At 43.4% G+C, this 141,442-nt stretch overlaps 5 protein-coding genes and 2 long non-coding RNA genes across 26 annotated transcripts; 5 read left to right on the top strand and 2 right to left on the bottom strand.

Annotated features, from left to right (window-relative positions):
• Positions 1-33,563: 33,563 nt before the first annotated feature.
• Positions 33,564-91,130, top strand: OTUD7B (OTU deubiquitinase 7B). Of its 3 annotated transcripts, none has more exons than XM_086392366.1 (12): positions 33,564-33,819; positions 65,903-66,052; positions 69,988-70,176; positions 72,204-72,297; positions 73,656-73,757; positions 76,168-76,295; positions 81,641-81,753; positions 83,598-83,725; positions 83,997-84,146; positions 84,735-84,849; positions 85,783-85,867; positions 87,053-91,130. In XM_086392366.1, exons 3-12 carry the CDS (start codon positions 70,045-70,047, stop codon positions 88,259-88,261), a joined length of 2,256 nt encoding a protein of 751 aa, XP_086248492.1. In that variant the 5' UTR covers positions 33,564-33,819; positions 65,903-66,052; positions 69,988-70,044; the 3' UTR covers positions 88,262-91,130. The 3 variants fall into 3 exon arrangements, with proteins under 3 accessions (XP_086248492.1, XP_086248490.1, XP_086248491.1); XM_086392364.1 differs by having other exon boundaries at positions 72,070-72,297; XM_086392365.1 differs by lacking the exon at positions 33,564-33,819 and adding an exon at positions 64,885-65,057 and having other exon boundaries at positions 72,070-72,297.
• Positions 91,131-92,496: 1,366 nt separating this feature from the next.
• On the bottom strand, positions 92,497-94,662 carry LOC147376388 (uncharacterized). Its single transcript, XR_015160948.1, has 2 exons — positions 94,331-94,662; positions 92,497-93,954 (listed from the first exon to the last, which is right to left on the bottom strand). It is a non-coding gene; the product is annotated as an uncharacterized LOC147376388 (long non-coding RNA).
• MTMR11 (myotubularin related protein 11) lies at positions 94,419-102,930 on the top strand. 12 transcript variants are annotated; one of them, XR_015160947.1, is made up of 17 exons: positions 94,419-94,717; positions 95,064-95,154; positions 96,112-96,233; positions 96,460-96,520; positions 96,691-96,833; positions 97,303-97,381; positions 97,508-97,643; positions 97,893-97,980; positions 98,138-98,226; positions 98,311-98,435; positions 98,883-98,949; positions 99,184-99,254; positions 99,822-99,941; positions 100,204-100,377; positions 101,097-101,273; positions 101,692-101,985; positions 102,263-102,930. XR_015160947.1 is itself a non-coding variant. In XM_086392369.1 (17 exons), exons 1-17 carry the CDS (start codon positions 94,652-94,654, stop codon positions 102,407-102,409), a joined length of 2,070 nt encoding a protein of 689 aa, XP_086248495.1. In that variant the 5' UTR covers positions 94,419-94,651; the 3' UTR covers positions 102,410-102,930. The 12 variants fall into 12 exon arrangements, 6 of the variants coding, with proteins under 6 accessions (XP_086248495.1, XP_086248494.1, XP_086248493.1 ...); XR_015160942.1 differs by having other exon boundaries at positions 99,728-99,941; XR_015160946.1 differs by having other exon boundaries at positions 97,893-97,998.
• Positions 102,931-103,790: 860 nt separating this feature from the next.
• SF3B4 (splicing factor 3b subunit 4) lies at positions 103,791-107,491 on the top strand. Its single transcript, XM_086392373.1, has 6 exons — positions 103,791-103,852; positions 104,300-104,428; positions 104,662-105,204; positions 105,518-105,724; positions 106,704-106,877; positions 107,076-107,491. The coding sequence occupies exons 1-6, from the start codon at positions 103,819-103,821 to the stop codon at positions 107,261-107,263; spliced, it is 1,275 nt and encodes a 424-aa protein (XP_086248499.1). The 5' UTR covers positions 103,791-103,818; the 3' UTR covers positions 107,264-107,491.
• Positions 107,492-118,447: 10,956 nt separating this feature from the next.
• Positions 118,448-132,664, top strand: SV2A (synaptic vesicle glycoprotein 2A). Of its 4 annotated transcripts, XM_086392360.1 has the most exons (13): positions 118,448-118,584; positions 122,296-123,261; positions 124,775-124,955; positions 125,771-125,922; positions 126,039-126,172; positions 126,740-126,829; positions 127,050-127,160; positions 127,331-127,419; positions 128,082-128,246; positions 128,461-128,594; positions 129,392-129,598; positions 130,199-130,358; positions 130,790-132,664. In XM_086392360.1, the coding sequence occupies exons 2-13, from the start codon at positions 122,640-122,642 to the stop codon at positions 130,971-130,973; spliced, it is 2,229 nt and encodes a 742-aa protein (XP_086248486.1). In that variant the 5' UTR covers positions 118,448-118,584; positions 122,296-122,639; the 3' UTR covers positions 130,974-132,664. The 4 variants fall into 4 exon arrangements, with proteins under 4 accessions (XP_086248486.1, XP_086248489.1, XP_086248487.1 ...); XM_086392361.1 differs by lacking the exons at positions 118,448-118,584; positions 126,039-126,172 and having other exon boundaries at positions 122,445-123,261; XM_086392363.1 differs by lacking the exons at positions 122,296-123,261; positions 124,775-124,955; positions 126,039-126,172 and having other exon boundaries at positions 118,503-118,584.
• A 2,867-nt stretch (positions 132,665-135,531) lies between these two features.
• BOLA1 (bolA family member 1) lies at positions 135,532-136,460 on the bottom strand. Its single transcript, XM_086392359.1, has 2 exons — positions 136,369-136,460; positions 135,532-136,021 (listed from the first exon to the last, which is right to left on the bottom strand). The coding sequence occupies exon 2, from the start codon at positions 136,016-136,018 to the stop codon at positions 135,611-135,613; it is 408 nt and encodes a 135-aa protein (XP_086248485.1). The 5' UTR covers positions 136,019-136,021; positions 136,369-136,460; the 3' UTR covers positions 135,532-135,610.
• On the top strand, positions 136,145-138,118 carry LOC147376383 (uncharacterized). 4 transcript variants are annotated; one of them, XR_015160936.1, is made up of 3 exons: positions 136,145-136,290; positions 136,380-136,497; positions 137,858-138,118. It is a non-coding gene; the product is annotated as an uncharacterized LOC147376383 (long non-coding RNA). The 4 variants fall into 4 exon arrangements; XR_015160935.1 differs by having other exon boundaries at positions 136,155-136,290; positions 137,665-138,118; XR_015160938.1 differs by having other exon boundaries at positions 136,160-136,290; positions 137,728-138,118.
• Positions 138,119-141,442: the final 3,324 nt, after the last annotated feature.

The following is a 141,442-nucleotide window of genomic DNA, read 5'->3' as shown; positions in this document are numbered from 1 at the left end:
AGTGAGCCTTGTTAGTATTTTAGATCATATTGACATTTTTTAAAGGCCCCCTAAGTCATATAAAGTAATAGAACTGTGGTATTCAAAATATGCTATTTTGGACAAGTCAAAGCCTGCATTTATGTTTATATTTTTGGCCTAATCTAATGCCATAACAACCCCAAAATTTATAGTAAAAAAACTCAGGAACTTTTATACAAGCACTGGAAAATAGATTTCCAGATTGTTCTGACAGAGCCTTATTATGCTGAACGCCAGAGGGCTGAGCTGCTTCAAATGTTTACAGAAATGATTTCTTTTTTAAAAGTAGCTCTGTCAGCTGGAGAACAGAAAAAGAACAAACTTGCTGAATGAGGATGGTTTGAAACTCCTGTCATAATTCTGTAATTGGCATTCCTGCTGCAGCTAGGAGAAGCCTAATTGTGTGTGAGATCTATAGGGCTGTCATCTACATGTAACTGAAAGTGCTGATGTGAGTCATTTTAAAGTTCCAGTGCAAGTATGAGGCTGGTTATGACCTTGTGTGTGTGCTAAGTCACTTCTGCTGCTGCTGCTGCTGCTAAGTAGCTTCAGTAGTGTCCGACTCTGTGCGACCCCACAGATGGCAGCCCACCAGGCTCCTCTGTCCATGGGATTCTTCAGGCAAGAATACTGGAGTAGGTTGCCATGCCCTCCTCCAGGGGATCTTCTGACCCAGGGATTTAACCCGTGTCTCTTATGTCTCCGGCATTGGCAGGCTGATTCTTTACCACTAGCGCCACCTGGGAAGCCCTGATTATGACCTTATTGGAGAGCAACGCCCATGTAAGAAGTTGTGTTTCTTGTTTCCTGCAACAGACAGCCTCAGTTGCCTAATCTGTGAACTGATCACAAGGCCTCTTCATTATGTTCCACAAACTTATTATCATCAGCACCAGACTATATGTATGAAATTCTTTTGAGAAATTAAAAGTATTTAATTAGATTTATTTTTGATAACAATATTCTTAGAGACATTTTAGTATAGTGGTTTTGGAGTTAGACTAGTCCAGGCTTCGATTCTGGCTTTGCTGCTGATGTTCATGTAACTTGAAATGTGTTTCTTTAACCTGCGTGACCCTCAGTTTTATGTGTGTTAATACTTAAAATAATGCTTATCTCTTGGGCTACCATGAGGATTACTGAAAGTAAAGAGCTTATTACAGCACTTAACATAATAAAGTATTCAGTAGATGATAGCTGCTTTTATTAACAATTACATATATAATATACAAATATAATAATAATTACACTGATGGTAATTTCATACCTTAATGATAGAAGTTAGAGAGACTGAAGATATCCTATATCAGTCCCATTTACTAGCAAGTTCTTTGAGGCATAGAGACAGTTGGGTAATGTTGGTATCATTTAAGGACATAGATAAGATTCTTGTCTTCTCTTGACCATTTCAGTTAGTTGTCTGAATATCAAGGAAAAGAATGAGATTGGACAGCTGGAGAGAAAAATACTGTGTCCTCAAAAGGCCATAGTTAAAAGACGCTTATTTTTGTTTAGTAGACCTTTTCTGGGCAGTGTCAACAGCTGTTCAAGGAAATGAGCCAGTGGAAATGTAAACTGGTACAATTTTTTTGTCAGGCAATTCAGCAATATATATTAAAGATCTTGAAAATATTCAATCTTTAACCCCGCATTTCTATTTTTTAGGAAATTTTTCTAAGGAAAAGATATAGGGATATATAAAAAGATTTGTGTTTATGGATGTTTGTCACAGCATTATTTTTTAATACAATAGTGAGTTAGAAACAAATTAAAAGCTTAACAATAGAAACTGCTTAAGTACAGTATGGCCTAGTTATAGAATGCAAGAATATTCAACTACTAAAAATCATGTTGGGTACAAAAAGCTTAACCAGTAAACTAAATGTGTGAAGCTTCTGAGTAGAATACTAGCAAGTGGTGAGGACTGTGATAAACTGGAGATTTTGTATACTATGCTATGGCATTAAAATTCAAATAATAAAACAACACTATTTGGTAAAAAAAAAAAAAAATGAAGTCTGAATTCTGCCCATACATTTACCAGCTTGAGACACCTATAATTGAAGAATATTAAAATGTGGGAAAATATTCATGATATAGTTTAAAAAACCTTTTGTTATATTCAAGTATCATTGATTTACAATGCTGTGTTAACATCTGCTATACAGCAGAGTGATTCAGTTATACATGTGTGTATATGTGTGTGTGTATATATATATATATATATACTTTTTCATATTCTTTACCATTACAGTTTATCACAGGATATTGAATATAGCTCCCTGTGTTGTACAGTAGGGCCTTGTTAATCCCATCTTGATGTAATAGTTTGCATCTGCTAGTCTCAAACTCTCAATCCCATCTACACCCTGCCTCCCCTTTGGCAACCACAAGTCTCTTTATGTCTGTGAGTGTGTTTCTGTTTCCTAGATAAGTTCATTTGTGTCACATTTTCGGTTCCACGTAGAGTGGTATCATACGGTATTTGTCTTTTTCTGACTTACTTCATTTAGTATGATCATCTCTAGGTCCATCCATGTTGCTGCATTATTTCAATGCATGGTATAATTTCAGGTGTCAAAAGCAAATAAGAAAAGTAGTGTAGATACGGATGATTCCAATTTCTTTTAAAAGCATGTGTTTTTATAGACATATCGCTTTCCTGTCTGGTGGTTGGGCTCATCTATCTGGAAGAATATTTGCCAGAAAAACAATAGCCAACAGTTACACAGAACTTAACAATGTGCCAGTGATTGTTTTGAGTACCTTGTGCGTGTTTAACTCATTTAATCTTCAGAGCAAAAATAGGTCCTATCACTACTCCTGTTTTACAGATGATAACGCTGAGGCACAGAGAGATTAAGCTCAAGATCACACAGTTAGAAAGTAGTAGAGGTGGGATTCAAGCTGAAGCAATAGAATTTGGGCTCTTAACTGCTATGCTGTATTAACACAAAAAAAGTTATCACTTCTCTGAGATTTTTTGTGTGGTTTTTATTTTTTGGTAGTTAAAATTTCTTTCATAATAAATATGTATTTTATAATCAGGAAAAGCACAATATTTTATTGAAAGTATACCTTTACTGCCTATGCGTGTGCTCCTTCTGGCTTCTCCAATTACTGTTCTCTATTAATGAAAATTAGTCTGTTTGATTTGCTGGCTGAAACCTTAGGCCCTGAGGAAATAAAAAATAGGACAGGTAAATTTTATGGAGGTGAAAGGAAAAGCATGTCAATAACAGGTTCTATGGGACAACAGAAGAGCATTGAGCAAGAAAGAGTAAGATTAGGTTAATAAGGAGTGCAATGCGGGTGGCTATTGCTGGAGAAAAATTTTGTTTGGGCCTGCCCCTGTTGCCTCATTTAAAGCATGATGTTACATGGGGAATTCCCTGATGGTCCAGTGGTTGAGACTCGGAGCTCCACTGCCGGGGGAATGGGTTTGATCCTGGGACAGGGAACTGAGATCCCCACACTCCCTGCCACAGGGCGAAAGGATAAATAAGAGATGTTACAGTGCTCTTCCATATCACTTGAAATTTTCGTTGATGTTGAAATTTTCAATAACAGGAAATCATTAGATCCTTTCTTGAAAGGCACAAAAAGCATACAAAGAGGACTTCCCTGGTGGCACAGTGGATAAGAATCTGCCTGCCAATTCAGGGGACACCGGTTCTGTCTGTGGTCCAGGAAGATTCCACATGCTTCAGCGCATCTAAGCCGGCTCACCCCAACTACTGTGCCTGTGCTCTAGGACCCAAGAGTCCCAACTACTGAGCCTACATGCTGCACTACTGAACCCCTGGCACCTAGAGCCTGTGCTCCTAACAAGAGAAGCCACTGCAATAAGAAGCCCGAGTACCACAAGGAAGAATAGCCCCCACTCACCACAACTAGAGAAAGCCCCCACATAGCAACAAAAACCCAGTGCAATCAAAAATAATATAAAAATAATCAATAAATAAGCAAAAGGAATATATAAAGAATCTATAACTTGGTAAGGGACATTAAGGCATACAGTACTTGAAAATGGTCATTATAGTTAAGACACTCTGAGAAGGCAATGGCACCCCACTTTTGCCTGGAAAATCCCATGGACGGAGGAGCCTGGTAGGCTCCAGTCCATGGGGTTGCTAGAGTCGGACACGACTGAGCAACTTCACTTTCACTTTTCACTTTCATACATTGGAGAAGGAAATGGCAACCCACTCCAGTGTTCTTGCCTGGAGAATCCCAGGGACGAGGAAGCCTGGTGGGCTGCCGTCTATGGGGTCGCACAGAGTCGGACACGACTGAAGCAACCTAGCAGCAGCAGCAGCAGCAGCAGTTAAGACACTATGTACCTTGAGAGGTCAAAGTGGGGAGAGCTTTTTCATATTTTTCTAGCTGTATTGAAATATAATTGATGTAAATATAATTCATGTAAATTGAAGGAGCACAAGGTGATGACTTATATGTTGCAAAATATTTACCACAATGAAGCTAGTTAACACCTCCATCACCTCACTTAATTACCTTTTGTGTGGTGAGAACACTTAAGATGTACTCTTAGCAACTTTTAAGCATACAATACAGTATTGTTAACCATAGTCGCCATGCTATACATTAGATCTGCAGGGAGACCTTCATTTTTCAAAATCTTTTTGAGCCTCTGTGAGCTGTTAAGCGCGGTTCTTGGTACTGGGAAGATTGTAAATGATGAGAAAAAGACAGTTCCTGCTCTCGCTGAGCTTACATTTCCATGTTGAAGACAGAAAAATAATTGTAACAGTCTAATATAAAGGCACAGAAAAATGAAAGAAAATGCTCTAGCTCACATTATAACCTGGCAAAGTCAGGATATCAAAAACATATAAATTACCACCAGAAAAGAATAGTATAGATCATTTTTACTTATTAACACAGTACAAAATCTTAAATATTAGCAAATAAAGCCAATAGTGTATTAAAAGAATAATCCATCATGACCAAGTAGGATTTATTCCAAGTATATAGAATAATTCAATATTAGGACATCTATAAATATAATTCACTAAATTAACATGATAAATATGGATATCTATCTATTCAATAGATGGATAAAAAAGATTTGATAAAATTTAACAGCCATTCCTGAAAAAATAATGGGGATGCAGGTTTGGTCCCTGGGTCGGGAAGATCCCCTGGAGAAGGAAGTGACTACCCACTCCACTATTCTTGCCTGGAGAAGCCCATGGACAGAGAAGCCTGGTGATTTATAGTCCATGGAGTTGCAAACAGTCAGACTTGACTGAGTGACTAACACTATAACATTTAGTGGTACATAGGTCTTTTTACGGAGAAGGCAATGGCACCCCACTCCAGTACTCTCGGCTGGAAAATCCCATGCATGGACGAGCCTGGTGGGCTGCAGTCCATTGGGTCGCTAAGAGTCGGACACGACTGAGCGACTTCACTTTCACTTTTCCCTTTCCTGCATTGGAGAAGGAAATGGCAACCCACTCCAGTGTTCTTGCCTGGAGAATCCCAGTGACGGGGGAGCCTGGTGGGCTGCCATCTATGGGATTATTCAGTTCAGTTCAGTTCAGTCGCTGGAGTGGGTTGCCATTTCCTTCTCCAGTGCATGAAAGTGAAAAGTGAAAGTGAAGTCGCTCAGTCGTGTCCGACTCTTAGCGACCCCATGGACTGCATCCCACCAGGCTCCTCTGTCCATGGGATTCTCCAGGCAAGAGTACTGGAGGGGGTTGCCATTGCCTTATCTATGATTACTCCATTATAATTTCAATTTATTAGTTTGCATCTGTTAATTCCAAATTCCCAGTTTATCTCTCCTACCTCTTCCTCCCCCTTGGCAGCTGCAAGTCTGTTTTCTTTGTGAGTCTATTTCATAGACAAGTTTTTGTGTCATATTTTAGATTCCACGTGTAAGTGATATCATGTGATATTTGTCTTTCTCTTTCTGACTTCCTTCACTTACTATGATAATCTCTAGGTCTATCCATTTTGCTGCAAATGGCATTATTTCATTCCTTTTTATGGCTGAGTGAGTGAGTGAAGTCGCTCAGTCGTGTCTGACTCTTTGTGACCCCATGGACTATAGCTTACCAGGCTCCTCTGTCGATGGGATTTTCCAGGCAATAGTCCTGCAGTGGATTGCCATGTCCTTTTCCAGGGGATCTTCCCAACCCAGGGATCGAATCCAGGTCTCCCGCATTGTAGACAGACACTGTACCGTCTGAACCACTAGGGAAGTCTTGCTGCTGCTGCTAAGTCGCTTCAGTAGTGTCCCACTCTGTGCGACCCCAGAGATGGCAGCCCACCAGGCTCCCCCATCCCTGCGATTCTCCAGGCAAGAACGATGGAGTGGGTTGCCATTTCCTTCTCCAGTGCATGAAAGTGAAAAGTGAAAGTGAAGTCGCTCAGTCGTGTCCCACCCTGAGCGACCCCATGGACTGCAGCCTACCAGGCTCCTCCATCCATTGGATTTTCCAGGCAAGAGTACTGGAATGGGTTGCCATTGCCTTCTCCGAGGGAAGTCTTGAAAGTGAAAGTGAAAGTGAAGTCGCTCAGTCATGTCTGACTCTTTGCCACCCCATGGACTGTAGCTTACCAGGCTCCTTCGTCTGTGGGATTCTCCAGGCAAGAATACTGGAGTGGGTTGCCATTTCCTTCTCCAGGAGATCTTCCCAACCCAGGGATGGAACCTGGGTTTCCTGCATTGCAGGCAGATGCTTTACCATCTGATCCACCAGGGAAGACCTTGAGGGAAGTCTTGAGTAGTACCTAAATAGGCAAATTACTGAAACCAATCAGAGCTGGCTAACAAGATCAAACATGCAAAAATAATAAATGTTTCTCTAAACAAGTAGCAACCACTTCAAAAATTAAATAGGGAATAAAATTCCTTTCACACCAGAAATAAAGGTATTTAATATAAAAATCTAATCAAATAAACTAAATCTATATAACATGATAATTTTAAATGTGCAGTAAACACTATATTCAATGGCTCTTTCTCCTAATGTGGCTTCACCCAGGTCCTCCTGGGAATCACAAAACTTTACACTAGGCCAAATGATCTTGTTAGGATTTACTCTGGTGGTTACTATAGTGCAAGCTGGGCTCTTTAGAACTTGCTACCGCCTGCTTGGTTCCTTGTGCTTAGTTTCACAGTGTCTGTTGAATCAGGGACACAGTTGACAACTGAATCCTAGAGTCTTGCCAAACCTGTTTGATTTAAACAAATAACTCTTTGAGCAGAATAGTTATGTACAGTCATCTAATGAAAACATGAGTGTCATTGAATATTACCTATTATCTAAAAACTTAATTTTTTTATCTAAAGGAATTCAAGTTAAATTTATGATTTAATTATGTGGATATTTACAGATTATTTTGGCTGCTTCAGAAAGCTTTATTTTCCCCTGTATTAAAAATGTCTGAGAGATTCTCCTCATCTTGGCTAATCATCTTAATAATTTGAATTCACTAAATTAGTTGAAGAAGTTTCTTTGCTACTGAAATCTCTCATGATAGAATAGAATTTATATATTTCATAGTGAAAGTAAAAGTCAGTCATGTCTGACTCTTTGTGACCCCATGGATTATATAGTCCTTGGAATTCTCCAGGCCAGAATACTGGGATGGGGAGCCTTTCCCTCCTTCAGGGGATCTTGCCAACCCAGGGATTGAACTCAGGTCTCCCACATTGCAGATGGGTTCTTCATCAGCTGAGCCACAAGGGAAACCCATTGGGAAGAGATAAGGAAAATAAATACTTATAATCTGAAATTTTAAGAAAATCTACTTTTTCTTAGCACTTATTCTTTCAGCACTGGAGGATACTAGTACAGTAGCCAATTACAAAGAATCTTGTTTGATGAAGTTGGAAATGGCCAGCTGATCACTCCTTCCTTTGTACCATTGCCTACCTTTTACATATCTCTATACTATCACAGGACTGGAAAAGGTCAGTTTTCACTCCAATCCCAAAGAAAGGCAATGCCAAAGAATGCTCAAACTACCGCACAATTGCACTCATCTCACACGCTAGTAAAGTAATGCTCAAAATTCTCCAAGCCAGGCTTCAGTAATATGTGAACCGTGAACTTCCTGACATTCAAGCTGGTTTTAGAAAAGGAAGAGGAACCAGAGATCAAATTGCTAACATCCGCTGGATCATGGAAAAATCAAGAGAGTTCCAGAAAAACATCTATTTCTGCTTTATTGACTATGCCAAAGCCTTTGACTGTGTGGAACACAATAAACTGTGGAAAATTCTTCACGAGATGGGAATACCAGACCACCTGACCTGCCTCTTGAGAAATCTGTATGCAAGTCAGGAAGCAACAGTTAGAACTGGACATGGAACAACAGACTGGTTCCAAATAGGAAAAGGAGTACGTCAAGGCTGTATATTGTCACCCTGTTTATTTAACTTCTATGCAGAGTACATGATGAGAAATGCTGGACTGGAAGAAACACAAGCTGGAATCAAGATTTCCAGGAGAAATATCAATAACCTCAGATATGCAGATGACACCACCCTTATGGCAGAAAGTGAAGAGGAACTAAAGAGCCTCTTGATGAAAGTGAAAGTGGAGAGTGAAAAAGTTGGCTTAAAGCTCAACATTCAGAAAACGAAGATCATGGCATCTGGTCCCACCACTTCATGGGAAATAGATGGGGAAACAGTGGAAACAGTGTCAGACTTTATTTTTCTGGGCTCCAAAATCACTGCAGATGGTGACTTCAGCCATGAAATTAAAAGATGCTTACTCTTGGAAGGAAAGTTATGACCAACCTAGATAGCATATTCAAAAGCAGAGACATTACTTTGCCAACAAAGGTTTGTCTAGTCAAGGCTATGGTTTTTCCTGTGGTCATGTATGGATGTGAGAGTTGGACTGTGAAGAAGGCTGAGCGCCGAAGAATTGATGCTTTTGAACTGTGGTGTTGGAGAAGACTCTTGAGAGTCCCTTGGACTGCAAGGAGATCCCACCAGTCCATTCTGAAGGAGATCAGCCCTGGGATTTCTTTGGAGGGAATGATGCTAAAGCTGAAACTCCAGTACTTTGGCCACCTCATTCGAAGAGTTGACTCATTGGAAAAGACTCTGATGCTGGGAGGGATTGGGGGCAAGAGGAGAAGGGGACGCCAGAGGATGAGATGGCTGGATGGCATCACTGACTCAATGGATGTGAGCCTGAGGGAACTCCGGGAGCTGGTGATGGACAGGGAGGCCTGGTGTGCTGCGATTCATGGGGTCGAAAAGAGTCGGACACGACTGATCGACTGATCTGATCTGATCTGATACTATCACATGCTATCACAACTATTTATTTCCTCTTCCTCCCCTACAGAGCATAAGTATAATGACATACTATTATATTCCCAGAACCAACCTAACAGAGCGCCTATCACATATAGAAGGCACTCAGTACAGTACAGTACATTTGACTTATGGTACAACACAATATATTTGATTTACATTATCTGAAGCCTGAAAGTTAAAAGATCATTTTAGCAGGAGCACATCACATCATCCAGAATCTCCTTGTTTCTTTCTCTTCAGTTTTTTACCTCTGCTTCTTTCTCTGGGTTGGCTTTAATCTTTTAAGTTGCTGTCACCATATTTCAAACATTGCCTTAAGTAGCCCTGGGCCGTATCTTTATGACCTCATAACCTATGAAAAATCCAACTAAAAAATTCTAGGGAGGGAATATGGGTTGTGTCAACTTTGTGTTAATCATTGAGGTCAAGGGGTATGTGATGTTATGTTTGAAACAACTTGGATCAGGAGCTCGTTTCTGTGGCCAGCGAAGTGGAATACTATTATTGGCAAGTCCTTCCAATATCACTTGGTTGCAGTTGGAAAGAAAAGGTTTCTCAAAGAAGATAAGTACTGCTATATTCAGACAAAATAGTAAATATTCATTGCATGGTCTATGACATACTTTGCTAGTTTTCTTCTACTATTCCTTCTGATCTTCCTTAGTAAAAGCTTCTCAGTTTAAGTTGGCAAATGGTTATCTAGAATAAATAATACATTTACATTTATGAACTTTCTTTGCAGCTGGGTGCCATCATGTGACCAAGGTCTGGCCAATAATGTAAGCAGAAATACCGTGCATGCATGCCTCCTAAGTCACTTCAGTCCTGTCCGACTCTTTGTGACCCCATGGACTGTAGCTCCTCTGTCCATGGGATTCTCCAGGCAAGAATATTGGAGTGGGTTGCCTTGTCCTCCTCCAGGCGACCTTCCCAGCTCAGGGGTCAAATCCGAGTCTCTTGCGTCTCCTGAATCAGCTGACGGGTTCTTCATCACTAGCAGCACCTGGGAAGCCCCTAGCTGTGTGCAGTGCCTAAGAAATGTTCTAAATATAGGGAATATATGCTTCTTCATTCTTTTCCTCCTCCCTTTGGAGAAGTAAATGGCAACCCACTCCAGTATTCTTTTCTGGAGAATCCCAGGGACGGAGAAGCCTGCCAGGCTACAGTTCATGGGATTGAAAGAGTCGGACACAACTTAGCGCGATCTTTCTTTCTTTCTTTGAGGAACACAGGAAAGCTTTCACTCAAGGTCACATTGCTCCAGAACTCTCTAGATCCCCTCACAGCCATATAGAACTCTCCCCAGTCTGCTTCCCCTATATTGTTTGGTTCCAAATATGAACACAAACCCTGACCACATCTCCTTTTCCAATCACATAATGTTTTTTGACCAAATAAGAAGTTATTTTAATCATAACAAATAGCACCTAGAAAATTAAAATGATCTTTGGAACTATAAAAATACTACAATATAGTAAAAATAAGACTTAAAATTAGTAATTTAGCTGGCATCACATTTGTCAGTACTTCTATTTTGACTGCATTGAATATTACAAATTTAATGAAGAGTGTGGTACTATACTAATTCCCTTTGATAGAGAATTAATTTTTTGGTAATTTTTATTGGAGTTTAGTTGGTTTACAATATTGTGTTAGTTTCTGCTGTACAGTAAAGTGAATCAGTTATAAATATATGTATATATCCACTCTTTTTTAGATTTCCCATTTAGGTCACCACAGATCATCAAGTAGACTTTCCTGTGCTAAACAGTAGGTTCTCATTAGTTACCTATTTTATACATAGTGGTGTATATATGTCAATTCTAATCTCCCAGTTCATCCCACTCCTTATTGCCTTGATAACCATAAGTTTGTTCTCTGTATCTGTGACTCTATTTCTGCTTTGCCAGTAAGTTCATCTGTTTCATTTTTCTAGATTCCACATATCAGCAACATTATATGATGTTTGTTTTTCTCTTTCTGACTTACTTCACTCCATATGATAGTCTCTAGGTCCAGCCACGTCTCTGCAAATAGCACTATGTCATTTCTTTTAATGGCTGAGTAATATACCATTGAGAAGCTTCCCTTGTAGCTCAGTTGGTAAAGAATCTGCCTGTAATGCAGGAGACCTGGGTTCAATTGCTGGGTTGGGAAGATCCCATGGAGAAGGAAATGGCAACCCACTCCAGTATTCTTGCCTGGAGGATCCCATGGACAGAGGAGCCTGGTGGGCTACAGTGCATGGGGTTGCAAGAGTCGGACATGACTTAGAGACTAAACCACCACCAATATACCATTGAATATATGTACCACTTCTTTATCCATTCCTCTGTCAATAGATATTTAGGTTGCTTCCATGTCCTGCCTATTGTAAACAGTGCTGTAATGAACATCATACTGTTCATGGGGTTCTCAAGGCAAGAATACTGAAGTGGTTTGCCATTTTCTTCTCCAGTGGACCACGTTTTGTCAGAACTCTCTACCATAACCTGTCCATCTTGGGCGGCCCTACATGGCATGGCTTATAGTTTTTTCATTGAGATAGACAAGGCTATGGTCCAAGTGATCAGTTTGACTAGTTTTCTGTGATTGTGGTTTTCATTCTGTCTGCCCTCTGATGGGTAAGTATAAGAGGCCTATGGAAGCTTCCTGATGGGAGAGACTGAGGGGGAAACTGGGTCTTGTTCTGATGGGCAGGGCCATGCTCCGTCAATCTTTAATCCAATTTTCTGTTGATTGGTGGGACTGTGTTCCCTTTCTGTTGTTTGACCTGAGGCCAAACTATGGTGGGGGTAATGAAGATAATGGAGACCTCCTTCAAAAGGTCCCATGCGCGCACTGCCACACTCAGTGCCCCCGGCCCTGCAGCATTCCTGGACACTCACAGGCAAGTCTGGATCAGTCTCTTGTGGGTCAATGCTCCTTTCTCCTGGGTCCTGGTGCACACAAGACCTTCTAGAACTAACAGCCAAAAAAGATGTCCTTTTCACTACATGGGACTGGAATGCAAAAGTAGGAAGTCAGGAGATACCTTGAGTAATAGGCAAATTTGGCCTTGGAGTACAAAATGAAGCAGGGAAAAGGTTAACAGCATTTTGCCAAGAGAACGCACTGGTCATAGCAAACACCCTCTTCCAACAACACAAGAGAAGATTCTATACATGGACATCAATGTATGGTCAATAGATGGTCAATACCGAAATCAGATTGATTATATTATTTGCAGCCAAAGATGGAGAAGCTCTATACAGTCAGCAAAAACAAGACTGAGAGCTGACTGTGGCTCAGATCATGAACTCCTTATTGCCAAATTCAGACTTAAATTGAAGTCTGGAAAACCACTGGACCATTCAGATATGAACTAAATCAAATCCCTTACGATTATACAGTGGAAGTGAGAAATAGATTCAAGGGATTAGATCTGATAGACAGAGTGCCTGAAGAACTATGGACGGAGGTTCATGACATCATACAGGAGGCAGTGATCAAGACCATCCCCAAGAAAAAGAAATGCAAAAAAGCAAAATGGTTGTCTGAAGAGGCCTTACAAATAGCTGTGAAAAGAAGAGAAGCTAAAGGCAAAGGAGAAAAGGAAAGATATATCCATTTGAATGCAGAGTTCCAAAGAATAGCAAGGAGAGATAAGAAAGCCTTCCTCCGTGATCAGTGCAAAGAAATAGAGGAAAATAACAGAATGGGAAAGAATAGAGATCTCTTCAAAAAAAATTAGAGATACCAAGGTAACGTTTCATGCAAAGATGGGCACAATAAAGGACAGAAATGGTATGGACCTAACAGAAGCAGAAGATATTAAGAAGAGGCGGCAAGAATACACAGAACTATACACAAAAGATCTTCATGACCCAGATAATCACAATGGTGTGATGACTCACCTAGAGCCAGACATCCTAGAAAGTGAAGTCAAGTGGGCCTTCGGAAGCATCACTATGAACAAAGCTAGTGGAAGTAATGGAATTCCAGTTGAGCTATTTCAAATCCTAAAAGATGATGCTGTGAAAGTGCTGCACTCAATATGCCAACAAATTTGGAAAACTCAGCAGTGACCACAGGACTGGAAAAGGTCAGTTTTCATTCCAATCCCCAAAAAAGGCAATGCCAAAGACTGTTCAAACTACCACACAATTGCACTCATCTCACATGGTAGTAAAGTAATGCTTAAAATTCTCCAAGTCAGGTTTCAACAGTACATGAACCATGACCTACCAGATGTTCAAGCTGGTTTTAGAAAAGGCAGAAGAACCAGAGATCAAATTTCCAACATCTGCTGGATCATCGAAAAAGCAAGAGTTCCAGAAAAACATCTACTTCTGCTTTATTGACTATGCCAAAGCATTTGACTCAGTGGATCACAACAAACCGTGGAAAATTCTGAAAGAGATGTGAATACCAGACCACCTTACCTGCCTCTTGAGAAATCTGTATGCAGGTCAGAAAGCAATAGTTAGAATCGGACATGGAACAACAGATTGGATCCAAATAGGAAAAGGAGTACATCAAGGCTGTATATTGTCACCCTGCTTATTTAACTTGCGTGCAGAGTACATCATGAGAAACGCTGGGCTGGATGAAGCACAAGCTGGAATCAAGATTGCAGGGAGAAATATTAATAACCTCAGATATGCAGATGACACCACCCTTATGGCAGAAAGTGAAGAAGAACTAAAGAGCCTCTTGATGAAAGTGAAAAAGGAGAGTGAAAAACTTGGCTTAAACCTCACCATTCAGAAAACTAAGATCATGGGATCTGGTCCCATCACTTCATGGCAAATAGATGGGGAAACAGTGGAAACAGTATCAGACTTTATGTTTCTGGGCTCCAAAATCACTGCAGATGGTGACTTCAGCCATGAAATTAAAAGATGCTTACTCCTTGGAAGGAAAGTTATGACCAACCTAGACAGCACATTAAAAAGCAGAGACATTACTTTTCCAACAAATGTCCTTCTAGTCAAAGCTATGGTTTTCCCAGTAGTCATGTATAGATGTGAGAGTTGGACTATAAAGAAAGCTGAGCGCCAAAGAATTGATGCTTTTGAACTGTGAACTCTTGAGGGTCCCTTGGACTGCAAGGAGATCCAACCAGTCTATCCTAAAGGAGATCAGTCCTGAGTGTTCATTGGAAGGACTGATGTTGAAGCTTAAACTCCAATACTTTGGCTACCTGATGCGGAGAGCTGACTTATTTGAAAAGACCCTGATTCTGGGAAAGATTGAAGGCAGGAGGAGAAGGGGATGATAGAGGATGAGATGGTTGGATGGCATCACCAACTCAATGGACATGAGTTTGGGTAAACTCTGGGAGTTGGTGATGAACAGGGAGGCCTGGCGTGCTGCAGTCCCTGGGGTTGCAAAGAGTCAGACACAACTGAGCGACTGAACTGACCTGACCTGAAAGTTCTTTCTACATTTGAACTTTATTCTATCCCAGCACAGACTGACTTCTTTCACCCAAGAGGGAATAACAACTCCAAAGCCTCGAGTCTCACAGTGCTCACCACCAGCAAGGGTGGAGACCAGCTTTCTCTGTCCAAGTTAAAAAAATCTGGACTAATAGTTCTTATTGAAGCATGCAGTGAGTCTGGTGCCCATCATCAGATCAATGAATTATGTCTATTGTTGGGGATGGTGAAATATGTTTGGGTCACATGTCCGGCCTAGACCAGAGTGTGGCCAGTGATATGGAGTCATAAGAATATGGAAGGGGACTTCCCTGGTGGTCCGTGGTTAGGACTCTGAGCTTCCACTGCAGGGGATGAGAGCTCCATCTCTGATCAGAAACAGGGATCCTGTAGCACACCACACAGCCCAGCCCAAAAAACAAGAAAGAAAGAACATGGAAGCCTCCTTAAGAATTATTTGACTAGTAGAGGAAAACAGACAGAGCAGTGTTTGACATTAATCAGGTAAGATCTTTTTTGGTTCCACCTCCTAAAGTAATGAAAAATTAAAAAGAAACTGGATCTAATTAAACTTAAAAGCTTTTGCATAGCAAAGTAAACCAGAAACAAAACAAAATGACAACCCTCAGAATGGGAGAAGATATTTGCAAACAAAGCAACTGACAAGGGATTAATTTCCAAAATATACAAACAGCTCACGCAACTAAATATCAGAAAACAAATAACTCAGTCAAAAAATGTGGGAAATGTAAATAGACATTTCTCCAAAGAAGTCATACAGAAATGACCAAAAAACACATGAAAAGATGCTCAACATCACTAATTATTCAGAGAAGGCAATGGCACCCCACTCCAGTACTCTTGCCTGGAAAGTCCCATGGATGGAGGAGCCTGGCAGTCCATGGGGTCATGAAGAGTCGGACACGACTAAGCGACTTCACTTTCACTTTTCACTTTCAAGTATTGGAGAAGGAAATGGCAACCCACTCCAGTGTTCTTGCCTGGAGAATTCCAGGGATGGGGGAGCCTGGTGGGCTGCCATCTATGGGATTATTCAGTTCAGTTCAGTTCAGTCACTCAGTCGTGTCTGACTCTTTGAGACCCCATGAATCGCAGCACACCAGGCCTCCCTGTCCATCACCAACTCCCAGAGTTCACCCAGACTCATGTCCATCGAGTCAGTGATACCATCCAGCCATCTCATCCTCTGTCGTCCCCTTTTCCTCCTGCCTCCAATACCTCGCAGCATCAGAGTCTTTTCCAATGAGTCAACTCTTCGCATGAGGTGGCCAAAGTACTGGAGTTTCAGCTTTAGCATCATTCCCTCCAAAGAAATCCCAGGGCTGATCTCCTTCAGAATGGACTGGTGGGATCTCCTTGCAGTCCAAGGGACTCTCAAGAGTCTTCTCCAACACCACAGTTCAAAAGCATCAATTCTTCGGTGCTCAGCCTTCTTCACAGTCCAACTCTCACATCCATACATGACCACAGGAAAAACCATAGCCTTGACTAGACGAATCTTTGTTGGCAAAGTAATGTCTCTGCTTTTGAATATGCTATCTAGGTTGGTCATAACTTTCCTTCCAAAGAGTAAGCGTCTTTTAATTTCATGCAAATCAAAACTACAGCGAAGTATCACCTCAAACCAGTCAGTATGGCCTTCACCAAAAAATCTACAACAATAAATCCTGGAGAGGGTGTGGAGAAAAGGTAACCCTCCTACATTATTGGTGGGAAGTTTTCTGCCAGTGTAGAAAACAGTATGGAGGTTCCTTTAAAAAACTAAACATAGAACTACTATATGGCCCAGCAATACCACTCCTAGGCATATATCCAGAGAAAACCATAATTTGAAAAGGTGTATTCACCCTGATGTTCATTCAGTTCACTCACTTCAGTCACTCAGTCATGTCCAACTCTTTGCGACCCCATGGACTGCAGCATGCCAGGCTTCCCTGTCCATCTCCAACTCTGGGAGCTTACTCAAACTCATGTCCATTGAGTTGGTGATGCCGTCCAACCATCTCAATCTCTGTTGTTCCCTTCTCCTCCCACCCTCGATCTCTCCCAGCATTAGGGTCTTTTCCAATGAGTCAGTTCTTCACATCAGGTGGCCAAATATTGGAGTTTTAGCTTCAGCATCAGTTCTTTCAATGAATATTCAGGGCTGATTTCCTTTAGGATTGACTGGTTGGCTCTCCTTGCAGTCCAAGGGGCTCTCAAGAATCTTCTCCAACACCACAGTTCAAAAACATCAATTCTCTGGCACTCAGCTTTCTTTATAGTCCAACTCTCACATCCACACATGACTACCAGAAAAATCACAGCATTGACTAGATGGACATTTGTTGGCAAAGTAATGTCTCTGCTTTTTAATATGCTGTCTAGGTTGGTCACAGCTTTTCTTCCAAGGAGCAAGCATCTTTTAATTTCATGGCTATAGTCACCATCTGCAGTGATTTTGGAGACCAAAAAAATAAAGTCTGACACTGTTTCCACTGTTTCCCCATCTATTTCCCATGAAGTGATGGGACCAGATGCCATGATCTTAGTTTTCTGAATGTTGAGTTTTAAGCCAAGTTTTTCACTCTCCTTTTTCACTTTCATCAAGAGGCTCTTTAATTCTTCTTCACTTTCTGCCATAAGGGTGGTGTCATCTGCATATCTGAGGTTATTAATATTTCTCCCTGCAATCTTGATTCCAGCTTGTGCTTCATCCAGCCCAGCGTTTCTCATGATGTACTCTGCATGCAAGTTAAATAAGCAGGGTGACAATATAGAGCTTTGATGTACTCCTTTCCCATTTTGGAACCAGTCTATTGTTCCATGTCCAGTTCTAACTGTTTCTTCTTGACCTGCATACAGATTTCTCAGGAGGCAGGTCAGATGGTCTGGTATTCCCATCTCTTTCAGAATTTTCCACAGTTTGTTGTAATCTGCACAGTCAAAGATTTTGGCATAGTCAATAAGGCAGAAGTAGATGTTTTTCTGGAACTCTTGCTTTTTCGATGATCCAGCAGATGTTGGCAATTCGATCTCTGGTTCCTCTGCCTTTTCTAAAACCAGCTTGAACATCTGGAAGTTCATGGTTCACATACTGTTGAAACCTGGCTTGGAGAATTTTAAGCATTACTTTACTACCATGTGAGATGAGTGCAATTGTGTGGTAGTTTGAACTTTTTTTGGGATTGGAATGAAAACTGACCTTTTCCAGTGCTGTGGTCACTGCTGAGTTTTCCAAATTTGCTGGCATATTGAGTGCAGCACTTTCACAGCATCATCTTTTAGGTTTTGAAATAGCTCAACTGGAATTCCATTACCTCCACTAGCTTTGTTCATAGTGATGCTTCCGAAGGCCCACTTGACTTCACTTTCTAGGATGTCTGGCTCTAGGTGAGTCATCACACCATTGTGATTATCTGGGTCATGAAGATCTTTTGTGTATAGTTCTTCTGTGTATTCTTGCCGCCTCTTCTTAATATCTTCTGCTTCTGTTAGGTCCATACCATTTCTGTCCTTTATTGTGCCCATCTTTGCATGAAACGTTACCTTGGTATCTCTAATTTTTTTTGAAGAGATCTCTATTCTTTCCCATTCTGTTATTTTCCTCTATTTCTTTGCACTGATCACGGAGGAAGGCTTTCTTATCTCTCCTTGCTATTCTTTGGAACTCTACATTCAAATGGGTATATCTTTCCTTTTTTCCTTTGCTTTTCACTTCTTTTCTTTTCACAGCTATTTGTAAGGCCTCTTCAGACAACCATTTTGCTTTTTTGCATTTCTTTTTCTTGGGGATGGTCTTGATTCCTGTCTCCTGTACGATGTCACGAACCTGTGTCCATAGTTCATCAGGCACTCTGTCTATCAGATCTAGTCCCTTAAATCTATTTCTCACTTCCACTGTATAATCATAAGGGATTTGATTTAGGTCACACCAGAATGGTCTAGTGGTTTTCCTTACTTTCTTCATTTGTAACAAAGGCTGTAGACCGTCCTGAAGACATTTGATTCCAGTCGGTTCTTCTTGAGGTCACTCATATAGTGTACCGTCCACACCTCAGCTCAGATCAGGTTGTGGTGTCTTGTAAAACTTCACTGAAGACTTAGAATTAAAAGAAGAATTGCTGAGAGGATTAAGTAAGAAAAGCATCATCAATCCTTTAGCTTTCTATGCCTGGCATGTAATACACTCTAAAATGATAGCTGCAATTATTGCTATTTATTGAGATATTTGTTCTCAATAGCTATATTTATGTCATTACAATTCTTGTCATATAATGTATCTCAGGCTAAGCTCCTAAAAGATCAAAAATAATTTTTCTAGTTTTTGTGAAGAACATGGAAAGCAGCATAGGAATCAATATCTTTAGTCTTCTTTAGTGTTCTTCATCAAGCCATCTGTTCCTAGGCTTTATCACCTTGTACTCAAATCCCTTATCCTCTTTATTCTTCCCCTCCTATTTAAGCTAATGTTCCCTCGTAAGCCTGTGAGATCCTTTATTCCCCAGTGTGTAGAGGCAATAATCAGGGACAAGCTCCTGGCAGAAAAACTGTTACCTCAGACATTATTGTTTGCTACGGTCTCATCCTTGACAACAAAAATGAAAATGGCTCTGTTTGAAGGGACATATAATTTGTGATCTAAAATAGATCATAGGGGCTTAGAAAAACTAAGCAGGGACTAGATTTGACTTGTGGAAAGGAATACTTATTCCATTGCCTTATGCAAACAAATGCTTAGAAAGTATTTTATTGTGTGTTAATTTTATGCTAAGTGTGGCGCTCCATTGAGAAATTATTACCTTTCATGTCCCTAGAACTGATGTAACTGATGTGTTCCAACTAGGAAGGAGGTAGCTCTCGGCTAAAAGTTAAATCCTATCATCAGTCACTGACATCCGTAAGAATACGCAGGAAGTATGGCTGTTAGTAGATTAGCTTACTGCATCTTTCTGTATTTCTGTCAATAGTCCCTCCTGATTCGGCTTTTAGACTATACACCAGGTAAGAGGCATCTCTTTGTCTTTTCTAGTGTCTAATTTCCCACTGCCAGCTATCATTTAGTTGTGATAAGCCTCTTGCCACAAAAATGGCAAACAATAAAATCTTATTGGAGTCTAATATTCCTTAGCTGAAGGAAAAGACCCTGATGCTGGGAAAGACACTGAAGGCAGGAGAAGGGGAAGGCAGAGGATGAGATGATTGAATGGCATCACCAACTTAATGGACATGAATCTGAGCAAACTCCAATAGACAGTGAAGGACAGGGAAGCCTGGCGTGCTGCAATCCATGGGGTCACAAAGAGTTGGACACGACTTAGCAACTGAACAACAATGAAAATTCCTTAGCTGAGGCTGCTGATCCTGAGGATAATGTTCTGGCCTTTTAGGAAAGAGACTCTTCAAAGTTTATAGTAACTGGGTGCTTTGAGATTTTTTTTTCCTCTTAGGTCTTAAAAACATAGCTACTATTGAACCTAAGATGAATCCAGTGAGATAATAGAGGGCTTAATAAAACTGAAGGTAAACTCTTCACTGACCTGCCCAGGGGATAGACTCCCATGTATTGTTTGTGATTTACAGAGCCTGTTTTAGAGACATGGTGATAAGATGTCATTATATGGCCTGTGAAATCTCTCTATGCCCACAGGTCTATTTCCAGTGAATTTCCAGGTCAGACCAGAGTCTGAGAACCACATGAAGTACATGCTCTAGTCACATGAGCACGTGTGGACAGGGACCAAGGGCTGGAGTTGCTCCCTCAGCCAGATCAGCTGCTTTGGAATTAGGCAGGAGATTTTATGGTATTTGTTACAGATGAAGACTGTGGAACTAACCCTGATTCATCACTACTTCCATTTCAAGTTCCAGACGCTTGGGTAGCGAAGCAGGAAGAATAATTTTTTTAAAAAAGAGACAGATATGCTAGATTGTTCTTCATTTTGGAATAAGAAGCTGTTGTTTTTTTTTTTAACAGTTGAAACTGTTGAAATGCCTGGGTTAGATGCTGCATTTGGTGGCAAGAGATAGTCGAGAGCAGCCACTGGGTCTGCAATGTTAGTGAACTTTAAATGTCCACGTTCATACCTTTTCTTCCCTCCCGCCTCTCTTCAGGAAAGCTACTGACTTATGTAAGAATATTCTCATACATCTTATATATTCTTCATACATATTGTTGACTAATTAATAAGTAATTTCATCATCTGAAAAGTATTCATTGAGTACTAGAGCCTGGATTCCTTTGGGCTGCTGCTCTCATGTCTTTTTCACTAAACCTGACCTGGGCTTAGCCCTTGTTTGCTCATTCCACAACAGGGAGCTCTGGGGCTCAGTCTATTTCATTCTATACTGGACTCTTTCACCTCATACCTGCCTTAATCATGGAACTTAAGTTTACTGAGTTCTTGGTCTCTGACTTCATCTTCTATTTTTGGCTCTCAATTTGCCCCTTGGACTTGATGACAAGGTTTGGCTTCTCCAGATTAATAATTAACCCCTGCCAGACCTCCCTAGTATAGTTTTACACTCACCCTCTGGCTTCATTCCCTCCCAGCTGCTGTGAGTAAATACCTTACTCAAGTCCTCCAAGCCTCTGGGACCTTGCCCAAGGCTGCCTGCCGTCCTCCTTAACCCCACTGGAAAAAAATCAGACATCAAAAGACTTACAGTACATTATTCGATACAGCAAAATAGAGTGCTTCCTACTAAAAGTGTATGACCCAAAGGGGGAAAAATCTGACTCACTTAAAAAAATTGTTAATTATTTTTCTTTTGAGAGAAAGGAATATAAAAGTCTATTCATTTACTATTGACAAAAAGTCTTTTAATCTCGGTACTTTAAAAATATGTGACTTTCGTTTCATTAGGAGGCTGATGGAAGTGGAAGGAGGGGGACTAAGCCCAAGCCGATGAGAAGAAGTGGGAGGGGCTTCCCCAGGAAAACCCCAGCAGGGCCAGAGGAGGCAGACTAGAGGCCAGGATCCAAGCCCTTGTTTGGAAACTAAGAAATCAGCAAGTGCCCATAATTATTTTGTTACCTCAAACATGTTTAGGGAAAGGGTAATATTTGATACAGACAATTATTTGATAGGGGTCTACTTCACTTTAGAGGAAAATTTCCAGATAAACCAGTCAGTAGCTGTAAATAAAAATCTAGGTTTGTAGCTAAGCTTTTAATCAATAGCAGGGAAGCATATTTTCTCTTAAATACACAGTTCTTCAGTCCCAAGCACTTTATTAAAATTTTTTTTTCTTAATTTTTAATCTTCACTGCCCTGGGTCTTCCCTGCCGCACTTGGGCTTTCTCCAGTTGCAGCAAGCAGGGGCTACTCTCTAGTTTCGGTACACAAGCTTCTCATTGCAGTGGCTTCTCTTGTTGCAGAAAATGGTTTCAGTAGTCACAGCTTGCGGGCTCCAGAACGCAGGCTCAGTAGTTGCGGCACCCAGGCTTAGATTCCCTGCAGCATGTGGAATCTTTCAGACCAGGGATCAAACCCATGTCCCCTGCATTAGCAGGCAGATTCTTTACCACTGGACCACCAAGGAAGTCCTAGCTCTGTATTTTAAATAGGGTCACCCTTAACATTTGTAGGCATGGGGCAAGAGTACCAATAGAGGCACATATACAAACAAGTTTTTAGATAAAATATGTTTTATGTTCCTAACTCCACAAATATATTTTCATTATAACTTGGAAGGCCAGGTTCCAATCTGGACAGAGGAGCCTGGTGGGCTACAGTCCATAGGGTCACAAAGAGTTGGACACAACTGAAATGACTTAGTACACATGCAGGAATTCTAAAAGATGGTTCCCAGGTGACAAATCATACCAACCATCAGGCCCATGCAAGGGGTCCAATAATTTTAAATTGGAACCTGGCCTTCCAAGATATAATGAAAATATATTTGTGGAGTTAGGAGCATAAAACATATTTTCTCTAAAAACTTGTCAGTTCTATGCTTTAAATATTTAGACATATAGTACATGGACTATATTTCACTATAGTGAAATGACTTAGTACACACACAGGAATTCTAAAGGATGGTTTCCAGGTGACAAATCACACCAACCATCAGGCCTCTGTCCAAGGGATTCTCCAGGCAAGAATGACCGTGGAGTAGCCATGCCCTCCTCCAGGGGATCTTCCCCACCTAGGTATCAAACCCAGGTCTCCAGCATTGCAAGTGGATTCTTTACCATCTGAGCCACCAGGGAAACCCCTTTATAATTCCTACTCTACTACAAAGCCCCTGTCTTTTGCTTCTTCTCTTGTCTACCGTCTTCCCTCCAAACACACAGAAGCTACCGATCGTTCTGCTCAGATCCTTGTTTTACTAAATAGGACACAAGGATGGTATCTTCCATTATTTTTCTCTTTGATTCCAATTCCCTTTACTAATTATCTGGGACCTTTCTTATTAGCAAAATTTACCTGGAGGCCTCTCCAGGAAGAGTGTGGGTGGCAGTAAGTCTGGGGAAGAGGCATGGAGTTTTCTTTTCACTGAGAAGGCCTTAAGAATACCACCGTTTTCAGGATCCGTGGCAGATTTCACCTCTGGGTAGAGGGTCAGTGGCCACAGCAGCACTCACATGGGAGGGAGGGAACCCTTCTTGTGACCACAGATGGAGGAGCAGAAAATGCATGATGGACCAGACCTCTGAGCAAACCATTTTACATGGAAGGACAATGAAACAGAAATGTCAACACTATTATCAGATAGGTATCTCTTCAGTACTCATGTGGGCTTCCCTGATGGTTCAGCAGGTAAAGAATCCCCCTGCAATGCAGGAGACACAGAAGACTGGGGTTCAATCTTTGGGTCGGGAAGATTCCCTGGATGTGTCAACCCACTCCAGTATTCTTGACTGGGAAATCCTACGGACAGAGGAGGCTGGTGGGCTACAGTCCATGGGGTTACAAAGAGTTGGACACGACTGAGGGACTAAGCACACACGCATGGTGGGCGCTGAGCACCACTGAGCCCCACAGAGAACAGGAGTAAAGCGTAGCACACACTTCTCATTAAATCATAACCCACATTTCTGTGAAGGATCCAGTGCTTTTGTACAGGTACCAGGGAGATTCAGATGAAACTGCCTTAAGCTCATTCTCCTGCACGGTTAGAGCCCTCAGTCTCCCCTGGAATTAAGACCAGGTTATGGGGGGGTGTCTTATGGCTTTCCTGGGTACTGATTGGTTCAATGGATGGATCGGTTCACCATCTCTAGTTGCTGTTGCTGTTTTGTACCCCATTGCCCCAAGATGCACAATGCCCACTTTCATTTTCCAGAAAATATTCCTCACACAGGGTATTTGTGTATGTGTTAAGCTTTGCTGGAGGCAATAAAGAAGTTTTATATTGCTCAGTCCTTTCTCTTCCTTTAAAGACTCCTTATTTTCTTGACCCCCTACCATGGGGCTCCCTTCAGATAATTTTATTTTCTTTGATGAGTTATAGCGAAGGACTCAGTGGGCTTCCCAGGTGGCACTAGTGGTAAAGAATCTGTCTGCCAATGCAGGAGACATAAGAGACTCAGATTTGATCCCTGGGTCAGGAAGATCCCCAACAGAGAGCCTGGTGGCCTACAGTCCACAGTATCACAAAGAGTCAGGCACAACGGAAGCAACTTAGCATGCATACACACAAGGACTCAGTAACGTGTTGTGTTAATTTGTGAATCACCTATTCCAGTTCCCATCCTGAGAATCAGAAGGACTAACTGAGGCTGGCAAAAGCCACCACTCCCTTCTTATAATTCTGTGAGGGAAACAGGCAGTGTGAATAAGTTTTTCTTTGCTATATGAATTACATCACTGCCTTTAAAAGGCAGCAGTTGTAGTCAATTTTGGTTTTAAGTAACATTACATATTTTCTTTCTCAGTTTACACATCCCAAAGCAGTCTACAAGCTCTTGGAATTCTTTTAGCCCTTAAGGGATGTATAGTGCCAACCACATTGACCAAAAAAACTTACTCTAAGATAATAATATAATATATGCAATATAGTTATAATATTTAATTTTATATTATAATATACCTATAATCATTATTATTATCATTATTATTATTATTTTCTTTGAGGACAATTGAAGGCTTTTGAACAGGGGAATGATGTGACTAGACCTTAGGTTTAGACAGAGCGTGAAGGATAATAGGAGAAGAGAGATAAAAGACAAGAGACTAGTTGTGGGGTTTTATACAGTAGTTTAGGTCAGAGGTAAGGAGCTAGGATTATGGCAGTGGGAACTGGGAGAAAGGAATAGATTTAATGATTTGATGTAGAGATATTGACAATAGATTCAGACATAAAAGAAAACTCACCTGGGTTTCAGCAGGGACACTAGTGACATAGTCTGTGTATTTCTACAGTAAATCTACAGTAAAAATCACTGTAGATTTTTGTATGTCCATTGCTAGGGCTATCCCACAGAATAGGCAGAATGACACCAACTCACTGGGCTGTGCCTCAGTGTTAAGAAGTAACCACTATGGGACTTCCCCGGTGGTCCAGTGGCTAAAACTCCCCGCTCCCAATGCAGGGGGCCCGGGTTCAACATCTGGTCAGGGAAGTAGATCCCACGTGCTGCAATGAAGATGGAAACTCCCAGATTCCAAGTACTGCACTAAGACCTGGGGCAGCCAAATAAATAAATAGATAAATGTTAAAAAAAAAAAAAAAAGAAGAAGTAACTACCATGCTCTGGATATTAGAAGGGGTTTGCTACAAAAGGGCCATATAAATACTATTCTCTAGAGAAGGAGGGGAAGAGGAAGCTAAAGATCAAAAGGAAAGTCTTATAGGAAGCAGGTAATAAATGACAGAATGTACTGTATGGGCAGTGAGAATTGGCCCTTTCAGCTTCTTTTAGGAATGGATATCTGTAATCAAAGGCAATATTGTCCTTCTACAGTCTACATCACCTTCCTTTTTTTCTTTTCTTTTCTTTTTTCTGGATTAGGTGAAGGATATGATTAAACAGAAAAGGATTTGGACTTCCAATGCCTGGTCTTGCTCATGAAATCTCCTTAAGGGCTATGATTGTGTCTTTGCATTCCTTACACACAGTGGATGCCTAAAAATATCAACAGAATTCATGGAGTGGTATTAATTCCCATTTTGCTGCTCCTGTAGGGGATCTAAATAAGGAGGCAAGCATTCTCGTGCTATATTCAGTACCATTTATTGGCCCGTAAGAGCAGAGAGGCCACTTGTGTGTGATCTCCCGCCGGGGGCGGGAGGAGCCCAAGGTCACTGCTTAGGGGAAACTGGCCCATTTAAACATGGTTGCAGGGGCAGCGCCTCTGTTTAGCATTTGTAACCTTCTTTGTTGTTCAGTCGCTGAGTGTCCAACTCTTGTGACCATATGGACTGTAACTCACCAGGCTCCTCTGTCCATGGGATTTCCCAGGCAAAAATACTAGATTGAGTTGTCATTTCCTTCTCACCGGGATCTTCCTGACCCAGGAATCAAACCCACATCTCCTTCATTGGCAGGTGGATTCTTTACCACTGAGCCACCAGGGAAGCCTACCTCCTTCAAGCAGGCCTCAATTATCAGCCCCTCAGTTTTCTTTCCTTTCTTTTCCCATAGTCAATGCTTTCTCATAGTCAAGGTCCCTCTGGTCTTACACTTTTCTCTTGGGTGTTCCTAGAGTAATTTACTCATCCATGGATCTCCCTAGTTCTTGGTCTTGTTCTAATTTCTTCTCACCTCAGGGTTTGATCTCTTCTAAAACTAGGAAGTTTACCTGACATGCTAGGGGAAGTGTAACCTAAGGCAATCTTGTGATATTTTTTCGGACCCAGATTTTGTTTTTTCCAGCTGGAAGAACTATCATCTGTTTACTTCTCCATGAGGAGTTGCTATGATTGGTAGGCTTGTCTACAGACCACAAGCAACATGGGAACAGACCTAATGCTGATTAGCTCAGTAACCTGGAAAGCGACAGTCAGAGGGCACATCACAAGAGAGATTCTAGTGGATGCCAATTATATATATATAGCTGGATGGTAGCTCTCCAAGGCAGGATAGAAGCACATATTTCTAATTTAGAAAACATTCCTAGTGTGCAGTACCCATAGAGCTCAATGTGGGCCATTTGTCACATTAAAAAAGAGTTTGGTGCGGTCTTGCATCTCCTGTCCCCTGAATGCTCTATCAGTTTCCAGTAGCCTGAATTTGGCCTGCCTCCCAGTGCTGACCTAGTCAGGGGACAGAGTGACTTAGTCATTCCATTCCCTGACCTCTCCTCATTGTGTTGGCCAATGTGTTAGCAGTTGAAATATTTGCTTTTCCTCCAAATATGAGGGTGTGTCACCTGTGAAGTGGAGATGAAGCTGACCGACATGAATGGCATTCCAATCAGGTAAGGCAGCACTTGCTATCTTCAAAGCCTCAGGAACTGGCTTCTCTTTCTTTATCTACCTGTTGCTAGGTCCCTGATGGCCTTAAATGCCCATTCTTTCCTCCTCAGGGGATTTGTCAAGAGCAGAATAGGAACAAGCCCAAATCTTGCCAACAGCCCTGTAGCTAATGTCCTAACATAGCTCTCCTGGGGACCAGCACTTGAAATAATGGAGAACTGATAAGTCCTATTTACAACATTCCTTCCAGTGATCTTTAGCACTCCTAGGGCCTGGAGGCAGGATTTTCTGTTTAGTAGGTCCCTTAATGGGTTTCCCTGGTGGCTCAGACTATAAAAAAAAATCTGCCTGCACTGCTGGAGACATGAGTTCTATCCCTGGGTCAGGAAGATCCCCCAGAGGAGGGCATGACAACCACTCCAGTATTCTTGCCTGGAGAATACCCATGGACAGAGGAGGCTGGCAGGCTACAGTCCATATAGTCACAAAGAGTCAGACATGACTGAGTGACTTAGCACAGCACAGTTCCCTTAATGCCTAACCTTAGGAACCCTTTAGAAGACATGGGAAAGTGAATTGTATCACTGAACTCTTCTCTCTTGCTGTTTTTTTCCTCCTAGGTTCTTTCTCATTTTTATTTTTAAGATTTATTCATTTAATTTTTTGGCTGTGGTGCGTCTTCGCTGCTGCACTTAGGCTTTCTCTAGTTGCGGTGAGCAGGGGCTATTCTTTGTTGTGGTGCACAGGCTTCTCATTGCTGTGACCTCTCTTGTGGAGCACAGGCTCTAGATATGTGGGTTTCAGTAGTTGTGGCACATAGGCTCAGTAGTTTCGGCTCATGGGGCTCTAGAGAGCTGACTCAATAGTTGTGATGCACGGGCTTAGTTGCTCTGCAGCATATGGGGTCCTCCTGGACTAGGGATCAAACTGGTGTCCCTTGTATTGCAAATTCTTAACCACTGAACCACCAGGGAAGCCCACTCCTAGGGTCTTAAATTAATTGACTAAATAGTTGACAGATGAGCAAATGCTTATGAAGACTAACAGTTCAAGGCAATTATTGGATTCCAATTGACCGGTGTTGACTGGTGAAGACATTTATAGTTTAAGATTTTATAGAATGTCTTTAAAAGGGCATGATACAGGTTAAGCCTTGAACTCCAGTGAGAAAACTTATAGACAGAGGAGAGGAAGGTGGGTAGTAGCGCCGTAGAGCGCTCTTACTGGCTTGCTAGTTGGCTAGTTGGTTGCATGTCTCTCCCCAGGTCTGTGTTCAGTGACATCACATTAGCAGCATGAAATTAATCAGCAGGAATATTTATACCATGGAAATTCGTAAATGCTATAAATCAGGGCCTTTTCCATCTGGATAGCTGGTTGTTAATATTTACCACTGGTGGTAAAGAAAGCAGAACACAAATGGAGAGATGGAAGTTAACAAGCCACATTCTGGAGTTAGTACTAGACTGGGATCAGGTTATATAGGATCTTACAGAGCAGACTGAGGAACTCTGGCTTCATTTTATAGATACCGAGGAGTTGCTGGTGGCTGTATTAGCTGAGATGCTTTTCATTGCAAGCAATAGAAAAACTAAGTTCAATGTGGCTTAAACAATAAGGAGGATGTATTCTTACATAATAAGAATTTCAAGGAGGATGGCTGAGGGTTGGCTAATTCAGCAGTTCATCCAAGACCCAGATTCTTTGCATTTTTTTGCTCTGCCATCCTTAGTATGTCACCTTGTCCTCCAAACAGAACAGCAGTTCCAAATCCAGCCACACTCAGCAGCAGAAGAGAATCATTTCTTATTCCTCTTTGTCTCTTTGTAAGAGCAAGGAAGTCTAGTCGACTTCCTCAGATCTCACATTGGAGAGAATTTTATCATATTCCTAAGCCAGGCACTGGCAAGGGCAATGGAACCCGTGATTGGTTTAGATCCATCAGTGTTTCACCCATCTCCCTCCCACTCAGTCCCCACCCTCCACTGGAGCCAATCTCCCTAAAGCCCATGGCCACACTGAGAAGGATGGCTGCTTAAACGTGATCAGGATTCTATAAGCAAAGAGAGAGAAGGGGATGGACACTGGTTAAGTGGCCAACATGTTGCTACAGCTTTTGAAAAGAAAGGAAAATAGCAATGAAATATTTTAGGAAGCATAATCTAGCAAAGGTATGCTAGCAGATAGAAGGCCTGGAAATAGACCCAGTTATATATATGTATGTATGTATATATATATAGAAGTTATTCTAAGTCTAGATGTGACCCTAGTATAAATAGAGTCTGATATTTGCTACCAAAGCAATGGGTCTCAGCTATCAGTTTCTTCATTCATTCATTCACTCACTAGATATCTAATGAATGACTGCCATGGGTAAAGCAGTATGCCAGGTACTATAATTAAAAAACGGTGAACATTTGCAATCTAATGAATGGAAAAAATGTAAATTTATAATTTAATTAAGTGTTATGAAGAAACCCAAGATTTTTTTCTATTTTTTTAAATTGAGGTAAGGTTCACACTATGAAATGTGCAGATCTTCAGTACACAATTTGACATACATGTGTAACAGCTATCACTGTCAAGATACAGAACATGTCTATCACCTCAAAAATTTCCCTTGTGCCCCCTTTCTATTCAATCCCTACCTCCACCAATGTGCAACTACAGCTCTGAATTTCATATAAATGGCTTCTTTTTCCTCAACAAATGATTTTGAGATTTATCCATTTGGTTGTGTTTAAATGGGGTTCATTTTTAAAGACTGTATTCCATTTTTTGACTAGTGTATTTGTCATTTTTCCATTGGTAGACATCTGAAATGTTTCCAGTTTGGACCTGTTACGAATAATGCTATTGTGAATATTTACATAAAAGCTTTTTGTGAACATGTTTTCATTTCTATTGGGTAAATATCTAGGAGTGGAATTGCTTGGTCATTTGTTTCCCTGGTGGCTCAGTGGTAAAGAATCTGCCTGTAATGCAGGTACACATGGGTTTGACACCTAGTTTGGGAAGACCCCCTGGAGAAGGAAAGGGCAACCTACTCCAGTATTCTTGCCTGGGAAATCCCATGGACAGAGGAGCATGGTGGGCTATACTCCATGGGGTCACAAGAGTTGGACACGATTTAGTGACTAAACCAACAGTCACTGCAGGGTAGGAAAACATTTCACTTCATAAGAACCGTGGATATTTTTTAAAAATATAGATTCATGGTCCTCAGTCCCAAGAATTCTGAGTTAGTCCTCTGAGGTTCCCAGGCACAAACAATATATAGTTTTTAAAACTCCACATAACCACTGGCTAAATTATAGTGATAGTAGTGAAAAGGAAGTTATTTTGGTTTGGTTTTCTTTTCTACCACAAAACCATATAAATGCAAACAATTGCTGTTTTTTTTTTTCCTGGTTAGCTGCAAAATAGCTTTCTCTGAACATTTCCCTCTAGTCTATCCATTAGCCCCAGTGTTGAAATAATCTCTCCTTTTAGTTCCTCTGCAGAAAAGGCAATGCTCTTTTTTTCTGTTCCTGCATAAAGTGAAGTGAAAGCTCTGGGAACTCCTTGGAGCAGCCCTTAGAATCACTAAAATGAGTAAACAGAAACAAGCCTTTAGGGAGGAAAAGAACTTTGTACTGAATGGCAGATAAGGGTGTGTGGCCCTGGGTACACAGGTAGGGCCTTCTCTGCTTTTTTTTTTACTTTCTTTCCTTACTATTCTGTCAGAAAAAATAACCACCTGTGTTCTGGCTGCTGACAATGACACGGGACAGCTGCTTCGGAGAGTTTAGCATAGTGACAGCCTGAGTGACCACGAATCACTACAAAAGAGGTCCCCTGATCCTAGGCAGAGAAACTGACACGTAGGAATAGGGAGTCACTTAATGGATCAGGGGCTGGCTGAGCTGGGACCAGAACCCAGGTGGCCTGGCTCCCAGCCCAGCTGACCACACTGCTACCCACACAGCCTGGGCTAACCCAAAACAAGCAGTCCATTGAGCAACTGCACAAACAACAGTGAGTGATGGATGGTCAGAGCAAGAAACAGGCACAAAGCAACTGCAACTCCATCACTTCCTGGCCCCTAAATTTCCAGACAAGCCTGTAAAGTATGGTCACTTAAATGAGTTTGACCAGCAACTTGGCCCAGCTTTCAAGTTTGGAAACTTTTCATAGTCACTGCCAAAAGTAAAATTCGGCCTTGTACTGAGGGTGGAGCGTGCCTTTGAACCTCATACTTGGTCCTAATAAGTCTGTAGTACTGGAGTCAAGACTAGAAAGACGTAGTTAACAGATGGGCATAACCTGGTCCTGGGAGGGCCTTAGTGAAACAAGACAGCTTTAGATTTTTGAGACTCCTCATCTGTGGATCTTTCCTCCTACTTCAGATCTAGCTGGCAAAGGGAGTGGCTGTGACCTTAGTTTGGTCCCAGGCTCAAAATCTTCAACTCTAAACCCAGGGTATTACCAGGAGATATAGCTGTCTAGGAAGCTTCCTGTTTCAAGTGTCAATTTTCTGGTCTTGAGTTGGATAATTCTCAAGTGTCTATGCTCCTCTCCTTCCCTTTAGAATCTGAGGACCTCAGAAAGTAGTCAGGGGATAGAAAAGTCGACTGTTTGTTTTTAAATAGGCCTAAAGTCTATTCTAAAGGAGATCAGTCCTGTTCTTTGGAAGGAATGATGCTAAAGCTGAAACTCCAGTACTTTGGCCACCTCATGCGAAGAGTTGACTCATTGGAAAAGACTCTGATACTGGGAGGGATTGGGGGCAGGAGGAAAAGGGGGCAACAGAGGATGAGATGGCTGGATGGCATCATTGACTTGATGGACGTGAGTGTGAGAGAACTCCGGGAGATGGTGATGGACAGGGAGGCCTGGTGTGCTGCGATTCATGGGGTCGCAAAGAGTCTGACACGACTGAGCGACTGAACTGAACTGAACTGAAATGGGCACAGCATTTTGAAAATGCAAACCAGTTGCCACAATGTTAGGAATCTGAATTAAAATTCAGCATTTCTTTGGTCAGATTATAGCAGGGGGTGGCCCTATTTTGTGTTTGTCATAAAGAGGTTGTTATTAAATGGCTCTTCTTAAAACAGTCAACGTTTATCTAATATTTTATTCAATTAACAAATATGAAAAGTCTGCTCTGTGCCAGGCAAGGCTTATGGTTCTCATAGCCACAGGTCCTCCTACCTCACACAGCACTTAACCTGAGTTCTGCTTTATATAATATGGGCTTCTCTGGTGACTCAGATGGTAAAGAATCTGCCTGCAACGCGGTTCGATCCCTGGGTGGAGAAGATTCCCCTGGAGGAGGGAATGGCTACTCACTTGCCTGGAGCATTCCATGGACAGAGGGACCTGGTGAGCTAGTCCATGGCATTGCAAAGAGCTGAACATCACTGAGCAACTAACACTTTCACTTCATGTGTTGTACTAAAGTGTAAGGCCTTTGATGCCTGGAATTATGTCTTGTACATTTTTGTGATCCCAATATCAATGAGCACAATGCGTTGTACACAGTGAAGTGAAGTGAAGTGAAGTCGCTCAGTTGTGTCCGACTCTGCGGCTCCACCAGGCTTCTCAGTCCATGGGATTTTCCAGGCAAGAGTAGTGAGTTGCCATTTCCTGCTCCAGGGGATCTTCCCGACCCAGGGATCGAACCTGGGCCTCCCGCATTGGAGGCGGACGCTTTACCCACTGAGCCCCCAGGGAAGCCCATACAGTACACAGTAGGGACTCAATATTTGTGAATGAACTATGCGATAGCATAGTTGTTGTTAAAAGGCGTTACCAAAAAAGCACAACATAACTTGTTTTGATTGCGCTATCTAAAGTAGATATGTCAAGAGGGTATAATTGTTATGCAAGTAAACAAATATTGAGTGTTTATAGAGAAAAGCATGTTCACTACAGGAGTGAAGGAGAGAGAGTGCATAACTGGGTGGAGACTGATCTGGAAGAAGCGTTGTTAATTTTCCTCCGGTCAGTCCAGAATGATCGTGTAGGGTAACTAGAATTTCAGTCTTCTGGTTCTCTGAAAATTTTCATCTCTCTCACCTTTCTAGAACTACCCCGCCTCTTTCTGCTTCTTCCCAAAGGGCTGTGTCCAACTCACTACACCTTAAAGTCTCAAGAGTCCACCCAGTACCCATCTAACTCCGGCTCAAGAACTCTCCAGACCAGGGACTTTAGGAACACCCGCCAGGAAAACACGGGTTCAGGAGCGGGGCAAGCGCCAAACTGGTCGTAGCCTGGGGAGCGGCGCTCAGGGCGGGGCTGTTACGGGGCGGGGCCGGGCCGGGCCGGGCCGGGCGGGGCGGGGCGGGAGGAGGCTCGGGGGCCGCTTGAGTGTCACCACCAACCAGCTCCGGCCGGAAACTGGCGCTTGTTTCCGGCCGGACGGCCGAAAACCACCGATCCTGAACCAGCAGCCCGGAGTCCGAGTGGCGACCGAGTGTGGAGCAGGCAAAAAGCCACTGGGGAAGCCAGTCCAGATCAGTCCTGTCTGGCTCCAGCTCCTGATCCTGTGCGGAGCAGCAGCCGCGGTCTCAGTCTCAGCCAACGCCTCCGCCTCCATCGTCGACGGGGGAGGGGCCGGCCGGACCCCTGGGTCACAGCCGAGGAATGAGGAGAGGCAGCCGGGCCCCGCGCTCCGCCCCGGCCTAGGGCCTTGCCCCAGGAGCCGCGAGGGTAACGGAGCCCCCGCATTGTCACCCTCCCCCGTCTGTTCCCGCCCCTCCCGCCTCTTCAGACTCCCAAACTCTGACCCTCTGATCGCCACTGTCCCTCTTCTCCTTTCTGATTGTATTTCACCCGGAGCCGTGTCCTCTCGGCACCCGCTCCTCTCCCTGACTGTTCCTTGTTTGGTCCCAACCTTTCTCCCGTTACTCCTCCCTTTCACCTGAGTCCCACCTTCCCAGTCCCCCTTCCCCGTTCGTGGCCTCCCTTAGCTGTGCTGGGCAGTTTGGACGGTTCTCCTTGTCAGCTAGACTTTCGGGGAGGGATGGTGGAATTTTAAGGTGGCTAGGAGTGCCGGCTACTACTCTCATAGTACGATAAAGTTCATTTTAAAGTCTCAAAATGAGCAGAAACCAAACTGTTCTGCCATATCGATAGTTAAACTGAGGTGCGTCCAGTAATGGAGGAAGGGAGCGAATAAGAAGTGTGTATATGAGAAAGAGAGTGATAGAAAGATAGATTGATTCTATGGCAGGCTTATGAACTTTGGGGAAAAAAAAAGTTGCCATGAGCCGATGGAAACTTTAGAAGCTGATGATGAGTAAGCCGGGGGCTGCGTGATCTCACTCCTCTTCTCATAATTACTAGGTTAACGGTGTGGCTCCGGTCGGGATGGAATGGGATTTGTTTACTGGGCCGGCGTATTTTTAGCTTGTCAGCTCACAAGGACCAGCGCTCTGAGTCTCTCTCTCCCCCTCTCTGTCTCTCTTCCTCTCTCTTTTTCTCACCCTTCTCTACCTCTGTGTTTAGTCTCTGGAACCTAGGTGGCTTCTCTGGGCACAATAAATATAAAAATTAAACTAAAATAGGTTTTATATAAGAGATTCTCCCCAACTCTTTAGGGAGTTTTCGTGAATGCAAAGGCAAAAATTAGTTGACTTGTAATTCATATATGTATAAAATACTTTCTATAAAATCAGAAACAGGTAATTGTTTAGTCTTTGACTTATCGTACTGTATATTTAGATGTTAGAGGACGCTGGAACCCTTTGTCTTTCAACCTATTTCTCAAGTGAAAAAGGACAGAGGGAAGAAGTAGTAGGAAGGTGGGTCCATAAGGGTAGCTAGTCTTAAATCTTTTAAAAACATTTTCTATACTACTTAACTTTAAAAGAGAGAAAATTTCCTTCCTAATAAATGAGGTTGCATTCTTGATGGAGAAGACAGTAGGGACTTATGCTGGGTGGCTAGGGAGAATCAGACTTGTAATTAAACATTTGCTGTGCATAATTTACAAATGAATACATTATGGGCAAACAATTATACTCTTTGTCCTCATTGTTTTTCCCAGCCTTTCTTTTAAAGGTTAATAACCAACCTGCTGTGCTAGTCTATTGATATTTTGAAGGCTGGACAGGACTGTAAAATAAATTGATGTTGTTCACGGGGAAGCCGAATACCAGTCTGTTCTAATTTCCACTAGCTACTCGGCATGCCTCGGAGCACCTCCCTAAGTTGGTGGCCAGTTACTTTGTACTTAGAGATTACAAATGAATACACATATTAGGTCATGCCAGGAGTAATTGAGAAGTTAAACGCACTGAAAAGATTTTCCAAAACTGAAATAGATTATTTTTCGATTTTTTCTGTTTTGGATTATCAGTACCTTTCTACCGATAATCATCCATTAACATGAATGAATAATTTAGAATTGAACAGATACCCACTTTGGACAGTATGCTTTGAAGCAGAAAGGAAAGAAGGAAAATAGTTTTCAAACTACTGTCATTTTTGTTGTTGTTTTTGCCTACTTTGACTTATCCCTTTCATTTAATGCCAAAGACTTCCTTGTGAAAAAAAAGTAAACCTTTGCCAAAGAAAGGTCTGTATACTGACTTGTATAAGGCAGGCTGACCAGTAATGGATGTTAATTATTGGTTGGACTTTGATGTAGTTATGTTGCCAGTAACTTGGAAATTTTCCTGATGCTTTTTTCCCTTAATCTCTTTCTTTGGGGCTCCTATTGAAAATGATTTAATTTGGAGGGTACTATCTAATTTTTCAAAATTACACACACTGTTCCAGAGTCTGTTGACTACCAATAATTGTTTTAATTTGTGAGTTAGTTGGTGCCATTATTAGTGATGATATCTGGCAAATTCAGCTTATATCTGTATTTAGCAACTTGCCCTAGTTGAACTACCTGTATTATTCCCAGGGTTGGGGTTAGGGGTGGAGATTGAAGGGGTGAATAAAATCCTGTAAGTGTAGGGCAACCCAATAGCCCATCACTGTTTTTAGTTGTCAGAGGCTTTGTTTGGAATTTTGAGTTTCAATATACGTTACTAAGTGAATTATGATGGAATAACTCAGTATTAAAAATAAGTTTTCAGATTGTTATGGGGCCATTTGTTAAAGTTTTAGAGCTCCTGAATGTCTCAAGCATGCTAAGTATGCTGGAAGAGGACATTGTAAGGGAGCACTTTTTCTCCTTACCCCAGACACCCATCCCATCAGGGAAAAAATCCTGAAACAATGCTTTGAAGTGTGACTTCAGCAGTATCTTTCCTATGCAAGCTTAGGAGCTGTGGAATGGCAGCCTGGAATCCACTCAGCAGCCCCTGATAAGTGAGATAATTAAAATCTGTGTAACTAGAATATAGATGGTGTAACTAGAATATAGGTGCAGAACAGTTTTTTCATGAATGCCTGAAATTAGTTGATTTTTCAGTATGATACAAGAAGGAAGTTGATTTTTTTTAAAGTAATAAATCCTTACTGAATAATGATTGAACACTCCTGTGGATAAGACAGTCTCCAAGCTCCAGTGACAGGCTTTGGGGAGATACGAAAGATGTAAAAAACAGATGTTCTTGCCCTTGGGAGCAGGGTGATGTTGGGGAAGGCAGTACATAAATGAGAAAGCAGACTGTTATTATAAGATTTAACATTTAGGAAAAAGCATGTAAACAAAACCACGTTTAATGTGCTACAAATGGGATACGTGAAGACGAATGAGGTAAATTAGAGAAGATTTGAATCAGGAAAATTTGAAATGGACTTGGGAGGTTATGGATTAGAGTCATAATGATGCGTGGTGTATGGAGTTAGGTGGATCTTGGTTCAAATCGTGGCTCTACTGTGACCTTGGACAGTTTACTTCTCCATCTTTATTTATATAATATATGTGAGTAAGTAAGTGAAATAGTTATTTTGTGTTGGGAGTAAAAGGAAATAGATCTTCTGGGCAGAAAGTATAGAATGTACAGTGTGCAGTTATGGTATGAATGACTAAGTTGTGTTTGTGGGGAGAATAAATAAGAATGACTAGAGAAAATGTGGGTTGCTCAAGTCATGGGTAGAGCAGGCAAGAGGGTGGAGGGGACTCAGAGGCCAGACTCTGTTGGGTGTTGATGAAAGGGTCAATAGAGTCATTGTAGGTCCTTGAACAAAGGATGGATTTAGTGAGAAGTAGTGAGCCCTCTGGTCCAGGAACTCAGGGACAAGGAGGCAAGCGCCAATACACTGTGACTCCTTCTTTTCTGGAATATCCAGGCCTAAAGAGATCAGCCAGGAGATGTAAGATTCCTTGTAGAAGTCTTTGTATTCACACACCTTACTCACTCTATTGAACTCTGCTTGTTACTGTCTCACATTGTACCAGCCTGTGAGGCAGTCGTGCGTCTATGGTTGGATTCTCTTCAAGCTTATGGTAAGGACAGTGTTGTGTTTCAAGTGCATTTGACTTTCAGTTATCTCTGCTATTGTAGGGAGCACTAGTTTAGGTAATTCAGAGCTTAAGAAATTTCTTGTTTTAAAAATCATACTTATTTTAGTGTTTGGGGATCATACTGATGGAATGAATTTGCATTTCTATTTCTAAACCTGAATTACCTGATAGGAAAATATACTGATAGTCAAGAACCATCAATCTTGAATTAAAAATTTTGCCTCAGAAATCCATAAAATGAACAGTCCATATGAGGATAATTAAGACTGGGCTACACTGAGTCTGTTAATGAAGACCGATTTCTTTTCAAATATCTGTGTGGGTCCAATGTGGCCTCTCAGCTGTCTGCTTTATTCCTAAGAGCGATTGGTAGAAGATGCCTATGTTGCATTCTGAATAAGTCTTTACTCACAATATCTGGAGAAGTCCTGTTGTATCAGACTGCATTGTTGAAGATTAAGCTGGCCTTTTCAAAGGATTTGAGCTTTGTATAGGCTCTGCCGGTATTAGCTCCTTTGAAAATCTATTAGATTTTTTCCTCCTGAAGTAAACTTGTTGAAAATATGGCCAATTTAAGAAAAAAAGAGAAAAAGGAAGGCGACATGTCCATGCTTAAGAAGTAAACCAAAAAAAAAAAAAAAAATCACACAGCTGTTCTTCCATCTTTGTTCTTTCATTTGACTTGTTTTCCTTCATCCTTGCCTACCCCAGCCTTCTCATAATCATTACCGAACTATGTGCTTGTGATGTCATGGGCGGAGGATTATTATTTACCACTGAAGTCAGGAGATTGTATTTCTAAGCTAAAATTCAGAGGTGGAAAAATCAGGCATTTTCATTTATGCAGTTTAGTTCAGGATTATTTGTAACTGTGTTTTTTAGAATTATGTCTTATACCTTAGACTATAAGAAATAGTTTTGCTTAGGAGAGACCACTAAACTATTATTTTTTGTGACTTGCTGTGAATTTGGTTCTATTAGGTGGTATGAAGGATCAGAAAAAATGACAGTTTTGTGCCCTTGAGGAATTTACAGTCCAGTTGGGAGTAAGGGGAATAGGAAGAGGTGAATACCTACTGAGCCTCTTTATGCCAGAGAAAATTTTAAAATATGAAAGTATATTACCAATTGGATAATACAGATCTCAAACCATAAGTATTTGGGGAGAAGAATACTCAGGTAATTATGAGTGATTTCACAGAGGAATTGTAGTTTACTCCAGATCTTTAGAAAATTGTATTAGGTGCAGGAAATGAAGATGAAGCAAATAACAAAAAAATTATTTCATTTTGGAGCTTGGAGAGATCAAGCAAAAACTTGGAAACAGGAATGTACTTGGGGTGTTCTTGGGGTGGTAATGAGACTGACCTGAGTTGCAGTGAATAGTCATAAAACAAAGATGGTTAGGTTGATTTGGAGCTGTGTTTATAGAGGGTCTTAAAAGTCAGGCTTATGAGTTTAGATTTTAAATAATGGAAAACAGCTAACCACTGAGAATTTTTTATAGGATCATAATATGATGATAACAGAAAATTTGGCTTGGAGGGAAGGGAGGTGAGCACCTGGGGTGTATGAGGTGATGAGATCTGAACTAGGGTTGTGGAGGGGAAAGAGTGAAAAAAAGATTGTGAAGGGAAAATTGAAATCAGTGAGGACTGGATGTGGAAGATGAAGGAGAGTGATCCGTCAAACGTGACTATGGCGTTTTAAGCCTGGGTTTCTGAGACATTGACTGGAGTAAAGAAGTTGGGGAGGTTTCCTCATTTCTTAGGGAAATATGATGAGCTCAATTGGAAACGTTTTGAACTTAAAAAGTGGCAATGAAATGTCCAAATGAAAGCTGTTCCAGTTGTTAGAGATGAGCCTTAGCTTGTGGAGAGGTGGGGGTAAATAATGCTTGAAAGTGTGGTTTTGGAGTTCATTAACATTGCTGTGATAGCTGTAGCCAAGCAAATGAATAAGCTCTCTGAAGACTAGAGTTTAGGGAAAGAGCAGAAGGCCACAGATTGTGGTACCGATAAGCACTACTGTTCTCTATTCTTCAGGCCATCTTAATCGAGTTTTTCCTTCTCCTTTCATCTTTTCCATTCCTGTCTTCCCTACTCCATCAGTCCTTTGAATGTGTCTTACCTTGTGAGCACTGTCTTAGGCACTGAGGAAACAGATAAGTCAGACAAGTTCTCTGCCTACAGGGAGTTCGTGGGTCTAGTGGAAGACAGATGTGTCAACATATAGATGAAGTGAAGTGTGATTGATGTTGTGATAAAGGTATGTAGGGGGCAGTTCTGCCTTGGACGTTCAGAGGGTTAGAAAGTGCCTCCCAGAGGAGATGATATTTGAGCTGAGTCTTGAAAGATGAGTTAAGGATGTACCCTACAGATTAGAGAGAGAAGTACACTCAAGGCTGAGAAAACAGCATGAATAAATGCTTAAAGGAACGAAACAGCCAGACTTCTTCAGGTAACTTTTAAGTAGTTATTAATATTATAGTTGGAGGACAGGGTTGGAGGTCAGGGATGAGGCTGGAGAATTAGGTAAGGCTGATCATGGACAGTTTTATCTTGCGCTGCATGAAATGATAAGCCATTTCAGGGTTTTTAAACATTAAGTGATAAAGTTTCATGTTCTAGAAAGATTATTTTGTCAGTGGTATAGAGAGAGTAGATTGGAGAGGAACAGAGCAAAAGACTTTTGAAATAACTTACTAATACATTTTTTGTTGAGTGATCATGTTTGTAGAAATAGAATCAGAGAACAAGAGGGACTATTCCCCTTTCTTAGTCTCCCTCATTGATTTTCAGATGGAATACCTGAGATTTACTCCGGATCACAGAAGTAGTGAAGTGATGGCTTAGTCTGAAATTCAGTATTCATGGCTGTAATGTAGTGGGTGACTAATAAATATTAGCTCACCTCTCTAATTCCCTCACAAGTCCTGTTGCAGTGTTTGTTCCATTCTGCCACGCTGCATTGTGCTTGAAGACAGAAGGACTTCTGTCATTTCATTCCATCGTCCTTTATTCTAGTCGAGAGTGAGCAGTGGTATCTTCCCGGGTCTGACTGAGGAATATCTGCCCTAAGAGTGCCATGGGGATTTGGGGCTTTGGCCTGGGGCAGTTGGACGCCCTGGAGCGGAGTGACTAGGATGTTAGAATTCTTCAGTGATTCAAGTGATTCAGATGTGGAGGGATGTCAAGGTATTTGTTTTATTGTGTGTGCAGATGTATTCATCTCTCCTACTAAGTTCCCTTCTAGTTTTCTTTTAAACTTAGTTTTAAGCTGTATCAGTGGAACTTTGGTAAAAGAAATAAGTTATGATAAATTGGGTACCAGCAAAAAGTATATCTAAAAAAAAAAGATTTGTCATTATTCTTGGATTCTACCTCTTTCTTCCCCATGTTTTTAAAGTCATTGGGTTTTTGTGAAGGTAAATTGTTTGGGTTTAAAGTGCAATGTAAGAATTTGGATTTTGTGTTTTAAGTCTTTTTTTTGCTGGAGAAGAACAGAATAGGATAGAGGACATCTTAGCGGTCCTTAGGTTCCCCTGGGGAAAGCTGGAACATGAGGGGGATGTGGAAGGATGGATATCTTCCATTGACAAGCCTTCATCAAAACTGATTTATGAGTTCCTTACTCCTTCCTCTGGGCTCTGTCAACATCTTCTCTAGAGAAAGGCCTTGGATTGGAGACTGTCCACTTCAGCAGAGCTGCCAATTCTTAATTCTTTCTCAAGTGGGCAAGGGTACATTTTGTTTTTGTTTGTGAGTGTTTGGGGGAGGGGTGGAGAGAGAGGAGGCACAGAATAGCCACTCATAGTGAGTCTTTATCTGAATTCCTATGTAACTGGAAGTTTCCTTGGCTTTGTTTTAGGGGAGATGACTTGGTTACGCAGGCATTTAAGTTACGTGGGAAGGTGGTTCTCATTCCCTTCAGTTATCTGATCTAGGATGGCAATAAATACTTCTTTCTTGTCCATATTTGTCAGCCTCCGCCCACTGCCCCCCCCACCCCCCACTATGCTCTCAGTGCTTTTTGTGCACACTGGGTGAGGGATATGAAGGATCCTCTTCAGTCTAAAACGGAGCTTGTCAAGTGTTCTCTGGAAGTTTAGGGGAACCTAAACCAGCTCCTGATTACTCTTGTGTTAATGACTCCCCTATTCTTCCAGTCTCCGGGCCCTTTCTTAATTTAAACACTTTGAATAATAAGATATTTTAAATATTTTGGAAAGTTCAGGGGGAAAAACCCTGACATAATTTTGAGCCCACAACCCAGATTTAGTGGATATTAACATTTTGTCAGGTTTATTTTAGATTTCTTGCTGTTTTTAAGATATAAACTGTTAAGTATTAGATATAGCCAAAGTCCTACTCTGCATCCTTATCCCCTTCCTCTTTCCTGGGAAATGAATACTGGCCTAAATTGGTATGTATCATTGCATTTTATGTTTTATACTTTAAAAAAAATGTGTAATGTAGGCACAAGCAACATATAGTTTTATTTTGAAATCATAAATAAAAATCAGAATCATACTGCAGGTATTTTTTGCAACCCTGTCTCTCAGTGCTGTTTTTCAGAACTATTTACATGTAGATCTAGTTCATTTAATCACCTGATCTTTAAGCCTGTTTCCTCCACTGCCCTCCCCACTTGTCTTGTGAAATAGTCTTACCATCAAAGTCCCAGTTTAAACCCTATCTTCCATGAAAACTTTCCTGATTTTTCTCCTCCTGCAAGCTGTAATCTTTCCTATTTCTAAAGCTGCCTATCATTTTATTGATGCTGATCTGGTCGTAGTTGTGTATTTTTGTATTTTAGTTTATTTATGCCCTTGGCTTGCCTCTTTTATACTGTGAGCTCCTTGAAAGGAGATAAGTAGTTTCTTTTATCTTTATATCCCTCATATTTACTTGCCACAGTAACATAAACATATTAGGCATTTAGTCACTTAGTGACTAAATGGTTAATTAATGAATAAAACAATAAAAACAGTCCTCTGAGTTGGTGAGCTGTGTAATTATGAGCAATATAATGTGGCCTTTATGAAAAATAAAGCTTATAAAGAAACATCCAGCACTGTAAATTATATAAAAATGTACATAAATGTTGAGTGCATTTAAGACTGACTTCCTATAGAAGATGAGAGCAAACATTCCTGAGAAATGAAATGAAAATTGATTGGTGATATCATCCCAATGAGGAAACTCCTGGGAATTGATCCTGATGGCATTTGAGGCAGTATACTTCTGTGGCCAGACTCATTTCACTAGCTATCAAATTCTGCTATTGTCATCAAGGCCTTGACACCTTCCCTGGAGATTTACATTGGTGGTGAGAAAAAGCAGCCTATCTGTTCACTTAATAAATACTGCTGAGAAACAGGAATTCTTTGGTCTCTGAAAAAGAAGGCCTAATAAATGTACACATTTGTGTGTATATGTACATATACTTTTAACAGCACCATTTTTATCGATGAGAATAGATTGTATCTCGGCAAAATATTCTTAAGCTTTTAATTCTGGAATGTGTAGTACCAACATAACATTGTTTAGGCCTCACCAAAGCCCTTCCCTCCCCTGCCAGGAAGAAATTAAATGTTAAGTTGAACTATAATGAAATTGCAATTTTATAGATAAAATAAGTCATACATCACCAATGGTTATTCTTTAAACTTATGTTTAGGTTGTTATGTTTAATGGTTATTGTGTTAAATGGTTATTGCTTAATCTTGTATTTAATGGTCATTGCTTAAACTGTGGTTAAACTTAATAGGTCAGGTCTTGATTTCCTGTTGGGGTTCTGAAGAACATTATCACAGACCTTTTTGAAGTGAATAATTCCAACTCTATTTATAATTCTAAAATGCACTTTTGAACTTTACAACAGATTTTCTTTTTGTAGTTATCTTTAGCTCCGATTTTGGATAAAATGTTCTTATTTCTCAGCAGACATTTAGTATATTGAGGAAGGTTGTGGGCGAGTGTGTGAATGTTTTAGGGCATACAACCTCACCTCAGGAAAATGAGCCTGAGATGAAAACTCTTGCCGTCAGTAGCTGTACATGTAATTGATTGAATTGATTTTAATGAGCTTACAATCTTTGAGTAAGTGATTCCCCCACTATCATTTCCTGCCACCCTCTCATGTCTCTTCTCTAGTCTTGATAAGGGAGATCTGGGGTGGTGGGGAAAACCATGGAAGACAAAACTTCTTGTCACCATTGACTTTATCTGGAGACTTAAAAGGGAAGAGTGTAAGAGCCCTAACTCCTAGCACCAGATTCCTACCTGTGGTTCCCCCAACAGTTCTTAGGTTAAAAGGGAAGAGGAATGCGGATGTCAGGGGAAAGAGCAAAGAAACAGTGTAGATAGCGGGAGTTAACAGATATCATAGAATAGGACTGAGGAACAGAAATGGGGGGAAAGGGATATGCATACAGATTTAACAGGTTCTGTTTCCTCCTGTCATCCCAAACCTGGCTTAGAATTCTTTATAAACCTTGTACCTTAACTATACCAAAGGTATATTGAGGAGGCCACATCAGCTTTGAAAGTATCATCTTTGTGTTCTAAAATCATTCTTTGAAAAGTCAGGTCATTTTAAATGAGGTGGTCTACTAGTGCCTTTTGAATCATTAATAACTGACTTCAAAGGAAAAGAATTCATCTGAGGCTTTAGAACTTTGTCTTGATATTTACATGAAGATAGTCCCATGTGAGGAACTGAGGCAAGATAATGGGAACATATAATAATGCTAACAAAAATATTTTAGGTAGTATGCTCTCATTTCTTTTAAAAACTTTCCTGCTCTTTTGAGTTCCTTTGTGAGTATTTGGTTTCATCATTGAACTGGGAGCTCACCTGGCTGAGTGTGTAGACTCTTCATTTTCTGAAAATTTCCCTTAGTACTACGGGCAAGATTATCTAATATGAGGAATACTTGGTCCCTGTTTACTGACCGGGGATAAAGACTTCCCAGACTCCTCAGAATTCTGAAAATAGAATTTGAGAGTTAGACTTAAGATTTGCTGCACCCTAACTTCTTTGGCTGCCTGAAGTAAATTCTAGCTATTTGACACGAGGTAACCTCTCATTTTAACATTAGGGTCCTTCTGTCACACTTGTAATTTTTTGTAGTATTCTAGTTCATTATGGAAATTAAGATTGAAAAAAGTCATCTGTGCAGACTTTCCTTGATGTTTGCTTCCTGGCTGAGATGATAAATTCCTTTTTACTGAACACGTGTTGTGTACTGGAATTTGGACAAGATGCTCTAAGGAGATGCCAAGGTTTTGTTACCTACTAAATAAACTAAACAAGTATTAGGAGAATTGGCTCCTTGGGAATTTATATTCTGGGTTAAAATAGGATGCAAACACAGAGACACATTTTTAGAAAAAAGAAAAACAGACTGTGTAGTATTATGTTTAATTTCACATAGTATTTTAGAATGGAAAAGGAATTTACATATTGTCATCATTTTCTGGGTGAGGAAAATGAGGCCCAGAATATTTAAATGACTTGTTCAAGGCAGTTACCCTCACCAACAAACATTTTATTGGCTATCTGCCCTCTGAAATGGAGAAGGCAATGGCACCCCACTCCAGTACTCTTGCCTGGAAAATCCCACGGACAGAGGAGGCTGGTAGGCTGCAGTCCATGGGGTTGCTGGGAGTCGGACACGAGTGAGCGACTTCACTTTCACTTTTCACTTTCATGCATTGGAGAAGGAAATGGCAACCCACTCCAGTGTTCTTGCCTGGAGAATCCCGGGATGGGGGAGCCTGGTGGGCTGCAGTCTATGGGGTCACACAGAGTTGGACACGACTGAAGCGACTTAGCAGCAGCAACAGCCCTTTGAAAAGTTAGGCCTCAGGTATAGAAAAATTAAAGTCATCAAGAACTTAATAATTAGTTATGAAGACTGAATGTTTGCATAAAAAGAAAACTAGTAATACAAAGTCATGGGTATTAAGTCTCAATACCCATGACGTTACATATGTTCTCCAACCCATGGTTTTGAAGATAAAATAGTCCTTCCCCCTGCTTGTAGGTAGGTTGCTTTGGTTACAAACTGTAGGTGAAGTAGGCTCAAAGGCTGCATTAGTCTTTCTGGGGTAAAGGGATAGAGATACATAGTTATACAGAAGTTTAGAGAGAGTGGATAAGGGAACATTTGTACCCTTAGTATAATCTAGGCCTTGGAGAAGAGAGAAGACTGGGTAAGTGGAGAGGGGAACATTCAAGGAATGAGAACAGGGAGCTGAGCCTGTCTTGTTTGAGGGGCAGAACAAGTAGACTCAGTGTTTCATCTAGGAGAGCAATGAGATTAATAAAGTTGGAGAGTTAGATGAATTGGAGAGGACCTTAAATCCCATGTAGAGGATTTCAGTTTATCTTTACAATGAAAAATCCTTGAGCAGGGAATTATATATGTAAATTAGTATTTTTGGAAAATTGTTTCAGCCATGTGGTGTGAAATGGAAGGAGAGAGAGCAGTTAGAAGACTGTTCAATTCTGGGAAAGGAGTCTTTACAGGGATGATGGGAATGGAGAAAAAGGAGAGATTGAAGTGATTTGAAGAAAACTAAACACCATTTGGTAACTGCTTTTATAGGAAAGAGGTAGATAAGAACAATGCACATGTTTTTAATCTGGGTTATAGCAGTAGGGGAGCTGGGTTTGTGTGGTTTCTAATACATTTATTCTCCAAAGGAATGCCTTGGTGGAAAAAAGCACTGAGTCTAGCCCAACATTCAGATCGTACTGAGTACAGAGTTTAAGTAACTGGTTTGCATGCCTTGTAAGTAGTGGAACTTGGTGTAGAGCCCATGCTTTTGACTGTTGTCCAGTGCTATTTCTATTATATACAGCTTACGAGGAGGTGGGTCAAGTGGTTAAATCACAGAGCCTGGAAGTGAAATGGGAAGTTGAAGACCACATTATGATGAGGTTTAACCACAAGCTGTTTCAGTTCCACATACGTTTTCCTTGTATTTAGGCTCTAAGTGTGTATAGTTCTCTCAGGCTCACAGTGTTACAATGACCTGGGTTTCTTAGAACTATCTTCTGAGTTTCACTTCCTCACAGTCAAGGAAATAAATTTCCTTTAGATTTTGGACTTAATTGCATATACTCTCTGACCCCCAATGTTTGAAGATAAAATAGTCCTTTCCCGTGCTTATAGGTAGGTTGCTTTGCTTACAAACTATAGATGAAATAACCTCAAAGGCCACCTTAGTCTTTTTGGAGTAATGGGAGGAGGAGAGTTTTGGACCTGAATCTTTCAAGCTTATTTACTCTGTCAGCAGTTACGAACAGTTTCCTTACACAGATCTTATTACTTAAAAAGGGCTGTAAATTGTATGGATCAATATGGTATTTTTGCTAATGGTATGTGTTTAGAGAATCAAATGGCCTTGTGAAAAATCATTTATATTTTGTTTTTAAATATGTAGTCAGGTATATTTAAGGTGTGACTCTTTCTTATACTTTTTTTCCTTTCCTTTGCTTTCCCCCTTCTACCAGGCTTTTACCCAATGTGGTAACAGATACCTGCAGACTCAAAATAGCATTTTCTGAATCAGCTAACACATACTATATATCTATTGTAACGGTCTGGCACTGTTAGATAATTTCATTAGCCAAGATTGAATATTTCTAGATTTTATGCTAAGTCCCTGCTAGCCACTGTATTCCAATGTTTGGCTTCTACAATTCTTATCCTATCTTAATCTTTGCCATGACTCTTCTTTTATAACTTTTTTTCTTATGTCATTTTATTTATTTATTATTTAGGCTGTGCTGGGTCTTCGTTGCTGCTTTCCTCCAGTTGCAGAGAGCAGGGTCTACTCTTTAGCTGCAGTGCGCAGGCTTCTCAGTGCGGTAGCTTCTCAATGCGGTGGCTTCTCTTGTTGCAGAGCATGGGCTCTAGGGCATGCAGGCTTCAGTAGTTGTGGCACGTGGCCTCAGTACTTGTGGCTCCCAGGCTCTAGAGCACAGGCTCAGTAGTTGTGGTGCATGGGCTTGGTTGCTCCACAGTACGTGGGATTTTCCCGGATCGGGATCTGTCTTGTATTCTACATTGGCAGGCAGATTACTGACCCCTTCTTTTTTTTTTAAAAAAAAAAAAAAGGAAGCCCTCCTTTTATAACTTTTGCCCTGGCTAGGGAATAAAGGGGAGAAAACTTTCCTGTTTAATAGTGAAGACCCTAGGCTGAGTTATACTAAGGGCTTTGTATAATCACCTCATTTATTACTAATAACAACTCCATAGGTTAGATATTCTTATACCTGCTTGCAGATAATTCATCCAGAGTATTTATTACTATGTTAATATTAATTCACCAGGATATTTTGGCACAGTTTAAGGTGCTGAGGGATATCACAGTGAATATCAGGTAAGGTTCCTGCTAAGACATAGAGAAGTTAAATAGCTTGTGCAAGGTGCCATAGCAAGAAAGTGGCAGAGCTAGGATTTAAATATAGATCTAATGGATTCCTAAGGGAATGTCGGCAACAGTTTTTATAATGTGCTTCCATTTACATATACTACATGTTGTCTGTAATTGCACATATCAAGTTGTAAAAATAGGTAAGTTCCCCCAGTATTTCTTTTTTAAAGGGTTCTTGATGAGTCCAAGAGAGAAATCTGCGTGGGGCTGGCAGGCACAGCTGCACAATTATTTTCCTGTCTTCTCCCCTCTTCTCCCCAGTCTGTCTGAACCCACTCATACCTGGGTGTAAACTGGACAGCTTGACCTGCTTTGGCATTTGGATGTGTTTGTGCTTTGAGGACTGGGAGAGTTGTTTCTTTGACTTCCTTGCCCACTTGCAAGTTCTTTCTTGTAGCACAATGATGAGTAATATGTTGTTAACATTGTAATGTGGTCATGCCAGTTGGAATTTTTTTTTTCTTTTTCCCTTGGTTCTTTCTGATGAGTGTGTGACTCTTGGGTCAAACTTGCTTTCCACAGCTCATTCAAACAGAGAAGACTTTCTATATTCAAAGGACTAGAAAATAGTCTCGAGGTTGGAAAGACTATTAAAATTCAATGTCTTCTGCCTAGCTGAAATTCAATTTTGTTGGCATTTTGGGTTTATTCTTTAGCAAGTGTGATCCAAGAGAGTACTTGTTAGATTAAGGCCATTATTACTATGTGCCATATTTGGAATGAGCAGTGTTCTGGAGTTAGCAGCTTAAAAATAGGCACAGGGTTTTTTTCCATGGGCATTACATAGTAGAAAGCATTAAAAGATGCTTAAATCTGTGAGAGTGATGTGCTGAATTCCAGTAGGAACTGAATTCTAAGAACTAATCAGGTGGGATCAAGGTTGTAAGTGTTAAAACTAGTATTGGGGATCCAGTCAGTTTAGCATTTTGATTCCAGAATTTCTGGGCATGGCTCATGAGGTTAATGAGGTGATTTATATGGGTGTGTCTAGCCTAGTGCTTGGTACTTGATTGGTGCACAATAAATGTTAGTTAAATCTTTAAAAAGATACTTGAATAGAGAGTGTTGTCAGTTTGTCTTTCTAGAGCAGCAGCTTCATCATTAAGTATTCCTTCTTTTGAAGAATATTTGTTGAGTCTTTAACTGTGGGTAAAACATTTGGGACAGATTTATAATAGCAGATTCTTAGTGAGACTGTGATCTTAACATTTATAAATTGAATCAGTTAGGCCTAGTGTTTAATGGGGAATTTGTGATTTTACTTTGCTAGAGTCAGCTATTTGCTTTTTTGATAGAAATAACTTCTTGACTCTTTGGTGGAATTAAAAATGCCAGTTAAACTGGGTTTGATTTTTTTGATATTTGAAATAGTTGCCTATGATGTTTCCTTTTATCTTCTCTTCATTTTTTCAGTAAATAAGACAATATATTTGAAAAATGTATTGTGAACTGCAAAGCTAGCGGTTGTTATCTCCACCACTGCCAGTACTAATATTATGGGTTAGTAATAAATAGGATTCATTTTTACAGGGGTTGGTTTCCATGATTAATTTCAAGGAGAAAAACTCAGGGGACAATGGGATATTTGCCATATGATTTGTGTACTGATTGATACCTTTTGTACTTTTTGTGGAAGGGAGAAGGAAAAGCAGAGACTTGTCACCCTGAAAACTTGGCCTTGTGCTATGTCATTGGGAAGGTTGCCTTATACTACTTTGCTGTGCTCTGTAGTGGCAAGAAAATTAAGCAGGATTTATTATCTGTTAGAGGCTTATAGTACATTTTACTGGAAGCATCTGTCTACACAGAAAACAGTTCATCCCAGTTTGTTGGTAAGATCAACCACATTCCTACATTATGGACCTTATAATAAATAACAAAATTATATTGGTCCGTCCAGGGTAGTATCTGCCTGGCCTCCCAATGTAGGAAGATTGAGGAAACAGTGCCATTGACCAAAATATTTGGTTAGCTGTTATCATCAAAAGGCTTTGCAGTCAACTTCTGATGACTCGTATTTTTGGAGAAGAACATGTGATTTTTATAATCCAAAATAAGTTATTCAGTAAACTTTGAAAAGACTACTTACTTTTCAAAATTTCCTTTTCATCTTTTTCTGTCTCTTGTCCCTGTCCCTTGGTCAATCTTTGTCCAATAAAGGAATTTAGCTGATACCCGTCTGGCATTTTCTGTGGAACCAGCCCATTAGATGAACATCTAGAAAGCAGGGATACTGTCTCATACCTCAGTTGGTAAAGAATCTGCCTGCAGTGCAGGAGATCCTGGTTCGATTCCTGGGTTGGGAAGATCCACTGGAGAAGAGATAGGCTACCCACTCCTGTATTCCTGGGCTTCCCTTGTGGCTCAGCTGATAAAGAATCACCTGCAATGTGGGAGACCTGGGTTCGATCCCTGGGTTGGGAAGATCTCCTTGACAAGGGAAAGAGTACCCATTCCAGTATTCTGGCCTGGAGAATTCCATGGACTATATAGTCCATGGGGTCGCAAAGAGTTGGACACGACTGAGCGACTTTTACTTTCAGTTGATGTATGGTATGTCCTCTTCACTCAGACTGCCTGGCATTGAGTGGGTCCTTAATAAGTGCTTACTGAATGGCTGAGTCAGGAGGTTAAGGTTTTCATTAGGGGAGAACTGTGTGACTCTCGGTGCTACTGTGCTGATCAGATCATGGCCCTTTCTAAGAGGACGAAGCAATGTAGCTTTCTCAAAAATAAATGTGAATGCAAGGAAAGTTTTTGCTTTGATATTTGCAGGCATTTTACATTTTAGGACAAGGAGAAGTAATATGTTAAAGGTTTGTGCTTTCTTGATTTTTGTGTTTTGTTCTGTTCAAATTTTAATTATTGCTATGATATCTTAATAATGTACGAGAAGCATAGCGTCATACTATCAATAGAAAAGAAAAAGGAAAATCTCTCTGTATGTCACACGTAATTTAATAAAACTTCAGACCTAAGGGATATAAGTCTAGAAGAATACAGTATCTCAAATCCAATTTATATTTTTAGTGTTGTTGAGCAAAACAAAAATGATGATTTAATTTGAATGTGTCTTTGTGATTTTCTTTATAGATGGATGACTTCCTTTTTTTAATATGGTTTGCTTAAGTAACTAAATTTCCCAGGTACACATTTTTTTCTTTGATATATATCTGTAGAAGTAAGAGATTTAGCTGGGTGGCAGGAGAAGATGGAATTTTCATAGATAAATCCACAAAGTGGATTACATGGAGAATTGAAAATTATCAGTATATGTGAAGTCAAGTGAAGATTTCTGGAACAGGAGTTAAACAACTTATGTTCTACACACTGTTTTCTCACTGTTTAGCTTTGGGCAAGTCACTAAATCTCACTCACCTGGTTCTCAGTGTTCTCATCTGTCACTTGAGGGTATGGAATGAAATGATCTATGATATCCTGGTTCTAAAGTCCATAATTCTAAAGGGCCAAATAAAGAAAATAGACTGACTTTTGGTCCCTTACCACCAGCCTGTTCCACATAAGAGCTGAATGTGACGTGTTGATGATGTAAATAATAGAAGTGTTTAACCTATATTCCCAGGTCGACTAGACTTGTCAGATTGTGTTATATGCTCATAATTGATTTTATGTGCATAAATATAAGAGGCTTGCTTGCTTTTAAAAGAGCAGTTATTACCACAAAAGGTACAACCTAGGAGGCACTAGTGGTCAAGAACCCACCTGCCAATGCAGGAGACATAAGGGCTGTGTGTTTGATCCCTGAGTTGGGAAGATCCCCTGGAGAAGGAAATAGCAACCCACTCCAGTATTCTTCCCTGGAAAATCCCATGGACAGAGGAGCCTGGCAGGCTACAGTCCATGGGGTCACAAAGAATTGAACATAGCTGAAGCGACTTAGCACACACTTTCATACAAATGAAAGGGACCCAAATAATGCTCAAGATACCCTGGGTTGGAGTTTCTGCTTCTTACCTGTAACCTGGAAATAGGAATATGTATGTGTTGGCAGGCTTGGTGGGGGTGGAGAGGGTTGTGGTGGCTAGTAGACAGTGTGGGTGAATGTGGATAGTAGTTAACAGCAAAATATTCAAGAGCTCTCCAACCTGTGGACTTTGCATGGCTAAACTGATTTGACTGTGCTATAAATCCCTGGGGAACTGATATGAACCCTGTGTTGTATTCAAATTCAAAATACGTAGGTCCAAGCTCCTTGCTATCTGGGTATCACTTAAGTTTGTAAGCTTCTCTGTGTGTGTGTGTTTTCCATTAGAAAATAGGGGATAAAAAAGTCTCAATGGGTATTTAATTTTTAAAGTTTTTATTAAATGAGGCCATATTTGTGAAAGTGCTTTTAAAACAAATAAATTATAGCAAAAGAGAAGCTATTCTTAGTGAACAGATAGCTGTACAAATACATCTATTCCTATAGAGCTTGATTATACATATCTATGGGTTGAATGGTGACATTTAATAATTCAGAAGACTGTTTTAGGTATTTTTTTAGGTATAGATTAGCTCTTGATTATCCACACACATGTACTAGCATGAATAATTTAGAACCACAAATATTTGTTAGGCATCTGCTATGTGCCAGGCAGTTCATTAGGCCTGTTTAGAATTTTTTAAAGTATAAAATAAAGGTGCCAGCCTCAGGGATCTTAGTCCTACCTAGAATGCATCTTGTCTTTCAGTCTCATGAGCTCTTACCCATCCTAAAGCCTCAGTTTGAGAAACTTCCCTAACCCATCCAGGTAAACTAGTTGCTTCTTATACTTCTTACCCCACTGGGCACTAGAAACGTGTTGAGATTTCTCACACCAGACTGGAGTCCCTTGAAGGTAGGACTGTGGCTTCACCCTTTGTATCCTCAGGTTGTGGTGGACCCAGCTTGGTAAATTTTGAATGAATGACTGATAGTCAGATTGGTGAGATAAGAAGGCCAACTAATATGACAAGGTGGTATATGGTATCAGCAAGTGCCAGTGGATAGTAGTTACAATCCACACACTGTACCCATGGGAGTTCAAATGAGGTTTAGATATACCCAGGAAAGGTGGTACCGTGGAACTGCATTTGAAGAATTAAAAAAAATAATAGTGATAAAAATATCTTTCTTTGAACTGAATTATATAATTAAAAAAAAGACATTTCTTTTTCCATTTGTTTGAGGCTTTTATAAAAATTAGTAATAGTATGGTGAAGGAAGTTAATTTATCAGAAGAAATTTACAAAGTGAATTAATTTCCTGTGGGTAACTAATTGCAGATGGGATAGTCATTGTAATTTTTTTTTTCCTTCTGCTATTTCTTCCCTTAAATGGAAGTTCTGTAATTGACAGTGAAATGGCCATTAGTTAGGAATCAATAAGGGGAGAGAAGGTTGTCAACTACTGAATATTTGAGGGTTGATTCTAGAGAGATGGTGTGTTTTGTTTTTAAACTAGCCTGTGTGGTTTCGTAATATTTATTTTTCTCTCATGTCAAAAGTTCAGTAATCAGAATATTTTTAAGGGCTTGTAGAACTGTTGTTTGTTTGTTTGTTTTACAGGTTATTCTTCTAAAAGTTGAACTTATTGGGAGTTGAACCTTGGACTACCCTTCACCCTAGCTGAAAGGAAAAAAAAAAACCATTGTGTGGGCAAATAGGCATAGTGGTCTGGATCTAAAAAAGTAAACACTAACGTGGTTTCTGTTCCTATTCAAGTTACTCTTGTTGTGCCAATAATATAATAATAGACTTTCGTTGTGACTCTCTCTGCCCTTATTTTTCCAAAGGTCACTTCCATTGTACAAGCCTTCCAAATTATTAAATTTCCCAGATAACTATAACCCAGGGAGCCTTTTATCAGTAGCACTGAATAGAGAAATGCCAGTTCATAAGGAGTTCTCTGTAAGCTTCTCCCTCATTTGTATATTAGTATTTGGCTGTTGATGGGATTTGTCCTTTAGGAACAAATTTTGCTGTTTGTAGCCTGATTTAAAAATAAACAAAACTAGAAACTTTTGAGAAAAAAAAAATAGTTAAATCTTGTTCTGACACATACCAGTGGTAATGATAAAGCCAGAGGTCCAATTCTTGAATCTTTACTGGTGTGTTTCCACAATAGCCTATGGTATACTGATAAATTGTTTTGGGAGTGGTAAATTATATGATCGGATTCAGTTTTTTCCTCTTACGTTTGTTTTTGGGGGAGAAAATAGACATCTGGAATGAGTAGGGTAGTAAGGGTTAAGGGTGGGGAGGTAGGGCTGGTAGATTAAGGCATGAGAATTTTGGTCAATATGTGGGAAATTGCTGTTCCTGGAGGTCTGGGGATAAATGAACTATTTAATTCTCCTGCTGGTGCAGGAGACACAATAGGCATGGGTTCGATCCTTAGGTTGGGAAGATCCTCTGGAGGAGGAAATGGCAACCTACTCTAGAATTCTTGCCTGGAAAATTCCATGGACACAGGAGCCTGGCGGCCTACCGTCCATGGGGTCGTAAAGAGTTGAACACCATTGAGAGGCCGAGCACACGCACAGTGAGCTCGGTCTGTACCTCTAGGAGAGGACAGACTTTGTTTTTTGCTCTTTTTTTGAGGGACTATCTGGGAGAAGATACAACTAAGGGAATCTCTTTATGACATTTTCTTGAGGACTTAAAAGACACTGGAATGGGAGTGATAGAACAGGTACTGTGTGTATGTGTTAAGACTGGGCCAAGAAATGGCTGTAGGACTAGAGGGTTTGTTTGTAAGAGTAGAGGGAGCTTCTGAAGGAGAGACAAAGGCTGGGCACCAGCAGAGTGAGGCAGAGCTTGTGGGAGGGAATTAGGTGCAAAGAAGGCAATTGACTTGTTTTGAGGACTTATTGAACACTAGGCACTGTCCTAAAAGCTTTTTATATCTTACATTATTTAATCCTAACAGGAAGTCTGAAGTGTAGATAATTCCCCCAGTTTATACCTGAAGGAACAGAGGCGCTAAACAGTCATATTGCTTACCCATGATTGCACAGCTGTTAGTAGTTGATAAGGGATTGGAGCCTAGATCTGTCTGAATCCAGAGCCTATTCTGTCTCTCCAGGTGGAGGTGAAAGGAGTTGAGGCAGCGAGGATGGACTTGCACGCGGCAGACTGCCCATGTCTCCTCAGTCTTCCTCCGTGGACTAAGTGGAGTTTAGTACTTGGGAGTCAGATTGGCTGGACTTATAAAAATCCTGGTCCTACCACTTTTTACTGTGGATTATAACATTTAGTGATACATCAGGCTTCCCTAGTGGCTCAGAGGGCAAAGAACCACCTGCCAGTGCAGGAAACATAAGGGATGCAGGTTTGGTCCCTGGGTCGGGAAGATCCCCTGGAGAAGGAAGTGACTACCCACTCCACTATTCTTGCCTGGAGAAGCCCATGGACAGAGAAGCCTGGTGATTTATAGTCCATGGAGTTGCAAACAGTCAGACTTAACTGAGTGACTAACACTATAACATTTAGTGGTACATAGGTCTTTTTACGGAGAAGGCAATGGCACCCCACTCCAGTACTCTCGGCTGGAAAATCCCATGGATGGACGGAGGAGCCTGGTGGGCTGCAGTCCACGGGGTTGCAAAGAGTCGGACACGACTGAGCGACTTCACTTTCACTTTTCCCTTTCCTGCATTGGAGAAGGAAATGGCAACCCACTCCAGTGTTCTTGCCTGGAGAATCCCAGGGACGGGGGAGCCTGGTGGGCTGCCGTCTCTGGGGTCGCACAGAGTGGGACACGACTGAAGCGACTTAGCAGCAGCAGCAGCAGCAGCAGCAGGTCTTTTTAGTATGGAATTTAGTCAAATCTTCCTTTGTTTCTAAGAAGGTAATATTTTGTTTTTTTCACTTGGAAGGGCACATATTAACTAAAAAAAATCTGCCAGGATAGTCTTTCATTTCTCCCACCCATCTAGTCAACAATTGTGTGAAATTCTAAGGGTTTCTGTCCTTTCTCTTTCTCCTTGTCTGGATTCCTTGGAACTGACATCACAGACATGGAGGAGTCACTGACCTTTGAAAATTCTTGACGGTCTTGAATGTTGTGGTTTTCCAGTGAGTTTGGGGAGGAGTTGGAGAGTATTCAGATACAGCTGTAATGCATCAGTGGACCAGGAGAGTGGGTATAGTGTGAGAATGTGGACACTTTGGGGGATATTTTAGATGAGAGAATGTAGGGTCAGTAGTTTCTCACACATTTTAACATAACTGTATTATCTACAGCTATGTATTATCTATAGCTATGTTAAATATCAGTATTTAATTTTGAGTCACTTTTCTCTGTTACTAAACAGTTGGGCACTCATCATGAAGACTGATTTTAGTATTAGTCTGAGCTAAACAACGTTTAGGGAGAGAAATCTGTTGCGAATAAGATCATATAACAATCTTAAGCAAATGTATTTGAGATGCCCACTGTTTACAACATGGTGAACACTATGAGATGCCCGGTTTAACACTGATTATCTGGTTATTGTCAATACTGGGGCGGGGGGGAGGGTGTAGTGGGATACCGTACAAATAGAATTCAGTTTATCTGAATGAAAACTAAGTACTTACCAGGTGCTAGGATGCTAGGAATACAGGATGAACAAGACAAGATTCCTTCCCTCAAATTGCTCATGGTTTAGTGGGGAGACACACATGTAAATAAACACAAGTACTGTGCAGTATGATATGCTGGAGGGAGAGTACAAGATGAAACACCAAGGAGGAAGTGGGCACTTTAACTTGGGAAGCCAGGGAAGGTTTTGCAGATGAGGTGGTACTTACAGTAGCCTTAAAGAAGAAATAGGAATTCACCTGCTAGACCAGGAGCCAGAAGGAACAACATTCACAAGGGAACTGAAATTTGAAGCATGTAATATACTCGCGGAACTATCAAGTACAAGAGGGGGAAAGGTGGGATGTAGATACGGCCGGAGGATTAGGTAGAGCTGGATCATGAAGGGCCTTATTTGTCTTGAGTAGGAATTTGGATGTTAAGCTTTAGTCACTGAGGATCCATTGAGCAGTGGGATATAATACTGTCATATTTGCATTTTAGACTGATCAGCCTCTACAAGCAACCACTGTGAAAAATGGCTGGAGAAAGGAAGAGGGAGAAATTAGAAAGCTATTTCCTGGGGTCCAGGTTTTGAACACCTGAGAAAAGATAAAAGAGATGTAGCCTGCAGAAGATGTTGGATGGATCTGAGAATTCTTTAAGATTAAAATTACTAAACTTTAGTAAAGGACGATTTGTGAGTGAGGATAAGGCCAGAGAGAAATCCAGGGTGGCTCCCAGGCTTGTGACTTAAGTGATAGGAGGGATGATGGTGCTACTTGCTAGAAAAGGCAATTCTGGAAGAAAAATAGCTTGAACAGGTGGAGGGATAGTGCTGAGTCTGAAGTGCCTGTGGGATTCCTGGTTGAATTAGAAAGAGTTGGGGACAGCAGATGCTTTTGAAGTCATCGACATTTGGGTGCTCAGGGGCATGAATGAAATTCTTCAAGGGGATGATATAAAATGAGAAAATGGAAGGCTTGAGGTTAGAACTGTGGGTGAACTAACCTTTGGTGCAGGCACAGAAAGAAAAATTCACAAAGGTGACCAAGGCACAGAATGAGAGAGGCAGGAAGAGTGGTCCGTTTGTCTCAAATGCTACAAAGAGACACTTTAGATAAGCAGTAAGGAGGATGGTGATGGTCTTCTGTATAAGACAGCAGTGTCCTTGTCTTTCTATTGAACCCAGTTTTAGTTGGTCGAGGACTGACCATCAGGTGAGAAAGTACCATCAGTGAGTGTAGTCTAATTTAAAGAGTTTTGCAGGGAAGATGAAAATAACAGCCAGCAGATAAGGCAGGAGGAAAATCTGAAGGAACACCCCTTGCTTTGTTTCATACTTTTTTCTGTGAAGTTGGAAGAAAGGTCATCTACTGGGAGTAAGGGAGGTGATAAGGATTTGGTGGGAGGCTCAGGGAGAATGGTGAAGGGATAGGATAGTAGCCGAGAAGACTGGTTAGGTACTAAAGCAAAAGAAAGCAGTGTCTCATTGAAAGGAATGAGAACACGATATATCTGTAGTCATATTACTCTGTATTATTGTGGGCTCTTGTCTTGTACAATAGCCTCATTTAGTAGTGGAGAAGTTGAATGTGAGATCTATCCAGATTGTGCAGATGAAAGGATAAGGGAACTAGGTTTTTATGGGAGAATAAAGTGATCACTCATTATGTTTATGTTTAGATAGGCAAGAAAGGACAAAGTGGAATCTAACCATTTTTCTCATCTTCTCTGCTCTCATCCTAGTCTAGCTCACTGTCATCTCATTTTACCATAGTTTTCTAAACAGTTCTCCCTAAATCCACTTGTATTCCTTATAAAGCATTCTTCCCACTGCAACTGGAGTGATCTTTTAGTATTTTAAATCTGATTCTGTCCTGTCCCTGCCTATCACTCTTCAAAGGCTTCTCCTTACTTTTAGGATATTAATAAGATCTCAGTCTTCAGTAGGGTCCACTGGGCCCCCCTTTGTTCTCATTTTTCACTGTTTTCACCTCTCTGTACCTCCTTGCCACAGAACATTGATATGTTTCCTCCACTCAGAGCATTCTTTCTTTCCCAATTTGTCTCCAGTTCCTACTTATTTTTCAGTTCTTAGATATAATATCACTTCCTTGGGAAAGCTTTTCTTGATTCCCTATATGCTATAATGCCCCTCCCCCAGTGTTTCTCCCTATTATAATCACAGTTGTTTGTGAAATTTTGTGTGTTTTTCCTCTATACTAGAAGCTTTGTGAAGATAGAGATTACGTCTAGTTCGTGGTTATGTTCCTAATCCTGACCATAGTGCCTAGCCCAGAGTAGGCACTCCATTAATTTTTGTTGAATTAATGAATAAGATGAATTGAAGAATTGGATGGTTTAGTCTTGAGGCAAAGATGTTCTGAGGTGAGATAGCAGGTTTAGTAGTAGAGAGAAACAGCTGGAGGGGAATGAGGTTGTAGCCAGAGTAAGATGTTGGGAGTTGAAGATTTAGAGGTAGAATGGTTTCAGGGCATGGTGGGTCTGAATTGCTGAGGTACAGATGAAGATCTTGGCATTTGATGAGTTTATGAAACTTTAAGGCAGAAATGCTGGATAGATTTTGCAGGTGGGTGTTGAAATTGTTCAGGAGGGTGATAGGATTTGAATTGAGGAGAATATAAGGCAGAGTCATGAGTCATTAATAAACATGAGAGATGGGCACAGCACTTTCCTGTGGTGAAAGAATATAATGGCTAAAAATCAGTGCAGTTCTGGGAACCAGTAATGACTGTCCCTAAAGGTGGCACTAGTGGTAAAGAACCCACCTACCAAAGCAGGAGACATAAGAGACAGGGGTTTGATCCCTGGGTTGGGAAGGTCCCCTGGAGGAGGAAATGGCAACCCACTCCAGTATTCTTGCCTGAAAAATCCCATGGAGAGAAGAGCTTGGTGGGCTACAGCCTGTAGAGTCACAGAGTCAGACACGACTGAAGTGACTTAGCAGACACACTTGGAAGCAGTATGGTACAGTAGAGAGAGCATGTGTTCAAAATGTCTGAGTTCAGATTTTGGGTAACCCACCTGACTTTTCAAGCCTTATTCCTTTCTGTGTAAACTGGGAATAATAAGCCTGCTGCAGGAGTTTTGTTGTTAATGAATAAGAAGTGTTTTTGAAAGTGCTTAATATTAACTTGTTATTCTTTTTAAATTATCTATTTATTTTTAGCTACATGCAGGCTTCTCTCTCTAGTTGCATCAAGTTGGGGCTTCTCTCTGGTTTTGTGGCACAGGCTTCTCATTGTGGTGACTTCTCTGGTTGCAAAGCACAGGCTTCAGTAGTTGCGGCTTGCGGATTCTAGAGCTCGGGCTCAGTAGTTGTGGCACACAAGCCTAGTTGCTCCAGAGCATGTGGGATCTTCCCGGGTCAGGGATTAAACCCATGTCCCCTGCACTGACAGGTAAATTCTTAACCGCTAGACCACCAGGGAAGCCCTGACTTATTTTCTTGGTTACTATCCTCACTTCAAGAGAGCATGGAAGTGGAAGTAGGGATGAGAAGCAAAGATAGTAGCAGAAGTGAACTTTGAACAAGGTATGTGTCTTCATTTATTCTACTTGTTGAGTTTGTAATATAGGGTTGGCATAATCGTTTATGCATGAATACAGGTAATAGCAAGTACTGATATAAGGAAGAATTTTGTAAAAGAAAAAAAAGAGGCCACTGGTTGGCTCATGATAACATTCTAGTGTTGACCTACAACAAATTTTTATGGAAAGAAATGCTTTATATAATCATTTTCCATGAAAATTCCATCATTTCTGGAAGTAGATTTTACTGTTCTGGAGAAGAGATCAAGCACCATTATGTTAAAGAGAGAGGAAGGCTGGTGATTTAGTTAAGAAAAGCATTTTCTAACAATTAGACCTGTCCAACAATAAAATGGACATTGTAGCAAAGAAATGAGTCTCCATCAGAACTTGTACTCTTGTGGAGATAGGATGATTTATCTGTCAAAGATGCAGTAGAAGGATTCTTGCGTGGAGGCTGACATTGGATTACATTATTGCTTCAGTCCCTTTTTGCTGAAGAAGTTCAGCTTCATGTTTCAACTTGAAAACTTCCTTTAACTTGTAGTAAATGTTAGTGATTTCTCCACCAACTGGGAAAGTTAGAAGAGTTGCTTACCAGTCCAGATCAATGATTTTAAAACTATGGGCGATTCATCCAAGAATTGGCTTCACAGGTGGCACAGTGGTAACGAATCTGCCTGCCAATGCAGGAGATGAAAGAGACGCAGGTTTGATCTTTGGGTCAGGAAGATTCCCTGGAGTAGGAAATGGCAACCTGCTCCAGTATTCTTGCCTGAAAAATTCCATGGACAGAGGAACCTAGCGGGCTACAGACCATGAGGTCATAAAGATTGGACATGACTGAGTGACTGAGCACTAACGAGCACACAGAGTCCCTCTGATTGGAAGACTGGAGGATTTGACTCTGATTTAGATTTGTCAAAACACCATTCAATCAACAAATATTTGAGTGCCTCTTCTGTTTCATTTGAGAGTTTGAAAGCCAGCGTTTTCTTTTTTTCCTTTCTGTGTGCCGAGAGCCAAGGACTGTGAGTCTTCGTCGTCACCTAGTCCCATTTGGAATTTGAGAAGTCCCATTTGGATAGTCCCATTTGGAATTTGAGAAGCTCAAGCCAGGTGTTGGAAGTGGTGAAAAAAAGGCTGCAGTCCTCACCTGTTGGGTAGGGTGAGGGTGGAGTCCATGGCATGTACCTTGGAGACATCAAATGTAAGAATGTGCTGCCAAGAAGTTTGGTTTAGTGCTTTGAATCTTTGAGCAAGTCATTCTAGATAATGTTGGACCTTGAAATTATTTTTTAAAACTGTATTTGGAAAAGACTGACCTGCTGTGTTGGCATGTGAGGTCTAAGATGCCATGATGTTGATGGTTTTCATTGGCTTCTCTCACTCAGAAGCCTCTTTTGGCTTGGAAATTGCCTATGAACCTGTGGCTTAATCAGCTTCACTCTTCTGTTGGGCACCTTTTTGTTGATTGTTAAGGAAATAGCATCTCACTCCAGTATGCTTGCCTGGAGAATCCCATGAGCAGAGAAGCCTGGCAGGCTACTGTCTAGAGGATTGCAGAGTCGAACACGACTTAGTGACTAAACCACCACCACCATTTGTGTTGTGTATTTCCCACATTGTTTCAGAAAGTTATTAAAGTGGCTTTACCTAGTTCCTTTACTTTTTTTTTTAAGAGATAAAGTTGAAATTCATTTTGTAGGTATGCTCTTGGTTTTGGATTATTCATGTGTTTTAAGTTATTTGGACTGCTACCATCTCCTGTGACCTAAGATGGTGTGTGTGTAAAATGGGCTTGAGGAAAGAATCTTGTCTGTATTAGAAGAGGGGGAAACCACTCATTCACCTGTAAATTTTGAAGTAATTCAGTTCTTAAGCATTTTATCTAAGGAACTAATTTATTTAGTAACTTAGCATTTTGAATTTGAGGTTCAGTTCAGTTCAGTCACTCAAGTCATATCTGACTCTGACCCCATGGACTGCAGCACGCCAGGCCTCCATGTCCATCACCAACTCCCGGAGTCCACCCAAACTCATGTCCGTTGTGTCAGTGATGCCATCCAACCATCTCATCCTCTGTTGTCCCCTTCTCCTCCTGCCCTCAATCGTTCCCAGCATCAGGGTCTTTTCAAATGAGTCAGCTCTTCGCATCAGCTGGCCAAAGTATTGGAGTTTCAGCTCCAGCATCAGTCCTTCCAATGAACACCCAGGACTGATCTCCTTTAGGATGGACTGGTTGGATCTCCTTGCGGTCCAAGGGACTCTCAAGAGTCTTCTCCAACGCCACAGTTCAAAAGCATCAATTCTTCTTCACTCAGCTTTCTTTATAGTCCAACTCTCACATCCATACACAACTACTGGAAAAACCATAGCTTTGACTAGATGGACCTTTGTTGGCAAAGTAATGTCTCTGCTTTCTAATATGCTGTCTAGGTTAGTCATAACTTTTCTTCCAAGGAGTAAGCGTTTTTTTAATTTTATGACTGCAATCACCATCTGCAGTGATTTTGGAGCCCCTAAAAATAAAGTCTCTCACTGTTTGCATTGTTTCGCCATCTATTTGCCATGAAGTGATGGGACCGGATGCCATGATCTTCATTTTCTGAATGTTGAGCTTTAAGCCAATTTTTTAACTCTCCTCTTTCACTTTCATCAAGAGGCTCTTGAGTTCTTCTTCACTTTCTGCGGGTGGTGTCATCTGCATGTCTGAGGTTATTGATATTTCTCCTGGCAATTTTGATTCCACCTTGTGCTTCATCCAGCCCAGCGTTTCTCATGATGTACTCTGCATATAAGTTAAATAAGCAGGGTGACAATATACAGCCTTGACCTATTTGGAACCAGTCTGTTGTTCCATGTCCAGTTCTAACTGTTGCTTCCTGACCTGCATACAGGTTTCTCAGGAGGCAGGTCAGGTGGTCTGGTATTCCCATCTCCTTCAGAATTTTCAACAGTTTATTGTGATCCACAGAGTCAAAGGCTTTGGCATAGTCAATAAAGCATAAATAGATATATTTCTGGAACTCTCTTGCTTTTTTGATGATCCAGCAGATGTTGGCAATTTGATCTCTGGTTCCTCTGCCTTTTCTAAAACCAGCTTGAACACCTGGAAGCTCACGGTTCACGTATTGCTGAAGCCTGGCTTGGAGAATTTTGAGCATTTCTTTGCTAGTGTGTGAGATGAGTGCAATTGTGTGGTAGTTTGAGCATTCTTTGGCATTGCCTTTCTTTGGGATTGGAATGAAAACTGATCTTTTCTAGTCCTGTGAGTTTTCCAAATTTTCTGGCCTATTGAGTGCAGCACTTTCACAGCATCATCTTTTAGGATTTGAAATAGCTCAACTGGAATTTCATCACCTCCACTAGCTTTGTTTGTAGTGATGCTTCCTAAGGCCCACTTGACTTCACTTTACAGGATGTCTGGCTCTAGGTGAGTGATCACACCATCGTAATTACCTGGGTTGTGAAGCTCTTTTTTGTATAGTTCTTCTGTGTATTCTTGCCACCTCTTTTTAATATCTTCTGCTTCTGTTAGCTCCATACCATTTCTGTCCTTTATTGATCCTATCTTTGCATGAAATGGTCCCTTGGTATGTCTGATTTTCTTGAAGAGGTCTCTAGTCTTTCCCATTCTATTGTTTTCCTCTATTTCTTTGCACTGATCACTGAAGAATGCTTTCTTATGTCTCCTTGTTATTTGGAAGTCTGCATTCAAATGGGTATATCTTTCCTTTTCTCCTTTGCTTTTTGCTTCTCTTCTTTTCACGGCCAAAAGTTCTTTATGTATTGTCATAATTTCTGACAATTGTGATATTGAAATGGAAGTAAATTAGACACTGATAATAAGCAGAGCAAAAGAGAATGTAAGGATCATAATTTATGAAGCTTTAGGGAACTGAAGTTATTTTTTTTAAACCCAGAAATGATCTTAGAAGTCATCAAATCCAAGTCTAGGATATACAAGAGGCAACTGAGACCCTGTAAGTTATTTGACCAAAGTCACCTAGCTAATATATATAGGTGTAAGTAAAAGTCATATGATATGAGGGTGGTAGAAATAATGACAGTATGTTAACGTCTCTTTAGAAAGGAGAGTTTGTAAAACTTTGAGAGATGGATTGAGACTGGGACAGACCATTAGAGAGGGGTGATGTGAAAGGTGAAGTACCCTTGACTTTCTGATCTGAATTTTAAACCTGGAATTGATTGGTTTGGTGGTGGCTGATGCAGAGGTTCAGTTAGTCATTTAATCATTTATTCATCAGGCATTTATTGACTGTCTACAATATTTACAATATTGTAGATTCTGAGCTAGATGTTGGGGCTACAGATATGAATTAAACATTTCTTTCTACTCCTGGACTTCTTGGCCTCCTGGAACAGAACCAGAAAGAATACTTTCTATTTTGTCATGTCTCTCCCTCTCAAAAAAAAAAAATCCTATGTGAAGTTATTAAGTTAGTGGCCTACTGGTTTTATGACCTACAAATCACTGCTGTTTCTTTGCCTTACTGTTTCTATGGAATGCAGAAAATTAGGATCTGATCACACCAATAAGTAAGCTGTGTCTTGGGGTCTGGGGAGGTGTGATGAGAAAGTACCTGAGAATCATCCTTAGCGTTTAGGTTGTTTAGAAGGAGATGTTTCTGGAGAGACAGTCACCTGAGCCACCCTGCTACCCTTGGGAACTCCACTTTTGGCATTTCCCCTAGAGCAGGGGATTGCTGGGTGTGGTGGGGCAGGTATGTGCCTGGTGGCTTTATGAACAAAGCCCTCTTCTGCAGAGAACTGTAAACCTGTCTGAAGCGGCAAATTTTGGTGAGAAGTTGTTCTTCTCTTGGTTATTGCTTCCTCAGCTGGGACTGCTAACTTCAGAGGAATGTGGATTGGTGCCAGGCTGATGGGTCAGGGACATAGTTCCTGCCAAAGTCAAGTCTGAAGAAGAGACCTTTTTCAGGTGAACTTACTTGGCAGTCATTTGTCCTGATTGGAGAAAAAGCATGTTTCCTGGGTTCATGAAATTAGTGGACAAAGATTGACCTTTGTTAGGAACTCTTGGCATCTCTACCCTGCTTTGCGTAATTGCAGAGTGCTTTATTTTGAGTAGTTTCAGATATCCGTTTGCTCCTCCCATTTCCTCAGCTAGCATGAGAATACTAGTCAACTTGAAAGTTATTCAGTGTGTAGTATCATTGATTCAGCAAATATTTACTGAGGGCTGGGTGCCAAGGGGTACATGCTGGGGATATGTTAATGAATAAGACACACAAGCTCTGTACTTTCAAGAAACTTGTGTATTGGAGGAGGCAGCTAGACAGCAGCTAATTAAAATAATTTCAAAATATATTGAGTGCCTGAAAAGAAATAAACCAAGTGCTATGTTAGGGGATAGCACAGGTGGGAAGTTCTTCAGGATGTGAGTCCGCTGCTGCCTTCCATTAGTTTGCACAAGCAAACTGAGGAATAGAAATGGCATACTCTAGAATGGCAGAGGAGGAGCGTTATATAGGGGAAATGGTGAACTGTATGTAATGAATGGATGATAACTAGACTTGTGATGGTGATCACTGTAGTGTTGATGGATGTTGAACTATATTGCTGGGCACCTGAAACTTATGTAATAAAAGGGAAAACAACTAACGTTAATAAGGAATTAGGAAACCATATTACTCTTTATAGTAAATTCAGCTGAAATGAATGAGCTGGAATAGTTTCCCCATTTGGTTAGGAAGCTTCTGATACTGGGCTGTGATCATCCCATTCCACTGTGCGTCAGGCCTTATGTGTTTATTTCCTCCTCAGGTGGAGGCTTGACTTTTGATCTATGTCCTCCCTACATCAGCTGCTTGAAAGTACTGAATGATCACATGACCCTGGACATGGATGCTGTCCTGTCGGATTTTGTCCGTTCCACAGGAGCAGAACCAGGATTGGCCCGAGATCTTCTGGAAGGTAAGGAGTCTTTGGGGGAGAATGAGAAGAGAGACAGTAAAACGTGCTATTTATTGTTAGGATAATTTGGAATGTAAGGTGACCAGAAAGATACTTCATGTATGGTAGGCCTTACATTTAAGTTACTTCTAATAATCTAGTTTGTGTGTGACCCCCCCCATAATTTTAAAATGTAAAATTCCTTTTTCACCTTGAATTTTTGGGTAGGTTTTCACCACTGTCAATTTATGCTTAGGTAATACAAGTGAAATTTGAGATTAGTCCACTAAAAGCATAATTTTAGGTCTGTAAGACTTCCTTTTTATATATAAATGGCTTGGATTTTCATATTTGGGATCATCCATATTTGTTTTTTTCTTTCCTTTCCTAACTTATATGGATCATTCTGTATAGAGTGGATTAATTTAATGTTTTCGTTTTGCTGCTTTTGTTTACTTATATCTGTATATACACACGGAAGTGTGAATATTCTAAATTTTAAGATCATTTAGGCTTGGCATCATTTCAGCAGGATTCTTTGTTTGGAGTCATAGTTAACAGATGCTTTTTGGTGATGAAAATACATAATGACACAGGAAAAAAAAAAAATGACACAGTTAGGTAAACATGTTGGGGGATGGGCCAGTTCTTAGTATACACAGGTAATTTTTTAGATTGTCAGTCCTTAGTAAGGTGTGGCAGTTTGACATTTACTTAGCTACCTGTGAGACTAGTGTTGATTTAGAAATGGAAGATCAGGGTTTAAATGGCTTTGCCTTTAATTTACATTTGCAGTTTCATCTCCTACTACTGTTTGCCACAGTGCCTGTGCTCCAGCCAGGCCTGACTTGTCACCTTTTCCTGATCATATTAAATTGTCTCGTAAGTCTGCGTGTCCCTTCGTTCATTATTCTCCTGAAATTCTCATCCTTCTAGATTCAACTCATATGCCTTCGCTTCCACTTGTAGCATGTGTTGAACACTTCTATGTGTTTAGGATGTGTGAGCTACTTGAAACATTTTATTCTAACAACCATTCTGCAAAATAGGTTTTATTTTTCCAGTATTCCAGTTTTAAAAAACCTGAGGTCCAAGAAGTGAAGGAGAGTTTGAACCTATGTGATCTGGTTTCAGAGTTGGGCTCTTAACAAGTATGTTACAAGTTAATGTTTGCATGCTGTCTCTCTGTTGCACACACATCCATGTACACACACATTCATGCTATGAAAGAAAAGTTGAGGGTGCTGTGGAAGTTTAAGAGAGAAACCTAATTTAGATATAGAGCACAGAAAGGCTTTTTCTGAAGAAGTGACATGTGAACTGAACCCAAAAGGGTGCATAGGAATAGCAAGACAAAGTAGCTTATACAGGGGCCCTAAAGTGAAAGAGTTTGGCACTGATATTGATTGAGATAGGAAGAGTAGTACAAGAAAGTGGTAGGTAGCTGGTTAGGTAAGTGGGAAGCGGGATACAGAGAGCCTTTGTAGGCTATGGTAAGGGTTGTGCATTTCAGGGTATGTTCAGTGGGAAGCTGGTGAAGAATTTTGATCAGGGGAGTGAAATGACTGGATTTAAGTCTTTGAACAGGATACTGATTAAAGATACTGGAACTGACTGGAAGGTGGCCAAAAATGAAGTGGTAAAGTCAGTTAAGAATATTGTCATAGTTCAGGTGAGTGATGATGGTGACTTGGATTACAACAAAGTGAGAAGTGGGTGGATTTAAGACGTAATTTAGAAAGGGAACCAAAGGACCTGATCCTCATTTTCTGTCTCTTCCTGTCTCTCGCTTTTTCCTTTGAAAGTTAACTCCGGTTATAGTGTAAAGAACAATTTATAGGGGGTAGGGACTAGCAGTAAAGAGACCAGAGAGCCACCTCCCGGGAGGCCAAAGACCGGGTGACAATATGAGGACTTGAATTGGGGCAGTGATGATAAAAATGGACAAGAAAGAATAGATTTGAGAGAGATTTTAGGGGTACAAACAACCCTGAGACTTGAAGAGTGAGGGAAGAGGAAAAGTAGGGACTGAGGAATGGTGAAGAGCTAAAACGACTATAGTTTCTGGCCTGGAGGGGTTGAGATGCCATTCTTGATTCAGGGAATACAGAAGAAGGAAAAGAATTAAGCTTTAGGAGGGAAGATGATGGACATTCAGTTTTAGTCATATTGACTGTTAGGAGGACTTGATTTTAAGCAGTTTTTTTTTCTTTGTTTGTTTGTTTGTTTTTTATTTTAAGCAGTTTAGCAGGCAGTTGGAAATAATGATCCAGTGCTCAAGACAGATCATTTATTCATTCATTGGTGCAGGACAAAAGTCCTCCATTCTCCAACAGATATTTATTGAGTACCTATTATGTGCCAAGTTCTAGATGCTTGAACAAAACAAAACAAACAAAAATCTCGGCCTTTACATTCTAGAATAAGAGTCAATAAACATGATAACCAAGTAAATTGTAAAGTACTATATTATAAAGCGTTAGGTGCTACAAAAAATGATCTCGAATAGTGAGGCAGGTTGTGATTTTTAATTGGGTAGTCAGGGTAGGCCTTATTAAGTTATTAAGAGTGTGACATTTGAGCAAATACCTGAAGGAGTTAAGGAATTGACTGTGTAGACATAATGGAGATAGAGCCTTCTAGACAGAGGGACTAGTTGGTGAAAGGCTGTAAGTGGGAGCAGTCTTAGCAAGTTTCTGGGACCAGCAAAGAGGCCAGTATGACTGATGCAGAGTGAGCAAAAGGAGTTAGAGCAAATGGTGAGTCTGATGGTTCAGAAGTAAATTCATCCAGCATGGATGATTAATACGGCTTAACTGGAGAATTATAATTACAACAAGAAGCGTAACAGCAATGGCAGTAAATACATGTATAATGCTTTCTGTGGCCAAGCTATGCCAAGCTGTGTTTTAAGTGCTTTCAATTAATTTAATCTTCATAACAGCTCTATGTGGAATCATCTCTACTTTCATAGCCAGGGAGCTTGAAGCACAGAGGAAAGATTAGAAAAGTAGGCCAGGTCATAGAAAGCCTTGAATGTCAAACAAAAGAGCCTTAGCTTTATTCCGTAGGCAGTGGTGTATGCCACTAAAAAAAAATTTGATGATGGAACTAAAACGATCAGAATTGTTCTATAGAGAGATTAATCTCATGGGACCCTTCAGAATAGATTGGAGGTGGGCACTAGGTGATACAGGAATTGAATTAAGGTGGTGACGAATGAAACAGAGCAGAAGGAAGTGTGAACAGTTATGCAACATGTTATTTATTGGCTAGTTTAACTGGAGAAAGCAATTTAAAAAGTCTGTGGTAGCAGATCTATCATTTGAGTCTACTGTTAGTCCCTCCCCTCTATAATTTGTTCTTTACACTACAACCAGAGTTAACTTTCAAAGGAAAAAGTGTAGTGATTCTTAAGTTTGAGGGAATTAACAATTCCCTTGGATAGCCTGATGGCAGCTATCAGCTCTTTCTTTAGAAAAATGCACATACCTATAACTTTATGTACAACTTCAGGTGACTTAGGACACCCCAGAGCACATCTAGGCCCAGAACTCTCTGGATCTCAGAACTAGGAGACCTGGCTTGTGTCCTGCTGAGGCCCTGGTGCAAACTAGCTGTGACTTTGGGCAAGTAACTCTACTTCTTAAGACTTCCTTTGTCTGTAAAATGACATTACTAGGTCTCCAAGGGCCTTTTCAGTTTAGAGAGACCAGTGTTCTGTGCTCATGGAGCTTTCTTAGAAAACAAACAGCAAATAAATAAAGAAGTTGTGGTATTCCAGACTGAAATGTGTTGAAGGAAATTAGAGTAGGGGAAGGAAAAGGAAGACTGGAGTGTACATGAATATATGCTTGCTAGTTTTGGTAAGATGCTTAGAATGATGGTTCTGTGTCTTTCCTCAATTTTCCTGTACTCTCAGCACCCAATTCACTTTTTGTTTTGTATCCTGACAGGAAAGAATTGGGATGTGAGTGCCGCCCTCAGTGATTTCGAGCAGCTACGTCAGGTCCATGCTGGGAACCTGCCCCAACCCTTTAGTGAAGGGAGTGGTGGCTCCAGGACCCCTGAGAAAGGGTTTTCTGATCGAGAGTCTACTCGTCCTCCCCGGCCCATTCTACAGCGGCAGGATGACATCATTCAAGGTACTGGGGTGCTGAGGGCCGTTTCTGTATATGAAATAGAAAGGAAGTGAGATGGCTGCTAACCAGAGAATTTCGTGATTCTTTGGAAATGATTCCTTTCTTCTCCCACCTCCCCAGTCAAATAATCAGAGGTGAACTCAGTCCTCCAGCTGCTGGAACCCCTCATTGTTTGTATCTGGAGTACTGTCCAGATTAAAAGCCTTCTTCAGATACTATGAGAGAGAAGAAGGGTAACAATCTCATTGTCAAGATAAAGTACACAGAAAGAATTCAAAGGATCACTATCACCTACTCTTTTGGAGGGCATTTTGTTAATGTTTATTACTATCTGTCAAATTTTTCTAATGCATGTATACTCTGTCTCAGCAATTTTGTTTCTGGGAAGATTTTATCATGTGTATGTGTGTGTGTGTGTGTGTGTATCCTTTTAAATAAATACATACATAATTCATAAGTAGACAGACAGGTAGTGTAAAGCTTGAAAGTTAAAGCTTGAAAACAACTTTTAATACCCATTAGTAAAGGAGTGGTTAAATAAATGGTAATCATCCATATCGTGGAATACTTTGCAGCCATTAGAAAGAATTAAGTAGAATGTGATGGAACTTGTTTAGAAAAATCTCTTTACTGAGAAAGGTAAGATGCAAAACAGTATAATATATCCCTGTTTATGTTTTAAAAATTATTATAAAAGCTATGTGCACATCTATGTGCATAAAAAAATTGTACAAGGATACAGAAAGTCCCCTTTAGGGAGGGGATCAAGAATTTTGAATGACAGGGAGATTTCTTTTTAACACTTGAAACCTTTTGGTAGTATTTTTTATTTTTTACATGGGCATGTGGTACTTTTAAAACACCTTAAAAAAGAACTTAAAAAACAACATCACTATAGAATAGTGTTAGACTGACTCTTTACTTACTTTGTGCATCATCCCTGGCAAATATTGGATTAAAATCTGCTACTCAATATGATTTTTAGGTCTTTTGATAGTCTTTATATAACTTAGGCCATGCAAATGAATTGTAATACTATACTGAGTAAGTTACGATCACAATGGAATATCTGCTGGAGAATTATAAGTGCCATGTATTCAAAACAGATTACATAATTTGGGGGGGCACTGTCTATATTACTGCCTTCCTCTGTTAAGTAAGAATTGACTATACTGTAAATTCCTGATAAATATATCAAGAAAAATTGTAGTAAATTGTGTAAATAAATGTTATTGATGGTAGGTAAGAAAGTTCCTGAATGTGTAAGATTTGTCATTAATTCTTTTTTAAAAAATTTGTTTAATTTTTTAAATAAATAAATTTTATTTAAAAATTTTTTTGTTTATTTTTAATTGGAGGATAATTGCTTTACAATGTTGTGTTGGGTTTTGCTGTACAATGTGAATCAGCTATAAGTATACATATGTCATTAGTTTTCTATAATGGAAATCCTTTTTCTACATTCTCCAAGACCCTGAAAATTATCAGCAAGATTTTTTGACTCAGTCTGTTGATAGCCAAATGGAATTCTGTTTCCCTTATTCCCTCTTCCTCTCATCAAACAATGACCAAGTTGCCAAATGAATAGGTCCCTATTATGTTGTGAAATGGAAGCAGAAGACAGTGTCATGGGGAGAAGAAGTTCAGGCAAATTCCGAAAAGGCTAGAAAGAGGAATGTATATTTGGTGCTAATGTGAGTGCCTGAGAAAATGCCACTTTCTATATTTCACAATTATATTTGGCATGAGAAAGAGGGTCGTGAAATTTGGTAGCCAGTTCGACTTACAGTTTATCCCTGAGTGGAAACCTTGTCAAGAGGTAACCATCACCACATGAATGGAAAGTTCTTTGAGTGGGTTTTGTATGTTCTAAGGTGACTCCATTTCTCATTGCAGAAAAACGCCTGTCTAGGGGCATCTCCCACGCCAGCTCCAGCATTGTTTCCCTGGCCCGGTCCCATGTCTCCTCCAATGGTGGGGGTGGGGGGAGCAGTGAGCACCCCCTGGAAATGCCCATCTGTGCCTTCCAGCTTCCAGATCTCACTGTGTACAATGAAGACTTTCGCAGCTTCATAGAGAGAGACCTCATCGAGCAGTCCATGCTGGTTGCCTTGGAGCAGGCAGGTCAGTGAGCGCGTCCTTCCCGCTGTACCTCCACCCCTCTGCCGAGGGGCCAGGCTTGACCAGCAGCTTCCAGTCTAAGCCTGTGATCTGATTGATGGCAGTCAAACTCAGTGGTCAGTCAGAGAGACGTGTACTGAGCTACGCTTCTTCAAGTTAAAGAAAGGACACAAACAGAACACTTGGCTCTGGAAATTTCCTGTTTGATGGAAGGGAAACTGGATACACATGTGAAAGGCCTAGGAATCAATACCTAAAAATCAGTACATAAAAAAAAAATACAAGTGAATTATAATTGGCTCTGAAGCACCTTGTGAACAGAAAGAACCAATGTTGTAGATGATACATAGTGGTGATTAACTAAGTCACATTTATTTATATAAACTTTTCCCCAAAGATTTATTTACCTTTACAATTATGTTTGTCTTAAATTATTGTTAAAATTAGTTGGTATAATGGATGAGGCAGCTGGGATTTTTGGGAAACCTAGTCGGGTATTAACTCCCATGGCAGGTCTGGGGGATGGGAGTTGGCATGGAAAGGAAACCCTTATTTTTCATTTTGTACCCTTCCATACTAATCATGCACATCTATTTATAATTTTTAAGTAGTTAGTCATTTGTCTGGTATGATTATAGGCCAGTTTTTCTTTCAGTAGACTTTTCAGTAATTGAAGAACATTTTTAAGCATCATTCATACAATATTTTCTTTATGTAAGTAACAGGTCGACAATTGTAGGATGACTACAGAACTGAGACTCATTTTCTTAGGTGTTTAAGTACTTTATTTTATTGCTCATGTCTTTAAAATCATACCACATGCATGCTGACTTGCTTACTGTCATATATGATACTTGCATGATACTTGGAGTATATGTGTTGGGTTGATTTTCTTTTACTGATGATCTATTTGTGCTGATCTTTATTGCAGTCTATGACCTTGGCCCCATCATCCATCCCAGAGTTGTTCAGTCTTAGCACTACTGACATCTAAGACCAGATTATTCTTTGTTGTGTGAGCTGCCTTGTGTATTGTGTTTAGCAGCCTTCCTGGCCTCTACTTACTCGATGCCAGTAACATCCCGCTCACCATTTGGGACAACCAAACATTTCAGGATGTTGCCATATGTCCCTTTGGGGACAAAATTGGCCCCACTTAAGAACCTCTAATCTAACCAGTTATACTCACCAGATTTTGATGAATCAGATATAAGTGAAGAAGATACACAGAGTAATAGAGTGGTGGTTTGATTCTAGGTAGGCTTTCTAGAAGAGGCAAGCTTGGAGTCTTGTATTAGAAGTAAAAAAGTAGAGAGCTTAATGGATAATCTGCTCATCTCCCTTTCCTCGTGTTTCTGTAGGGCGTTTGAACTGGTGGGTGAGTGTGGACCCCACCTGTCAAAGGCTCCTTCCTTTGGCAACTACTGGAGATGGAAACTGCCTCCTGCACGCAGCCTCTCTTGGTGAGTCATGAGAATGGCCCTTCATTCCCTCACAGATAGGAAGCAATAGTTAAATCTCATGTGAAGGACTTGAGCCAATCAACCTTGATCTTAGAAGTGATGGCTCAGAGCAAGGTGTATGTATGTGTGTGTGCTGGTGCAGGAGAAGATAAAAGAACCTTGTCCTGGTTGTTCACTTTTGTTGAGAAATTGTATGGAGAGCACGGGATTTAGCACAAGTCCCACTCTGAGAATTGACCCCTAAAAGTAATGAATAGCAGAAAGCAAGTAGTATACTGTTTGTGTATATATATAATTCTACTTAATATTCATTCTTTTGGTATATAAAAAAGATATGTTTTCATCAGACCCCTATGAGACTTGTTTATTTTGATATTAATTTTTAATGAACCTTTATTTAATGTACCTTTTTAATTTTTACTTAGAGGATAATTGCTTTACAATATTGTATTGGTTTCTGCCATACATCAACATGAATCAGTCATAGGTATATGTATGTCTCCTCCCTCTTGAACCTCCCTCCCACCTGCCACCCTGTCCCAGCCCTCTAGGTTATGTATGTCTAATCTGGAATAATGTATTTTTCTTTCTTTTTTTTTCACTTCCAGTTGTACTGATATAATTGACATACAGCACTGTATGTTTTAAGATATACAGTATAGTGATTTGACCTGCATACATTATGAGATGATTACAGTAAATTTAGTGAACATCCATCATCTCATACAAAATTAAAGAAATAGAAAAAAAAATTATTTTTTCCTCATGATGATAACTTCTAGGATTTACTGTCTTAACTTTCATGTATAATGTACAGCAGTGTTAATTATATGTATCATGTTGTACATTACATCCTAAGTGCTCAGTAGTCTTAGTCTTGTATATATGGAACTTTGTACCTTTTAACTACCTTCATCCAGTTCTCCCTGCTCCCACCCCCTGCCCTTGGTAACCACAAATCTGATGTCTTTTTCTGTGAGTTTGTTTTTGAAGTATAATTGACCCTATGCTGCTGCTGCTGCTAAGTCACTTCAGTCATGTCCGACTCTGTGCGACCCCATAGACAGCAGCCCACCAGGCTCCCCCGTCCCTGGGATTCTCCAGGCAAGAACACTGGAGTGGGTTGCCATTTCCTTCTCCAGTACATGAAAGTGAAAAGTGAAAGAGAAAGTGAAGTCACTCAGTCATGTCCGACTCTTAGCGACCTCATGGACTGCAGCCCACCAGGCTGCTCCATCCATGGGACTTTCCAGTCAGGAGTCCTGGAGTGGGGTGCCACTGCCTTCTCCATAATTGACCTATAACACTGTTATACCCTGGCACACAGTGTGGTGATTCAAATATTTCTGTATATTTCAAAATAATCACTGTGTTAAGTCTGGTTACTGTCTGTCACCATACAAAGATATTAATTATTGACTTGTTTACTTTAAATTGTTATGTCTATTTAAAATTCAGTATATTATTTGCCTTAGTTTTTTAAAAAAAGTCCCCATTTTCCAACCATTCCTCAAACTTTGATGCTGATTGCCATGTGCCAGACCCATCTTGTCTGCTGCTACTCTGTGTTTTATTTATTTTTTAGCTTTAAAAAAAAATTGTCTGAGCCATGTAGCTTACAGGATTTTAGTTCCCCAGCAAGGAATTGAAGCCAGGCTCTCAGCAATGAGAGTCTGGGGCAGTGAAAATATGGAGTTCTTAACCACTGGACTGCCAGCAAATTTCTACTCTGTATTTTAATTTGGTAGACTTGGTATCAAGAGTAAAGGCTTTCTGGGACTTCCCTGTTTGCCCAGTGGTTAAAGACTTCCTCCCAATGCAGTGGGTACAGGTTTGATCCCTGGGTGGGGAGCTAAGATCCCACATGCATCATGGCCAAAAAACCAAAACAAAACAGGAGCAATGTTGTAAGGAGTTCAATAAAGACTTAAAAAAGTCTTCTTGTCAGGAGTTTGTAGGATGTGGTCTATTCTCTGCTTTTAGGCTCTCAAAAGTTTCTGAGCCTCTACAGTAGGAACATCTTTTCTTTCCTGATTACCTTTCTGCTGAATTATAGCAGGAGTTTCTTTGAACCGGGGCTTCAGGCCTGATATCCTTCATGCCAGAATCTGTGTATCATAATTAATAAGTGGAGTTGAGTCAAGGTAAGGTGTCTTGAAAGTGAAAGTGTTAGTCACTCAATCGTGTCTGACTCTTTATGACCACATGGACTATAGCCCACCAGGCTCTTCTGTCCATGGAATTCTCCAGGCAAGAATGCTGGAGTGGCTTGCCATTTCCTTTTCCAGGGGATCTTCCCGACTCAGGGATTGAACCCAGGTCTCCCGCATTGCAGGCAGACTCTTTACCAACTGAGCTACCAGGGAAGTAATACAAAAGGTGTCTTAACCATTATCTTTTCTTGCCATAGGGATGTGGGGTTTCCACGATCGGGACTTGGTGTTGCGGAAAGCTTTGTATGCACTGATGGATAAGGGAGCCGAGAAGGAAGCGTTAAAACGGCGCTGGAGGTGGCAGCAAACTCAGCAGAATAAAGAGGTGAGGAAGCCGGGTGGGAGCACTTTGTTTCCCAGAGTTACGTAAGGGATTGCTCAGTGCCCACTATAGGAAGCGTCTCCTACTTAGGTGCTCTTGGGTCAGTGTTACTCTTAACAATCCTATTGAAATTCAGATACCACCAGAGGGTACATGCCTTCCGATAGAGTTATGAGAACTGGTGTGGGGAAGTGTGGACCTGTAGACGAGGTATCTAATGCTGTGCTTTTCCTGATAAGGCACTCAGTAAGCCTTTAGTGACTGTCTTTTGCAAAATGAAATACAACAAGCTTGTAGGATTTTTTTGTTGTTTTGGTATTTTACTTATAATAAGCCTAGACCAATTTTTAAGGACTTATGTTTTCAACGCTTATTAATGTAAATGTGTAAAAAAAAATTGGGGCCGTATATACCATTTGTTTTTCGTAAATTCAGTTTACTTGTTAAAAAACTGTAAAAGCATGAGTTTGAATGTTTTATTATTATTAGAATTTTATGTTCTGAAGATTTAAAACATGGAAATAGAATGTCTTATGTTTCTTTCTCAAAAATAGCTCAATTGTTAAAATTAGGATGATATTAAGATCAGAATCTGGTCTTTGATCAGCCAGTCTGCCCCAGAAGATTCCTGAGGGAAATGAATGCACAGGGTCAAGACCAAGTAAACAGCATTCTTTATTGACACCAAACCCCCTGCCTTTCTGGTGAGCTGAGTTGGACTTTGTGGAGTTTTTTTTTTTGTCTGAGCTAGAGCCAGCCTAGAGTTTGTCTTCTTCACTGTTGAATTCACACTATACCTGAACCTCTAATCCCAAAGAAACGTAATGCCAAAGAATGCTCAAACTACCACACAATTGCTAGTAAAGTAATGCTCAAAATTCCCCAAGCCAAGCTTCAGCAATATGTGAACCGTGAACTTCCAGATGTTCAAGCTGGTTTTACAAAAGGCAGAGGAACCAGAGATCAAATTGCCAACATCTGCTGGATCATCGAAAAAGCAAGAGGGTTCCAGAAAAACATCTATTTCTGCTTTATTGACTATGCCAAAGCCTTTGACTGACTGTGTGGATCACAATAAACTGTGGAAAATTCTTCAAGAAATGGAAATACCAGACCACCTGACCTGCTGCTTAAGAAACCTATATACAGGTCAGGAAGCAACAGTTAGAAATGGACATGGAAAAACAGACTGGTTCCAAATGGGAAAAGGGGTATGCCAAGGCTGTATATTGTCACCCTGCTTATTTAACTTATATGCAGAGTACATCATCAGAAAAGGCAATGGCAACCCACGCCAGTACTCTTGCCTGGAAAATCCCATGGATGGAGAAGCCTGGCAGGCTGCAGTCCATGAGGTCGCTAAGAGTCGGACACGACTGAGCGACTTCGCTTTCACTTTTCACTTTCATGCACTGGAGAAGGAAATGGCAACCCACTCCAGTGTTCTTGCCTGGAGAATCCCAGGGACGGAGGAGCCTGGTGGGCTGCTGTCTATGGGGTCGCACAGAGTCGGACACAACTGAAGCGACTTAGCAGCAGCAGAGTACCTCATGAGAGATGCTGGGCTGGATGAAGCACAAGCTGGAATCCAGATTGCCGGGAGAAATAACAATAACCTCAGATATGCAGATGACACCACCCTTATGGCAGATAATGAAGAAGAACTAAAGAGCCTTTTGATAAAAGTGAGAGAAGAGAGTGAAAAAGTTGGCTTAAAGCTCAACATTAGAAAACTAAGATCATGGCATCTGGTCCCATCACTTCATGACAAATAGATGGGGAAACAGTAGAAACAGTGGCTGACTTTATTTTTCTGGGCTCCAGAATTACTGCAGATGGTTATTGCAGCCATGAAATTAAAAGATGTTTGCTCCTTGGAAGGAAAGTTATGACCAACCTACATATTAAAAAGCAGAGACATTACTTTGCCAACAAAGGTCCATCTAGTCAAGGCTATGGTTTTTCCAGTAGTCATGTATGGATGTGAGAGTTGGACTATAAAGAAAGCTGAGTGAAGAAGAATTGATGCTTTTGAACTGTGGTGTTGGAGAAGACTCTTGAGAGTCCCTTGGACTGCAAGGAGATCCAACTAGTCTACCCTAAAGGAGATCAGTCCTGGGTGTTCATTGGAGGGACTGATGTTGAAGCTGAAACTCCAATACTTTGGCCACATGATGCGGAGAGCTGACCCATTTGAAAAGACCCTGATGCTGGGAAAGATTGAGGGCAGGAGGAGAAGGGGCTGACAGAGGATGAGATGGTTGGATGGCATCACCGACACAATTGACATGGGTGGACTCTGGGAGTTGGTGATGGACAGGGAGGCCTGGCGTGCTGTGGTTCATGGGGTCGCAAAGAATCAGACACGACTGAGCGACTGAACTGAACTAATACCTGAACCTTAGATTTGATCACTTCAGACAGGAAAAGGCCAAACCAGATCATGCCATTAGTTAAGCAGACATGACAGCCACAGTCAGAGGATAGATACCAATTCCAGCTATATTAAACTATTTATAGTTATTATTTTAAAGGTGGGGATAGGAGCTTCCCTGGTGGCTCAGTGGCAAAGAATCTGACTGCCAGTACAGGAGACATGGGTTTGATCCCTGCTCCGGGAAGAGTCCACATGCCTCAGAGCAACTGAGTTCCTGAGCCACAACTACTGAGCCAGAGCTCTAGAGCCCAGGAGCAGCAACTGTTGAAGCCCACGTGCCCGAGTCAGTGCTTTGCAACAAGAGAAGCCACCACCATGAGAAACCTGTGCACCACGACTAGAGGGTAGCCCCCCATCGCTGCAACTAGAGAAGGCCCACGCGGCATCAAAGACCCAGTACAGCCAAAAAAATAAAGGGGGGTTAGATGATGGGAGTTAGCCAGGAGACTCAGAAATTCCGAAATTCTATTCTTGGTCAGCCACCTTTTCCCTCTCAGAGTCCCCAAATGGAAATACATGCCTCATGAATAGTAGATATTGAAAGAGTAGTCTTTTTACTCCTTTCGCTCAACACGTTGAAAGTTCCATATGGAAATGAGGTAATTCTTTTAGCTCAGACGATGTATAGCACTATAGTGGGGGTGGGGAAAGGGAGATGGACTGGGGAGCTACTTTTAGCCAGTGCCAAAAACCAAACAAATTAAATTGGTTTTGATTTCCTAGGCCTCCCTGTTTTGTTGTTGAAAATGGTAAAACCCAGTAAGAACATTTTCAGCCTAGAAGGGTACACCACCTAGTGGCTGTGTGTATAAAAACAGCACGAAAATAGGTGAGAGGAAGAGGGAGACAGAGCCTCATGAATGTGCATCAGGGACCATTTATCAGAGTGAACAGAGTGCCCCATATACAAACTGTGCATTCTTCTTACTTTGAGTTGAAAGAAAAAGTTATAGAATTATACAAGTTGAAAATAGCTTTGTTGTGTTTTTGTTGTTTTTATTAAAGTAAAATATGCTCACAATAGCTCCTTAATTCCTTTTACGTTTGTTCTGATACTTCTCATGTTTCTAATGTGATTCTTTCTACTGTCAGTGTGTGTTTAAAGTATAAACTTGGGGCTTCCCTGGGGTCCAGTGGCTAAGACTTGGAGCTCACAATGCAGGGCCCCAGGTTTGATGCCAGGTCAGGGATCTAGATCCCATGTGCTACAACAAAGAATCTGCATGCTGCAGTGAAGATCAAAGATCTTGAGTGCTGCAGCTAAGACCCAGTGTAGCCAAATATAAATAAATAAATATTCAAAAAAAAAGTATAAACTTTTTTAAACACTTATGTAGGCCAAATACAATTAACAAGATAGCCTTTCTTCCAAACCATTATATACATCCTAAAGCCAATATAGTATTTTAAGATTATTTGTACTATTTCTTCCACTCCTGGGATAAAAATTATAGTTTTACTGAGCATGTATTTATTGATTACTGATCACATGGTAAGCACTAAGCATATTGCTTAAAACATGGTCCTGGCTTTTAAGAGTGGTAGTAGGAGATGGACATGTGAGTATACGATTACAGCAGAGTAACCAGTTATGACTTCTGTGATAGAAGTCTGTATAGCAGTTCAGCAGGGAGGGCACAAAGGAAGCAGTGAGTGGCTGATGCACCAGGGAGATTTAGGAAAGGCTTCATAGAGGAGTGATACTTGAGTTTTTTGCTGACAGTTGAGAGATTATTCACCAGGTGGATATGGAGTGGGCTGTCTCAGGCAGAAGGCTGTCGAGGCAAAACCTAGACAAAAGCTCAGAAGTATAAAAGGACATGGTGCATTCAAGGAGGTATGACTAATTAAATGATATTAGAGGGGTAGGTCAGAGCCCAGGAAGTGGAGTCTTTATGCTGTGCTTAAAGAGTTTGCATTATTATCTAATAGATAATAACAATTCTTAAAAGAATTTGTAGCAGGAAGCAAACATCATCAGATTTTAATTTTAGAAAAATCTTTCTGGTAGTATTGTAGAAAATGGATCATAACAATGTATGACTAGAAGTAGTGAAACCAGCATCTATTACAGTAGCTCATGCTTAATAGTTATTGACTAAAGGGATCCAGGTATGGGATAGGTGAAAGGAGTCATCAATAACTCCCTGGTAGTTCTAACTGGGTGTTTGAGTGATAGTTAGTGTTGCTTACAAAGGTTAGAAAACAGGAAGAGGAAGTTTTAAAAGAGGCAGAAGTTCCGTTTTGACAGAACAGAGTGTAAGGTAGTCATGGGCAGGTGACAGCCTTCAGTAGGCTGCTGGATGTGAACATAGAGATGAAGAGGAAGTCTGGGCTGGAGAGGAGGATATCTGAGTCCTGAGCATGTAGATAGCAGTAGATGAGATTATAATAGTAGAAGAGATAACCCGGATAGAACCAAGGCTAAAATTATTTGACACATTATCAATATTTTAAGATAGAGTTCAGAGAGGTTGGAGAAAGTAGTGTTTTGTGAGCTGAAGGAAAACAAAGTTTAAGGGGGAGATCAAATGCCACATGAATGCTGAGAAAGATGAGAACTGAAGAGTTCACTGAATTTGGCCAATTAGAAGGTTACTGTCTTTAGCCAGTCAGTTAGGGGAAGTAGTGTATAGGGGTAAGGGACATAGGCTGGAGGGCAGAAACAAGCTGGATTACAGTGGGCTGGAAAAGAATGGAAGAAGTGTGAGCGTGATCATAGACTATTCTTTCATGGATCTTGACTATAAAAGGGAGAAGAGACTGGACTTTGTAGTATAAATTGTAAGACAAGTGCTTACAAATTATAAGACAGGAGCATAGAGTGGAATAACATGAGTGAGTTGGAGTGGCTATTTCCTTTTGAACTTAGCCTCTAACTGCTTAATATACCTTGCTGTCTTTCACACAGTCAGGGCTGGTATACACAGAGGACGAGTGGCAGAAGGAATGGAATGAACTGATCAAGCTAGCCTCAAGTGAACCCCGCATGCATCTGGGTACCAATGGAGCCAGCTGTGGTGGGTAAGTATATCTAACTGGAGGAGCAGAAAGTAATCTTTGCTGAGTCCTCAGTGTCCAAAGAGTTCTATCCTAAGAGGGTGTTGGACAGAAAGACAGGAGAGAAGCCATGACAAGGGCACAGAAGGGTGTAACAGCATGGTATGTTCTAGGAACCACAGGTGGTTCAGTATTGCCAGAATACAGAATATGTGATGCTGAATGATAGACGAAGCTAGGCAGTCCAGATTTTTGTGTGCCATACTAAGGAATTGAAATTGTGTTCTATCCAGACTTTGGGAAACTTGCAGGACAAGTGATTTGGTTTCCTCAATAAATAAAGGCAAAGAAAAGAGAAAGAACCTAAGTTTAAAGACACCTAAGAGATGCATCAACCAGTTAGAATGTATGGACATGTATAAGACAATTGGGGAAATGTGAATAATGTCTACATTACTATTTTTAAAGTGTGATATTGATGGAATTATGGTAGTTTTTAAATTGTGATATTGATGGTATTGTGGACATCTTTAAAAATAGTCTTTATTTTTTAGAGATTGAAGCTGAAATATTCATGGATGAAATTATATGATATCTAGGATTTGCTCCAGAATAATCTGGTGGGGTGGAGTCGGTGTGGGGGCTGATCCCTAGGGTAATATATCAAGGTCTAGGTGGAAGAAGATTGACCATGTATTTATGATTATTGAGGTTGAATGATGGATATATGAGAGTTTAGTGTACTATTCCTTCTAGTTTGAGTATGTTTAAAATTAAAAATTTTTCTAAAGTAAAAAGTTAAAAAATATAACCTATCCAAACTTTATTGTGTATAAGAATAATTCGGGCGGTCTATTTAAAATGCAGAATTTTGGACCTCCACCCTAGGGAAGTACAGTTGCGTTGCCCAGAAATCTGCATTTGTAGCAAGCACTCAATGTTGAATAAGATTGGTTTAGGGGGCAGGATTGGAGAAGGAAATGGCAACCCAGTCCAGTGTTCTTGCCTGGAGAATCCCAGGGACAGGGGAGCCTCGTGGGCTGCCATCTATGGGGTCGCACAGAGTTGGACATGATTGAAGCGACTTAGCAGCAGTAGCAGCAGCAGGGGGCAGGAAGCCACTCAATTGTGAGTATGTGAGTAACAGGAACAAATTGATGAATTTGAGCACAGTGACAGCCAAATGGATGATGAACTGGAGGGGAGTAATAGTAATCCAGGAAAGAGGGGGACACGGGTATGAAGTGGTGGCTGCAGATATGCCAGAGGAGACACTTAAAAGATGGAATTGGTCAGGCCAGGTGATTAACTGAAGATGCGATATAAAGAACAGTAAATATTTCTCAGATTTCTGATTAAGCTACTAAGTATTAGCCAAGAGATGGGCGAGGCTATTCTTCTTCAAGTAAGGGAACATGAAGAAGGGATTTTTGTTTTCTTTCCTTTTTTGTTTTTCTTTTTTGATAGGACATGATGAATGTGATATGTGGGTGGTTGTGGTGGGTAAGGTAATAAGCAGAATGAGGCTACACAGTTGTATATTGAGCTACTGGATAAAAAGAGTAGGGGAATGCTGTTGAACCAGATAGATATTAAGAGGGATTACTTCCCAATTCTGAGCACTACTTTAACCCTCAGACCTTCACATTTCTTTTCTTGAATTTCTCCATCTGTGAAATGGAGGTAGAAATAGCCATGCTAGCATAAAATAATCATCTCTGTCTGTGGCAGCCTTCAGAATGGAAAAAAGGAAATGGACATTTTTTTTTTCCTCTGTGTAGAACTGGTCTTCAGAGGTCTCTTGATTTGTTTTCTTCCCTCTCCCTTGCACTGCATCTCTTCCATTCTCTCCCCTCCTACAACTCTAGGGTGGAGAGTTCAGAAGAGCCCGTGTATGAGAGTCTAGAAGAATTCCACGTCTTCGTCCTTGCCCACGTGCTTCGGAGGCCCATAGTCGTTGTGGCAGACACCATGCTGAGGGACTCTGGGGGGGAAGGTGAGTCAAGCAGTCCTCACTCTACCCTGAGCAGCCCTGTCTGCAAGGGGGATATATGACCCTTGGGGAAAAACACGGTGTAAATTAGAACAATGCACAATTCTCACAGAGTCAGAGTAAAGCAGTTGAGGTTAATTGATGAAACTTCTTAGGAAAGAATTATTAAACACCGGTTGGACTGAAAGGGGGGCTCAATTGACATAGTTGGGTGGAGAGATTTCCCACCAGGCAAGAATATAGCCTTAATAATAATCTTTGTGATTTCCTGCAGCATTCGCCCCTATTCCCTTTGGGGGAATCTATCTGCCCTTGGAGGTTCCAGCCAGCCAGTGTCACCGCTCCCCTCTGGTGCTTGCCTATGATCAGGCCCACTTTTCTGCACTTGTGTCCATGGAGCAGAAGGAGAATGCCAAGGAACAAGGTGTGGAATGCAGTGTCTGGGTCTCTGGTGTCTTTTGTTCTGCTTTATTTTCACTTAGAAGAACTGAAATGAGAGAAGATGTAGGAGGAAAGAACTGAGTGACATGCAAGCCCAGACAGAGCGTGCTGATGCTGTTTTCTTAAGCTCTAAGATAAACAGAGTTTTGTTTTGTTTAAAAAAAAAAAAAAAAAAGGGTTTTGGGGAAAACTCAGCCTGTGTTCCCTGATCTGGAGTAAAGAAGCTTATACATTAAGGTCTAGAACTTTCCAAATGATGCTTTGCTCTATTTGCCTTAATAATGACTTTGAATTCCCTGAATTCACTTTAATTGGCAGGAACATCATGGGTGCTAGCTGACTGGTGGGAATTCATGGAGATAAGTTGCCTAAATTGTGTTCTGAGTAATAAGGGAAAACCTGCCTGTTATTTTTTTCTGCTAAGACAATTCGTCATTAAGAACTGAGATGTGACTATAGTTAGAGACCTTGGGTATGATTCAGCTGCCTTTTTACTGGAGTCAGTCTGTGTTCAGCTGCCTTCCTCTTTCCTCAGGAAGACTCCTTGATCATATGTGTTTTTCCTCCCCAGCTGTGATCCCACTTACAGATTCAGAGCATAAGCTGCTGCCTTTGCACTTTGCTGTGGACCCTGGAAAGGGCTGGGAGTGGGGCAAAGATGATAATGACAATGTCCGATTGGCAAGGTGAGGCACGTCCAGCCTTTCCATCTGCTTTGTAGCTGCAATCTCTTCCACATGCAGTGTCTGTCTCCCGGGGACTTTTCCTCAGCTCAGGGGCGAAGATGGTCACATCCTAGTTCTAGTGTCTTTGGGAAGATGGAGGGGTGGGAGACAGATTGGGCACCTGGACTCTTGCCACTGCTTTTTCTCCCCATGAAACAGAAGGGAATCCTGGGATGTGTTTATAGCATGAGGAGTGTTCTTACAGAATCCCCAGAACAGTAGTCAAAGAATCAAGATGATCAGGTCACATTTCTCCCAGCCCAAACAAGAAGGGTTTTAAATAGCTGACCAAAATCATTTGCTCTAGACTTTTGCATTTTTTTTGGAACTTAAATGGCAAGAAAAATATGTTCTCTCCACCCCTACCCCCATTTCCCTGAAGTTGGCTTCCTCCTGCTTCCACAGCTTTCTGTGAAGAGCTTAGGAGTGTAAAAGTTCCTTCCTCACCTCTTATCCAGTGCTGCCTTCTTTGGGCTCCTGAAACTGGAGCCAACTGAGAAGATTGGGTTAAAAAATAAGAAAAGAGTTTATGACTTTTTAAGTAAGTTCTCACCTAATTATCAAAAGCGTCTTCTAAGTAATATACTGTTTCGTAAGTATTTCCTATTTTCCAGGCCCTGAGCTGGGCCCTTTCTCAATACTATTTTAATCTTCACAACAGCCCTACAGGATAGATATTATTATCTATACTCATTATCAACCCCTACTGAGTTTCAGGGAGGTTGAAGTGACTTGCTCAAGGTTATAAAGCTTAGTTGGTGCAGCCATAATTCAAATCAGCCCTGAGCTCCCAGCCATGTAGTCTTCTCCCACCCTGCTTCCCAACTGGATCGCACTGCTTTGCTTTTTAAAGGCCACAGTTCTTTGAAATTCTTTTTTTTCTCCATTTCACAGTGTAATCCTATCCCTAGAGGTCAAATTGCATTTGCTGCATGGCTACATGAACGTGAAGTGGATCGCAGTGTCCTCTGATGCGCAGGTGAGGCTTCTCCCACTCCGCCCTGGCATGGCCTCCTTTCCACGTCAGGGAGAACAAGGACATCTGGTGGTGGTGTCCTTCCGAGTCTCTTCTGGATAGTGGCTTATGCTTCAATATTAGGAGTAACTGGAAAATACCAGATAAATTCCCAAAGAGACTTTTTCCTGCCTTTCTGTTAGTGGCCTTTGTTTTCTACATCTTCTCACCAACCAGGCTCTGCTTTCTGATACTAAACACATTCTTCAGAAAAAGTTTTCTTGAACTTGAGATTGTTATTACTTTGTTCTAAGCCCTCCGTACATAGACCTCTGTGTTGGGCACTAGAAGAGACAGAATAGCTTAAAAAGCTCCTGATCTAGTAGGTTCTGAGGATATCATTATCCATAGAACAGGAACACAGGAGCAAGGGGCAACTGATGGACTCTGGTGCTGAATGTCTGAAAGCGGATGCAGAATGGTTAAGACTTGGGTGGTTATTCAGAACTTCCTTGAGAGTAACTTTGGGCAGAATCTGGCATAGAGAAATTTATAATAAATGCCATTCTACTGTCTACAGAATATTCTCCCACCTTACCCAGAGGTTATGTATTTGTATAGTTGCACATTGTTCTAGAAGAGCAAAATCCAGTCTTCATTTTGCTATCTCCTTATTACAGAAGGGCATCAGATTATAGGAGGTGAGATAAAGGCTAGACATTAGATACATTTTCTCCTGGTTCATGGGAGAGCTGATGAGCTGGGGAAGGACAGTGCCCTCCTGGGTGACCCTTCCCCTCATGACAGCAGCGCTCCTCTGGAACCTGGCAGTCATTTCAAGGAAGGAGTTCGTAGGGGTGTTACCACCCCTCTCCACATGGTTAATTCCTATAGCAACAGCTGCAGGAGGCCCCTTGAGCCAGGTGGATGGGCTGGAGGTTCCTGGGGGCTTCCTTCAACCTAGGCCAGTGGAATAACGGTCAGCCATTTTTTTTTTAATTTAATTTTTTGTTGTTGATTTGCAATGTTGTGCCAATCTCCGCTGTACAGCAAAGTGACTAAGTTATACATATACAGAAATTCTTTTTTTAGATATTCTTTTCCATTACGGTTTATCACAGGATATTGAATATAGTTCCCTGTGCCATACAGAAAGACCTTGTTGTTTATCCATTCTGTATCTGCCAACCATCTTCTTGTCTCTTCCAGGCTCCACTGGCCCAGCCTGAGTCCCCGACAGCCTCAGCTGGAGATGAGCCCCGGTCCACTCCTGAGTCTGGGGAATCAGACAAGGAGTCAGTTGGCAGCAGCTCTGCCAGCAACGAGGGCAGCAAGCGGAAAGAGAAGTCAAAGCGAGATCGGGAAAAGGACAAGAAGAGAGCAGATTCTGTGGCTAACAAACTGGGCAGCTTTGGCAAAACCTTGGGCAGCAAGCTCAAGAAGAACATGGGAGGCCTGATGCACAGCAAGGGTTCTAAGCCTGGAGGGGTGGGGACAGGTTCGGGGGTAAGCGGTGGCACTGAGACCCTGGAGAAGAAGAAGAAAAACTCACTGAAGAGTTGGAAGGGTGGCAAGGAGGAGGCAGCTGGGGATGGGCCTGTATCTGAGAAGCCCACATCTGAGTCTGTTGGTAATGGAGGGAGCAGGTATAGCCAGGAGGTGTTGCAAAGCCTGAGCATTATGAGGATTGCAATGCAAGGGGAGGGGAAGTTTATTTTTGTTGGCACCCTGAAGATGGGTCACCGCCACCAGTATCAGGAGGAGATGATCCAGCGCTACCTCACTGATGCTGAGGAGAGATTCCTGGCAGAGCAGAAGCAGAAGGAGACAGAGAGGAAGATCATGAATGGAGGGGTAGGGAGTGGGCCTCCTCCAGCCAAAAAGCCAGAGCCAGATGGCGGGGAGGAGCTGCTGACTGCCCCTCCAGCAGAATCCAAGGCAGTGGCATTCTCTGCTGGCTACCCTGGTGGCTTTACTGTCCCTCGGCCTTCTGGGGGTGGAGTCCACTGCCAGGAACCCCGGAGGCAGTTGGCGGGGGGGCCGTGTGGGGGGGGCCTACCACCATATGCCACCTTCCCCAGACAGTGCCCTCCTGGGCGACCCTACCCCCACCAGGACAGCATCTCTTCTCTGGAGCCAGGCAGTCACTCCAAGGATGGAGCTCACAGGGGTGCACCGTTACCACCCCACTTCCGCGTGGCTGATTCCTATAGCAACGGCTACAGAGAGCCCCCTGAGCCAGATGGATGGGCTGGAGGTCCCCGGGGACTTCCCCCAACCCAGACCAAATGCAAACAACCGAACTGCAGCTTCTATGGACACCCTGAGACAAACAACTTCTGCTCCTGCTGTTACAGAGAAGAACTGAGGAGAAGGGAACGTGAACCGGGTGGGGAGCTGCTGGTGCACAGGTTCTGAACGGGAAACCTTGGAGGGCAAGGGGGCTAAACAAAGAAAGTTAAGCTCAATTAATTGGCTCATAAGACCCAGCTCCCATGTTGATGGGGCGAATGCAGTAATGTTGGTGTGAGCCTGGCTAGAAACTCTTAAGTGTGTATACTCTGAAGAGCTGCCAGGCTGGCAAGAGCAGGTCAGGGCTGGATGGTGCCTCGAGGCTATACTGGTCCTTTGCCGATCTTGACTTGATGGTACTGAGGAGGTACAAGGGGAGAAAGATGATAATTGTGTGTCATAACCCCTTGGGTCCATCCCAGGCCTAAGGGAAAGTGTAAGGGAAGATTCGGTGTGTGGGGGTGGGTAGGTGGGCAGAAGTCTGGGGGAGGAACTGGCAAAGGAGGTTCTCAGTCAATAAAAGAAAAAACAGACCAAAGTTCTTTTAGGTTGGAAAAAAAGCACACGGTGGTGGAGTTGGGAGTGTGGAGGGAAATTGGGAAATTAGATTTGTTATTGACTTGAATTAAGGTAGATGTTTAGTGTTGGATAAATTTTTCCTTCTGAAGGATCTGGAAAGACAAGGCAGAAATGTGTGCTTCTCGGTGCTTATTAGGAGGGGGATGGCTTAAATGGGTTTAGTGAGATGACAAAGGCAAGAACTTAAAGGGGGAATCTTTTTCCTCTGAAGTTTGATTTCCTTCTAAACAGCCGTCTGTCATCCCTTCTAGTTCGAGGGGAGATTGCCGATTGCCCCCTATCTTTTCCTCATCCTTTTTGAGGACTGAGCTCAGCTAAGTTAAGAAGGTTGTGATTTTTTTTAAGACTTTAATTTTATTAAAAAAAAAAAACAACAAAAAACACAAAAGAAGTTCCCTCTGGGGAAGGCAAGAGAATGATAAGAGCAGCTGTGTGTGTTGAATTTTTTCCAGGTGAATTGGTGCAGAGGTGATCTTTTTTTAACTACTAGCAATAACCACACATTTGAGTGCGCCTTGGGAGGGGGTGGGAGGAGGACAGACTTTTGGCCAGACTGTTTCAAACAAAACCAAAAACCTAAATAGAGCACTACCATCCTCTGCTGCTGCATATCTGTAGAAAGCAACTTATTTTTTGGATTTTTTTTTTTAAGAAAAGAAACAAAAAGACCCTAGCAAGCAAAAAAACATTTTAAAAAATGAGTTTTTTCCCTCCTATTTAAGTCATTCTTTCTCCTTGCTCTCTACTTTTGGAGAATGAACTTAACATCCCGGCTTCTTTTGTTAAGCCATAGCTGACCTTAATCTGTGGTTAGTTTATTAAAATAATTAAAAAAATACTTTGTAAGAAGAGATATTTTTGATAATAGGACTGATGTTGAAACTTGGGGTAGGGATTAGGGGCAATTTATAAAGAGGTAGCTAGAGAAATATATATTTTAGTGAACTATAACCACAGATCACAGATTACTCCCAATGAGCTGATCTGTCATTGGCTCTCCCGCCTCTCCCCAAACCATCCTTTTCCCCAGAGGGTGGGAGTGTGTCTGTGGACACAGTAGTTGGGGGAGCTCCTTTGCATTTTGCACAAAGCACAAGTCTGGACAGCCTATGCTCTGGCCAGCACCATTTCTAAGAGCTTTAAACTGGAGGACCTATCCTGGGCCAATCTTCCCTTTTCTTTAAATTATTTCTTTCTGGGGGGGGAAAAAAATCAACTATGCAATTGTATACACTCCTGGGTGCATATGAAGAAGGGGAATAAGTGTACTTAATGTGTCTAGAGTGTTAATTGGGGCTATTTTTCTGTATTTGGATTTCTCTTTTGAGGTGTGTACTCTTAAACCATCCTGTGGAATGTAATCCTTACATTTGATCCAAGGCTGACATGGGCTGGGAGTGTGCGTTGGGGGGACTTGTGTTTGTCATATGTTGCTTCTGCCCAATCAGGAAAGTTGTCATCCCACCGCCCCCTTGATAACAAAGTCAGCCAAGACTGTCCTCTTCATTGGAACTGCTCACAATTTAGGAAGTTTCCTTTCTCCTCAACAAACTCGAAAAGCCACTTATTTTCTAAATCTGATTGTTGATTTAATAATTTCCATGGCTATTAATTCTTAGGCTTTTATTTGGAAATGGATGTGTTAAGGAAGCAATGAGGTCAAAGGAGATAGGTTCCAAAGGAGGGTATGTTTGTATTTCCAGGCAGGACTGGGGCTGGTGTGAGAGGAGCATTCCCTTCAGGGTCAAAACTTAAGGAGATGCCAAAAGCTCACTAGTCAAGATAAATAGTGTTTTAATGCAGCATTTTTTAAAAATTAATGCAAAAAATCCATCATGGGCAAAATATCAAAATCTTTAAAACAGGATCCAGCAGGACTGGGGTTAGAGTGAGGGAAGAAAAGCTGAATTGAGCAAGGAGGAGTTGAATCTTGTCTTTATTTAAAATTTCAATACTTTATTCATTGTGGCTCTTTTTATATTAATTTTGATTTTCAGACTATATTGTGTTAAAATAGCATCTTGGTCACTGGCTTTTGAGGCATCCTTAAATTTTGTGCCCAAAGTGAGTGCCTTGCTCACCTCACCCCGTGTCTGGGCTTAGAACACTGGTGGGACCACCACCATACGAACTTCTGTCGCCTGACATGCACCCAAACAACAGGTGACTCGAACTCACACCTAGAATTTGCACAGCTCACGTACCTTTCCCGTAGGCATCCATCTATATCATAGGATTTTGGCCTGGACCAATAGGAATGGAAACAGACCAGGGATTTTCCCAGAGAATAAAACCAGGAAACTTTTAATTTGCCACTGGACTGCTGTGTTTGGATTTGATCTGTTATTAGAGTCTAGTTAATACTTTTGTTTTTAAAAACTGAGGACAAATGAACATAAACGGAAACCTTGTGTCATGTTTGCTTTTGTTTTGATTTATAAATTGACCAACCCCAATCCCTTTTGACTTCTTTTCAAATAAAAAGGTGGAAATTCTGAGGGGTGCCCAAGGGGGTGAAAATGGTAAAAAAAAAAAAAAAAGCGGGGGGTGGTGGTGGTTAGGTTATTTAGGCCCTATAGCTTTTTCATTAAGATTTTTTTGTTTTTAATTTGGGAAGGTAACTTTATTGAGGCATTAAAAAAAAAAATAACCTCTGCATTCTAAAGATGAGGGACCCTGAGTCAATGGATATTTTTCGGTAGGGATAAGTAAAGTCTGTCCTGCTTTATTTTTTGAGACGGCTGTAGGATGGGAAGGAAGGTGGTGAAAAATTGCCTGGGAAATGACAGTATTTGGGGAGGGAGTAGAAGAGGCAGCCTCGTGCAATTACTGTGTTGGAGGGAAGGGAGGAGAGGGGTGACATGCACTCAGAAGGAGCCAGATTCCTTAGTTGAGGGTGTGGTTGAAGGGGGGAGGCAGGCCCCCCAATCCTAATTGAGGGATATCATCTCTCAGGCTTAAATAAGTGCATTTAGTTATTGTAACCCCAGGCACTGGGGTACCTACTGAGGCTGTTGTTGGAGAGGGGAGATTTTCAGGGCTTTTGTTTTTCCCTTTTTGATTTCAGACAGTGCTACCCCCTCTACTCACCCTAGATTCTCCATCTCAGCCCTGAAGGAGCAAATAGGTCTATAGGACACGCCTCCAGATTCCTTTTAATTTATGCTGGTTTGATTGAGAGTTACAAGATTTAACCAAACATTTTTCCCTCACACTGGATTCTACAGCAAAATAAAATGATGATATTAAAAGGTTTTTTTTTTTTTTTTTTTAAAGATTCAGTCTCTTCATGGAGTGGTATGGTGTTCAACTCAGTGCTCTGTGGGGCCTGGAGGGAAGTTCCTTCCCTCTGCTGTTGGCTGTTTCTTCTCAAGTGAAACTAAAGCTCACAGACCAACTAAACAAAAATCAGCAATGACTTTTTAGTGTATGTTTGGGAGTGATAATGAGCTGGAAAGGATGGAGCTGGTTCTGAATGACTTCTGAGAACCTAGCTTTTGCTATTCTTACCACTTTCTAAACAGCCACATGTCCAAAGTTCCAGTCACATTTTATCTTTCCCAATAAAGGAGTTTCAAAGATAATTGTCCCCAAGTTACTCTGACACCTCTGGACTCTGCATTGTCTTCTTTCTCCAAGGAGTCAGTGCCCCAGACCCACCACCACAGGTGAGAAGACAGAATTAGTAGTCCTCGTCCTGGAATCACCTGCACCACAGATTTTTCTAATTTCCTTTTCCCTCCAGGCCCTTCAACTACAGATTCAGTGACTCATACAGGCAGTCTGTTTCTTTCACTTTATAGAAATCACAGGCTGTTTTGCCCCCTGAACTTAAGTGGATTAACAGAATATTATACCCTCCATGGAGACTTTCTCCACAACCCCTCCTTTTACTGGCCACTTGGGTAAGAGGTGCTAGAAAAGAGGAGGGGAAGCTGGCTGCCAGGAGCGAAGAGAGGAGCGGGGGTGGGGAGAACCTTGGCCTCTTTCTGTGCTTATAACTGGATCTGTGATTCATCTTGTGAGTCACTCAGCTCCACCTCCTTCCTCTAGCAGCCCCTCCCAGCAGCCTTCACTCCTGGCACAAACCTGCAGCCAGACCAGGATTCTGAAAATGGGAAAATCTGATACAGACCCTTGCCTCTCCACCCTTCCTTCCATCCACTAAACCTCCGTTGGGGGTGGTCGGGGGCGGGGGGGGGGGGTGTCCTCCTGTTACTCAACACTCAGCTGCTGTCCCCTTTGCATTCCTGGTTAGGTGCTGATCCAAGTCACCCATCTTTTTTCTGGCTCTGACCTTCCCCATCCCCCCTCAAGTTTTCTCTATTCTGCTGTTCCGACACCTCAAGTATTAAAGGATAGAATGAGGCTCTTCACTGAAGGGTGGTGGGGAGAAGGAAAATGGATAATGGATTTTTAAATTGTGGTACACACCTTTTTCTATTGCCACAGAACTTGGGAAATATTTTCTTCCCGTGAGGGATTGAGGCTGATGGAATGCAGGTGGGTGTGGGGAATGTCGCAGCTTTTAGGACTTCTAGAATCAGGCTTCTGGGACGCCTTCCTAGCAGGTGTATGCCTCTTTGTTCCAGATGGACTCCCTGTCTCACAATATCTTCACTATTTCCACAGTTGCAGCCAAGACAGGGAACTTTTCAAAACTGAGGCCGGAAGGGTGTGTGTGCCGGGGGAGGAGAGTTGAGTGTCACTCTGGAAAACTCGGGACCCCACCTAAGGACTGCTGCCTTTGTACAAACTCAAAATCAATAAAACAGCAGCTCTGTAATTCCTTACTTTGTAGCTTCTTTTGTCTTTTTCATATCTAAAGGTAGATTTTTGCATACCTACCCTAGTTACTGTTCCTTTACTTCCCTCCTACAGCCCTCCCCACCCATCTTTGCCTCTTGGGTTTCAAGGGGGAGTGTTGGGGGATGGGACTGTTGCACTGAACAGAGGGTTCCAGCCCTCAGCTTTCAAAGTCCTTAACATGAATCATTAATTTGGAGATCTGATGTCTGGGCTGGAGGGAGGGCTCCTGTACCTGGAATGGGCTCTAGTTTCCAATTGTCTGGATGGTGTGTGTGTGTGTGTGATTAAGTGTTAAGATCTTTTCTTTGGGCCTCCCACCCCCAGCCACGGAACTTGCACGTACCTGTACCTGTGTCAGCATCCTGCAGATATTTCAGTTTCTCTCCCTACTCTTCCACTGCACCCTTCACATGAGACACGTTTCACACTCTCTGGAGAAGGATATACAAAAACACTTCCACTCACCCCCACCCCAGTTCTTGGGCTTCCCCAGGCAAAAATCCCGAGGGCCAATTTCCATTTATTTCTTCTCAACTACTTTAGTTCAGACTGTCAGGAGAGGTTGTAAGGAGGCCTGAAGTACTTTTAATCATTCCTCACATCCCCTTAAAGAAGACAAAAACAGCTTCCCAGGGAAACCATCAGTGAGAGTCCAGGGAAGTGGCCCAAATGATTCCAGTTTAATACTTGTCATTACTGCTTCCCTCAAATAGTCTCCAAAGCTCAGGAACAGAAAGAGGATAGGATCTGGGTTTGGAGTAAAGAAGGGAATGTGGTTATTTTCTCAGTTCCCCAATTTTTCCTCACCTTTCTTAGGTTCTTCCACTTTGTCTCCACTTTTCCAAAATTGTGTGTCTTCTCCTTTAAGGGGCTGGGCATCTCTTCCGCCCTCTCCAGAGTCGACTGAAGTTTCCGTGGAGCCTTCTCTAGCTGGACTGAACACACCTTTCAGAAGACCCCACATCGTGCTCCTTGCACCTCAAGTGCTCCTTTCCCTTGAATCTTCCTCCTGCCCCTCTCCCTGACTTCCCTCCAGCTAGCTACAGGATTCAGCCTCTCCCCAAGGGGCTTGAGCATCCTCGAGGTTTTCCACCCTTGACTGCTCCATCCCCGGATGGAGCCAGAGAAATGTGGTGGGGGGGCCGGGGCCAGAGTTTCAACATCGCCCCCCAGAAGGAAGAGCCAGAGATGGGGGTAAGGAGAGGAAAAGGGCTTGGGGGAGGGGTTTGTCATCTAAAGGGTGCAAATGGGGATGATGTGGAGAAAGAAAAGAATCTAGAGGAGGCGGAGGGTATGTCTCATATCAGCTTCTGGTTGACAGTGCTTGGTCTTTTTTGCAGTCTCAAGTTCATTGTCTCATTATCCATTAACCAGCCCCTCCCTCCCTTAACTATCTGCCGACGCCTGTCCTGAGCTCTCCACAGCCACTGATCTCAGTTTCTCCTGAGAGTCTGAGTGTAGGCCTCCAAAGGTGGCTGCTGAAGTAACCCCAGACTCCAGGACCAGAGAAGCTTGGGGATTAACCCTACACCCTTCACAGCTCTCTGGACCGAAGTCTGTCCAGGGGACTGGGATGCCAGAGCCCAGGAGTCGTCAGCTGGGCAGCTGCCTGGCCTCTGGAGGCCTCCCAGGTAATAATGCCTTCCCAATACTTCTGATTTCCAGACTGTTCCAAATTTCACCCTTCTCAAACCCTGTTTCAAACCTCACTAAAGATACCTCTGTATTCCTCTTCCGGCTCAAAGTGCTTTTACCTGAGGTTTGCTCTGTTCTCTGCCTAGGGCTGGCTAGGAGCTTGATGGTCCCTCTGTTTTCTTGACCCTGGTACTCCTCCTCTCATTTACTTATTCAAAAATATTTGAGGGCCTAAAATCTCTCCTTCTAAGCTTTCATTCTTGTGGGGTTAGGGAGGAATCTTAGTCTTTCCTCTTTAGATTCTCCTGTCGCCGAAAAACTGGCCTCTGTTCACCTATGCTGAATAGAAAGAGCTTTAAAGGAGACAGAGCTTTAAAGGAGTAGAAGAAAGTAACTTTTTTACTTTGCCAGGCAAAGGGGGCCACAGCAAGCTAACGCTTTCAAGACTGCGCCCTTCCCCTTCCTGGGAAGTTGGAAGAGGTCTTAATAGTTTTAGGGTGGGAAAATGGGACTGAAGATAAGGATCAGGGTTGATGTAGCTTTGCATTCTTCTCCTCTTAGAGTCACTGGAATCATTAGGGCTGGCTTCGGATCACTCCAGAACAGGTTCTGGTGGTCCTCGAGGTCATTGTCTTATGACATTCTTTCTGGAAAGAAGAATGCTCCCAGAAGAAAGGAGTGTTAGGGAAAGTTGTCTTGGAGGGGTAAACATCAAGTAGCCGAAGGCAATCATTTTCAGAGTGCAATTAAGCAAGAAAGAGAGGGAGAACAAACATGGGTAGGTTGAGTGAGTGGAGAGAATAAAGGCTGCATAAGAGCTAACAATGGAGTGCCTCAACTAGTTTCTGCTACAGAATGTCTGAGAGGAGTGTGTGTATACGAGTGGGGGCAACACTGCGAGTGGGGGCAACACTGCGAACAGGCATAACCTGGCTTCCCTTCTTGCCCTGCAGGGGAGCAGATTCTAGCATGGGCCCCAGGGGTGAGGAAGGGGCTGGAACCTGAAATGCCTGGAACCCTGATCTGCAGCAACTTGAGGGTCACCTTCCAGCCCCATGGATGGCAGCGGAGTCAGGTGAGAAGGTTAGGGCAGTGGAAAGGACAACTAGTGGCAAGTGGAAAGGGAGTCTAGAAGATTTAGACAAACATTATAGAAGTGAGACAGTTATGCTTAAAAGGTTGTCTTCTAAGAGTACCAAGGATTGTCGTTGGGAAGCATCTCTAGGGAGGTTAGGGCTGTCAAGGTAGGACAATGAACGAGACTTCAGATGTCTTTAGCGTCAGTCATGTGCTTCCTCTAGGAGACTCCCCTGAGCAGTGAGTATGATTTTTCCCTGGCCAACATTGGGCGATTAGAGGCTGGTAAGTGTGGTGGTTTGGTGAAAGGGCTCACTGTGGGTGCTGGAACCCTTCCTCATCCTTCCTCTATTTTCAGAGGACAGACTGAGTGGATGGAGTGGGATGGGCTAGAAGAGTTCCTCCTAGAGGGATCCTGATCCATGGCTATACCACTCTTTAACTCTTGACTTCAGTGCATGGCCCGTCCCGAGTCCAGCTCCTCCGTCCAGGGTCCCTGCTTAAATTTATCCCTGAGGAGATTCTGATTCATGGCCAAGACTTTCGGCTACTCAGAGTCGGTTTTGAGGCTGGAGGACTAGAGCCTCAGGCCTTTCAGGTAAGAGGTCTCCAACCCAAGAATCCCTCCTCCCCTTAGAATCTTGGGATCCTTTCCTTGGCAATCCCCAACAGTCCCATCTCTCAAGATCCCTCTCATCATTCTCTCTGCTTCTCTCCTCTAGGAAAGACTAAAATTAGAGTATGGTAAAAGTAAAGGCCTGAGTTCTAGCCCAGCGTTGCCAACTATCAGGAGTGTAACTGTGGACGAGTGTCTTCCTTTGAAAAACAGGGAGGGTTGGACAAGATTATTCCCAAGATTCCTCCCAGCACTACCATTCTGTCATTTTGTGGTTCTAAATGTGTTCTCCTGACTCCAGTTCTCATGACCAGTGGAAGCTCCCTTTGTTAGGGACAGTCTTCACTTTTCTTCTCTATTAGTGGCCAAGACGGTGAAACAACATATGAGCCTTATTGCCTCCTTTTTACTTTAGTCTGAGGCAAAGGATGGGCTGTCCTTTCTTCCACAGGTGACCATGGCCATTGTCCAAGCCAGAGCTCAGAACAGTCCAGCCCAACAGTATGCAGGGATAACCCTGAGCCAGGCTGGTGAGTGAGGGTGCTTTGGGGTAAAGAAAGGGTAGAGTCTGAAAAGCAGAAGCTGGCTGGAGACAGAAGAGCTAAGCTGTCTCTGGTTCTTCTTCTTCCTCCTCTTGTGCTGACCTCCTGCCCTAGGCCAGAGTTCTGATTCCAGAAAACCACCTATTCCCCTCTTGGAGACAATAGAAGACTGGGAGACTGAGCGGAAAAAGCAGGCAGCCAGGGGCTGGAGGGTCAGCACTGTCAATGAGAGGTTCGACGTAGCCACCAGGTGATTCCCCAGTCCACCCAACCCCGAGCTGCCCCTTCAGTCTTCCCACACTACTCTGATCTAAAACTTGGGATTTCCCACAAACTCCAGCCTCCAAGGACATCCACAAACCTAGACCCCTTATCTCCTAGATCTCTAAACCTGAGATCCTTCAGAATGATCCCCTCCTAAGCAACTTCCTTATAGTAACAGGTTTGCATTGTATTGAGGTCACTGGGCCATGCTGTGACATAACTCTCAATTTCACAGCCTCCCCCGTTACTTCTGGGTCCCTAACCGAACTCTGGACAGTGAGATCAGGAGAGCATTTGGCCACTTCCATCAGGGCCGTGGACCGGTCAGTGTGGGAATGATGGTAATATTTGGGGATTAGAGGGTCATGGGAGGTTAGGGGTCATTGTGAAGGGAGGGGATCCCTGAGGTCAGTGTCGGGGCAAGGGTAGGGTGGGGCTAGGAGTTTCTCCCTCAGTGATCCTTCTCTCATCCATGTGAAGCGCCTGTCCTGGCATCACCCTGGGGGCAGTGATCTTCTTCGTTGTGGGGGCTTCTATACAGCCAGTGACCCCAACAAGGAAGATATCAGGTGAGGGGAGGTTTGATAAGCAGAATCAAAGGTTAGATGTGAGGGGCAGACACCTTCCCTTACTTTCTGATCCCTTCCCTCCAGGGCAGTGGAGTCCATGCTTCAGGCTGGGCATTCAGATGTTGTCCTGGTAGACACCATGGATGAACTGCCTAGTCTTGCAGATGTCCAACTTGCCCACCTGAGGCTGAGGGCCCTCTGCCTGCCTGGTGAGAGAAACTTTGACCACTCACCCCACCTCTAGGTCTGTTGACCCTAACTTGGTTTGCCCTTTTGCCTGATATGGATGAGTACTCCTTCAGCCCAATAATCCTTCGTTTTCCACTCAACTCCCATTTCCCACAGACCCATTGATTTCCTGTCTTCCTGATCCCAACATTTTTTTTTTTTTAGGCAGCTTTATTGAAATATAATTTATGTACCATAAAATTCACCCTTCACCCATCTTGAGAGCACAATTCAATGCATTTCATTGTATTTACAATGTTGTACAACCATCACAACTTAATTGTAGAAACCTCATAGCCATTTATAGTTAATTCTTGTTCCTTTCCCCATAAGCAACAACTACCTAACTTATTACCCCTTAATTCTGGACCCTGAATCCCCAGTTCTCCTGATCTCTTTGCCCTTCTGACTCCTCTGCACTCTCTCAGATTCATCTGTAGCTGAGGATAAATGGTTCTCAGCTCTGGAAGGAACACGATGGTTGGACTACACCAGGTACTCCATCTTTTTCTGGCATGATTTATAATTCAAACTTCTGTCAACTTGGACTCCTCAGTCTCCCATTAACTCTTCTCCTTGGTTCCCCAAGAAGACTGTTATTTGTTGCTCCTTAGAAGGTGGGTGGGGGGTGGGGACAGGAATTGGGAGTCTGCCCCATAGTATCCCATGACCCATCACTCCCTTCCTGTAGGCCTATTGTTCTCTTCTCTTCCTCGCCCACCCCTCCAGGTCTTGTCTTCGAAAGGCCAGTGACATCTCAGTCTTAGTGACATCCAGGGTTCGCTCTGTAGTACTTCAAGGTGAGTTTCTTGGGCCAACCCACTCCATTCCTTGCCCTTTTTCTTTACTCACCTGACTGGACTCTGCTCAGGAAGGGAGGTCTAGAGTTTCCTTGTCCCCTTCCAGTGCTGGCATCCTCCTCTCGTTTTGCTAGGAACTACTCGTGTTTCAGAGCTACTTCTGCTTCCCCATTAAGCTTGTGGTCCCTAACAGAGGGCTTCTCAGCCTTCTGTTCCTGTCCTTCCATCAGTGGATGGGGGCTGGGATTGGGGGCGGGGGAAGGAAAATGAGGAAAACTGGTTTGGCATTTGATTCTGCTTCCTACATGTGAAGCTGGGTGTTTCTGTCTTGGAGTGTATGAAGTGAATCACTCAAGGTCTTTGTTTTCTCTTCACTTTTATGTGCCCTCTCAATCCTACCTACCCAAAACTTTCCCCCTATGCCTCTTACTTCCTCTTGCCATGTTTCCTTTTCTCACTCTCTTCTGCCCTAGTTTCTTGGACTTTCTTTCTTTGTCCCTTATCCCTCTTTATCACCCAGAGCGCGGTGATCGTGATTTCAATGGCCTCCTCTCTTCACTCGTCCAGCTGCTTTCAGCCCCTGAAGCCCGAACACTGCTCGGCTTCCAATCACTAGTGCAACGAGAGTGGGTGGCAGCTGGACATCCTTTCCTGACCCGACTTGGGGGATCTGGGGCCAGTGAAGAGGTGAGAATGTTTGGGGAGGGTATTATTAAGAAGTACAGGGATGAGAAAATGACATACTAAAATCCACTGGAGGTGAATTAGGTCCAAATTAGGGCCTGAGGTTGGGCTGAGCTTGAAAGAAGATCCAGATGAGGGACCATAACCCCCTACCTCAACTGATTTCCACTGCCTGACCTCCTTAGTGTCCCCATTCCCACGTCACTCATCCTCCCCATTTAAGTCCCCACACCCACTTCCAACCTCTTAATTTCCCTCTTCTTAGGCCCCAGTGTTTCTCCTCTTCCTTGATTGCGTCTGGCAGCTCCTCCAGCAGTTTCCAGCTGAGTTTGAATTTTCTGAGTTCTTCCTTCTTGCTCTTCATGACAGTGTCAGAGTTCCTGACACCCTTACATTCTTAAGAGACACTCCCTGGGAGCGTGGAAAGCAGAGTGGACAGGTCAGTGACTTCCATTTTTGCCTTTCCGCTACCCATTAAGTACTCTCTGGAAGTTTCCTGGTGGGCTAGTGGTTAGGATTCTGGGCATTCACTGCCATGGCCCAGGTTCAATTACTGATCGGGGAACTAGGATCCCACAAGCTGTTCAGTATGGCCAACAAAGGAACTACTCTCTGAAGTTTACTCTTGAATATGAAAAGTGGTCTGCGGGTGGGAAAGGGGGAGGAGGTTGGTGCTTTCTTTCAGGACTAGACTTCCATCCTACATCTGATTCTTTTCGTGTGTGGCTGTGCTGGGTCCTCATTGCTGAGTGGGCTCTTCTTTAGTTGCAGCAAATGGGGAGTGGAGGCATATTCTCCGGTTGTGGTGCACGGAGTTCTCGTTGTGGTGGCTTCTCTTGTTGCGGAGCATGGGCTCTAGGGTGTGCAGGCTTCAGTAGTTGTGGCATGTGGGCTCAGTAGTTGTGACTCCCAAGCTCTAGATCACAGGCTCAATAGTCGTGGTGCTCAGACTTAGTTGCTCCAAGGTAGATGAGATCTTCGTGAACCGGGGATCGAACCTGTGCCTCTTGCACTGGCAGGTGGATTCTTAGCACTTAGCCACCAGGGAAGCCTTACATCTGATTCTTAGAGTAACAGATGAATTTCACGATTTATCTCTAAACTGGGGAGGATTATATATTTTTGTTTAACCTTCCTCTTCTTGTTTCCTCTATCTAGTTCAACAACTATACACAAGTCTATACCCCTGGGTTCCCAGGGGCTGGGAACTCTATTAACCCACAGCTATCTGTCTGGGACTGGAATTTACGCTACAGCAATAAACAAATACTACAATTCCGTAATCCTGGCTATGACCCAGAACACTGCCCAGATTCCTGGCTCCCTAGACAGCAGGTAAGGTGTCTGAAGTTCCTAAATTCCTTTTTCTCACAGGCTCATCCTAGTAGATGAGAAGTGATAGTGTCTGAGTTCCTCATTCCCCTTCTGTTGTCATTTATAGTCCTAACTGTCCCCAGGAAGACAGAAATCCTAGACATCACAAATGGCATCTTTTTTCGTCCTCCTCATCCTTATTAGTCTTCCTGTCTCATGCACACATTTTTATGTTTCCCTAAAATCAACTTTAATCAGTCCTGAGGCCTAGTTTGAAGTCTAATGAGAGCAGATAAAGTGTTCTCAGGGGGAGTCTTGTAGTTTGATCACTGGTGCAGTGTGCAGTGGGTGACTGCTGGACATTCCTTCATGACCCAGTTCGGGGAAACGGGGGTCATCAGGTGTCTAGGTTGCCAGTTGATTTCCTGTTCCTCCTTAGCCAAGCTTCATGGTTCCTGGGCCCCCCAGTTCCGTGTGGCTCTTCTCTAGAGGGTCCCTGACACCCCTGAATCAACTCTGTCCTTGGCGGGACAGTCCCTCCCTGCTGGCAGTCTCTTCTCGTTGGCTCCCTCGACCTGCTATCTCTTCTGAAAGCCTGGCTGATCAGGAGTGGGGGCTCCCCTCACACTGGGGAGCTTGCCCTTTACCCCCGGGACTGCTGCTGCCTGGATGTCTGGGACCCCAGATCAGGCTCTGGAGACGCTGCTACCTGAGGGGAAGGCCTGAGGTCCAGGTGAGAAGGGAAGACAAAAATTGGGAGTGGGAGAAGGGGTCTGACTGCTGAACCAGATGTTCTAGGAGAAACCAGATGTTTCCAGGAGGCAGAAGGGCAAGGGTTTGGGGGACTGGGAAGTGAGATACCATTCCTATTGGTATCAAAGTGAATAGATTTGGGACTGTGGGAAGACTGCTTCTGGCTTATATCAAGTGGAACCTAGGGCATAGTTGGAGGGGGAAAGGGAACTAAGAGAATTAAGGATCCTCTCTGCCTCTCTTCACCCTCTTCCCAGATGGGCCTCTCAGCTCCCACAATCTCTGGTCTCCAGGAGGAGCTATCCCATCTTCAGGAGTTATTAAGGAAATGGACACCACGAATATCTCCCGAGGATCACTCCAAGAAAAGAAACCCAAACACCATTCTCTCCCAATCCCGTTGAAATTGCTTTCTCACGGGCAGGGCAGAAGGTGGTCTGGGGGGAGGGAGAGTTTTGTCTAATCCTTCGTTTTTTCTTATCTGGTCTTGCTGCCTCAGCTTTCATAAACAAGATCACTGACCTGAGTTTCTATTTAAGATGAGTGGTGCTAACCGTATCCAACTCTTACCCTGCCTTGTTTGGTTTAAATAGTTCTTGTCATTTGAAGAATTAAGAAACAAAAACAATCCAGAACGACTGCCTCTTTTTTTCAGGGCAATTCCATGTCTTTGGGATGGAAATTTTGTATATCGCGCTGGTAAATTGTGATAATCAGATACACTGTTTATCAGTGCCAACTAGATGGCCTACAGACCTCCTTCTCACCTCCTCTTGCTGCTTCTTTAATTCCAATTTCTATTTCTTCCCTTATAGTTTTCTATGGGTATGAAATATACACGGGACACCCTATCTCTTCCAATTATCTATTTTCGTCGTGACATTTCTATTTAAGGAGTTCATTAAAGCACAATATTTATACACGCCGCTGGCACTGTCTGTGTCTGATTAAAGGAACCTTAGGCAAGGGAGTGGGGGGAGAGGAGGGAAAGGAATGTGACCCACAAAAGGACGGTACCGACCATATTACTGCTAAGGAAGTAAGGGGCTGGGTTGCGTGAGGCGCTGCAGGATTCACAATTTAAGGTCCTCTCTTTCGTGCAAACGGGGCAAAGGCACACTCAGATGTTGCTGGAGTTCAGGGTGTGCTCTGGAGGTCGAGGCCGAGGCCGAGGCCGAGGCCGAGGCCTGTGGGCTTCAGTATCAAACCCCCGTAAGATTCGGTACCACCCCACCTCCGAGCCTCAGGTTCCTCTCACCCTCTATGGAGTGACTAAGCGAGCTCAGACATTCCACAATTCCCTTCCCCGAGGTTCCCCGAGGTAAAAGGAAATACCTCAAGCCCAAGCCTGGGCTGTGAGGCCCCATCTGTTCAAGGACTGCGGGTAGGGATGGACGGTTGTCCCCACGCCTTGCGTTGAGGGGTTCCTCTGCACTCCCTTCTAAGGGGGAAAAAAGGCTACAAAACACATGAAAACTAAAGTTTTGTTCTCCCAGCTTCTGAAGTGACATTTTCGGGAGCAGTGTGACCCTTTAACTTCTAACACTGCCTTAAGAGACAGAACGTTTCCTTTTCACGTTCCCCGCCCTGTCCGCTCATCGTAGTACTTCTGCACGGGACCGTGCACTGAAGCGCACCACTACCTCAGCCGCTTCCAGTCTTACCGTCTCCTAAGATGGCCGAGGCCGCTTCCGGCTCCTCCCCTGCCGCGGCCCCGCCCACCACTCACGTCAGCCTTCGCCTCGGAAGTGGAAGTAGTGACTGAGGTCAGGGGGCGGGATCGCTGCCTGGAGACGGCGGGAGCGGTTTCGCCATGGCGGCCGGGCCGATCTCCGAGCGAAACCAGGGTAACTGGAGGGGACAAACCCAGAATGGACTCTGGGAGTTTGGGGGACCTCGACTAGGCTCAGCAGTGTTTCCGTTGGGGCGGGAGATTTTACCTTTCCGAAGGGCGCGAGACTGGTCCCGATGCCTTATGGGGACGGGATGGACGCGCTTGAGGCCTGTAGTTGTGATGCTGTGTCCAATCCTCTGCTGCCTTCCCACTCAAAAAAGAAAAAGAAAAGTTACAGAGTGAACTTGCACCGCAACTCTAAATTAGATTTAGGATTGTCTATTTTCTGGAAAGGAGGAGTTTCTAAAAGCTTAATCTAACGTCTTTTTTTTTTTTCTTATTCTTTGCTTTTCTACCCCATCTCCACCCCCACTTCCTCCGCCTGGGTTCCATCTTCATGTTCCCGTTACCTCCCTACTTCCCCTCATCTCTGCCCTCACCTCCTAATCCTGTCTTCCAGATGCCACTGTGTACGTGGGGGGCCTCGATGAGAAGGTTAGCGAACCACTGCTGTGGGAACTATTTCTCCAGGCAGGGCCAGTAGTGAACACGCACATGCCAAAAGATAGAGTCACTGGTCAGCACCAAGGTGAGTACACGGCAAAAAGTGCAGTTACGTATGGAGGGGACAGACTGCTCCTGGAGGTCCCTAGAGGTATTAAGCGTTTTGGAGTGAGCAAACTAAAGATTTTGTTTCTGGAACCATTCTCAGTTGAAGTTGGGATTATTATTTCTTATCCTTTGTGCTTTAGAAGGCAAATGAGTTATAAACTCGTTTTTAAATCACTTCAGTTGCTAACTTCTTCTTTTCCACTTCCGCAGGCTATGGCTTTGTGGAATTCTTGAGTGAGGAAGATGCTGACTATGCCATTAAGATCATGAACATGATCAAACTCTATGGGAAGCCAATACGGGTGAACAAGGCATCAGCTCACAACAAAAACCTGGATGTGGGGGCCAACATTTTTATTGGGAACCTGGACCCAGAGATTGATGAGAAGTTGCTTTATGATACTTTTAGCGCCTTTGGGGTCATCTTACAAACCCCCAAGATTATGCGGGACCCTGACACAGGCAACTCCAAAGGTTATGCCTTTATTAATTTTGCTTCATTTGATGCTTCGGATGCAGCGATTGAGGCCATGAACGGGCAGTACCTCTGTAACCGCCCAATCACTGTGTCCTACGCATTCAAGAAGGACTCCAAGGGTGAGCGCCATGGCTCAGCCGCTGAAAGACTTCTGGCAGCACAGAACCCACTCTCCCAGGCTGACCGCCCTCATCAGCTGTTTGCAGATGCACCCCCTCCACCATCTGCTCCCAATCCTGTGGTATCATCATTGGGATCTGGGCTTCCTCCACCAGGTAAAGCTTTTGATAAAAAATGTTTGTCTTGGGTTGGGAAGGGTGGGGCCAGGAAGAAGGAAAAAGAACCTGGCAAGGAGGGGACATTGAGTCATTAGGTGAAAGGGGTTGAGGGATGATGATTGTGGTGGGAAGAAAGTTGTTGAGTTTCTCCAGAAGGTTGTTGCTCGAGTCATTTAATGTTGCTTCTGACTTTAGAGAGCTGGGAGGAGGGGAAAAGAGCTCATTCTGCCTGGAGATGCCAGGGTGGAACAGGCTCTCTAAAGGCACTCTCTGCTCACTATCATTAACTGTTTTTCCATTTTCTCTATAGGCATGCCTCCTCCTGGCTCCTTCCCACCTCCAGTACCGCCTCCTGGAGCCCTTCCTCCTGGGATACCCCCAGCCATGCCACCACCACCTATGCCTCCTGGGGCTGGAGGACATGGCCCCCCATCAGCGGGAACCCCAGGGGCTGGACATCCTGGACACGGACACTCACATCCTCACCCATTCCCACCGGGTGGGATGCCCCATCCAGGTGGGTGTTCTTTGCTGGGAAGGAGAGGGATGAGCTTGGTAGAGGAGCTCTATCAGTACTTAATGCTGCTCTCCTTTGTTCTTTAACAATAATAGATAGTGCCCAAGCTCTCCTTTTTTTCAGACATTGGTTTATGAAAAAAATGCAAGATACTTTACTGTTCATTTTAATAAACAACCATCATGCTGTCTATATTCTTGTTTAAGTTTTACCAAAGAGAACAACAGGCTCTTCTGCATTGGTTCTTTACCACTAGCGCTACCTGGGAAGCCTAGGCTCTCCTAGCCTCATTATTTCACACCTAATTTATTTCAGTAATACCCTAACTGACACTTTGACTCTAATTATCTCTACTTTGGTTGACTATCTCAGAGTAATTTTTCTTAAATACAGATATTCACACACCTTTGCTCAAAATTCTTCTGCTGCTCCCTTTTACTTACGGAGTGAAACCGAAACACTTTATCATAGCATTCTAGGCTTTGCACGATCTGGCTCCTGCCCGTTACTCCCATGACTGCAAGCTGTTCTCCTGGTTTTCCTTTAACATACTGTGCTGTTGATCACATCCATGCTTTGCACCTGCTGATTTTTTTCTGCCTGGAATGTTCTCTTCCAACTCTGTTGTCCACCTGAAAAATTCATGTTCATCCTTTAGAATTAGATCTTTGCTGTGACAGTGTCTCTGTTATCTTCCCAGATTCTGTTCAGTAGAATAATCACGCCATTCTGCAGCACTGTTACAATGCCTAAATCATGGAAGGAGCGAATGGGCTTCAGGGACTGGGGAGCTGTTGGATAGTTGGTTGATTTATTCTCTTGGGATGGAGTCAAGGATAAGGGCACTTTTTACCAGCTTTAATTTCTGTATTCTATCTGATGTCACTTTCTTCATTTTCTTCTCTGTCTTGTTTTCTTTGCCCTCCTGTCTAACTTCCTTTTGTCTCATTTCTCATTGTGTCTTGTTTTGTTCTCATAGGGATGTCTCAGATGCAGCTGGCCCACCATGGTCCTCATGGCTTAGGGCACCCCCACGCTGGGCCCCCTGGCTCTGGGGGGCAGCCACCACCCCGACCACCACCTGGAATGCCTCATCCTGGACCTCCTCCAATGGGGATGCCCCCCCGAGGGCCTCCGTTTGGCTCTCCTATGGGTGAGTAGTCTTTAGCCACCTCCCTCATCCTCACATATTGTTCTTGCAGCTTCTTTTGTCACACCTCTTACCTCCTGCACTTTCTTTCTTTCTTCTCTTTCTTTTCACTGTCTCCCAGTGTATCCTCTCCCTACATTGTCCCAATATGCACTGTCTCCTATTCTTTGTTTTTACTTAGTTTTCCTTTTCTACCTGCAGGTCACCCAGGTCCTATGCCTCCGCATGGTATGCGTGGACCTCCTCCACTGATGCCTCCTCATGGATACACTGGCCCTCCACGACCTCCACCCTACGGCTACCAGCGGGGGCCCCTCCCTCCACCCAGACCCACTCCCCGACCTCCAGTGCCCCCTCGAGGCCCACTTCGAGGCCCTCTCCCTCAGTGATTTCTCATTGTTTTTCCTCCTGTCGTAGCCTCCCAATATCTATTCACTTCCTTGGACCAATCAGAGCTGCTGTAGCTCCGAGGGGCTAAGGCGCTAATCCCTCTCAGGCCTTTCTTTTGTAAGTGTAATTTTTCACAGGAGGCTTTATTTTATTTTATTTTTTCCTACGTTGGCCCTAAGTGTTTTACAGATACCCAGAGAAAATTAAACTAAACTGCTTGTTTATCATTTGTGGTGCTTAACTTAATAACTTCTTTTTCTCTGAGAAGAGATGTCCATATATTGGGAGAACAGTAAGGTAGGAGTGAGGGTGTTTATTCCAAGTTTTAAAGACTTACTCTATAATGTGCTATTGCAAGTGCTGGACTGCTGTGTACTGCAGCACTTGATTCATTACGTCAAAGTTACACATAAGATGAAGACCCAGTATCTATGGCATAGAGTTACTGTGAGTATTTAGTTAGAACAGAAGTAAAGTTCCTGGAAATAAGATGGCAAAAATAGGAAGTAACATGCACAAAGCTATTCATTGCAGCACTATTTGTAATAACAGATTGGAAACAACTCTCAGTCAGTAGGGGACTGGTTGAATAAACTGGTAAATCTACACAATAGAATACTAAGCAGCAGTAAAAAGGAATGAGGGAGACTACACACTGATTGAAGAGATCATGAGACTATATTAAGTGAAGAAAGCAGCATGTAGAACAGAATGTATAATGGCCTTTCTTATCTAAAGGGTGACACATAATATATATTATACATTTGTCTCTATTGTAAAAATGGAAGGATAAGGGCTTCCCTGGAGCTCCAGAGGTTAAGACTCTGCTTCTACTGCAAGGGCCACAGATCCAGTCCCTGGTCGGGGAGCTAAGATCCCACATGCTACATGGCCAGAAAAAGGAAGGATAAACCATAGACTAATGGAAATTGATACCCACTAGGGGAAGGGACGGGGGAGCCTGGTGGGCTGCCGTCTATGGGGTCGCACAGGGTCGGACACGACTGAAGCAACTTAGCAGCAGCAGCAGCAGGGGAAGGGAAGGGATATGGAGGGAAGCTGGATTTCTCAAGCATACTGTTACTGTGGAACCGTGTATCTTAAATGGTAGCAAAGTAATTGCAATGGGACTGTAGGAACTCAGTAATCCTTCATTTTCTTTTGTTCTTTATACTGCCAAATATCTTGGGTAAGGGATGTGTATCTTATTCCTATTTCTTTTCTTCTCAGTCCTTCCAAACCTGATTTCCATCATATTTAAATCTGTGCTCTAGACTAACTAGATCAAATCCAGTGGCCTATTCTTTCCTTTGCCACATTTAATCCTGTTATATCATCCTCTTCTCCAAAGCTCTTTTTGGCTTATGTAACCACGAACTTTCTTAAACTCCAGGCAAGAAAAGGTAAGCCTGGCCCTCTTGTTCTTTTGCATCATTCTCATTCACGTAACGTAGTACACACATGGGCTCTGCTGGTGGCCACTGAAGATACAAAGATGAGCAGGGCAGTTCTGCTGTCTGATCATTACCAGCAGGGTGTGAAAGTGTTAGTTGCTTAGTTGTGTCTGACTCTTTGTGTCCCCATGGATCATAACCCACAGGGCTTCTCCGACCATGGAATTCTCCAGGCAAGAACACTGGAGTGGGTTGCCATTTCCTTCTCCAGGGCATCTTCCCAATCCAGGGATCAAACCTGGGTCTCCCACATTGCCAGCAGTCTCTACCCTCTGAGCCACCAGAGCAGTAGACTGATACATAAGAGATTATTATGAAACAAAATATTTTGAGAGCATAAGGAAGGGTATCCAACCTGGCCTGAAAGTCCAAGAAAACTTCCTGGGAAAATGACAGTTGAATGATCTTGAAGGTTAGAAGCTTCTCAGACAAAGATGAAGGGAAACTCATTCCAGATCTGTGGAATGCTTCTGAGCAGAAGTAAGAGACCAATAAGTAGCATAGTATATAATGTGCTAAAGCTAAGCTGTTCAGTGCTGGAGGCAGGATGAGATCAGAACCAGTCAGGGAGTGCCCAAAGATTAGTTCTCAGCCCTTCTCACATTGTGGCACAGAGAACCATTTCAAACAGCACACAGATAGGATGCTTCAGGCTTTAGACTATTGGCTTAAGAACTCTAGCTATCCCAGGCTCTGCCTAGCAGTCCAAAATGCTGAGGGAATTAACATCATTGTCAAGACACACTGGCTGGGAAGCTGCTATCCCTGATGGGAAGCCACAGGGGATTTAAGCGAGGAGATGACAGATTTGGTGTTTTAGAACCATAGTTGCACTGTAGAGGGTAGATTTGGGGGAGATGAAGACTGTTAAGCTATGCATCTGGCAACAAATCAGGTGAGAGTGTGTGTGTGTGTGTTCAGTTGCTCAGTTGTGTCCGACTTGGCCACCCCATGGACTGTAGCCCACCAGGTTCCTCTGTCCATAGGATTTCCCAGGCAAGAATACTAGAGTGGGTTGTTCTCCAGGGGATCTTCCCGACCCAGGGATCGAACCAGCATCTCCTGTGTCTCCTGCATTGGCAGGTGGACTCTGCCACTTTACCACTGTGAAGCCTCCAGTGGGGAGATATTTAAAAGGCAAGTTAGGACTTGGTATTAGATTGGGTACAATGAATGAAGGGAAGAGTGGAATCAAAGATGAGAGTAGGCAGCAGGAAGAACTTGGGGAAGCAGGATAAAAATGATAAGCACAATTTTGGATATGTTGACTTTGTAGCGTGTTGGAACGTGTGCAGGTTGAGTCATCTAGTGGATGTCTGATTACATATGCCAAAAGCTTGGGGGAAGGACTTCTCTGGCGATCCAGTGGTTAACACTTTACTTCCACTGCAGGGTATACAGGTTTCATCCCTGCTCGCGGAACTAAGAGCCTGCATGCAGAACTTACATTGGCCAAATTAAAATCTTGGGGGAAGATTAGACATGGTATTTCACATCATGACTGGATACCAGGCTTCTGAGTCACAAGAGGATGAACTGACCACCTTAATTTCAAGCAGAGTTCTGCTATATGTGATCATAAACTGAGGTCCCAGAAATGCTTGGAACCTGGCATAGCTGGATCCTGGCTCCACACACCAGAGGCCAACACTGGAGCATCCCCAGGTGTTGGGAAGCTTTGTCTCAGTCTCTGTGTGCTTTCTGCCTTCAGATTATCTATCAAATGAATGGATTCTTCTGAGATCTCACTTCCTCGATTGAAGATTGAACCTGGGCTGCGACAGTGAAAGCCTGTAATCCTAACCATTAGGCCACCAGGGAACTCCTCCTATGAGGCAATTCTGGCTGTTTTCTGATATCATGTTGATGAATTCACACTGTCATAGAGTAAATTAGTGCCTTTGCTGAATTCCCTACTGTCTTTATTCAAACCACTGTTTTCTCAGACATTTATTCTCAGAATCTCTGAGCTTTTATTCATTCAGTAATTCCCCGAGTACCTCCTCTAGTTATTAAGTTTGACTTCCTTAAATTCTCCTTTATCTTTCCACCCTCTGGTTCTTTCAGACTCTGCTGCTGCTGCTAAGTTGCTTCAGTCGTGTCCGACTCTGTGTGACCCCATAGATGGCAGCCCACCAGCCTCCCCCGTCCCTGGGATTCTCTAGGCAAGAATACTGGAGTGGGTTGCCATTTCCTTCTCCAATGCATGAAAGTGAAAAGTGAAAGTGAAGTCGCTCAGTCGTGTCTGACTCTTAGCGACCCCATGGACTGCAGTCTACCAGGCTCCTCCATCCATGGGATTTTCCAGGCAAGAGTACTGGAGTGGGGTGCTGTTGCCTTCTCCATTTCAGACTCTGCTGCTGCTGCTGCTAAGTCACTTCAGTCGTGTCCTATTCTGTGTGACCCCATAGACGGCAGCCCACCAGGCTCCCCCGTCCCTGAGATTCTCCAGGCAAGAACACTGGAGTGGGTTGCCATTTCTTCTCAGCAATTCTTTAAACAGAGTACGCCTTGCTACTTCAGTTCACACATCTGTTTGTTTTTTAGTTTTCGTGCACCCTCTGACATTTTGTAATCGCCCTCCCCCATGCATGAAATTTTAATATCACTGATATGCTGTTGTATCTGTATATGTACTATGGCCCTTTGGAAGGTCATAAACATAACATCTAAGGTTCTCATCTCTGTACCAATTTTTGACTTCTTGGGAGGGGGGCAATACTACTCCCATTGACAATGCAGGCTCTAGACCATGGGTCCTTAATGTTTGTAGGCCATGGGACAGTCCTTTGAGAATATGACAAAACTATGGACCCTACCCAAGAAAAAAATGCATGCATGCATATTTACCCAATATCCTGAAGCAAAAATTCCAGAAGTTTCATGGATCCCAATCTAAGTATCCCCACTAAACTGAATCCCTTAAGAATCCTTAACGACTTTCATTCTATTAATCTGTATCTCCTGAGAGTGTTGAAAGCTGCCTAATATACATAATAATTGTAAAAATGGTGATGGTTGTTTGGTTGTTAAGTCATGAACTCTTGTGTTCCCATGGACCATAGCCTGCCATGGGATTTCCATGGGATTCCCCAAGCAGGAATACTGAAGTGGGTTACCATTTCCTTCTCTAGGGGATCTTCCTGATCCAGGGATTGAACCCTAGTCTCCAGCATTGCAGGTGGATTCTTTACTGACTGAGCCACTAGGGAAGTTCCAACTATAAGAATAATAATAGCTAACATTTACTGAACTCTTACTATATGCCAGGTACTGAACTGTTTTATATGCATTATCTCAATCCTTAAAACAATGCCTTAGGTAGATTTTACTTTTATGATTTTAGATTTTGCTTTTGCACCAGTTTTAAGATGGGGAAGCTGACATTAAGTTCCTTGACCAAGGTCACATGCTAAGAAGCGGTAGGTGTAGTAATTGAAATAAGATCTGTCTGTATGCAGGTCAGGAAGCAACAGTTAGAACTGGACATGGAACAACAGACTGGTTGCAAATAGGAAAAGGAGGACGTCAAGGCTGTATATTGTCACCCTGCTTATTTAACTTACATGCAGAGTACATCATGAGAAACGCTGGGCTGGAAGAAGCACAAGCTGGAATCAAGATTGCTGGGAGAAATATCAATAACCTCAATACCCAGATGATACCACCCTTATGGCAGAAAGTGAAGAAGAACTAAAGAGCCTCCTGAAAGTGAAAGAGGAGATTGAAAAAGTGGGCTTAAAGCTCAACATTCAGAAAACTAAGGTCATGGCATCCGGTCCCATCACTTCATGGCTAATAGATGGGAAAACAGTGGAAACAATGGCTGACTTTATTTTTTTGGGCTGCAAAATCACTGCAGATGGTGACTGCAGCCATGAAATTAAAAGACACTTACTCCTTGGAAGGAAAGTTATGACCAACCTACACAGCATATTAAAAAGCAGAGACATTACTTTGTCAACAAAGTTCTGACTAGTCAAGGCTATGGTTTTTCCAGTGGTCAAGTAATGGATGTGAGAGTTGGACCATAAAGAAAGCTGAGCGCAGAATAATTGATGCTTTTGAACTGTGGTGTTGGAGAAAACTTGAGAGTCCCTTGGACTGCAAGGAGATCCAACCAGTCCATCCTAAAGGAGATCAGTCCTGGGTGTTCATTGGAAGGACTGATGTTGAAGCTGAAACTCCAATACTTTGGCCACCTGACGTGAAGAGCTGACTCATTGGAAAAGACCCTGATGCTGGGAAAGATTGAGGGCAGGAGGAGAAGGGGACGACAGAGGATGAGATGGTTGGGTGGCATCACCGACTCAGTGGACATGGGTTTGGGTGGAATCTGGGAGTTGGTGATGGACAGGGAGGCCTGGCGTGCTGTGGTTCATGGGGTCACAAAGAATCGGACACGACTGAGCGACTGAACTGAACTGAACTCAACTCCGTAGCCAACTGCTTAGTCACGTTATACAATTGTTTTTACTGAATAAATACATGTTGAATGAATGAATGTTTTGCCTTGTGACTTATTGGCTTTCTATATAAGCTATCCTCTCTCTAATTGCATTAAAAGCTCCTCGAGGGTAGGAATTTTGATGCTTCACTTGTTAGCATCTCTCATTGGAACTTTATGGTATCTTCTTTGCGACCCCATAGACTGTAGCCTACCGGGCTCCTCCATCCATGGGATTTTCCAGGCAAGAATACTGGAGTGGGTTGCCATTTCCTCCTCCAGGAGATCTTCCCAACCCAGGGATCAAACCCCAGTCTCCCACATTGTAGGCAGACGCTTTACCGTCTGAGCCACAAGGGAAGCCACTTATGGTATCTTAGAGAGGCTGTTATTGACCCTCTTATATCCCTCTTTATGCTCCCCATCCTGACAATCTCATGTGCATGAAGTGGAGTAGACAAAAAGTAGTGATAGGATATAAGTGGGTGCCTGATGTTGAGGAGTAGTCAATATTCAAAAATATATTTTTGGCATGCTACGTGCTTGGCATGCAGGATCTTTAGTTCCCAACCAAGGATAAATTCATGGCCCCTGCAGTGGCAGTGCAGAGTCTTAACCACTGGAACACCAGGGAAGTCCTGAAGCAGAGCCAATTTGATGGATAAGTGGTGAAAGAAGTTACACCAGAAAGTAGTATAAGGCCGTGATTTAAAACCTTGGAAAGCTCTGAAACCCAGAGCTATGAAGCCAGAGACCTATATACTGCATGAACCTACTTATATGAAGCTCTAGAATAGACAAGTCTAACCTATGGTGACAGAAAGGAGATCAGTGGTTGCTAAGGATGGGGAGATTAACTTCAGAATGGCACAACAGAAATTTTAGGGGCAATGTTCTTTATCTTGATCAGAAGGATTGTTAAAACACATGGAACTATACACCTAAGATGGATACATTTTTAAAGGTTAAGAACTCTGCATCTATACTGCCTTTGTTCAAATCCTAGTTTTGCCATTTCTGAGTTGTGTGATTAATCAAGTTACTACTTAAGCAATCAGTGCCTCAATGTCATCTGTAAATGGTAATCATTTCATAGGTTAATGGGGAGGTGGGGTGAGTTAATTGTTGTAAAGTGGTCAGAAAAGTGCCCAAGTCAGGTAACTGCTCTAACAACGTCAGCCATCATTACTATACACCCATTTATCACCTCCTGCTCCACAGTCTTATTTCCCACACCCATATAAGCCATTTGTGGAGAAGAGCGGTCTGAGGCGTAGGAACAAGTCTAGACTAAAAGACTTCCCTCGTAGTCCAGTAGCTTAGACTCCATACTCCCGGTGCAGGGGGCCCAAGCTTCAATCCCAGGTCAGGAACTAGATCCCACACGCTGCAACTAAAAGTTCACATGCCACAACTAAAGATTCCGCATGCTGCAAAGAAGATCTAAGATCCTGCATGCCACAAATAAGACTCGGCACAGCTAAATAAATAAATCAGAGATAAACATTAAAAAAGACACACAGATCTTCAATATTTTTACTTAAGAAATCCTTAGCAGTAGCAGTGTTAGTTGCTCAGTTGTGTCTAACTCTTTGCAACCCCACAGACTGTAACCCACCAGACTCCTCTGTCCATGGAATTCTCCAGCAAGAATACTGGAGTGGGTTGCCATTCCCTTCTCCAGAGCATCTTCCCCACCCAGGGATCGAACTTCAGGTCTCTTGCATTGCAGGCAGATTCTTTACTGTCTGAGTTACACAGATCCATAAACAAACAAAACAAATTATGTAAGTATTTCTTAAGGATTTTTACATATGCATGTACTTTTCACTGCCATTTAGATTAAAATGTAGCACATTCCCACCATGTGACCACTATTTCCTCTCACTGTTTAATTTGCTTTTTCTTGAGCTTTATGTAAATGGAATCACAGGAGTGTACTCTTTTTTGGGGGGGGGGGGGCGTGGTCTGGCTTCTTTGCTTAGTATTTTGTTTGTGAGATCTTTTTATGCAGCTGTATACTATTTTATGCAGCTATATACCCATGGGGTGTCAAAGAGTAAGACATGACTGAGCGACTGAACAACAACAAATATAGTAATTCAGTCTTTTAAAATAGTATTCCCTATATGGGGCTTCCCCACTGGTTCAGCGGTAAAGAATCCACCTACAATGCAGGAGACATGGGTTTGATCCCTGGTTGGGAAGATTTCCTGGAAGAGGGCATGGCAATCCACTTCAGTACTCTCACCTGGAGAATCCCATGGAGAGAGGAGCCTGGCGGGCTACAGTCCATGGGGTCACAAAGAGTTGGACATGATTGAAGCGGCTGAGCATGCACACATTCGCTATATGAATATAGCACAATTGGTTTATACAAGTTTAACCATTCTTTGGCTGACAGACATTTGAAGTTTTTGACTATTACAGATAGAGCTGCTGTGGAAAATCTTGTACTATCTTTTATGTAGGACATATGCACTCATTTCTCTTGGGAGAGTATTTGTTGGATCAGATTTGACTTGTTTTTAAAGGATCAGCCTAACTGCTGAGAATATTGGGTTTTAAATAAGCAAGATTGGAAGTAGGGGAGCCAGTTAGGAGGCTTTGCAGTAGTTTTAAGGTAAGAGATGATGGTGGCTTAGACTAGGGGGCAGGGGTGGAGAAGTGGTAGACACAGAATATATTTTAAAGGTAGGGCCAACAAGACTTGCTGATGTAGGGATAAGAGAAAGAAAGGAAATAAGGATAACTGTAAGGTTTTTGGCCTGAACACCTTGGTGAAAAGATGGGAAAGAACTCGTTCAGAAGTTTGTTTAAGGATCTGTTAAATTTGAGATGCTTATTAGATATTCATATGGTTGAATTGAGAGATGTTGAATTGACAGATGATGATTTTGAGTTTGAGCTTGGTGGAAAGGTCTGGACCTTTGGAGATAAAAATGTGGGAATTGATATCATAGAGATAGCATTAAGGTTAAGGATCTACTTGAGCTGATCACAAAGAGAGTAGGTGGAAGCAGAGAAGGGCCCTGGACTGAGCCCCTAGGAAACTTAATGTTAGTGGACCCAGAAAAGGGGCCCATGAAGGAGTAGCTGGTGAGGTGCATGGGTCCTTGGTTCTAGGGAGAAATGATGAAGTCTTTCCTCAGAACTTGAAAAATATATCCACCCTTTCCCTCTAAGAGTACAAGATTTCTATTTTAGAAATGGATAAGTAATGGCTAAGCAGAGAGTATGCAAAGACACCTTAAAGAAAAGACATGGCTCCCTGCCAGCAGAACTTGGCTTTAACCTAATTGAAAATATTTACATGTTTAAATGAAGAATATGTCAACCTAAAGAGAAGTCAGCAGTGAATGCTAGTAAAGGGAGAGTCCCTCAGTCCCATGTGGGCACAGCCTTTCCAAGAGCCATCCTGGAAAGAGTGCTTTAACCAGCAGAGTTAGAGTAGTCCAGGAGCATTGGCGAGGCTGCCCACAGCGTAGAGATGGGGGGTGGAGAATTGTAGCCAAGAAGAGTTTTCTGAACCCATTGGCACGACTCCTTGCTGGGGATGGCCAGATGCCATTAAAGATACAACTCCTCCTCTTTGGTTATATCAATGTGCATTTATATGTTGACATTATTGTTGACTTGGTTTAAAGGGAGAGAATGTGCTAGACATGCAGACATGAGTTTTCCTTCAGTGTGAGTGACAGTTAAATTTCTCTCTGTAACTTAACGCTTATGTATTATGGCTATATGTTTTAGTAAATTGTAAACTTTGTTGGCACAAAACAGTATTCCAAGATGTAGCTTTGTGAAACTCCAGAGACCCATATCTTTGTCAGTGATAAATTCAGTAACACAAATGCCACCTGTGAGATTGGGGACACCCAGGTGCAAGCCCTCTCCATGTAACGTATCCCAACATTTTGAAACCTCTGTGCTTAACAGAACAGAATCACACATTATTAAATACAAGAGATCCAATGCAGCATCTACTCTAAGCCCCTCATTTTCCAGATGAGAAAACTGGGGTTCAGAGAGACAGAGAACTTGACCAAGGGCCCACAGCTTATTGGAAGTGCGAACCCTGGTCAGTGCTCTGTCCAAATAACCCCAGGCCTTACGTCGAATAGGTAGACTCACATTCAGTATGAGCATCTCCAAAGCACCCTGCTGCCCTCATCTCTGAAGCAAATATGTTCACCAAGTGGTATGTCTTGGATCTCTAAGCCCAGGTTACTGATACAGAGGCAAAGGAAAGATAAAGGAAAGAATTGAAACCAATTCACCTCCTTCTTGCCCTGGAAGCAAAAGTGTGTGTGTGTGTGTGTGTGTGTGTGTGTGGTAAGAGAAAGTGGGGAAGAGCACTGCGGGAGATTGTTTTTTTTTTTTTTTTTGAGTCATTGTAACAAATACCTAGGGCTTCCCTGGTGGCTCAGTGGTAAAGAATCCACCTGCCAATGAAGGAGAGGCAGGAGATGAGTGTTGATCCCTGGGATCAGGAAGATCTTCTGGAAAAGGAAATGGCAACCCACTCCAGTCTTGCCTGGGAAATCCTATGGACAGAGGAGCCTGGCTAGTTAGTCTGTAGGGTAGAAAAAGAGTAGGATATGACTTAGGGACTAAACAACAACAAGAAGAAGCAAATAACTGGAAGGGGAGATGCCCAGCTGGTCATGCCCGCTAAACCCCTGCAGCTTCTCCAACCTCTGCTGTCACCAGCAGAACGGAGGACAAGGAGGTCTGATTGGAAATTAATAGTCTGGACTATTTCTGGAAAGAGATAACAAGGATCCAGGAGTTTCCTTCTCTGGCAGTTTAGGATAAAAACCACATTTTGTTACTCTTGCTTCCTCTGAAACAGCCACGTAAACTTGGAGTGTGAGCAGTCCAGATTTGGGAGTTTGGTTGGGAACAGTGAGGAAGGGAAAGGGACGCTATTTGAAGGCAGAGCGAGTCCCTAAAATTCGTGGGTCTTGCCATTCTGGGACGGAGGCGCTGAGGAAGGGGCTGCCTCGTTCAACGTCTCCCTGTCTGTCTTCCCACTTGCCTTCCTGACATCAGTATTACTTTCCTTAGATCCTTTAGTCTTTAACTAGGAGGGGCTGGTGTCATCTCCAGCTGCCCCTGTGACAGCCCCTCCAGCACCCTCACCACCTCTCCCCAGAACCCCGAGTCCCTCCCCATCCTCTTTTTTTCTTCCACCCCCCACCCCCCAACAATGGTCTCTCCCGATGCTCTCTGGTGCGGGGGGGCGGGGGGGGGCGGGGGAGGGCGGGGGGAGGGCGGAGGCGGGGCCGGAGCCCGTGGTGGGGCAGGTCTGCATTGCTGCTTCCCCTGGTACCCAGAGCAGACGCCGCTGCCGCCTGCCCCACTGCCGGGATCCCCGCCCTCACCCAGACTCCCTTATCTGGGGGACTCAGCCCAGGTGAGACCCCTCTCTCAGTTTCTCAGCTCCACCCCGCCCCGGGGCAGCAGCATCCTCGCCTTGCCTTGCAGCCATTTTATCCTCCGATGCTTTGCTTGTGGGGAGGGTGACCGTCCCTCATCAGGGGTGAGGGGATTGCTGGTGGTTTGAATGGACATTTATGGCGGTTGCTGTGCTGATCAGAGAAGGAAATATATATATTTATACATATATATGTGTGGAGGAGGGTTGTTTTTCTCTACCTTAACCAAGCCCATACTACTCTCCTCAGATATTAACGGGGGTGGGGGCTTGTAAGGTGGAATAGGGTTCCCTCAAACTCCAATTCCCAACTCTTCTTGTCCCCCGCCTCCACCTACCCACACCGACACCCCCCCCCCCCCCGCCCCGCGTGATAGATGACCTTGGCTGGGGCGGGAGAATATGCTGCCTCAGTCTGTGCCCCTGGACTTGGGTTGCAGCGGGGGGGGGGGGGGAGAGGGGGGCCGGGGGGGGAGGGGGGGCGGGGGGGTGCGGTTGGGTTTGTGGGGTGTGTGTGGGGAGGCGGTTGGTGGAGGAAGGGCAGATGAAGGAGGGAAGAAAGGGAATGGTGAACGGAAATGTTGGGTAGATAGAGGTGGTGAACAACCAGGCTTGGGGGCACGGTTGGGGGTGGGGCTGGAGGCAGGCAGTCGCTCCGGGGTGGGGGGAAGGGGTGTTGAGTGTTGATGGGCACTAGTCCAGCAGCAGAATCAAGGGTGAGGGGAGGCGCTCGGAGAATGGGTTCAGTCAGTTCTAGGGACTCCGCTCTTACACCAGAGTGGGGCAGGATGGGGAGGGTCGCCGCGGATGCTGGCAGGGGCGGTCTCTATGCCTGTGCGCGTGAAGATCTCCCCTTGCATTCTGGTCCCTGCCACTCCGAATTCCTCCTCGGACATTCTCAGCTGACACCTTGATCTTTTCCCGTCAGAACTGTGGAGACTCCATCTTCCAAACCGTAGGGTAGTATGTAGGCAGGGGTAGTGCAGCCTTGGCTGTTCTGGTGTGGGGATCGAGGCTCAGTTACCCAGCAGTGGTGGGGAGGGGTGCTCCAGCACCTCTCTCCCCCACATCCATGAATGTTTTGATAAGTGATTGCTTTTTAATGACCTTGTCACCTGGGCTAGGGTGGGTTGGGAAATCCAGGTGGCTTCCAAAGTCAGGGGCTTTGATGGAGGTAAGGGGTTCTGAACCTCCCCACCCCACAACCAATCCTGGGCTGACTGAGTTATCCTGAGAGGAGGCCTTTGCTCAGAGTCTCCCGCCTCCCCCCATCCTCTGCAGAAAATCTCCCGGGCATGTTTTCCCATCAGGTGAAGCCAACAGACCTTAAAGGGCCCTGTAACCCTGAATCTTGTCTCCTTTAACCTCTACATCTCCGAGTCTGTCTCCCTCCCACAAGCTTAGCCACCCTGTGCTGCTTTGGGGGCTAAAAATAGCACCGCTTCCTCACCAGCTTGAAGAATTTGTCTTCTTTTTCTCCCTCCTGAGCTCCTGGGCTTGTTGGCCCTGGGGGAGCTGGCTGCTGAGCCTTCACATCCTGCTGTGGCTCCGGGGCCCTCTGTACCCTTCCGGTTCCTCTCAGGGGTGGAGAGTGTAAACAAACACCGAGCGTGGCTCCTCCTGGGCCCATCTGCCTGCGCCAGGGTTTGGGGGGAGATCCTAACTGGGAAGGAAAGGTGAGGCAAGCAAATTGCATGCAGAAAGGGGATTCCACTGTTCCCTCTCTCTAATGGGGGATGGTTTGGGCCTTGAACCACAAGGAAAGAAGGTGACATAGGGGTCACTGGTTCTGGTCATCGTGGTCTACTGCTCACATGTGACCTGAGGGCGTAGGGCTCTGCTTTGCCAGTGCTTCTTTCTGAACTACATAGCATTACTTACCCCTTCTGCCTGGGCCACCGTGTGTGTGTGTGTGTGTGTGTGTGTGTGTGTGTGTGTGTGTGTGTGTGTAAGTGTATGTGTGACATTTAATGAAGGCCCTGGATGGGTGGGAACAGAATGAAGCAGGATATTTTTAGGGGAATGATCTCTGATCAGAATCTAGTCCTGCTTCCTCTGCTTCTATGAAGGAAGAGGGGGTTCTCCCATGCTTGCCTCTGGAGGATGTCTTTTGTGGGGGAGGGGAGGTCCAAGCCCCTTTCATTCTATATCAGCTCCTACGCAATGCGGTATTTATGGACTCCCTTTTCCTTGACTCCTGGAGGAGCAGAAAGGATTAAGGGATTAGAAAAGGAAGCCATGGAGAAAGGAGGTACAGCTATAGACCTTAGATGTCCATGTTGGAAATGTGTTTGATTTTCCACCTCTACCCGGACCAGTGAAAGGGGGCCCATTTATGACATCCTGAAGGAAGGTGGCAAGCCAGTCATCACCTCTTTTTTAGATTTTGGTCTGCCCTTTTCTCCCCATGACCTCAGATTCCACGTCTCCCTTTTTGTGAGTCTTCCATTGTTTGTCTGGAGCAGACAATATAGGTCCAGCTGCTGGCATTTGTTTGAACACAGAGGGGTCTTGGGACTCTGTATTGGGAGGTTACAACAGCATCCAAATGTGACCCCCCCTGCTTTGCCCTTGATGCTTCTTTCACAGTTTTCAATCTAATAGGAAGGAAAGAAACTAATGGAAGGTCTGTTGTGAGATTAAATTATCGCATCAACTTGGAGAAATAGAGATTATTATCCCCAGTTTAAATATAAGGACTCTGAGGCTTAGAGATGTTCAGGAATCTGCTCAAGATCAGTTAGTAAATGGCAGAGCTGGAATTTCAACTTATGTCATCGGATTGTCATGCGCTTTGCACTGAACCAGCTCTCTCCTTGCCAGTATCCCTTTCTGCCATTCACCCTAAAGAGCATCCACAAGTGGCTTTTGTTCTAACGTCTTGTGAGGGAGTGGAGGTCATCTTACCACATTACTGTCACCACAAAGCGTAATAACTAATATTTACTCATCAGTTGTTATGTGCCAGGCACTATGGTAAAGAGCTTATACTCATTATGTCATTTAATCCTTACTTCCCCCTCTTAAATGAGAGGGAACTAAGGCTTTGAGGATCAGAGACATGCTCATGGTCACTTAGTAAGCTGTTGAAGCAGGAAGTCAAATCTAAGTCTGTCTGACTCTGGAAGCTGAGCTTTCACCCGCTGAGCTGCGTTGGGAGAAGACTCCTCCCTGTGAAGCCTACAACCATGGAACCTGAGGAAGGACCATGGAAGCCCCATCTTCAGATGCCATCAGTGGTCTGAAGACAACAGGTTGAAGGATTCAGTTGTCCTTCTTTACGTTCCCCCCAAGCTCTGCTCCCAGTAAGAAACCCAGACCAGACTAGAGAAGGGAGTTTTGGTTTCTCTATTTCCTGTTTTATCCTTGGCAGGTGGGTGGTAAAGCAAAGGGTCTGTTCTTGAAGTGGGGCCAGGGATGAGGAGATGGGCTCTGGGTAGCTGATTGTGACTTTGGAGCAAATCCCATAGGTCTAGTCTCCAAGGTCAAAGTAAGGGACGTATACTGAATGGCCCATAGCAGGCCCAGACAGTCATCCTTTTTTCCTGAGTCGGGCTTGAGGCCAGCAAGCCATCATCTCTGTAACACAAGGCCCAGGTGGGGCTCTGGGTTGGCCGGAGCACTATATTGGCCCTCTTCAGTGTCTTAGGCCTCACAACCTCCTTTTTTCTCCCTCTCATCTTTTTCTAGATCTCCAGAGACTCCTGGAAGAGAAGTAGCAGCCTTTTCTGAGTTATCCTGGCTCCCCAGCTTAGCCTCCCCAACCTAGCTCCCCCTCCCCTTCCAGTACCCTCTCTCCCCCTCTTCCTTCCCAATGCATCCAACTGAACTGGGTGTAGGCCAAAGCTCTTCCCTCCCTTCCCCTCCTAAACCCTCACTGGCCAGATCCTATATTCTATTCTGTGCCCAGAGTTACTCAAACACACTTCATCTAAGTAACTCGGGGAAGTGGTCTTTCTGACTCCACGAGCCCTTGTGCAAAATCAGAATAAGGAAGGGGGGAAGATTCGGTGAAGTAGTCCCAAAGCCCCATCATGGAAGAGGGCTTCAGAGACCGGGCAGCTTTCATCCGTGGGGCCAAAGACATTGCCAAGGAAGTCAAGAAGCATGCAGCCAAGAAGGTGGTGAAGGGTCTGGACAGAGTCCAGGATGAATATTCCCGGAGATCCTACTCCCGCTTTGAGGAGGAGGACGATGATGATGACTTCCCCGCCCCTGCTGATGGCTATTACCGAGGGGAAGGGGCCCAGGATGAGGAGGAAGGTGGTGCATCTAGTGATGCCACTGAGGGCCATGACGAGGATGATGAGATCTACGAGGGGGAATATCAGGGCATCCCCCGGGCAGAGTCTGGGGGCAAAGGCGAGCGGATGGCAGATGGGGCACCCCTGGCTGGAGTGAGGGGGGGCTTGGGTGATGGGGAGGGTCCCCCGGGGGGGCGGGGAGAAGCGCAGCGGCGGAAAGAGCGGGAAGAACTAGCCCAGCAGTATGAAGCCATCCTACGGGAGTGCGGCCATGGCCGCTTCCAGTGGACACTCTATTTCGTGCTTGGTCTGGCACTGATGGCCGATGGCGTCGAGGTCTTCGTGGTGGGCTTCGTGCTGCCCAGTGCTGAGAAAGACATGTGCCTGTCTGACTCCAACAAAGGCATGCTGGGTAAGACACGTTGCGCTCCAGCCCCATCCTGCCCCAAACTCTGGAAAACAGTTCTCTGTGCCTGAGAACTGCTCCTGTCCTCACCACTGCATTCCTGAGGATCCTGGTCCCAAGATACCCCTGGGAGGGCTCAGGGTTCCTCTGTCATGCTCTCCGCCTCCACTCCCCCCACCCTGACACCCTCCTCTAGAGGTTGGGTCATGGTGAGATTGCTTGTGCAAGAGAAAAGGCACATGGGCTGGGGCTTGGGCCTGTAATTGTGGGGTGTCTGCTTAGTTCTGTAGGAGATGGCTGTGATGGGATGGACCCCCATTTAATGTTTCTTCAAAGCCTTTCCTCTTGTTACCCTGATTATTTCCCCTCTTGGGGGGAACAAGAAGGCAGTATCCAAACCCCTTGATTTAAATGAGGAGAGTCAGTTTGGGGTGGTGGGGGGCTGGGAAGAATCCAGCCAGAGAAGCTGGTCACACTTGCTCTTCGTTAGCATTGGGAATGTTCAGGGGCCAGCGAGTGGTCTTTAATGGCCCTTCCTGATGGAGATCCCAAGGGAGGAAATCCCCTAGAAGGGGATCCCTCAGAAGGGATCAGGTCTTGCTCTGTCACCAAGTTGCCACGAGATCTTGGGCAGTTTCCTTCTCCCTCGGGCTGGGCTTCGGCCTGGGTAAAATGCAGAGTTTGGAGCAGATAACTTTTAAGACCAATTCCAACTCTGATTTTATGAAAGAAGAAAGGAACAGGGGAGTTTGGGGACCAGAAGTATTGGAACTGGAAGGAATAAAAAATGGATTTATATGTGGGCTTCCGTGGTAGCTCTGTAAAGAATCTGCCTGTAATGCCGGAGACTGGGGTTTGATCTCTGGGTCGGGAAGTTACCCTGGAGAAGGAAATGGCAACCCACTCCAGTATTCTTTCCTGGAGAATTCCAGGGACTGAAGAGCCTGTGGGCTACAGTCCTTAGGGTCGCAAAGAGTTGGACACAACTGAGCGATTTTCACTTTCACTTTTGTGTGTGTGTGATTTCCTGGGAGGATTGAAGGAATGGAGCCTCTTTCCCAGGGAACATGAGAGACACCTCCTGCCGCTTGGAGGGCATCAAGTAGAGAGGCTAGAGGGGATCCTGGGAGGGTCTGGGAATCTAGGCAGATCCATTTCTCATTCCAGGCAAGCTAGAGATGGGGGTATTGTGTATGCGTGTGTGTGTGTGTGTGTGAGAGACAGCAAGAGAGTAAGAGCGAGCAATAAGGAATGAGAGGGAAAGAAAGGAGAATTCTAGGGCTGTCCCATGTCTGCATCTCTGCCTTTGAACCTCCAGGCTGCAGAGATGACCTTCCGTCTTTGCTCATGTAATGCATCCTCTCTCACTTGATCTCATCTCTGGGTAGACTTAGCTCCTACAAGTCCTTCAGATCCTCTGTCCATGCTGCTGCAGTTTCAGCTCATTTAAATGTCTGGCGAGTGGGAGAACCTTAGTGTGTCTGCTCATATCCCTTCTGCCTCTGTTCTCTTCCTTCAGGCCTCATTGTCTACCTGGGCATGATGGTGGGAGCCTTCCTCTGGGGAGGGCTGGCTGATCGGCTGGGTCGAAGACAGTGTCTGCTCATCTCACTCTCAGTCAACAGTGTCTTCGCCTTTTTCTCATCTTTCGTCCAGGGTTATGGCACTTTCCTTTTCTGCCGTCTCCTTTCTGGGGTCGGGTGAGTGTTCCCCTCGTGAGTCCCTGGAAGGCAGGGCTGCGCCTTGGTTGCTGTTATACCTCTAGGGCCCTACATAGTGCCAGGCACACCAGCTATACCTCAAATATGTGTGAACGGAATGAATGAAATCCTCTCCCTTCAGGCCAGTTTCTCCCTGTCCAGGACCTGTCTACTATCTGTCCAGATTGTCATTCCATATCTGGTTCACTCCCGAGTCCTCCACCCTACCTTTTAGTCCCATTCTGAGCCTGGTTCCCTCAAGAGACCCAGTAGGGCTCAACTTCACCACTGGGTATCTGTGGTTATCCCCTTCCCAGAGCATAAATATTTCCTGCATTCAACAACAAACCTTGTTCATACCCACACCTGCCAGAACTCTGAATGCCTGAGCCACCCAACTTCTACACTTCCTCTGCCACCTGCATGTCCCCTTTGCATAGTCTCCCAGCTCTCTTCTGGCCTGCTTCCTCAGATTCCTCTTGCTCTTCTTCCTTTGGGATTTCCCCTCTTTTCTGAATATCGGCTCTCCCTTCCAACTCTGTAGTCATCTTCAAGATTCAATGTTTGTTCCTTCTCATTCCCTGAGACGTGCCTGCCTGTTTCCTAGGATCCCAAGGGTCCCAAGACAAAGGATCCTAGGGTCCCAAGGATGGGTGCCTGATGGCTGGTGGTGAGGGAGCTTATAGGGCATGGTGGTGAGGAGTTTCTCTTTAAAAGGTTCAGAAGATGAAAGGGACTTGGGGATCCAGAGCGCTGGGGTATGGAATCAGGAATATAGCCATTTTCCAACGCTGAATTCTTGCAATGCCCTTCAGGATCGGAGGGTCCATCCCCATCGTCTTCTCCTATTTCTCGGAGTTTCTGGCACAGGAGAAACGTGGGGAGCATTTGAGCTGGCTCTGCATGTTTTGGATGATTGGTGGAGTGTACGCAGCTGCTATGGCCTGGGCCATCATCCCCCACTATGGTGAGCAGCCCCCAGAAAATGTACCCCAGACTCTGTCTCTCCTCTCCTGTGCTCCCTATGGTAGGACCCTACAGCCTCTGGCCTCTCTGCTGACGCTGTGACTCTGTCCTTGCCAGGGTGGAGCTTTCAGATGGGGTCTGCTTACCAGTTCCACAGCTGGAGGGTCTTTGTCCTCGTCTGCGCTTTCCCTTCTGTGTTTGCCATTGGGGCTCTGACCACACAGCCTGAAAGCCCCCGTTTCTTCCTGGAGGTGAATGGGGCTGGGGCTGGGCTCGGGGGTGGGCAACAGGGGCTCCTGCATTCAAACACCCACCATGGGCTGGGTCTGGTCCACGTGGCAGCCTTCCTTTCCTAGGGTCCAAGGTCTGGGGGGCCTTGATCTCACTTCCTTTGTCTTAGAATGTATTTCCAGAGGAGTTCTGTGGGTGTTAAAACCAGAGGACCTGCTTCACCATGGGTGGCTTAGGGTTTTGCAGGCAGGGGTCCTGACCCTGGCCCTGACTTTACGGTTCAAAAGAGGATCCTACAGCCCACCCCCTCCCACTTTATCCTGACCCAGCAGGGTGAGGACGCTCCTCCTGCTCTGACTACATACTCACAGACCATCTTCATTTCCCTCGTTTTCAGTTTCTCTTTCCATTGTGCCAAGGGATCCCCAACTCTTGCCCAAGCCTGGTTATCTCTTGCTGTGCTCCCCCTTGGGCTCTTTGGGAGTGCTTGGTGGGTGTGCCCCTAGGTCAGGTTGAGAGAGGGGGATCTGTAGCCCTGGGTCAGGGAAGGGCTGACCCAGATGTGGGGATTGTTTCTGTGGCTCTAGAATGGGAAGCATGATGAGGCCTGGATGGTACTGAAGCAGGTCCATGACACCAACATGCGAGCCAAGGGGCATCCTGAGCGAGTCTTCTCGGTAAGCCACAGTCTTCCACGTGCCCACACCTGGCCCCTCCCTGGACTCCTCCCCCGACTCACGCCCACCTTCCTAGGCCGCACTGAGATCTCAGTGGGATCTCTCAGGGTATCATGTCTCCCTCCCATTTCCCACTCTGCTACCGCAGGAGAAACTGGGGTACTTGGAAGGGCTGGAAAGTACAGACTAAGTGACTGCTCACTCCTTCTTTTGACCCCAGGTAACCCACATTAAGACAATTCATCAGGAGGATGAGTTGATTGAGATCCAGTCTGACACAGGGGCCTGGTACCAGCGCTGGGGGGTCCGGGCCTTGAGCCTGGGAGGGCAGGTAATGAGGGCGGGGATGGTGGAGAGGTGGAGAGGAGGGCAGGGCTGGAGCTTGGGGGTGGGGGTGATGCGTGAACTGGAGGGAGCTGGTAGGGGCAGAAAAACTGGGATCTGGAGGTGCTAGAACTACTGGCTGGCAGCCGCTGTATGACTTTGTCCTATTCCGCCTAGGTCTGGGGGAATTTCCTCTCTTGTTTTGGTCCAGAATACCGCCGCATCACTCTGATGATGATGGGTGTGTGGTTCACCATGTCATTCAGGTGAGGAGCTGGGTGGGGTGGGTCGGAAGTGCTGGATGTGATGGTCTGTGGGTTGGGAGAGAGGTGGAGAAAATGGAAATGAAGGGGATGAATAATGAGGGAAGGTGCTGTTTGGATCCCCTCTGATAGTCCACCCGGCTCCTCTACCTCACTCCTTAATCCAACAAACTTATATTATAGGCAGAACAGTATTAAGTTTCTGTTCTGTGCCAGGTACTCTGCTGGGATGGAATAGATGTGGTCTCAGTCCTCATGGAATTTACATCTTGGTCTAGGAGCTAGACAAACTAGCTGTAATAAGGAGTGCCCTGGTGGGAGATGTGCACTGGGAACAGGCTTCCCAGCCCAGATTGCTGGTAGGCTGGAGAGGGGCTCTAAGTCCTGAAGGAGGAATAGGAGTTAGGCTGAGGGTGGGATGGAGAGACTGTTTTACACAAAAGGTAGAGCAAATGCCTGGGAGGTAAGAAGTAATAGGCAGGAGGGTTAGAAGAACCTGAAGTCCCACAGAACCACAGCAGTTGGTGAAAGATGAGATGAGGTGAGAGATGAGGCTGGGGAGGTGAGCATGGTCCTAACATGGGCTGACTCCTCTGTTTCTTTCTCCTTCTGGACTGTGTGGTTCTAATCCATGAGCCCTGATTCCATTGCCCTTGACGCTTCAGCTACTATGGCCTGACTGTCTGGTTTCCCGACATGATCCGCCATCTCCAAGCGGTGGACTATGCAGCCCGCACCAAAGTGTTCCCTGGGGAACGTGTGGAGCACGTGACTTTTAACTTCACCTTGGAGAATCAGATCCACCGAGGGGGACAGTACTTCAATGACAAGTATGTGGGGATCTTTGAGCTTCACCCCTTCCACCCCTCCTACCCTTTGCCTTTTTTGTGAGTCTGGGGGTTCAGAGACAAGCTGTTTGGGGGCAAAGACCCGTGGTTCTTCTCAACCCTGCAGCTTCCTGTCTTACTTCACTGTTACTTCACGAGTGTTGGAGGAGGGTGTAAGAATGAGGGGAAGGTGGCTTTCATCATCCTGGCTTTACAGGTTCATTGGGCTACGTCTGAAGTCAGTGTCCTTTGAGGACTCCCTGTTTGAGGAGTGTTACTTCGAGGATGTCACATCCAGCAACACATTTTTCCGCAACTGCACGTTCATCAACACCGTGTTCTATAACACTGGTAAGGTGGGATGGCTAGAGGCTGACAGACCAAAGGATTGGGTGGACCCTGAGCTGGAGAAAGGGAACCTTCTTCATTCCCTAACTCAGGGTTCTCAAGCTGAGCTCTTCAGAGCCTTGGAGGTAATAGGGGGGTCTGTTAGTTACTACTAATAATTACAACAATCTAATGGTAATTGATCATTTTTCTGTAATAAGTAGAACATCTGACGAAAACATCAAGTTTGTTTGCTTTTGGCTAGAATTGAAACAACTCAATATTGTGATATTAATGCACTTTTGAAGAGGGCAAAATCATTCAAAAGAGCAGCCTTGGGAAAAAAAGAAAAACAATCCTTTTCTTTAACAGGGATTGTCAAACTATATGCACATGAAATGCTGGTTTTGTGAGCTAGACTCAGGTTTCCCACCTCTAAATGGAGTGCTGAATGAGTTTTCCTATCTTGCAGAAAAAAAATGGATAGGATTCTAAGGCTTTTTAATATTTGCTCAGTAATTTGTCCTAAACTTATGGCTCTGCTACTGCTTAGAGTAGACAAAAAGAATGAACAAGAAATCAGTAGACATCATTAGGAGAAAACATAGCAACAGCCAAGCACACTGTTTCATTTGGTAAACTATGGTCATTTTGTGGCACAAAAGGATCCTAGCTCCTATGGTGTTTTGCCATAGTGTTCTGACTGATTCTGAGAGCCCCACCTGCTAAACCCCTCAAAGGCAGAGCCCTGAGCATAAGCAATAGCAGCCTCCCTCTCACATGTGCCATGATTGTCTGCCTGTCTTGGTCTTCGCCCCCAGACCTGTTTGAGTACAAGTTTGTGAACAGCCGTCTGGTGAACAGCACATTCCTGCACAACAAGGAGGGCTGCCCCCTGGACGTGACGGGGACGGGTGAAGGCGCCTACATGGTGTATTTTGTCAGCTTCTTGGGGACGCTGGCTGTGCTTCCTGGGAACATTGTGTCTGCTCTGCTCATGGACAAGATTGGCAGGCTCCGAATGCTTGGTAAGGGGGAGAGGCTGGGTGGCGGTGTGTCAGAACTGACTAGGAGGCCAGGGGAGGGCATGGCGGTCACTGGGCTTCTCACCTTAGTCTGCGGAAAGCTTAGCCAGAGAAGGGTCTGTGTCTCACGTCTTCTCCTTGGAGGGAGTGGGGGGAGGTGGGGGCTGCATGACCAGGCGGGGTCTGGTGAGGAAGCTCCTCTGGGGATAGGAGGTGGGCAGAATAGCAAGTCTAGGATACAGGCTTTGGGGTCATGGGTTTTGAATCTCAGCTCCACTGCATTTTAGGTAAGTTACTCACCTCTGTGAACCCAGCTGTCTCATCTGCAACATGGCAGGGATGACAGTACCTCTTAGGAGGCTGACTTATTAGTAATGTATGTAAACCATCCAATTGTTTGGTGCATAGCTTGCACCGAGGAATGGTTGGTACTGATACTGTTAATAAAAAGACAATGTAGGTGAGGTTGGAGATGAGGGAGAAGCCTTCCTTTTGGGTACCCTGGCAAAGAAAGTGTCTCATCCTGGTCGAAGGGACAGAGTGGGCTGTGGGTGGCTTTCATCATGGCCACGCTCATGCTGCTTTCTTCCTCCCTGGCTCCAGCTGGCTCCAGCGTGATGTCCTGTGTCTCCTGCTTCTTCCTGTCTTTCGGGAACAGTGAGTCCGCCATGATCGCTCTGCTCTGCCTTTTCGGGGGGGTCAGCATCGCATCCTGGAACGCGCTGGACGTGTTGACTGTTGAACTCTACCCCTCGGACAAGAGGTAACAGGCGTGTGGTGGGGGCAGGGCAGCAGGTTTAGGGCTCAGAGGGCAGGACAGAAACGGGGTGAGGAAGGGGGCTGATGGGGAAGGCATCTTTAGGGGTAAAAGGGTACATATTCCCCTTGAGTTTCTCTTCTAAAAGCTGGTAGCATTTTTTTTTTTTTAAGCTGGTAGCTTTTATATTCACTCCTTGAAGTCTTAACTATTAACCTAATTTTTTGGTGTCCCTTCCCCCTTGCCTCCCAATTTATCTGTATTCCCTGGTTTGTACCCCTCCTCTCTAATTGCTCCATTCTTCCTCTCCCTCTTGGACACTGCTGGCCCTCTCCTTTACCTGCCCCTCTTCCCCCACAAATCCTCCCATGCCCCGTCCTTTGTCTCCCTCCCCGGCCCCTCCATCTCATTTGCTGTGCTGGGGGACTCCTGAGCAGAACCACAGCCTTCGGCTTCCTGAATGCCCTGTGTAAGCTGGCAGCTGTGCTGGGGATCAGCATCTTCACGTCCTTTGTGGGAATCACCAAGGCTGCCCCCATCCTCTTTGCCTCCGCTGCCCTTGCCCTCGGGAGTTCTCTGGCCCTGAAGCTGCCCGAGACCCGGGGGCAGGTGCTGCAGTGAGGGAATCTCGGGCTTTGCGGGTGGCAGGCACACTGTGAGACCAACAATTCCCTCTTCCCGTTCCCTGCCCTGCCATCCTGGCTGCCAGAGCCCTCGTTCCCCGCCTCCTGTTTAGTGTCTTAGCCATGTATGCGTGAGTGTGTGTGTGTGTATGTATGTGTGTGCATGTGTGAGACCCCGTGGGCAGGGACTACCGGGAAGGCTCCTCCATCCTAGATTTGGGGTGTAGCTCTGTTTCCCACCTCCTACCACCCCTGACTTTGCACAAGAGAAGGCTTGGCCCCACCCTTCTCCCCCAGTGTTAGTGAGAGGCCCTTGCTCTTCCCAGCTCCTGGGGCTTTTCCCCCTTATTCCCTCTGCCTGGGCTCTGGCGGAAACCACAAGCAGGTGGTTATGCAGGGGGCTAGGGCTTGATATAGACCATGGACCAAAAGAACTTAGAGTTGGAAGGGCCTAGAGTGCCCTCTCATGCCTCCTGTTGGATGCTGGGAAAGTAGCAATAAACCTCAGCCCCCTGGCCTCCAGTTCCCCCTCAATTTGGGCTACAAGCCTGAATTTTATGAAATTAGCTTTCTGATTCTTATTTATTTATATATTAAGTTCTGAGGCAGCTCAGCAGGACTGTGTGTGTGTGAATGCTTGTGTACACTTATGTATGTGTGTGTGTGTGTGTATGTGTGTGCTGTGGGGTGGGGGTGTCATTATACTGTCCTAAAATACAAGCCAAGGGTAATTTCAGTGGACACACACACAGGTACCTGCTCCCCACAGTACCTCCCCTAATCTCGTTTCTGAGCCTGGCCTGGGTGGCAGGAGCCTCGGCAGGCTGGGAGAAGAGTCTCACAGTCTAGGAACAGCCAAGGGCACCTGACAAAGTTCATCTCCTCCCCATCTCTCAAGAAGCACAGGCCTCCTCTGGAGTGAGAGGCTCTCCCTACACAGCACAGACGGGAACAGCACAGCTGCCCTCCCACCTCGACTGTCTCCTCACCGGCAGAGGAGCAGGGGAGGGGAAGAAACCAGTATGTGGTCAAACCAGCAGATCAAAAGCACAAGGAGCTGGGGTAGGGCAGGAACCGGGCTTTCCTAGCAACTCCTGCACAGTGGGAAGAGTTTCAGCAGTAAGCCAGGGACCCCTAATGCAGGACCAGAAGCCTCAGTTTCCTCATCTCACCCTCCCCACAGGATAGCCCGTGTAGGTTAAGCTGCCCCTGCCCCCCGCCCCCGCCCCGTGTGGTTGCTTTCTTGGGTGCCCCCGTCCTCCACCCCCAACACTGTAGCTGTGATGTGTTGTAGTTTTTAGCTGTTTGTAAATGTTAAAAAGTTAAAAGGAAAAAAGTGAAAACAAACAAAAAAAGAAAATCCAAATTCAGCCGCCTCATGCTGCGTCTGGTGCCCCCACCCTATGGTCACTCCCATTTTGTAAAAGTGAACCAGGTGGTGACTGTTTAACTCTCTGATGTCTGTGCTCAAAGAACTGCCTTCTCCAGTGCCCAGTGTATGAGTGTGCACCCTCTCTCTTCACCCTTCACTTGCTGGACGCAGCCCTCTCCCCTGCACCTCCCTGGAGGGACCCATCCATCTCCCTTACTCTCCTGGGGAACCCTAAATCCAACTCTGTTGATGTAAAAAAAAATAAATGAAAAATACTGATGAAAAATAAAAAGGAAACAAATCCTTCAAACCTAAAATGGCTATGTCTGCTTCTTCGCCTCTACCTACATCCAACTTTGTTCTGCCTCCTGAGGCAGAAGATGGTGAGCTGGAAAAACAACTCCTTTCTCCAAACTGAAGGCCAGAGTAACACGATGCATCACATTTACTTCCTGAGTTGGCCTCTATGCTGACCTTTCCACTTTTATAGATAGAGGGTCCTCATAGTCTCCTAGTTTCGAAAACTTGGGGTAATGTCCTACAACTTAATAGCAAAACAACTAATAACCTGATTTAAAAATGGGCTAAAGACTTGAGTAGCCATTTTTCCAAACACATAAAATGACCAAGAGGTACTGTTCAGTCGTATCTGACTTCTTTGCAACCCCATGCAGAGCAGCACGCCAGGCTTCCCGTCCTTCATTATTGCCCAGTTTGCTCAAACTCACGTCCATTGAGTCGATGCCATCCAACCCTCTCATCCTCTGTTGCCTTCTTCTCCTGCCCTCCATCTCTCCCAGCAACAGGGTCTTTTGCAGTGAGTCGGCTTTTCACATCAGGTGGCCAGTAGGTATATATGTATATAAAAAATGCTCAATGTCACTAATCATCAGGGAAGTACAATAAAAACCTTAATGAAATACCACCTCATACCTGTCAGGATAGCTATTTATATATATATATATATATATATATATTTTATATATATATATATATATATATATAATATAGTGAGTGAAGTCGCTCAGTCATGTCCGACTCTTTGCGACCCCACGGACTGTAGCCTACCAGGCTTCTCCATCCATAGCATTTTCCAGGCAAGAGTACTGGAGTGGGTTGCCATTTCCTTCTCCAGGGGATATTCCCGATCCAGGGATCAAACCCAGGTCTCCGGGATGGCAGGCAGATGCTTTACCCTCTGAACCACCAGGGAAGCCCCCAAATAATATATATATTATATAAAGTATTACTGAAGATGGGGAGATATTGGAACCCCTGCACACTGTTGGTGGGAATACAAAATGGTGCAACCACTCTGGAAAATACGGAAGTTTCTCAAAAATAGAACTACCATATGATCCAGCAATCCCACTTCTGGGTATTTACCCAAAAGAACTGAAATCAGGATCCTGGAGAAGTGTTAGGACTCTCATGTTCATTGCAGCATTATCACAATAGCTAAGATGTGGAAACAACCTGAATTGACAAATGCCTGGATAAGGAAAAATTAATATATACAAACAATGAAATACTCGCCAGCCTTAAAAAAAGGAAATTCGGCTGTGATAAATCATGAGGACGTTATGCTAAGTGAAATAAGCCAGCCACAGAAAGATAAATATGCATGATTCTACTTATATGAGTTATCTATAATAGCTGAATAGAATCAGTGGGATGTTGGCTGCTAGGGGCAGGATGGGGTGGAGGGGAGAGGGAAGTAGGGAATTATCAATCAACAGACCTTAAGTTTCAGCTAAGCAAGATGATTAAACTCTAGAGATCTGCTGTATGACATTGTACTTGTAGTCAGTGATAATGTATCATACACTTAAACATTTGTTAAGAAGGCAGATCTCATATTAAGTTTTTGCTATAATAAAATAATATTCACAAAAACAAATTTAAAAAAATCTAAAAACTCCACAAATGAAAACAAATAAAAACTTGGGAGTGATATTTCTTGAGAACAGAACCAACTTCACTCCAAATCCTTTTGTGTTTTTTTAAAATATAGATTCCAGATTCCATTCTTGATTTGTGGATTCAGAATCCTTTTTTTGGAAAAGAGGTGACCTAGAATCCATATTTTAAACAAGCTCCCTTGGGAATTCTTACCTGTGAAGAAATCTAAAAACCCTGCCTGAGGGTTACCATTGACTCCCCTCTCACTGAAGTCCATTTCAGTTCTAATCAAATCCTTTTGGTTTTTTAAAAATGATAGCTCTCAAATCAACTCCTTCCTTTCCATTTCAACAGCTAACCTCTCAGCCAAAGTTCTGCCTTCACCATTGGTTACTCTCCATGCCTCCAATTCCCTATGACAACCGACTAACATCACTGCCCCCAAATGCTCTTTGCCATCCTTTTCTCAAAACTCTTCAATGATGACTCCCTACCGCCCAACCAGATGCAGTCTAAACTCCTTAGCCGGAAATGGTGGATAAATGTTAACCAAGCCTTTTCTTTACTAAGTTCGATCTCTACACAGAGATCATCAGAAAATTGCTTATCTAGACATTACTTGTTCCCCTCAGAATTATGACAACGTTTGGAAGGCTCATAAGAAAAAGGGCTTTGTAAAGTTTTCTCCATCTTCTATACTCATTTCCTAGGTTATAATCTTTTCACTGCTTTAGTGTTTGTTTTTTTAAAGATTTTTTTCCTCATGAGAAATGCAAATCCTTTTGGAAATGGACAGGTTGTTAGAAAGCCAAACATCCCCTAAGTTTGAAGTTCAAACGCATCCGTAATTGCTGTTTTGTCCAATAACTCTGCCCAGTCCAGCTTCTTTGCCCTTGCTTGGGCTCTTTCCCCTGTTAGCAGCAACTTTCCTCTCTTTTCTGGCTTAACGAAGCTCTTTCTGACTATGCCTAGGCTTCAAGTATCTTTCTTTTCCGAAGAACATCTGTAGCACTGACAGCAGGCCATTAACACCACTGCAATTCACCTCATATGATAATTTCTCTTTTAATGTACAGGATTACTAGTAACTTATATAAAGTCTGGCGATTCCCTAGTCACAATTTAAAATGAAACAACTGGGCAGCTTTTCCTGAATAGTAGGGATTGTCCCCTCTTCTTAGCTTAACCTTAACGTGAAATGAATTACTCTCTCCTGAGAATAGGCATATGCTGGTTAAACGGGCATATTACATTACTCGTTTCTAACAAATACCAGACTGTATTAAATGGAAGAAAGCCCCAGTAGTTTATTCTCACGAAACCCGCTTGAATCCTGGTCCTCCCTCTCTCCAAGTCCAGGGTTAGTTTCGACTTTTCTTGCTCCCACCTAGGCAGGGGGGACTTGTGTCTAGTTGAGGGTTCTCTTTCCATTGGGCGGGGGTCCGCGCCTGTATGGCCAGGGCGTGGACTGGCCCAGCCAGCTCTTCTGACAGAGCCGCATGGACCAGCCGATGCCTTTGTAGCGGGCTCAGTCCCTCAAAGCGAGAGCTCACCACCGCCACGCGGAAATGGGTCTCACTGCCCGGTGGGACCGCGTGGCCGCCGCTCTCATTACGCAGCTCCAGCACTTCGGGGTTCAGGGCCTGCTCCAACTTCGTGCGAATGGCAGCCTCGACGGGACCGATGACCCCTGATCCCGCACTGCCCCGGGACATACAGACGCGGCTGGCCATGGAGAACAGGCGTACGACCAGCTGCCCACTCAGCATCGGCTACGGCAGAGACAAAGACGGGAGCAGTGAGGGTCAGGGCCTCGCTCTTGGTACCAGCGTCTCAAACACCCTAGCCCCCGCCTCCGGCCAACGTCCACCCTGGGAGCCCGTCTAGACGCCAGTGAGATGCGAGGCACCGCCCCTCTCCTCTGTGTGACGTTGGGAGATTGTGGCCTCCGCCGAGAGCAGGTGAAGGGCGGCGATGATTAGAGAGAGCCCGCGCTTCTAAGGGTTTTCGCAAAGAATGAGCTGGAGGTTCCAAGAGTAGGGTATGTGCAACTCCGGGCTTTTGGTTGAGCCGCTGTCCCTGTGCCCCCTCCCTGAACCCCAAACTGGACCCTTTCTACCTCGTACTCAGGCTTGGCTACCGCAGTTCCCTCTCTGGGACGGAACTCCTGACAAGCCGGGCGAATGCAGATCTCGCGTCCAGAGGCACTCTGGGAAATGGAGTTCTCGCTACGCGATAGACCAGGCAGGTGAGGGCTCCCGGGAACTGTAGTCTCTGTTTGTCTCTTGAGGTCGTGCGTGCGTACGTGTATGCTCAGTCTCTTTAGTGGTGTCTTTGCGACTCTTTGCGTCCCTAAGGACTGCAGACCGCCAAGTTCCTCTGTCCATGGGGTTCTCCAGGGTAGACTGTTGGAGCGGGTTGCCGTGCCCTTCTCCAGGGGATCTTCCCCATCCAGGGATGGAACCCAGGTCTCCCGGAATAGCAGCAGTAGCAGTGTTTGTCGCTCAGTCGTGTCCGACTCTTGGAGACCCCATGAACTGTAGCCCGCCAGGCTCCTCTATCTAGCCCAACACTTTTATATACAAGAAAATGGAAGTCCATTTCCTTTATCGAATACATAATTATTGTGCGCTGCTGCTGCTGCTGCTGCTGCTAAGTCACGTCAGTCGTGTCCGACTCTGTGAGACCCCATAGACGGCAGCCCACCAGGCTCCCCTGTCCCTGGGATTCTTCAGGCAAGAACACTGGAGTGGGTTGCCATTTCCTTCTCCAATGCATAAAAGTGAAAAGTGAAAGGGAAGTCGCTCAGTCGCGACCCCATGGACTGCAGCCCACCAGGCTCCTCTGTCCATGGGATATTCCAGGCAAGAGCACTGGAGTGGGGTGCCATTGCCTTCTCCATATATATAAATATATAGGCTTTCCCGGTGGCCCAGTGGTAAAGAATCCACCTGCTTATGCAGGAAATGCAAGAGACTCGGGGTTTGATCCCTGGCTGGGGAAGCTACCCTGAAGTAGGAAGTGGCAACCCACTCCAGTATTCTTACCAGGATAATTCCGTGGACAGAGGAGCCCTGTGGTCTACAGTCCATAGGGTAACAAAGAGTTGGACGTGACTGAGTGACTGAACATGTACTTTATGTATACCTGTATACTTAAAAAGTGTATTTGTATACTTTTTCAGAAAATAAATTGCAGATAGCATGACATTTCATCCCTAGGTACTCTAATACATATCTCCTCCTAATAAAAGGGATATTCTCTTATAGAAAAATACCCTTATCACACTAAAAATTTTTTTTTAACATAATGTCAATTGCAAGGTTAGTATAATGAACACCCCATTTATCCTTCATCTATATTTACTAACACTTTTCCATATTTGCTTTTTAATCTCTTTGAATATGTGTATCAGTTCAGTTCAGTTCAGTTCAGTCGCTCAGTCATGTCCGACTTTTTGTGACTCCATGAATCGCAGCACGCCTGGCCTCCCTGTCCATCACCAACTCCTGGAGTTCACTCAGACTCATGTCCATCGAGTCGGTGATGCCATCCAGCCAACTCATCCTCTGTCGTCCCCTTCTCCTCCTGCCCCCAATCCCTCCCAGCATCAGACTCTTTTCCAATGAGTCAACTCTTCGAATGAGGTGGCCAAAGTACTGGAGTTTCAGCTTTAGCATCATTCCTTCCAAAGAACACCCAGGACTGATCTCCTTCAGAATGGACTGGTTGGATCTCCCTGCAGTCCAAGGGACCCTCAAGAGTCTTCTCCAACACCACAGTTCAAAAGCATCAATTCTTCAGCGCTCAGCTTTCTTCACATATGTGTATACATAATAAAAATAAAAACTGTTACCATTTTTGTTGAATCATTTGAGAGTTGAAAATCTTTATACTTCATTGCTGTATACTTCAGCATATATCTTCTAAGACAAGGACATTTTCCTATATAACCACAATACCATTACCACACCTAAGACATTTAACATTTGTTCAATACTATTATCTAATATACAGTTGATATTCAAATCTCCCCAGTTGTCTCATTAGTGCCTTTATTTTTTGAAAGTCAGTCAAGGATCATGCATTGCATTTAGCCATCTTTAAATCTGTATTTTGCAAAGTTCCTTGGCTTCAGTGTGAGAACTATAAAGGAGGTAATGACACAAGCAGGAAGACCAGTTTAGAGGTTTGTGTAGCAATCTAGGTGAGAATGTTGATGTCTTGGACCATGGTGGTGGTGGAGGTGGAGACGGAAAGAAATTGTGGGTAATTATGGGAGGGACAGTATGAAGGATAATTATCAGCTTTGGGCATCAAGATGGATGGCATTTGTTCCCTAAGATACAGAATTTTGGAAGAAGGGTTGGAAGGGTGGGGAAGGGGGAGATTGGTGTCCAATTCTTTTTGGACTTGAGTTTGTAGTGTCTTTATGATATCCAAGAAGAGATGTCATGTTGGATATATGGTTCTGTGTGTGTATGCATTTTATTTTTAACTTTTTCTTAAGTGCTTTCAGAGCTACAGAAATTACAAATAACTACAAATAGTACAAATAATTCTGTATACCGCTCACCCTGATGCCCACATTATCCAAATATTAACATTTTATCATGATTGCTTTATTTCTTATCTAACTACACATATATAATTTTTTTCTGAACCATCTGAGAGTAAGCTTCAGAGATAGAGCCCATTTACCTCTAACTACTTGCAATGGTTAATTTTAAGTGTCAACTTGACTGGGCCACAGGGTGCCCAGATATTTGCTCCTGCTGCTAAGTCGCTTCAGTCGTGTCCGACTCTGTGTGACCCCATAGACGGCAGCCCACCAGGCTCCCCTGTCCCTGGGATTCTCCAGGCAAGAACACTGGAGTGGGTTGCCATTTCCTTCTCCAATGCATGAAAGTGAAAAGTGAAAGTGAAGTTGCTCAGTCGTGTCCAACTCTTAGCGACCCCATGGACTGCAGCCCACCAGGCTCCTCCATCCATGGGATTTTCCAGGCAAGAGTACTGGAGTGGGGTGCCATTGCCTTCTCCAGCCCAGATATTTGGGCAAATGTTATTCTGGATGGTTTTGGATGAGATTTAAATTGGTAGACTGAGTAAAGCCGATTGCCCTCCCTGTTGTGGCTGGGTCTCATCCAATCAGTGAAAAGCCTGAACAGAACAAAAAGGCTAACCCTCTCTGAAAAAGAGTTCTTTCCTGTCCCAGTTCTTTGAACTGGGACACTGGCTTTTTACCTGCGTTCAGACTTGAACTGAAACACTGGCACTTCCTGGGTCTCCAGCCTGTTAGCTTTTGACTGGCACTGCAGCACTGCGTCACTTGGTTCTCAGACCTTCAGGCTTGAACTGTAACTACACAATCAGCTCTTCTGGGTTTCCAGCTTGCTGACTCACCCTGCAGATCTAGGGACTTGTCAGCCTCCATTATCATGTGAGCCAACTGCTTATAATAAATCTCTCTCTCTCTCTTGCTTGTTTGCTCTTACTCTCTGCATATGTATCTTTTTTGTTCTGTTTCTCTGAAGAGCTCTAATATATATTTGCTAATACATTCTTAGTAAAAACTTTTTTCTCACATAACTACAGTATAATTGTCAAATTTGGGAAATTAACATTGATACAGTACTACAGATTTTACTGAAAATTTTTCATTGTCCCATTGTCCTTTATATAAAATGAAAAAAAAAAAAAAAAATCTGGGCCAGGATCCAGTCTAGGATCACACGCTGTATTCAGTTGTTATGTCTCTATGGCCTCCATTTAATCTGGAATAGTTCCTTAGTCTTTGTCTTTCATGATTTTGGCATTTTTGAGGAGTACAGACCATCTGCACTTTTCAGGTGGTGCTAGTGGTGAAGAACCCACCTGCCAATGCAGGAAATGCAGGGTTTGATTCCTGGGCTGGGAAAAATCCCCTGGAGGAGGGCATGGCAATCCACTCCAGTATTCTTGCCTAGAGAATTCCATGGACAGATGAGCCTGGCAGGCTACAGTCCATAGGATCGCAGAGTCTGACACAACTGAAGTGACTTACCACGCACACACAGACCATTTATTTTGTTGAATATCCCTCAATTTGGGTTTCTCTAATGTTTCTTTCTGATTCAGATTTAGGATATACACTTTTGGCAGGAAAACTGCAGAAGTGGTATTGAATCCTTCCCACTGAACTATATAGGAGGCATGTAATTCGCTTTGTCCTATTGTTAATGATAATTCTGATCAGTTGATTAAGGTGGTATCTCTCAGAAAAAAAAATGTAAAATTTTTATTTTCCATTTGTAGTTGTAGGAGATGTTTGAGTCTATGTAATATTCTGTTTCTTGTTAAGATTTTGTTTATTAATTTTGGCATCTGAGATGTAAGAGTTGTTGAAGATGAAATAAGATCGTGTGCAGTGGGGTGAAGGTGGGAAAGTGGGAAGGAAGGGAGTGAAATCACCTGGGAAAAGGTATAAAGTGAGAAAATAAGATTTTCTTTAGAAGATCACTTTGGCTAGTGTGTGAATATATTAGGGGAATGAAAAGAATGCAAGCGAAGAATAGAAGAGCCTTTAGCAGTAGTCTGGTGAAAGATAACCTGAGTGAAGACAGGAAATGAGCTAGAGAGAGAAGTAAAACAATTAGAATGATGTTAAAGAGATGGAATCTTTAGCACTTGTTTTTGGTGAGTGCCTTGTAATTTGCTAATCCAGTGACAGTGGTGGGGAATGGTGGGAGGATGCTTTGTTGGTGACAGGTACTATTCTAAATGAACTCTTAATTCTTGCAACAAGTTTGTGAAGTAGCTACTGTTAGTACTTTTGGTTTACCATTTTGAGGAAGCAGACACCCTTACAGGTTAGATAATACATTAATTTGTCTATGGTCATAGATCTAGTAAGCAAACTCAGGAGTCAGGCTGCAGAATTTGAACTCTTAACCATTAAGTTATTCTGCTTCCTAATCCAGCATTTTGGGCTCTCAGGTTCCAGCTCTGTACCAGGCTCCTTGTATTTAATTCTCATTTATTCTAACAACTCTGTTATGGTAGGGTATATTGTTTTTCTTTAATTGATGAACTTCTATTGTATCTTCTATCAATCTGGCTACCACAGTCTACTGTTGATAGCTAGCATCTGGAGAGTGGTTTGTTGACCAAAGGCCAACTATAATTGTTTCACAAATAAGTAAACCAAGGCTCAG

This window comes from Bos grunniens, chromosome 3, assembly GCF_055505025.1.
Source record: "Bos grunniens cultivar Pamir isolate PY7600 chromosome 3, Bosgru_T2T1.0, whole genome shotgun sequence".
Classification (NCBI taxonomy): Eukaryota; Metazoa; Chordata; class Mammalia; order Artiodactyla; family Bovidae; genus Bos; species Bos grunniens.
The sequence above is the reverse complement of the archived record's forward strand: the minus strand, read 5'-3'. Positions and strand labels throughout refer to the sequence as shown.

What these genes read in the sequence shown, in the direction of transcription:
- OTUD7B (XM_086392364.1), top strand. Translation starts at nt 65,968, where the DNA reads ATGACCCTGGACATGGATGCTGTCCTGTCGGATTTTGTCCGTTCCACA. An exon ending in GCAGGATGACATCATTCAAG is followed by an intron (nt 70,177 to 72,069) that starts GTACTGGGGTGC and finishes TTCTCATTGCAG; the next exon opens with AAAAACGCCTGTCTAGGGGC. An exon ending in GAGGGACTCTGGGGGGGAAG is followed by an intron (nt 83,726 to 83,996) that starts GTGAGTCAAGCA and finishes GATTTCCTGCAG; the next exon opens with CATTCGCCCCTATTCCCTTT.
- MTMR11 (XM_086392367.1), top strand. Translation starts at nt 94,652, where the DNA reads ATGTGGTGGGGGGGCCGGGGCCAGAGTTTCAACATCGCCCCCCAGAAG. An exon ending in ATGGATGGCAGCGGAGTCAG is followed by an intron (nt 96,234 to 96,459) that starts GTGAGAAGGTTA and finishes TGCTTCCTCTAG; the next exon opens with GAGACTCCCCTGAGCAGTGA. An exon ending in GATAACCCTGAGCCAGGCTG is followed by an intron (nt 97,382 to 97,507) that starts GTGAGTGAGGGT and finishes CTCCTGCCCTAG; the next exon opens with GCCAGAGTTCTGATTCCAGA.
- SF3B4 (XM_086392373.1), top strand. Translation starts at nt 103,819, where the DNA reads ATGGCGGCCGGGCCGATCTCCGAGCGAAACCAGG. An exon ending in GGGTGGGATGCCCCATCCAG is followed by an intron (nt 105,725 to 106,703) that starts GTGGGTGTTCTT and finishes TTGTTCTCATAG; the next exon opens with GGATGTCTCAGATGCAGCTG. An exon ending in TCCGTTTGGCTCTCCTATGG is followed by an intron (nt 106,878 to 107,075) that starts GTGAGTAGTCTT and finishes TTCTACCTGCAG; the next exon opens with GTCACCCAGGTCCTATGCCT.
- SV2A (XM_086392360.1), top strand. Translation starts at nt 122,640, where the DNA reads ATGGAAGAGGGCTTCAGAGACCGGGCAGCTTTCATCCGTGGGGCCAAA. An exon ending in CTCCAACAAAGGCATGCTGG is followed by an intron (nt 123,262 to 124,774) that starts GTAAGACACGTT and finishes CTCTTCCTTCAG; the next exon opens with GCCTCATTGTCTACCTGGGC. An exon ending in GGCCATCATCCCCCACTATG is followed by an intron (nt 125,923 to 126,038) that starts GTGAGCAGCCCC and finishes TGTCCTTGCCAG; the next exon opens with GGTGGAGCTTTCAGATGGGG.
- BOLA1 (XM_086392359.1), bottom strand. Translation starts at nt 136,018, where the DNA reads ATGCTGAGTGGGCAGCTGGTCGTACGCCTGTTCTCCATGGCCAGCCGC.